Here is a 144,179-nt window from a genome sequence, read left to right on the forward strand (position 1 = left end):
GTTAAAAGGGAATACTACAAAGTGAACTACAATATTTCTAAAATTAAAAAAAATACAGAACTCAAATATACTAGTCTAATGAGATACAGTATTTTTGACTACATTGAAAGGTTATAGAATAGAATACCTCAGCTTTATATACACTATTTTTACATTTACAGGCATGAACAATATTATTTTTTGACACATTTATGTATTAGTGATTAAGCATTTGAAGTCACAATCTGTGAAATAAGTATAGCAACAGCATATACCTCACTCTAATGTTGACCTAAAAATAGAAGAGAAATGTTTGTTTTTTTCTCTTGTGAAGTTTTGTGGTTTTTTAGAATATTAGAAAAGAAAATGTATATAACAAGTAGAGGTCTAAGTTGTTTTAGTGGAAATTTAAGTTCAGAACAATTCTCGAAAAGGTAAGATGTGTTTATTCAATTCCTTATTTTATCTCTGTAATTTTCTCATCTAGTTTACAAAAAAACAAGTTTACTCAAAATACATCTCATTGTTCTAACAGCCATTCCCTTTTTTCTGTTTTATATTGTGCCCCTTCATTCTCTTTTGTTCCATCTTCTGTAAGGGAGCTCATTATCATGGTGATGGGGGACTAGTTTCAAAGGCAACATGAGTCACAAAAATATCAAGCCAGTGGTTTCCTTCAGGACATTCATATATTTCTTGTGTTAGAAAGAAAATCTTTCCTTGGGTGCAGTGATATCACTCCCAAGAAACCAATTACTTTCCAAAAAACTGCAATACTATTTTTGACATAACTAAGTCACGTAGGAAAGCATACTACAGCTATATGGTATATAATTTTACCTCTTATTATCTACAGTTTCTACACTGTAAACAGAGAAACTGATTTAAAATATTTGATTATCTAGTAATTAATCATTGGATGATTTGTGTCATTTTTATACATTGGCCATCCACGACTTGGCTTTTTTATTTTTGTGTAGCAATATTTATCCATAGTTCTCTCTGTTTACCTTAAACATCCAAAACAACAAGGGACATTTTTGAACAATCTATAATATTCTTCTTGGATCTGAAAAATAGAAAAAGAAAGGAAGAACTGTTAAACATAATTGCACCAAACACATCAAATTATTTCCAAATCATACTAAATTGTTATATTTGGTTTTCTAAATTATTATTGTTTTCTGATTATCTGTCAGAATATGCTCAGGTGAATATAAGCTATATTTATAGTCCTAAAAGCAACTTTTTACAAAGTATATTTCCCTATGAACAGCTAAGTGTTCTGATTATCTCGATACTAAAATGTACTACATTTAGGTAAAAAAGGCACAAGTCATAAATCTCTGAGAATAAGAATTTTTATCAATTTGGTAACTGATGCTACATGAATTATAGAGTTGACCAAAATAACAAAACACTTACCTTTCTAGATAAAACACACAGGAATAAGAAAATGAACATCCCCTGGAAGGCATTGCTGACGGTGAAGAGGTAAGCTGTCACCACTGATGCGTGGACAACGTGGAGAACCCCAAAGACCCAGGTGGTGCCAAGAAGGAACAGGAGAGCAAGGGCTCCTCTGGCACAAGACCTGGAACATATTTGAAAGGTGTCCGTTAAGAAAGCTACATATACTCAACACATCTCCAAATTCCTCAAATTATATGGGAGATGAGTTTTTGGTATAGCCAACAAATCTTCTGCAAAGACCAATAATGATTTTGAAACTGACAAATCATGCTACAGTTACATGGGACAGCCTTGAGGGTATGCTGCTGCACTGTGGCAGGGATGTGCTTCCAAAACCAAGGCAGCATTATTAAAATATGGTATTTTCAAGGAATTTTCTTGATCTAAAAATATTTTTATCTGGTGTACTGCAGTGTATGTATACACTTTGATTTCAAATTTAATGTTGCGGTAATTCCCGAAGGTAAGGCATATAACTATTAGGAAGTATTTTTCCTAAGAAACCTTGAAAAGTATGCCATATGAACTTGGGTCAGCACATGAGCATGACATCAAAGGAGGCTTCTGCTTTCTTTTCAGGTTTAGTAGAGAAGAAAGTGCAAGATATAAAATTAGATTTTTTTTTTTTTTGCTTTGCAATATAGTTACCTCAAAATAAAGTCATGTCAGAATACTGATTTCTTAAAAATTAAAAAAAATACACACATATACTCACTGTTACATATTTTCAACTTATTGCCTTGACTTTTGGTAAAACAACATTCGGTTCTGTTCACTGAGGACATTGCCTTGAAAATGAGGCAACTAATGCTTATTTTCTCATTCATACTTAGTCCAATCATTCTTTACTGCAGAAGATGTTTTAGCAATGTACGTCAGAAAATGAGTCATTTTCAACTTTATTAAAACCAGCACAGTACATGAAACTCTGAATGGTGAGGAGTAAAAGAAAGTAATCGATCAAACATTAGCTAAATCCGAACTATAAATCTTGCCAAGGTATTGAAACTACAGGAGTGTTCCCAAGCAAGACAAATGTTAGTTATTTCTAATGTTCCCTATAGAACATTCAGTTTTCCTGAACCAACCATTTTCGAGGTCTCAATAAATCAGTCTTAAAGAGAGGAGTTTGAAGGAAAAATCGTGGGAGCATGCAAACTAGAAATCACAGGAAAGAAACACAGTAACCTCTGAGAAACGTTTTGCAAAAGAAAATCACTAAGGCCTACTTTTGCCTTAAAACACAATTATCATCTTTTCTTTCAAAGGGGACTGTTTGAAAAGATTGCTTACTTCCTATTTAATCTGTGGTAATTATGGTCTTATCAAGTGCTATTTACCAATAAGTATTTTAAATATAGCAGAAGAAAATGTGAAAAAAATCATTTAAAAAATTGTCCTACCAAAACTTATTTGTACTTTAAGTTACTAAAGCTTTTCATTACCAAAGAAAGTAGGCTTAAAGAAACATTTACCTTATGTTCTCATAGCAACTAACTTCTGGTTTCAACCCTGCAGTGTGGCGAAAAACTTTGTATATAATAAATCCGAAAGCCAAGAGATTAACCTGAAAAAATAAACAAATTTCAAAGAAGAATAATTTTCATAGTCAATTGAGTATATACAAAGGAAATAAACCAAATAAAGATTTCAAATAAATAGAAACCAGAAAATCATGACATTTTTATGTATATTACAAAGTACAAACCCTCTGGGAGACTTAGGCAAACAAATCTGTGGTTGATCTTTACAATATCACTGAAAATTGTTACTACGTATGGTAGTAAGTACAATTTGCCAGATCGTATGGAGCAACCTGTTCAAGAAACTTCTTCAGATGTTACGATCACCTCTACAGATTGATGAGTATCATCTGCTGCCAATAATGTGATTAATGTACATATTAAGATAAGTTTTGAAAAACTTTAAGAACATTGAAAAATCAAATTTTTGTTCACGAAATCGTATGCTGTTTCTTTGAGAAGAAGTGTTAGTGATAATTCTGTTAATTCTTCAAAAATTTAAACTGGAAAAGAGAAATTGAAAAGAAATTAGAAAACTCAACAGAACACCCTCAATTTCTATTGCTAGAAAATGTCTGAATGTACTTTCTTTTGTATGGTTCATCTAGTTCTCTCTCCTAATATTTATGTCGAGATTTCCTTTCCCCAGATTTAATCTCAGAAACTTTAAAAATATTAACCAACAAAGTAAATGTTTGTTTGAAGGCATATACATTTTATTGATAAACATTTTTCATTCTATTATTTATATTTCCTAATATGGGCTAAACAGAATACACAGAATTTTCACCCCTTTAAAAGTGACTGTGTTATGAAAGTTTTCTCTTCTTTCCTTTTCCTATATTTCTGGAAACCTGTAAGTCATATTTGCAGTGTCAGAAGATTAATTAAGGGTCACATTTTAAATGTATATTTATTTTAATATGAGCATAGTAATAATTTAAAATATTAAATATTATATAAATAATCTGCAGATAATTCCTATATTGAACATATTTCATTAATGAAAACAGATTTTTCAAAAGTCTTTTTGTAATAACAATAGCAAACTGCAATATTTTAATTTTCAGCTAATTCTTATATTAGTATTTCAAAAGCTTATAGTTATTAAAAAATTCTATTTTTTCATATTATGGGTAGTTTTATACAGCTTTTCAAAATGAAATTTACTAATTACTATTATAAAAAGCAGTATAAAATAATGGGTCAGATAATATCGTGTTGTCACTTCTCCATGGAGAAGTCCTTGAGAGAAAATCTTAGAGGAATAAAGGTCTAGTTCCTTCTTCCTCCTTCCAAACGTCCATTACTTCTAATTATATGATTAACTAATTCTAATTACAGTAATGCTTCCATACAAAGAAAAGACTTCAGCAATTGCAGAGGGGAGATGAAGGGTATTTAAATTGGTTTAGGTGACAGTTTAACCCTATTGTATCATCACATAACAAACTGAAATGACACGTTGATAATATTTAATTTTATAAATAGTTTCTACTACTTCTGAAAGAGAGGTGCATAGTATTTTCTAGGTTTCCTATAGCTATAGCTTCTTTAAATAAATTTGGAAACAACAGTTCTATTAAATTTTATAAATATATGCATTTTTTAAATAATAAAAAGTATTAAAATTTGCTTAGTATAAATAATAGAGTACTCAAAACATTATTGGTTTGAAAAGCTTCCAAGAATTTTTATGAGGTCTTTATGTTGAACTGATCTCAACAAAGGAAAAGTTATAACATAAAGTAACTTTAAATGATAAAAAAATTGTTCTTGAATGCATAATTTTTCCATGTAAGGTATAATATTTATTGAATAAAGTTTTTTAAACTTTTTTTTTTTGCTTAAACAGATTTGAAAAACAGTTTCTCATACTGCTATGGTTTCTCAGATGTGTATATAGATTTTAAATGTGCTCTTCTACACCATATGCTAAAATAGTGAAGAGGGGAAATGAAACTTTCCCTACGGGGATCCAGTTCTGGAAAGCACATTTTTTCTGTACAAAAGGGAAAATGTTTCCATACTTATAAAAACCAAGTGCTGCTGAAAAAGCAGGAGACTCATTCTCATTCCACAAACTCATATTCTCCCAATTTTAAGAGAAAACAGATTAAAACGTTTTTATCAAAAGGTATTATGGTTTTCTGTAATGAAAACAATCACAAATACATTGATTGTATTAGCCACATTCATTGATAATAATACAAATATATGGAGCTCTTTATTTGCTTTTATTCTATACTCCTTTATAAAAGGTCTATTAACTGTCTGGGATAGTGGCGAGGGCTGGGAACATATTAATGAACAAAACAGGCATTCTCCTGTGTTCTCATAAACTTATTAAGAAAATAGATAGTAAGCAAATGATCTTACAAATACTTATAAATCTACAAACTGTCATAAATGCTATTAAGTCACAAAGTTAGAGTGTTAGGAGAGACAATATGGGGGTGGATTAGAATGAAGGTTTGGGAAGTACTTCTCTTAAGACTTAGCATTTAAACCAGGACCCAATGAATTATAACGCACTAGCAGATCCACAATGAGGGGAGAAAGGCATTCTATGAAGGAAAATGGCATAGAAGAAAGCCATGAGGCTGGAGGGAGTTGAGAATGTGGTGTGCCTTTAAGGAATTAACAAGGGGGGCTGTGATGTAGTAAGCAAAGGGAAGATAAGCATGAGGTGAGGTGGGTGAGGTAAACAGAGACGAACAGTACTTAGAATTTACATTAAATCCAAAGATTTTTTATTTATTCTTTCACTGGAAAATCACTTATGTACTATACACCTTTTCCTCAAGGAACTGACAGTCTAATGGAGGAGATGAGCAATCAACAGGCAAGTGCAACACTATTCAGTAAGTGCCATGAAATTGTTTGCAGAGTTGAGCAGAAGAACAGGTGATGGTACCCTAACATATGATTTCTAAGCCAATCTTGAGTGACCAATAGAGCCGAACGAGGGCAACCCAGAGAAAATAAGTGCCTACTAGGATCTCAGTCATTGGAGCTATCTATGTACACTCATTTCTCAGGTGATCAGACCCAATGGCTCAAAATACTCTCCTTAGGCTCTATCTGAAGTCTAATAGGCATCGTGAGTTAAAAATGTCAAAGACTGACCTGCTATTCTTCCTCCAAAGAATCTATTTTTGCTGCAATCTTCCCCACCTCAAAAAAAAGTTATCTCATCCTTTTAGCGGATCAGCCTCATTCATCAGCAAATCCCTCACCTCTGCCTTCAAAACATATTTGGAATACGACCACCACTTACCTTCTTTACAGTTCCTATCCTGGAAGAGGCAGCCATCACGCCCCTCCTTGGCTATTGCAAAAGCCTCCTAATTGGTGTCCCTGCTTCCATCGTTGCCCTCCTACAATCTACTCTCATGGCAGCAGTCAGATTGATCCCTTTAAAATGTAAGTCAGACCATTTCTCTATCAGATCCCTCTAGTGGCTTCCCATCTCACTCAGAGTTAAACTTGAAGATATCACAGCGGTCTCTAAGGTCTGAAATGATATACCTCTTCCCTCAAGTCCTATTTCTCTATCCTTTGGTCAATTCACTCCATGCACATTGGATTCTCCGTCCTTCTTCCAGCACACAAAGCATGGTTCAGGGCATTTGAGCTTGCTGGGCCCTCAGATGTCCCCACAGCTCGTTCTGTCACCACCTCTGTTTAAATGCTCCTTATCTACATACTGCCTCCCAGTGGACTTTTATGAAAAAATGAAACTCAAATGATAAAATCAGACCCAAGTTCAATTCTATGCTAATGTAGAGAAAGATGGTATTCTTTACTGTTATGGACAGTGCTATTTCTGGATGCCAAATGTTCTTCCCTTGCCTTAGTCACTAGAAAACTGACAAAGACTCTCCTTGACCAAACTGTAGTCAGGTTCCTCTGAACCCTCTTCTCATCTAGGCCTCAACATTGGGCTTCCAGTGTCCATCCTTGCAGTGTCCAGTTTTAATGAGAATCCTGCTAAGTCAGCTTAGAGAGGACTTTTCCACTCTTGATATCTGATCACTCTCAATATCTAATCAAATCCCTCATCCCCCGCCCTTGATATCTGATCACCTTGGCCTACCTTTCAGCAAGAATCCTGTTCAAGTAAGTTTAGCAAAAATTCTCCCTACGCTTGACGTCTCCTCTTAGTAATTTTCAATCCACCAACACCCCTTGCCCCTGCCCCCACACACAACCTGTTACTTGGCTATAAATTCCCAGTTGTCTTTGTTGGATTCAGAGTTGAGCTGAATCTCTCTCCCCAATTGCAACAGTCTTGACACATCACAACGGTCCTGAATAAAGTCTTCCTTACCATTTTAACAAGTGTCAGAATAATTTTTTTCTTTAACAAAACTCAGAGCCGAATCGAATGTCACATTATAATATTCAGCAAATTTGGGGTAACTGGGAAAACCTACATTTACTCCTTTTATACGGCTTGCATTCTCTCTTTATTCATAAATATATAAGCTACTTTAAATCTTTTTCCTAATAGAGTAAAAAACTGTAAATAAAGAATCAGTATCACCTACAGGCACATGACTTCATTTACTTAGAGGTGGAAAGTAAGTTGAAACTCTATGCATTTTACATGGTATGGAAAAGTATCTTTTGGGAGGAAATGTTTTATGAAATAAGTATGAACAGTCTGAGAGGAGATAAAAACCATAGCTCAAAACAAGATTATATAGAATTAAAAAGTATTTCTGATAATAAGAAATAGTTTGCAATTATTCCAGAAGCACTGACTTTGAGGATAGATAGAGAAATACGTGCATTTTAGGTTAAATAGTTGGAAAAATACCATGAACGCTGTGCTTACAGGCAATGGCTACATCAGTGATAACTGACCTTAATACTTGAGTAATTATTTGAAATATAAGAAAAATCATTAATATTAACCTTAATTAAGAAAATGATGCCTTTAAAATGATTCACACTTTTGCTCATTAGTGTTTACCTATATGCGGTGATTTTATCAGCTGTGGTTCCCTTATTATGTATCTCTAAATGTTAGGGTCACAAAAGCACGGGGGCTCATTAATGACTTGCAAATGAACAAAGTCATTCATTATCATCTTTGTCTCAATTTTTAAAAAACAGTTTTAGCTTGTCAATCAGGAGTCCATAATACTGTTCTGGAGTAAACAAGACAAGGACATTAGACATAAGAATTGTGAAATTCATTGCTGCACTTTAGAATACAGACGAGAATGAAAACAGCTGTGGAGAAAAAATCATTCAAAGTCATGAAAGCTTAGCTCTTGAGAGAAAGTAATATTTTAAATTTAAAATCATTCTCCTCGCTTCATCTTAAGGGATATTTATCTACACAGAGATCTGTTTCTTAACTCCACTGATAGACGCAGTTACTTCAAAGTTTGGCACACATGTTCTGATGTTTGACAGAGTGTGTTAAAAATTTTTAAGTGTCTTATTTTTTTAAACAAGAAATTTAAATAGATGAGCTGGTGAGAGAGTGGGAGCTAATTCTGAAAGATTTAGACCTACAGGTACATTCAACCCAAGGGCTTCAAGTGCAGACTTCAAAATGAAGCATCCCAATCAGTCATTTTTCCTTTCTTAGTCTATTTCTCAATAATTGATAAAGCCATCTACATGCTGATGTCAGATCACACCAAAAAGAATGAGAAAATTCCTCTTAGAGCACTTTTAGACCCATGCTTTAATTTATCGTATATATCAAATGGAATCTGGTTCATTTAAGAATGTGTCATGATCACAACTGCTATGTCCTTTCAAATAGTTTTATTACCTTTAAATTAACTGGCCTAGGGCAAACCTACTTCTGCTGTGAACAAAGGGGTAGGTTTCTACTGGCTTATGGAGAGGCCATAGGAAAAACAGCTACTCATTCTCAATCCCTAGACCACTGCAGAGATGGTTAAGTAGTTTTGAATTTAAGCTTTAAAATGAAAAGATATGGGGGCCGGCCCGGTGGCACAAGTGGTTAAGTGCGCGCACTCTGCTGTGGGGCCCGGGGTTCACCGGTTCGGATCCCGGGCGTGCACCGATGCACCGCTTGTTAAGCCATGCTCTGGCGGCATCCCATATAAAGTGGAGGAAGATGGGCACGGATGTTAGCCCAGGGCCAGTCTTCCTCAGCAACAAGAGGAGGATTGGCAGATGTTAGCACAGGGCTGATCTCCCTCACAAAAAAAAAAAAAAAAAAAAAGAAAAAGAAAAGATATGACCTATTAATTAAAAAAAATGATCTACTACCTAAATTGGAATCAAGCAGTTGGCATTTTGTCTTTTGTCTGATTTTCTTTTTTTATTATTTCTCAATTGGAGTCACCCCTTTAATGACCTTCTAATACTAAACACAAAGAATATTAGAAAAATTGGGGTATGTGGTAAGCAGAATAATGTCCCCTCTCCAGAAAAATGTCCACACCCTAAAGTCTAGAACATGTGAATATGGCAAAAGGGATTTCACAGATAGAATTAAGGTTATGGACTTTAAGATGAGAAAGTTGTCCAGGATTATCCTGTTGGGCCCAATGTAAACATGTGAGTCCTTAAAAATGAAAGAGGAGAGCAAAGAGATTCAACAGAGAGATGCATCAGAAGAGAAGGCAGGAGAGATGAGGCAGAAGTGGAGATCAGAGAGAATGGAAGACAAAAGGAACCATGAATCAGGAAATGTGGGACGCCTCTGCAAGCTGAGACTGACCTCGGTCCAACAGCTAGTGAGGAAATCAATTGCATAAAACTGAATTTGGCCAACAATCTGATTAAGTATGGAAACAAATTCTCCCCCAGAGCCTCCAGAATGGCTGATGCCCTGATTTTAGCACAGTGAGACTCTAAACAAAGGAACCAGCTGAGCCACTCTGCCCAGACTTCTGACCTACAGAACTGTGAGCTAATAAATTTGTGTTGTTTTAAGCCACTAAGTTTGGGGTAATTTTTTATGACAGCAATAGAAAATTAATACAGAAAACTAAATAATTAGTTTTCTATTGCTGATTATATATAGTCATGCATGGATTAATGACAGGGATACCTTCTGAGAAACGTGTTGTTAGGCAATTTCGTCATTGTGCGAACATCAAAGAGTGTACTTACACAAACCTAGATGGTATAGCCTACCACACACCTGGGCTATATGGTACCAATCTTATGGGACCACGTCGTATATGTGGTCCATCATTGACTGAAACGTCGTTATGTGGCGTATCACTGTATATCTGTACATATGAAATACCTTATAATTATAGCATTTCCTATTATTTAAATAAAAATTTAAAATCCAGTTTAAAATAAATACTAATTTATCAATAACTCACATTTATTATTGATGTTCTAGATATTTGGTGAATAGTCAATTATATAAAAGCGTCTTTATTATTTGTGGATTTTGCTTCTTATGTTCCTTGAAATAAAAAGATTAAGACTAATTATAACTAGTAAATGACTTCTTCTCCAGCAAGTCATAAATGCAGTTTATACTTTCAAGTATCTGTCACATTTTCTTCTCTATAATACTTACCTTTATAGGTCCTTCTCATAGGGTTGTCAGATTAGTAAACAAAAATACAGGATGCCAGTTAAATTTGAATTTCAGATATACAACAAATAATTTTTTAAGTATAAGTATATCCCATACAATACTTTGGAGATACCTATACTTAAAAAATAATTTGTTATTTATCTGAAATTCAAATCAACTGGGCATCCTGTGTTTTGTATGGCAACTATAACTTCATAGCTTTCAAATTATTTTCACATTTGATCCTTTTTATCAACTGAGGATACTGGCTTCTTAGAGTAACCCCAAAGACATCACCCTCTCCACACAGGCTGATCTATAACTGTTTGAAAAGAGATTGCAAAGGAAGAGGGGGTAAATTTTCAGATGCTGCAACTATTGTGGAACCTGACATGTGTATGTGTTGGAACTGATAAAATGTCCTAAAAGTATATAGTGAAGGAAGGCACATATAAAAGGTTCGAGCCCAGTAAAAAATATACCCAGGCTTGGCAAAAGCCCTCCGTGTTGGAAACCCCTTGGTGTGCATAGTGAAGCTGTGCCAGGAAGCAATGGATTCCTGTTGCTGGCACCTGTTAAAAACCTTTTTTTAATAAAATAGTGGTAAAAAAATAAAATTTCAAGCTTAGATGTGAAATCGCATTAGTATAAATTTAGTGAAAACTCAGACATTATAATGTCACAGTGTTCGTTGATCAATCATCAGAACCATGGAGTGGAATAATGTCTTTCCTCCCACATATATCTTCATGACATTGCTAGGAAGCATCTCTCCTAACACCATAAGCCTCAACTTGTTTAACATCCCCTAGGCTCTGGATTTAGCAGCCTTGGGAATATCTACAGAGCTAAGAGGTACTCCTCTGCTGAGGTTATCAACACCTGGGTCAGGTGGGAGTAGACCACAGAGAAATGGGAGTGCAGTCTACAATTATACGAAAAAAATTAAGAGTAATCTGAAACATATTGAAACATCCAAAAATAAATATATTTGAGTAGGTTATAAATATCATAAGACGAGGGTATCCTTAATAGGTCACTCTGAGATATTAACAGAATTCATGATACATCACTGATCTCTTGAGGTTTACACTTTAGAAGACAGCAATGCTCTCCCAACCATGCATTGAATGCTGGGGTATACAGCTGGATGAATAGTTGTTCTGGGATAAAATAACATTTTTCATTACTTCATAACTACTGTAACATCGAGACTCAAGTTAACGACAAAAAAATAATAATATTTGTTGAGTGTTTTCTATGTGACAGACACTTTATTTATTAATTCATTTTCTTTATTTATTAATTCATTTAACCCTCACGTCAAATTCATGGGGTAAGTATTCTTATTCTTCTTAATATTATCATTATCTTTATGTTTGTTTCACATTTATGGCAACAGAGGCACAGAGAGGTTGAATAACCTGCCCAAGGTGGCATAGTTAGGAAGTAGCAGAGAAAAGATTCATACCTACTAGACAGGTTCTAGAGTTTATGCTCCCAAGAACTTTACAGAACTACCAAAGCACAGATGAAGGACCGGTAAAGAGAAGTTAAATCAAAGTTAAAACTTCAGGAATTTAATTGTTTAGACATTTATTGATATTAACTGCTAACCGTTGCTTCATTTTAGAAATGGTTAAAAGTAGAAGAGTAAAACATTAATGAGCAGTGATGTGGTTAGCTATTTGGCATTAGTGTTCATTGCACTTAGTCAAGACACCAGTGCTGAAGGCCTTGTTAACGCTGAACAGGATTTAGTGTTCCACCAGTGATCCCCTAATGGAGACACCTGCCCTCACTGTTCTCTGTGGTCAAGGGATCTAGGAATGTGCTAGTTCTTCCTGTGCTGGTGAACAACAGAGCTTCCTGTCCTTTAGAATTTGAATATGATTACTGGGTTCATGGTAGTGGTCTCCAAAATGGAATGCCACAATAATCTACTGAGGCACAGACAGAACATATTAGAATTCACACTGACATTTTTTCAAGGAAAAATTGTTTACTACTTAAAATACTGATGACACTGGTGCCCTCACTTTTGCCATGTCATATAGAGCCACATGTCAGATACAAGCCAGTCAGAGGGATGAGTGATTGTTCCTAAATGCAGAGAGGTTCACCCCTTTTGCTATTTCAGCTACTGCAACATAGTGTATGTGTGCCTGTTAGGTGGATTTTCAGATCACATTATATAGTTTTAACAAACTAACTCTAATAAAATGAAAAAATAAGATCGAAGATGTCTCCAAAGTGCACTATTGGTTAAAATTAATACTGATAAAGAATATACAAATGAGAAAATGACAGAACTGACATTTTCCCTATTCCTAGAGTGAGTTATTTGCCAGCCAAGTTGCAAGTGCATGTAAGTCATCCAAGTTAAAATCCATGGAGATCTAATCAGATTTGATAAAATGTTATTTAAAAATTCAAAATTATTAAAAATTCAAATTATTAAGAGGACTGTTTGAAGTATGCATTTAGATCCACAATTTTCAATCATATTTGAAGTCATGCATACTCAAGTCAACACATAAATTCTCTCAAGTCAATAATACATGTTTAGAAGTCTCTTTTCATGTTTTCTACTTAATAGTGAGAATTTTAAAAAGTCATGTACTGGGGCTGGCCCTGTGGCATAGCACGCGCTCTGCTGCTCGTGGCCCGGGGTTCGGATCCTGGGCGCGCACTGAGGCACGGCTTGTCAAGCCATGCTGTGGTGGCGTCCCATATAAAGTGGAGGAAGATAGGCACAGACAGATGTTAGCTCAGGGCCAGTCTTCCTCAGCAAAAAGAGGAGGATTAGCCTGGATGTTAGCTCAGGCCTGATCTTCCTCACACACACACACACACACACACAAAAGTCATGTACCTTTGGAGAAATGCTCTGTTCTTCATGATGAAGTAAGTTAAGTGAAACAATGCGTGGAAAATACTACTGCACAAATTTAAATGCATGCATAAATGCATAAATTTAAGTGGTGTATCTGTGACACAGTCACACTAAGTACAGATTTAATGTATCTTTGTGAAGTTTCAGCCTGATAACCATTAAAACCAAGTATTAAAATAAACTGAACTTAGATCTACACCTTTGGATTGCTGAATTAAAAGTGTGATCAATATTTCATTTTTTTTTTTGAGGAAAATTGGCCCTGCACTAACATCTATTGCCAATCTTCCTCCCTTTTTCTTTTTTTCCTCCCCAAAGCCCCAGTACACAGTTGTGTATCGTAGTTGCAGAGTTGTAGCTCCTCTATATGGGACACCGCCTCCACATGACTTGATGAGCAGTGAGTAGGTCCATGCCCAGGATCCGAACCAGCGAACCCCGAACCGCTACACCACCAGGCAGGCCCCTCAATATTTCATTTTTTAAAAAAAATGCTAATAATATTTTAGTGAGGATCACATTGAACAAATTTAAATATTATTTCATCTTTAATCTTTTAAATTCATATTTTCAGTATGTTTTATAATGCACATTGCATTTATATTGTATAATGTAATGTACATAAAATATTAATAAACTAGTAAGTGTGTACAATTTTTCAAGATGTAGACATACATTTATTGAGGTATATCTTTTACTGATGGGCTCTTCAGTTAAAAAAGTTTGGAGACTAATGCCTTATATGATTTGACACTTTCAAAAAAGCAACAGATGCATCTTTAAAATAAATAGAATAAATAGACTCTAGAGCAACACTTCAAGGATTCAAATACCAGCTCTGACACTTACTAACTGAGCAATTTATTTAACTCTATATTTTGCTTTGCTTGTGGGTAAAATATGGATAATATTAGCACTTGTCTCATAGGGTTGTTGTGTGTCTTAAATTATATAATTAGGGTAAAGTACTTAGAATAGCGCTCAATATATAAGTTCTCAACAAACATCAATTATTATCACTAATGGTTATTACATTCATATGGAAATATATTTTTTCAAATTGTCTCAAATATTTGAAGGGCCCAAGGATAAATATATATTTATTTAATAATTGGATAAGCATTATTTTGTGATACAGTCTCATTGGACTTATAAATATCACCTTACAATACCAGAACTTATATCTGTCAGTCTTTATTTTGGGTAATATGTCCTCGATACAAAATAGAAGATCTTTTTCCACTTTCAGGACTTTCCTCTAAGCTAATGTCAGCAAAATAAATACTTAAATGGATATAATTCATCAATAAGTCAAGCACTTATTGTTCATATATAATTTCCCATTTTTGTTGAAACTCCTTTAGGGTAGAATTGAAATTTCTAGGTCAAAAATCTGGCTATCTTCAAGAAGTTTATAGAAAAGGAAGGCATACCTGTACTTCAAAGAGAAATTCATAGATAAAATTATCAGACACCTTAAATATAAGAAACATATTCTTCATGAATCCAATGTGATATTCTGTAATACTTTATGGGAGAGGATAATTATCTTTTCTTATATCACTCTAGTGAGGACAGGGGTCAGGAAACTTGTTCTGTAGAGGGTCAAATAGAAAATAGTTTAGGCTTTGAGGGCCATATGGTCTCTGTCACAATTACTCAACTCTGCCATACCGTTAAAGCTGCCTTAGACAATATGCAAATAAGTGTGACTGTATCCCAATAAAACTTTGTTCACAGAAACAGGCTGTGGTCATTGCTGACTCCTGGTCTATAATCCAAGATCCATAAGGGTAAGAACTTTTTTCTATTTTATTCACTGATGTATTCCCAAGGCCTAGAACAATGTCTGGCATATAAAAGATGCTCAATAAATGCTTTTTGAATGAATAAAAGGATGAAGGATGGTATACCCAAATCCAAGAGATCCTTAATGGCCTATGAAAGGAACATGCAGCCATTAAATTGATTAAATATTTTTAAAATTATGTTTTTTGTTTTGTCTCACAGTTTGAAGATTTTGACAAAACGATATTTCATTAGAAATCTATTATTTGTAGATAGATATACCAATGGAAACTGAGAGATATATTATAAATTATCAAAACATAATGACCTTCTAAGAATGAGTTTGAGTAAAGGAAAAGGATGAACTTATACCTCCTTTATTTTATGGATACCGTGGGATATATGCAATGTTTTGCATCTAAGAGAAACCACAGACCCATGGGTTTTATGATGTATATTCTTTAATCACACACTTGGGCACACAGGTAGGCCACAGCAGAAGTCTGAATCAACAAGTAGGCAGAATACTGCCTCATTAGGAAAATATCTTCCCTCATCCCCTGAGGTATTAGTTAAATAATTGCTCTATTTTATTATGGATAAAATCCCATCCCAATATATGATCATCTTAGGCATTAAAAAATATTCACGTCATATTTTTAACATGTTTCTCTTAGGAATATTTTAATAACTGAATATTTTTTCTGCGTTTGAAAGAATAATTTACTAGTCTCCAAAACAGAGGTAAAAGCTGGAGAGTACTAGAAATTTATAAACACGAAGGATAAAGTGACCTCCATGGGTGTAAGTGAATTTCATGGGCTTATTTTTATAGCTGGTTTTAACTGCAGATGGTTATAAGTGATAAAAAGATACTAGAAAAGGAACAAAGATGAAGGAGAAAAACTCTATGTGTAGAGTATTTACAACAATTGTTCGATTTAATGTGACAATGAAAACTGAGTGATGAAATCTCTTTTGTTAAGATATAAGCAAGGAAAAATGTTCCTTGTGTATACTCGCTGTATAAAATGAGGATAGAGTTTAGTAAGAATGAAAAAATTGTATACAAACTGACGTAAATCATCTGACAGTTACTTAGCATCTCAGATAGAACTTTCACATTTAAAATCAAAGATATATCTCAAGTATTGCCCATTTAAAAGGTAAAAATAGAACAGACATAAGATTGTCCCCCAAATTATTAAAATTTTCTTTTTTTAACTTTTAAAAGATTTCTTTTTTTTTGGTAGCTCTGTAATATAGAGTTGTCATCATTGGCATCATTATATTCATGTACATATAAGAAATCCAAGGCATAGAAAGAACCCATGGTGTGTACTTTTTACCAACCATATTGCTTTTGAAAACCTCTGACATTATTTGACCAGGACCTCATTTTATTCACTTAAATGTAAAAAATGTTAAAATTCCTAGTTAAAACATGCCTTAGATAGACAGTTTGATGTAGATAGATATAGCAATCATTCCTAAGGAGAAAGGAAATAAAGTGACAGTGATACGCTATGATGAATGCTTCATGTGTTATCTCTTCTGTGAAGTCTTCTCAAAACAATCCCATTTCCATGATGATGATTTCTTTCTTTAGATTTCCTTTAGAGAAAAGGAATTAACGTTTTTGACTAACTACTATGCTTGGTGCATCATTTATTTATTCATCCAATAGTATTACTTGAGTGATTACTACCTAGTAAACCTCAAGGATAATACCGTGAGAGGAAATCCATAGGTTTTATTCTCAAAAGATCTTACAGTCTTCTGGAGGAGACAGATATGAATCAGTTATCAATCAGTTACACTAACACATGTGTAGTTATAAATGGAGGAAAGTATCCAGAAAGAAAAAAAATGGGCTTCTATGAAGGCATATAACAAAAAGATATATTGTAGACCAGTGAATCAGAGAGAACTTTCCTCAGACAGTGTTGTTCGAATTGAAATTTGAAAGACAAACAGCAGTTAACTAGATGAAGGGATGGCCAGAAGGAAGCGATAGGAGGTGTTTTAGTGCAGAGGGACTGAGATGGGAAGGTACATAGGACCTCTCAGAAACTGTAAAGCAGCCAACAGGATCAAAACACAAAAACCCATGGGAGGGTCATGTGAGATGAGGCTGCGCCGGAGACAGGGGCAGGAACATGCAGTGCCTTCTAGGTCAAGGGTCCACTTTATCCCCATTTGTCGAGCCCAGTATTTTTCATGTCTGTTGCCCAGTGTTCAGGTCAGTTTAGCATTTATCTCAGTTTTTTATTTGTTTACATCTTATTAAGATAAGTTCAGGTAGGTTTGATAAGCTCCACTTCCAGCTTCTGCTGCGTCTCCTGGGTACTGCGTGAGAGTCACATGTGCAGTAACCATTCTGACTTTCTGTGTTTAAATATGGAAGATAACTGGCAATATCCCACCTCTCTTTCCAGACCCTATCCAGATGCGGTGTAAGCATCACCTTCTACTCACATACACTCAGGCACAAGTGGTAATGGACAGCTACCTCCTCCATGTATCGGGGTAGTGGAAGAAGGATTCAAAATCGCTATCATTGTCAGGCTCATGTTGCTCTATTCCAAATAATTGTTACTTTGTAGAAACAAAACCTCCTGAACATAGATGTTAGAATAGAGCTTTTATAGGTCCACCAAGATAATGAAACCAATTTGAAGTATTTTTATCACTCACTTTCACTCTCAAAAAGGTCCATTTTGATGATAAATAAACTAATATGGGCACCTTTATCATAGGTTTTGTTAAAAGTTTTAGACTTGACCCCAAGAGCAATGTGAGGCCAAGAAAGATTTAAATGCGAGGTGAAGAAATGTTCAGATTTGCTTTTCCAAAATCTTACCTCAAGCTTACTAATGTGTTGTCTTAGAGGTGTTTGTTTACATACGTCAACTTGATCTTCTTTTTGAGAGCAAGTTCTCTCCATTTATACCCCCTCAGTTCCTAGCACAGCCTTATTTGGGCTTTAATGCCTGATAAAGTTTTGACTTATTCTGAAATATTCAAAGTGTTGTACCTATTTTTTTCCCAGGTTTTCTCTTTTCACACTAACTAAACTTTTATTTTGATTTAATACTACCTATATTGATAAAGTAATATCAATTAAAGAAAATCATATGGATTTTTCAAAGAATCCAAAAGAACACATTTTTTTTCCTGAAGAAAATAATTTTGCTAATTAGAAGTAAGAAATTAAGGGCAATTAAAAATGGGTGAAGCACTAAATTCACTTTTCAGCTTTTTCTTGGTGAAAGAAAAGGAAAAAAGGATTCTGAGCAATTAGATGTCATATAGGATGTTGGAAATTACTTATTGATGAATATCAATCAAAAGAACAGTAAACATCCAGACTGTGTTCCATATATTGATCTATACACAGTCAAGATTTTAGATAGGATATTTTCGTTAATTGTTGGAGATTCTTGGCAAGTATTTAGATAAAGCAACACAAAATGGGGGAAGAAATAGTAAACAAAATTTCTCTCATTTTCAACAAGATGGAAAGTAATGTAGTTTGACATCTTTGCTAAGTAAAATAAAGCACTGAAAGTTTGTGAATGAGTTTTAGAGGGTCTGCAGTTGCTACGTCTCTCACCACTCACCCTGAAACCATTTGTGGAATCTAGGAGATAGGAACAAGTTTTTCATGGACCTAACAAAGATCTACTCCCTTCTGTCTCTTGTGCATGGAAAGATGAAAGGATGTGTGGTAGGGAAACAGCACAGAATGTGAGTTCAGAAAGCAAGAGCTTGGGGCCGGCCCAGCGGCGCAAGCGGTTAAGTGCGCGCGCTCCGCTGTGGCAGCCTGGGGTTCGCCAGTTTGGATCCCAGGCATGCACCGACGCACTGCTTGTCAAGCCATGCTGTGGCGGCGCCCCATATAAAGTGGAGGAAGATGGGCACGGATGTTAGCCCAGGGCCAGTCTTCCTCAGGAAAAAAAAGAGGAGGATTGGCAGATGTTAGCACAGGGCTGATCTTCCTCACAAAAAAAAAAAAAAAAAGAAAGCAAGAGCTTGCCTCTACCACTCAGCAGTGGGAGGATCCTGAGTAAACTGCTTAACCTCGCTAAGCCTTAGTCTCCACTTATTTAAAATACACAGAATGGTCGCTCTTACCCAAATAAGTGTGAATTAACTCCAATGACTAAAGGCAGTACCCTAATACTAAACAACTTGGGCTCTCTTTTTGAGCAGATACCATTAGGAGGCATGTTTTTTTTCATCAGAAGGAATTTTAAATGCTCCTTTGTTGAGAAGCCCTAGAATTAGACACAACATTTTCATATGAGGAACAGAAATCAAGACAGAGCCACATAGATAGTCCATTCTCCCAGAGTGAGTAATTCGTATTTTGCAGAGTATTGAAAGGGACAGGGGGATACTTATACTTATAGGGAAGATTAGATGTTTTCAGATGTGTGGAAGAAGAGAAGACTAATGCTAATAAAGACTGAGTCAGAGAAGAGCTCACTCTTGTTGTAGACCAGCTTGGGCTAGGACACTGTGTTACACTCGGAGGATGGTCAGAAGTGTAAGAATGATCAGAACAGGTCCTGTGCTCTTGGCCAAGTCTGAGAATTTTTATGAATTCTTAGTGAGTAGAAGCTTGAATGTTTTATCTGTTACCTACATAAGAATGTACATAATTCGCTTTAGTGTAACCAGTCGTTCTCAAGGAATTGATACACTTCTTTAAAAAGTTATTAATAACAGAACCCTCATAGGTATTTATAAATAGATAAGTCAAGATTACAGTTACTAGATCTAGTGAAAGTCTAGTGAAACATTATCTTTTACTAAATGCTATTAGTATTTTTTTTTGAGGTATTAACAAAGCCTTTGTGAGAATTAACTGAGATGTTAAAAGAGTTTTGGGAAGATGAAAAGATTATACAAATGTAAAGAGACAATAATTCTGATGACCGTCTTGCTCTACCAACATCCCTCGTGTTTCCCTTTCACCATATCATTATGTGACATCTCTCACTGTAAAGCTGCATTTATAAGAAAATACCAGCGATGAACTTCACCATGGACAGTTATTTCTAATTGGTCTTGAGAGACCCAAGGGATTTTTTTTTCAGTGTTTTTTTAGATATCTAATTTCTATGAAGTTGTTCAATTTTTATGAAATTTTCTAGAACAGGTCCCAAGGAGTTTATTTGTGAAGGTATTTCCAGTAAGACTATAACTCCTGTGTATAGGAATACATTGAAAACTACAAATGTATTATTTATGTTTAGTTTTTTTTTAACTCCACTTTTTCTTTTTTAAATTCCAGCTACCTACAGTTTCAAGAAGGTCAGAATAATATGAAAAAAGTAGCTAAATGTTACGGGCACTGAGTATTTATTAATACATCATATGGAGAAAAGGTTAGAAATATTAAAGTGCCTTGAACCACAGAGGTCAGTAAAAGATGCATCTAACAATTATGATGCCATTAAATTAAAACATGTAATTAAGATATTGATGCTGTTATTTACAATATTTAAAATTTACAATTGGGGGTATTTCTAATATAGCTTCAATGGGGTCATCTAAAGGACATTGCCAAAATCATGATTTTAATTATTTTTCTTACATTTATGCCATTTAAAGAAAGCTGCAAAATGCACTTCTATACAAGATACTTAATATCCAAGTCTAGACTAATGGTTCCCAATGAAGAGAATTGGGGATATCATTCCCCATGGGATGTCTGATTGTGTCTGGAGACATTTCTGGTTGTCATATCTAGGTGGTGGGGGTGCTACTGGCATCTGTTGAGTAGAAGCTGGAGATGCTGCTAAACTCCCTGCAATGCACAGGACGGGCCTGGCAAAAAAGATCAGGTCCAATGGGTCAATGGTGCCACTGCTGCAGAACCCTGGTCTACCATAATCCTTCCTTTTGATTTATATATTCCAACTTAGCTAGTTAGACACCACACTTGATAATAATATCTAGTTCTGGCAAAAATGTCAGAAAAAGAACATTCTCATATATTGTTGATAGAAGTATCAATTGAAGTAAATGTTTTGGAGGCAATTGGTACATTTAAAAATCTGCCTCTACTTGCATTTCTATTTCTAAGAGGCACTTCCTAACAATTTTATATAATAGATATATGTAACTATATTGGAGCAAGGATTCTCTGTGCAGTGTTATTGGTAATAAAGAAATATTAGAAACAAATTAAATGTTCATCAATAAGGAAGCAGTTAAATAAATTAGAGCATACTCACGCAATGATAAAAAATGGTAGAATTGTATATTTTAACATGGAAGGGTGAACATATTATATTGCAAGTTATAAATAATTCAAGTTATTTGAATTGGTAATCAAATTTTTTGCTTAAATTTATATATATGTATATGCATGTGTGTGTGTGTGTATGTATAGCAAAGGTCTGGAAAGGTATACAGCAAATATTAAGAAAGAGAGTAGTTAGTCATAGAGAATTTAAGTGTGGGATGAAATGTTCACTTTTTACTTTACATAATCTTGTAATATTTGTATTTCAAGCTTGGGCAATTGGTAAAATTAAAAAAAATAATATGAATACATCACATGATAAATATATATAGACGTGGTGCATCTTGTAAAGGTTATGTGAGGAATTCATTTTTGAGTAGGCTCTAATTGGTATTTCCTGGTGAAAGGGAATTAAGAGATCATCCACACAGAAAGAATAAGTAGAGGAGGCCACTACAAAAAACTGAGTGGAATTCTGGGCAAATCTAAGAAGTGGGAAAGAGTAGCAATGTAGAAACACTCAGTTATCAGAGCTGTGATTTAAATTCAAATGAAACTTTCATTTTTAAAGGAAAATGCCTTATTTGGACATAGCTTAATTGTTACTTGCCTCAATCAAGCCAATTCTAGTCTTCAAAACTGAATATGTTCATGGGAAACTTCAATTTCTACTTAAAAGTTAAATTATTTTCACAAACTCTTCTTTGTGTTTGTGTACTTGAATCTAATCACTTGCACAGTTTTAGTTGAAAGAATTCAGCATTAAAGATTAAAAATATTGAAGAAAGAAATAAATTATGGAAATTATCTTCAGTTTGCAGCTTGCTTTACAAAGATTTAGAAGCCCCTTTCTTGTACAGCTCAATCTTTCAAAAGCATGGCTAGGCCTTTTCATGTAGAGTTACAATCTTCACATTCTAAATGTAGTGATTTGTAGATAGAATCAGTGGGGTCACTGGTTCATACTTCAGAATTCTAAGAGATTCTTAATATTACTGAGTCAACACTTGAGGAAGTACTTTCATTTGATCAATGCAGAAAACATTGCTGTTCAAATACCTAAATAGTTAGCATTTATCAGAAGAGATTGAAAGCTTGAATATTTCTTTGAAACAACATACCTAGGGGTAGAAAAAGCCACCAGTGCTGAACTAATTCAGTTCTTACTCATTTATATATTGTTTTAAAGTCATTTTACATTATAATTCAAAACCAGACATGCCCCAGTGCTCCATTCATAAAAACAAGCAAATACCATTTACTGGACCTAGTCCTTACTCTACAGAAGAAATACAGGGATCCATGTAAAAATGAAAGCTACTGCCAGTTGTTCTATAGAAACATCTTCTCTGGGGTACAAGTCTTCCCAGATGTGTTCAGAGAAAGCTGTGAAAGTAATCTTATCCCTCATTTAAGGCCCGGCATAACAAAGTTGCCACTAATTCTTTAAATTTGAAGATTCACTAACATTTTGTCTTTATTCTGGAAAATAAATACTATTTATTCTATTAACTTTCTATTGCTTTTCTTTAAAATATTTCATAATTTATTTTATTTTAGTTATGTAACTACAAAACCAGGAACAGAATTTGCCACCTCAAAATATGCCTCTTTGGCATGAGGGGTATTTTGAGCTGGTGATTATTAAGAAAGAACAAACACAGGAAAAGCCCTGAAAACCTAGTTACTAGAAGTTACTAGTCACCTAGTTACCTAGAAGTTACTCTTTTGTAAGGGAAATTTACATTTATAAGAGAAATCTCCATTTGTAAGGGTGTCTCCCTCTCTGTGCCAGGAAGAGGAGGATGACTAAATTTATAGAAACTCTTAGCGATGGAGAAGGCAATGACTTAAATCTGTATAACAACTTTACTCTTGTTATTGTACTTTTCCTGGAAATATCCCATAACTGACCCCATCTTAACAACAGAATGTTAAAGCCATTTTTCAGGGGGCTATGAGCCAACGAGGGGCATGTACAGAAGAGAAAATTTTGACCTGCCAGTCGAAACTCATCCTGCCATCCCTTGCATACCAGTCGGCCATCCCTAATCCCTTAAACTGTATCCCACACCTTGGATGGGTAAGACAGATTTGAGAGCTTGGCCTCTCGTCTCCTTGCATGTCGAGCTTGCAATAAAGCCTTTCTTTTCTCAAAAGCCGGTGTGCCACGGTGTCAGCTTCTGTGAGCATCTGGTGGTGAGCCTTTGCTGGGTAACAGTTAAACTTTTTCCAGCAGGGTGTACTTTTAACAAATTCCATGAAGCAACATGCACACTTATTATAATCATATCTTGCTGTAATTAAACAGGCTGTCACATCTTCACCAATATTTACAAAATTAGAATCTATACTTAAATATAAATGTATATATGTATGTATATATACACACATACACATATTTACATAAACACAGATTATATTGGCCACACATACATTCCCTTGCATACAATTTTTTGCTGTGCAAATCACGGTTTTAAAATTAGTTTTTTAACTTAATTTTTAATACAAAAGGTAAAAATAAGAGAGTCATAGGATTGTCCTCCAATTATTGTGCATTTTTCTTTTTTAATTTTTAAAGCATGGATATTTCTTGTAAAAATTTTCTCTTGTTTTTACCATAGCCTTACTGTGTAGGGCTGGCATCATTATCTTCATTTTACACATTAGGAATCCAGGGCACAGAGTAGTCACATAGCTTTAGAAAGATCACATGGTGTATCTTCCTGTCTCATTTATGACTATGGAATTTATTAATGGATCAATTAAAATACACAAATAATTACTGAAGACTAACTAAGTACTTCTATGTCCTGGGGTGACCAGAAAGAGGGCCACATAGTTTTACAGTCTAGGGCTCATCATTAACAGAGAATGCGATGTGAATGTTGTCCATAGAGAATCACATTGCAGCGTAAGGAACTGTGGCCCTTAAGGTTGTGCAACACAGTAGCATTGATTATTGAGCAATATATGGTCAGTGAATAAAGAAACTGATAGATCTATGTCTGGGTGTTTGGATGTGGAGGATGAGTAGCATAACGCACACAGAAAATTATCATGTGCAACAAAACAAAGCATTAAAAGTACCACATAGGATTAGAATGGAGAGTCGATGGGAGCATATGGAAAAAGGGATTAGTTACAAACCTGGAAAGGTTTTCATGAGGTTGTGAATTAATTAATGATAAGATTTCAGGGAGCAGAACTTTGCACAAGGTGGCAGGATTATTGAACATAAAGGAAAAAGAAAACATCCAAGGGGCAGCAAGTATTCTATGGAGGATAAAGTTCTTGGAGGAGGTGTTTTGTGGAAATACACAGTGTGAAAAAGGCTGAAAATCGGCACGGTTTAGCTGGATTACTGAGGACATCACATACCAGTCTATGGCATTTGGACTATAGGCAAAGGGGACCTCGCACTGGAATTAAGAAGGCAGGCCATGGATTCAACTTCATGAATGTGAGTTTCAGCTCAAATACTTACCAGCTGTTCTGCAAGCTGTGTGATCACTCTATGTCTCAACTTCTCCAACTTCAAAATAAAGTAAATCTTACACACACAAAGCCATTTTTGAGTTGTGTTAAAAACAAGACAACAGGCCCAAAATGGAGTTGCTTGTGCTAAACCCCATGTCACCAAACTGAGACTTACAGTTTCAGCTCTCCCAGAAATAGAATCTTAAACCAGTCATTTAGGAATTGCCTGATCAGCACTAGTTGGCTAATCTGCCTGATAGACCCCTGCCCTCCCCTAAAGGAAAGCAACTGTGCAATAACCAACCTGCTTTTTTGTCTAGTATAACTGCCTTGTTCCTGCTCCATTCTGCCTGTAAAAGTCTTTTTAGTTTGTACAGCTCCTCAGAGCTCTTTTCTATCAGCTAGACTGGATGCTGCCCAATTCACGAATTGTTGAAGAAAGCCAATAAGATCTTTAAAATTTACTTGGTTGAATTTTATATTTTAACAATTGTTTGAAGGATTGCATTAAATGTGCTAATACATGGAGAATGTTGAGATTAGTGCTGAGAATTTACTAGGGCTTAACGTTAATGTTCTTATTTTTTTTACTAATAGTTTCCATTATCTGAACTGAGTTTGGGGCAGTTTATTATAGATAGATTTAAGTGAAATGGGAGAGAACGGCAGCAGAAAGATAGATTAGAAGGCAGTTGCAAAAGAGGCAAGGTAACATGAAAAGGTAGGCTTTAGATTAAGACAGAAATAGTTTCAAGTTCTAGCCTCAATATTTATTTGTAGAACTGGAGCTTTGGGCCAATCACTTAGTATTTTGAAACAGATTCTACTTTTTGTTAACTATAAAATGGGATAATCACAATGTGAATGATTTAAGGAGATTGATTATTAAAATATTAGCTGTGCATTTCAAAAGTAGTAGCTCAGCAAATTATAAATTTTTAAAAATTCTTATTACAAATATGCATCTCCTGTATAAGATCTGTGGTTAGCACCTTGAAGAGCATGATACAATACCAAATCTCCAAGGTTTTCCAGGACAATCCTGATTTCAAACATCCTGCCCTGTTCACCACAGGCAATTACTGAGTGGCTCCTATGTGCCATACAGAGCATAGCACTATTTGCCAAATTATGCATCCTAATTTTTCATATGGAAAATGTGGTCAAAATAGACTTTTACTTCCTTTACCAAAAAAAAAAGTTCCTATTATCGTTATTAATATTGTTTTATTATTATTAATACTAGAATCTCAGTAAGGGATAGCAATGGCCTGATTATACCAGTAGAGGAGAAGAAATGGATAAGTTTATGAAGGTAAAAATTTGATAAATAATTAATGACATCCAGACCAGGAAGTGATGAATCTATGAAAAGATGATTCTTGAATACTCTCAACAGACAGATGCTGATACTTTTGTTATTTTTGGTATTGTCTTGTTTACAATGGTGACTATTTCCCTGTGTCCTTTGTTTTCCCTCAAAGGGAATCTGGCAAGCTTACAGGGCTGCTTGGTAGACACTTCAGTTCACACTAAGAATCTGCTGCCTATTCCTTATCATGCAGAGCAGAATCTACTTCTTACCCCATCCACAAAACAAACTCTTCAATCTTGATGAAGACTTGTTGGATGATTATCATAGCCCATGTTGATCTCTCTCACATCTCATCAGTATCACATATTTAATTATACATTGTCCTTTGTCATTTGTTTGTCTTGCCTTCTCCTCATTGACACTATAGCCAGCAGGGACTAATTCTTGTATTTCCTTTGTACTCCCATCATGCCCAGACTACTCAGTTAATATGAGTGGTCTTACTACCAGAATATCCTCAAACATGGGATGATGATTTTTGATTTAGTAGGTCTGTTTAGATAAGTGTGGGAGCAGTATGGTTGGTTCTAGGATATTTCCCCTCCATTGACAAAGTTCATCTCCTCTGCTATTGGGGGCTAGAGGGGTCTGATCACCTTTTGGTGATGGAGGGAACTTCATGACATCCCTTGGGTTTAGTTTGGTTCCTATTACTGCTGGTAATCTTGGCTTATGTGATGGCTTCCACTTAGATGGTATATGTGATTTTCTTGGTGTTTATAGTATTTCATTTCAGTCTTGGCCCCTTCTATTCTTCAGAGAGGGACAGCCATATCACCATTCAACCTCACCTCTATTCAACCCATTCTCTTATTGTGTATAACTTCACTTGACCTGACAACCTTCTGGGCAGTCCCACAACTTCTCTCCACTTCTCTAACTTTTCTGTGTTTATAGGATAGCTTTGAGTCTTTGTGTGTTCCTCCATCATTTTATTCCTAGGCACACTATATAATAATCCTTTCCGTCCCTGCTGTCAAGGGATAGTCCAGTAAGCATGCAGTCTGCAGGAAACTCCAAACAAAAGCAGGTCTAGTCTCTATGTTGACATCCAAAGTCAAGGAACATATGTCAAGCTCTCACAAAAATTTGCTCATCATACTCTACTCTTCTTATACATCAAGGAGATGTGAAAATTCCACAGTCACACTAGCATTTAATCTGGGATCAGGATGATAATTTTCCTCTTACTATTTCTGATTCCATTCTCTACAAACCCTTTGGAGTACTCCTCCACAACTTGTCTTCAAGGAGATGGGGAAGCGTCTACCTTTTTTTCTCACTGGGAGGGAAAAGCTTTTCAAGAGAATGTTGACTCCCCCAAACACCAAGGACTCCTAACTCTGAGCCATTACTCCTTGGATCCCCTTCTCCAGTCCTCTTACTGGGCTACAGCTGGTCCTGATGTTTCTTTGCAAGACCCACGGGAAGCATCAGGCCCAAATTGTTGGTAGCTCTTTTTCAAATGTTTGGTGCTCAATATTTCTTTTACCGTATCTTTGAACTAGATACTATTCTGGAACAATAAGAAAAGTTTTACTTAACGTTGTGTCATATAGCTGTCTAATAATAATAATATACCAGTGTTAGCACAGAAAGCCAGGGATACCTAGAGTAAATGAATTCACTTCAATTTAGTAATTATTTAAGGAATTTCTGCTTTTTTAATGATGCTAAAAAAAGATAAACCATATGCAGTTTTAAAATAAAACTAAGGTACCTCATCCATTTCTTAAGTAGCCTGACCCTCTGGTTAAATGGAATGATTATCATACTGAAACTGTATAGAAGATAAATTGGTTCATTAATTCCAGACTAGGATGGTGTGACATGGTTCATTTAGCCTTCTAGGAAAGTTCGCAGGACTCATTTTTAGATAAGCCCATCTAAAGTCTGTGGACCTTACTATAAAGATAATCCAAAGTTATCTTTTCCCTTACAGAAGCAAAAGTAAAAAACTATTTCAGGGAACACTTTCCTTCTTTCTTTAGAGAAATATGCTCCTATTTTTCCTGTTTTCAGTATAATTTCTAGCCCACTACTTTTCATCTAAACTATAAGAATCACTGACGCACAGAACTTTCACTTATAGAAAACAATAGCTGAGATGGTCCACACTGCAGAGAGGGAATCAGTCAAATTAGAATACGTAGAAAGTGTCTTCACACAAAATACTCATATTGGGGCAACACATGAAAATATGTGAGTGGGACACCATTCAGTCTGTATTCTCCTGTGGGCTGAAAATTTTGGAATTATAATAAACTAACTCTGAAACTGTTTCAGCTGAAATCTAGCCAACAGTTTCTTTTTACATTACTAGATTCATTGTGAGAATTATAAGCAATTTTCTGCCATGATTAGGAAATATAGTCTCTGAATGCACTTTATTCTCCCACATCCTTAAAAAATAAACCTTGATAAAAATTCTCTGCTTTGCATTTTAAATCTTTCTCCATTTAGCAGCTTCCTCACAACCATAAAAATAAATGAGGAAAGAGGAAGAGAAAAAACAATTCATAAAAGATATCTAGCTTATGGTCAAAACATATGGGAAAAAGTTGTCCAAAATATTGTCACAACCCCTCCACTGACAACTCATTCCATTCTAGAGCCTTGTCAGACCTCCCAGATTCATTGACAGACTATTACATTTAGAATGGCTTTGAAAACTTACAGCACTTAGAAATGCTCTTGAGACGTATAAAAATGTCTTTATTTAGAATGGAACATATAACACCTGCCAAATTTGTAGGTTTGAAACCACTTCCAATAAGAATTAAAAGGCCCTCTTCCCAGCTGAAATAGGACTATCAGTATATGACTTGTCGGCTCAGGAGAAATAGTGGGTTCTTGTCTCTGACGTCGCAATTTAGTTTAAAATCACTTTCTTGATGACAGGGTACATAAGGACAATAAAACTATAAAGATGACAGTCTAATCTTCAAAGATCACTGATCATCGATAAAAGATTAAATAACATAAACATCTGAAATGCCAGATTATCACCTGGTTGGCACACTCTCCGTATTGAAGCATGCTGAGATACTACTGATAGGTGAACAATGCTTTTCCTGTACGTTATGCAGAAATATATCCTCCTCCAAGAGGGGCAAATGAATGGTAACAGCTTTGAATTTAAGATGTATATATTTTTTCTCAATAGTGATACACCATATGTAAAATGTTCATAAATGAGATACTGTAAAGTGCTCAAAATTTTTTTTCCCTCAGAGTAATGTCTAATTGCTGAGAATTTTAAGCACCCTCTAATCATCAATTTTTGAATTCTAACAATAATTTTAAATATACGTACAAGAATGATTAGACATGCTGGTCCTATAAAACTCCAGATAAAGTTGTTTTCTGTGCTAAGCCAACATCTGAAAGTAAATAATAGATAAAAATTTATAAATATGTTTGAATGGACTTCAACAGAGTAAAATGTTCAATAACATACAAAGTGTATTCAGAATTACATTTCAAATATTCACGGGATCATCTGAACTTACACTTTGGTGGTGCCATAATATCTATATCCTAATGATGCTGAAAATCCAACTACCACAGCTGGGCTGAGATAGCCAAAGATATAAAAATTCTTGTGCAAAAATCCCTTGTTGTAGATGACTCCTACAACAATGAGATAGAGGTGGATGCCCTCAATGCACATCCACGCAAAGGCAGCTAAGAAGAAGTAATGCAGCAGCCCAGCAATGATTGAACAGAAGAGCTGGAAATCAAAGAAAGAAACCATAAGCAATGTTTGCTTTAACATTATCATAACGCAAGATCTTGACTTTCTCCATAAATTATCCCACTTTCTAGAATGCTTGATCACATTAAAATATCCTTGTCAAGTGTCAGTTCGAGATGTACTATTTCCAGCTGATGTAAAAGAACCATGCTTCATCAACGTGAGACATTCACCCCTCCTGTGATAGAACTAAGTTACTGTTCTTGTCGAGAGATTTATACTTTTTATACATTTATGTTATGCGATAAATTGTGGATTAGTCACATGTAAACCATGATATCTTAGTGAATATGTTATGATTTAAGTTGATCTCTGTTTTGGAGATGCCTTTACTCTATTTTATTTATGCTCAAAGAATGAAAATTATTGCTAATACTATGCTAGATAAAACATAACAAATATCTCAATTGGGCAGCAAACATTGAATTTGAAAACAGATATATAATGATATATTTTATAAAAATATCCATTATAAAATCACTTTAAGTTACAAGATTTTCAGGTAAATTTGAGAAGTATTTCAGTTAAATATTATTTATTAGTATTTACTTCACACCTAGAACTGGAGTTAGGCTTATAAGGAATAACAGAACAAGTCCTTCTACACTTCTGTATTAATAGAACTAGCACAATCTATTATGGGACAGAGAACATAACACACACTTATTGCGCTTATTACAATAGAGTATAATTCAAGCATAATGAGATTGCATTATAAAATGTATTGGATAATACTATATAAAGTTGGGAACAGAGAGATCACCGGTGATTAAAATTTGGGAACCACTTTAGTGAGGAAGCGAGATTTGAAATATGGCTTGAAAATGGGAAGAATTTGATAGGTGAAATAGAATTGAAAATAAACACTATATAAGGAACAGTTTGGGGTGAGAGTGATGATAGGACAAGACTGAAGGAGGAAATAGGCATTGTAGGATAGTGGGAAGTATATAAAATTGAAAGGTGTTATGAATACCACTATAAAACCAAAAACAGGTACGGAGTCTACTGTCTAGAGCATGCTATTTAAAATAGATGCTTTGCGGCATCTGATTCAGAAGAAAACGATGATAACTAATGGTTAGATTTAGTACTCGAAAGACTTCTAATACGAATGGAAATATAGAAGAAATTTAATGTTATATGAGGATGCACTTGTCCAACCTCTAACTTCAGGGAGGGCGATGAGCTAGGGCTCCAGCCACTGCACGCGGAGAGCCATCGCTGTGTTCATGTTTCCCACAGGCCGCTGCTAGCCAGTGACTGAGCCCAGTAGGGTTACTAAGACGTTCCTGTTCTCGAGAGACAGAGGATTCCTCTGCCATGTGACTTTGGCTCACGGTCTTCTCAAAGGACTCCTGGACAACCATGCTGAACTTTCCTTAAGACCTGCATCCTGGTCTGATGGCTCTCCAAGTCTCTCTCTTCTCATTTTCTCTCACAACCATGGCATCTAATAAATTTATTGCATGTTTCATCCCATTTTAGCGTCTGCTTCTAGGAGGATGCAGACTAACACAATATGGAAACTATTTGGTAAAGCCCTAGATTAATAATGGAGGGAAATGGGTAGTTAGGAAAGTGCAGTTACTAGGTAGAGCCAATTTATCATATTTCAACCTATGAACCTTAGCACCTTTTCTGTTCAGTCCCTGTGTTAAGATAAACTTTATTTCCAATTCTCTCTCCTCACTCTTTGTTTAGTGTTCGTGTAAAAACAAAACAAAACAAAACAGCTTATTTCTTCAGTATCTTGCAAAGTTTTCATTTGTCCCCAAAGTTCATCATAATGAGGGACATTGTGATTAATGGAATTAATAAGCGGGTTGCTTAGATACGTTAGCATTATCAAACTTAAAAAAGACATAAAAAGAAAGTATATAGAATGTTTACCCCATTAAGCCCTTAATTATAATTCATGTTTCTATGACATATATATTCAGGAAAGTACAAATTTAGAAAATAAAAATAGAAAGTAAGGGAGATGTACATACCTTATTAGTATTTGTATTGATCCCAACAAGAAAAACAAGTTCAGCAAGGAATAAGTTACAGCAGAGATTTTTGTGAATTGTTGTCCTGGTGCTTTGAATTTCACTGAAGAACCAGAAGGTAAAAATGCATATGGCAAGGCAAATGAGTGAAATAATTATTCCTAGTTGAGTGATCCTTGTAAGAATATTGTAATCTTTAATACCCTAAGGGAAAATAATAATAAAGCTGTTACGCGAATAACTCAGTAACATGTTAAAGGAACTACAACATATAATGAACTTCATTTTTAAGTGAAACATTAATCAAAATGTTCATAAAAATGTAAAAATACAAATGTGCATTTAGATGAGAAAAATTTTATACTTTTGAAAATGCTCAATATTCAGAGAACTCTGATATAAATCACGTAGCGCTTTAAAAGTTCTATAATTAGTGATTTTTTTTCTAGGCATAGTATATATTAGTATATGGTTTAACAATGTTATCGTCATCAGTTTCATGATATTAGAAAGGCAATTCATTATCGTAATGTGAAAATGGTCAATTAAAACAGATTCATCAGTGGTAAGAACAAGTCTTATTTCCATGCAGTGATTTATCTAAAACAAATAAGCGTATCAGAAATGCTGAATATATATAATATCAAAATAGTATAGTTGAAAAACTTTGAAATGGGAAAGGCTGGTTTTATTCTAACCAGATGAATATTTATTTTTATATATTGATACAGGCTTCTTTGCTCACCTAATATTCAGAAAAAGAATCATCTTTATGACTGACATTATGGTTAAGCAGATTTATTTGGTCACTTTATATACTTTATGGCTTTTAAATATATGTGGAAATTAACCTGTAATCTAATGAAGATTATGATATAGAGATATAAAATAAGAAATTACCTAATGTAAAAGTAAGATATTACTGACGTAAAATGCATATTATGAAGTTATTCGTCTTAGAAAGATTTTTCATATTTAAAAATCTTGTAGGGGTCTACATTATTAAAACATGATATTAGTTATAAATGTACTAATACTTATTGACCAAATTATCAAATATTATCAAAGTATCAAATATTTTTAACTGATCATTGGTAAAAATAAACTTAAAATACAAAGGCAAAGCCTCTTCAAGTCCACGATACATTAAAATGTATACATGGTCCTTAAAAACAGCATTAAAAGCTAAGAGTTAACGGATAGATATTTAACACACAGTCTACTAGATTTTACGGACTAGACAAGTCCTAGACTAAAAACAGCCTAAAATCCAGACTAGAGGTGTCATAGAAGGCAAGTAGGAAAACAAATAATAAAAAAAGATAATGTTGGGGCTTTATCAATTAATGAAACATGCTATTTACACCCAAAGAAAACATATGAAAATTAATTATTCTCTTGAATGACACAAAAAAAGAAAAAGAACACAGGCAGATATGTAAAGATGAAGTGGAAGACTGACTTACAATGGAAGGACCAGAAGACATCAGAATTGCAAAATGTGTCAGGTGATTACAGCGGCAAGAGGTGTGGGTCTCATTAGAGTACATCAGCTCACAGCCCTCCGAGGACCAGCTGCCATTCATGGTGTCAGGAGAGTAGTTCCAAAATACACATTGACTCCTAGACTTATCTGTGATCTGAAAAAGAGACATTTTACTGATGGAAAAAAGAGAAAAAGTTACACATATGGTATTGCTTTTGTCATATTTAAAATATCATTTTGCATATCAATATAATTAAAATCATTCCTACAAAGTAAAGCATAAAGTCAATGCTAATACATGGATGCCACTGTTATGTGGGAGAATTGAAATTTATATTGCAATAATGCTATGTTTTATTAATCCTTTGTCACAAAGTTGTTGTGAGAATTATATGCTATCAAATGAGATCATGTATATGTCATTTAGAACAGTGCATGACATTAAATTATCATGTTATCTTCAGCAAATGTTTATTGAGTATACACTAGATATTAGTCATGGATCCAGGCGCTAAAAACGCAACACTGAACAAAACAGAAAAAGTGTTCCCCTTGTTGACCTTACATTCTAGTGAGGAGATGAGAAATTATTAAACAAGAAAAATAAACCAGGGAAAAGAGAAAACAAATAGTCTGAGGAGACCTTTCCCAGCAGATGACATTCAAGCAAATATTTCAGTGAAGTGAAACAGTGAGCCCTAAAGACTTGGGAACAGAGGGTTCCAGACAGCTGGAACGGAAAATGGAAAAGCTCTGAAGTGAGACTCAACAGGATCTTCCAGAAACCTCTAGAAGCCAGTATAGTTTGAGCACAGCAAATGAAATGAAGAGTAATGGTGACAAGATCAGAGATAGACAGGGATGGATCACGTAGACTACAGGATGGTTGTTCAATGAATAGTAGAGTTCTCTTTATCATATATTTATATTAACTAATCATAATATGATACGTAATGCACTGTCAATTTTAACTTTCACAGAATGTTGAACACCCTATACTTATATCTTGTAGAAATAAAAAAACTATTTACAATTATATAACAGTTTACAGTTAACTAGGTGCATTCTCACCTGCTTTGTTTAATTTGACCATCAAAAGAGCCCTGTGAGGTAGGTATTGTGTTAAGAGGCCAAGAAATGTGAAAAGATATATTCAAGACTAACTACTGATAAGTGGAGTGACAGAATCAAATCCAAATCTTCAGAAAGCTATTTATTAAAGAAAATATTAGTTGAGTATCAAATATGTGATAGGTACTGCGTGAGGAACCAGGGATTCTCAGTTAAAAAGATAAAGCATCTGCTCTGAAGGAGGCTAGAAACTCAGAAGATTTTTAATACAATAAGACAATTGCTTTAATGGGAAATGTAGTAACTCCAACACTTGGCTCAACAGTTGGAACACTGTCGAAGACAGACTGAATTTGATTGGGGTGAGTCTGGGAAGACAGTGATTGAGCTAAAATTGGAGAGATGACAAGTTTTTCACAGAGGTCAAGCTAGGTGAAGAAAATTGAAATTCTCTATCCAGTTCCCCCAAAACAGCCAGGAAAGTGCCCAATCCCACTCTTGTAGGAAACCATAAACCAGAGGATCCAGAGGGATTCGAACTGGGGAACCAGAGTCAGCTGAGTGTGAGTATCATTTAAAAAACAGGGAGTAATCTGAGAGTCTACTTACTGAGCCCCGACATCACCCACCTCATAATCTTCATTCTCCTAATCCTGGTAGCTGAGTTTCTGTCTTTAGGCAGGAGACCATAAGGTTTCCTTCTTTGAAACTGATAGGCCCAAGAGAAATTAGATAGTGACCTTCAGGATCTTCCAACGCAAAGCCTAGAAACCAGCCTGATGATCACTAGAGTGAAGCACACCACTGCCACAAGCCACTGGAGCGTGCAGTCATCTTTCAAATGCCTTGTTATTAGATATGAGTGGACAGTCATGAACCACCAGACATCTGAGGACAAGCTCTAACATGCAAGACAGAGAACGAAGGCAAACAAGCCAAACAAAGGCAATCAGAAGCAACGTGATAGGGGGAGCAGTTTTTTTACAAAATAGAAAGAATATCTCAGAGAGAGACATTGCACTCATTAAACAAAAGCAGGGTTACATAAAATAAGGTTTTCAGTCATAAGTATAAAGTGGAAATAAAAAAATATTACCAGAAAAAAAGAAATTAAAAATGGGAAATAAAATAGAATAAAAAACCACCTTAGAGGCTCAGCTGGGAAATCTAATACTCAAATAATAGGAGTAACAGAGAAGAGTACAGAGACGCTGGAGAGGAAGAAATTACCAAAGAAATAATATCAGAAGTTTCCCCAGAACTGAAGGCCATTCATTTTCATACTGAACAGACATCGTGCCTAGTACAATTAATAAAGACCCACACCACGGTTCATCTTAGACCAGAATTCTGAGAATAAAGATAAAGTCGCAAAAGTTTGAGAGAGAGAAAGAGACTGATCACATGCAAGGGATTGCAAATTTTACGTAAAATATTAATTGCATTCAACTTCCCCAGGTTAACTTTGAAAACTAGAAGACAATTGAGCAAGGTCTAGAAAATTCTGAAGAAAAAATTATTTACAATTTATACCTCTATACCATGGACTTTATCTAACAAGTATAAGGATAAGATATATATACATCACCTGATGATGAAAGGGCTCAAAAAATTGGCCTTCCATGCACCTTTTCTCAAGAAGCCACTAGAGAATATGCCACCAAAATACAGAAATAAACCGAGAAAGAGGAAACGTTGGCCCAAGAAAACACTGAATCTGATACAGGAGAGAGGTGAGGTGCACATCCAGGATGATGAGGAAAGCCATGTCCAGGCTGATAGCTGTGCAGCAGGCCACAGAGTAGACCATCTAGACAGATCAGGTTTACAGGGGTTTAGGAAGGCTGTCTTCAAGACAACTAACTGATAGATAATCTTATGTGTTTGAACGTTTTGCAAGGAGATTTATAATACTGTCAGAAAGTTTGGGGACAAATCAGCAATGGATAGATAGAAAACTAAGCAAGCTACATTAGAGGAATTTACTAACATCAGGAAAATGGTTCAGCCTCCTGATTCAGTTGTGAACAACACATACCAAATTATAGCAATATGCACATTAAAAACTGATTTGACCAAAAATTTGATGTAAGCATGGGAGGATGGATCATTGGGTGAGTGTGTGCATCATAGCAGAAGATGTGTGTAAGAAAACTAAATCCAAATTTTCCGCAGATGGAAGTCAATAGATGATACCTATTTTTTAGAAACTTAAAATGAGGAGGAGTTACTGAATTTGGGTAAAGGAAACACAGGGCCAATGAAGAATGTTTTACCCTGTATGGTAAGAAGTCAGAAACTTGAGCGTATTTACTAGGTAAGACACTGGCATCAATGTGGAGAGATGCAGGAAAGATGAGAATGAGGATGAAACATCATTTCCTGGTTGGTAGATGGGGGAGGGGTTCAGAGGACAGGATTGGACTGGAGAGTATCACAGCACCCGAAAGCATGGATTCTGGATGAAGACTTTGTGGGAATGAGACTTTGTTCTACCAGTCAGTTGCTGACTGATCATGGGCAATTTATTTAATCTCTCAGAGTCTCAATTTCCTCAGCTGTAAAATGGCGATAACAGTACATACCTCATAGGGCTCTTGAGAGGATTACATGAGTTTTTTAAAAGTAAATAACTTATAACACAGCCCAGTCCAACATAAGCATTATCTAAGTACTGGGTGCTATCATTATTATCAATATTATTATGATGACTACTGTTAATATTCTTCTGAGGTAATGGAGAATTAGATACTAACTGGTGAAGTTGTAAATAAATTGTTGGGGAATCAGAAAACGGAAGGTGTTACATATGAGATAGCTTCTCTTTTCTTAGAGGAAAATAAATAGATCCAGATTTTATTCTGAGAGAGAGGGGAACTAGGGATTAGGTAGGTGTGTTATCAGCACAATGTAGTGAAATTTGCTAGTGCTCGTCACTGTGAATGGGAAATAGATTTGAACAGAGAGGAAGATTACGGACAATCTAGTTTTGCCATTAATTATGGTGAAGAATTTTTGTTTAGATGTGTATTTTGTTTTGTTGCTATGTCAAATAGAGATTGGTTAAGTGGGTTGTCCTTGGCATTTCTTTAGCTGCCAAATATTCCACAAATAAAAACTGTAGAAAAACTGTCAGACTATGTAAAAGAACAATGTTTGGTTTCTAGTGTCAACAGGTCATTTGCATTCAGTATCTGAAAATATCCAAGTTTAGTTTTCATTCTTAAAACATTTCACACCTTCTTTTTCCCTCAACATAATATCTACCAATGTTTATGGTTGAGCCACTATTTTCTCTCACTTTCTATATATTTAGTTTCTCTCTATATTAGATGTCTTTCTTTACAGTGACACATTTGTATTGTGTGTAAGCATACATGATCTTTTAGTTCCTTCCCTCCCCAATACACATGCAAATACAATTGTCCAGCCTCAAGCTTTCTCCAAAGGGAGCATCAGAAGTAGTTTAATCACATACTAGGACTAAAATTATACTGAAAACCCAAGAAACCATCAACTGTAAAAAGGCAACAAACAATCTATGATTTTGAGTTTTCCCATTTTTAGGTACACAAAAGAAGCCTAAATACTTGGTTATTTCAAATCATGTTTTTTTTATTGTATAGTTTCAATTACATATGAGTTTGAAAAGAGATTTAGAATAACAATAAAGTAAAATGGTCTCAGCTAATTTATTTATGAAATATTGTAAATTTCTCTGTGATTTTATTTTAATCAGCACCCAAATCCCTGCAAAGATTATTTTAATGAAAATTATTAACCAAGCACTTCCCTCATTACACGAGTAACATTTATCTTTGGCTCTGATACTTTTTTATAACTCTTTCCTTGAAGGTATGGAGACTTCTAAAATGAACAAAGTACTTAAAAATAAAACTAGGGCCAGCCCAGTGGCTTAGTGGTTGAGATCGTGTGCTCCGCTTCGGTGGCTCGGGGTTTGCAAGTTCGGATCCCTGGCACAGACTGGCGCACCGCTTGTCAAGCCATGCTGTGTCAGCATTCCATATAAAATAGAGGAAGATGGGCATAGATGTTAGCCCAGGGCCAATCTTCCTCAGCAAAAAGAGGAGGATTTGCAATGGATGTTAGCTCAGGGCTAATCTTCCTCACAAAAAAATAAAAATTAAAACTAAAATATAGCTTAATTTCAGAGAATCTAATATGGGAAATTCTTTGGCATTTACTAGAAAGTTTAAAGAGCACTGAAAGTATAAAAATGTATCATAAAAATACTAGTTGAGGGGGCTGGCCTGGTGGCTTAGTGGTTAAGTTCACATGCTCCGCTTCAGCGGCCCAGGATTCACGGGTTCGGATCCTGGGTGTGGACATATGCACCGCTCATCAGGCCACGCTGTGGCGGGTGTTCCATATATAAAGTAGAGGAAGATGGGCATGGATGTTAGCCCAGGGCCAAGCTTCCTCAGCAAAAAGAGAAGGATTTGCAACAGACATTAGCTCAGGGCTAATCTTCCTCGCCAAAAAAAAAAAAAAAAGTTGAAACCACTTTATTATTTTAATTTTGAATCTATATTTTTAAATTCAAGAACTTACATGTAATTAAAGTGACACAATAAAAAATATCCACTTCTCTGAATGTTTCACAATCATAACCAATAATCACCAGAAAAACAACTTACCTTTATGTGACTTAATGTAAATGTTATTTTTTCGAGTTCATACAATGTGGGTGGGTTTGAGCTAATTGAGACTGAGATTACTGAAGAGATGACTCTTCCCTCCTCTTCAGAATTATCATGACTTTGAGGTTCCAATAAGAAGTTGTCAGACGATGAAAACAAGGGACCAATACTTTTATAATATAAAAATGCAACTGTAGCATTGCCTATCAATCAAATAAGTGTATTTAGTGAAATCTTATAAAATAAAAATATATTTAAGCTCTTAAAATAAACATGAAAATTGAACAGACAAAATTTTTACCCTAAGGGAGTCATACAAATATCCAGATACCGAAATGTGGGTCATAATAAGTCCATGCCTACATCATCAAACTATATTAAGACATATTCTCTGAACTCTACGACTCTGAAACTGATCACCGACTGTAGCATCCCCTTTGCACAAACTATATTTAGGAGAAAAACAGTTCCAGATAAATTTACATCCAAGTACTGATTAAGAACCAAGGTGTGAAGTGTATTCACTTGAAAGATAAAATTTGAGTTATTACTTCGCTGTGCAAATATATGAATTAGAAAGATATTGGGAGAAAAGTATCACAGACTTAACAGTATTAAGAAAGTTTAGAATTGAACGAGTTGTAAGATGCCACTGAGTTCAACGTCATGCTCCCTAAAATACTTCCTGTTTAATATTGATGACATAGTTATGCAGTCTCAGGTTAGGGAATTTATTGCCTTTTGAGGCAGCCATTTATCTGTGCCCCTCCCGCTCCCCAAATGCAGTACATCTGCACATAAGCCAAGACTAGAAATGTCACCTGATCAGTATAGACTATCATGTGACTCTTTTTCCCTTAGCCTGGACACTACACCTAGGTTAACGGATTTCAAATCGCCTTGGTTTTCATAGCAGCTTATTATCACCGATATTAAGTGCATGAACAACTCAACATCTAGATCTATTGTCTTTTAAAAATCTTGTTGCCATTTAGGTCATATTCCTCCTCTATTTGTTGTATGGAATTAAGGACACTAAGTTTAGGACTTTACATTCAGAATTTACCCTTGGAATCAGAAGCTCTGGTTTAAGTCATTGCTCCTACTTATGTGGCCATGAGCAAAGCAGGTAACAGCTTTGAACTTTAGCTTTCTCCCTTGTAAAATGATGATGGTAATACTCACCCTAGCTATTTACTAGTGGAGACCAAATGAAATAACACATGAGAGAGTCTTCTGTAAAATTTAAAATGCTATATTAACATGATTATTGTTTTACTTATTAATTAGAAACATTATATGTTTACTTTCGATATTTGGACAACTTAGGAAGAACTCTATCATATTCATTTGTTCCCTCAAGTCTGTGACACAAGCGAATAATCTGAAAAGCATAAAATAACCAAATCATAAATACAAATGTTGATAATATTATCAAAGACCAAGGACTATGATACAAAGCTGGAACCCTCCACATCACAATATCACACCAATAAATAATATTCTTTGGATGTGGTTATGGGAGCTGGAAGTTGCCAAAGTGTATCGCTATTTGTGTTTTCTATATTATTCTAAAAAGGCACCACGAGAGACACTGCTAAGAGCCTTGCTGAAGTTCAGATACATTACATAGAGTATTTTCCTGAACTGCCAGCTTAGAAAATTTATATCAAAGGAAGAAATAATGTCAGTATAGCATGGTAGGGCTAGTGAAATTATGATGACTCCAAGAGATGACAACTAGCCCAGCCTTTGGTACCAATAGACCAGTGCCTGAAGCAGGTCCTGGAAACCTTTTAGGTCAACCTGACCTCATCCAGCTGATGAACCAGTTCATGCAACAGTGACTTCTCAGAGGTTGTGGTAGGAGATGGTCCAAAATCAAAGGAAGCACCCAAAAGATAAGATGGATTTTAAAAATCTATTAATCACTCCTATCTTTTCTAAAGAAAAATATTTATTTAAAATCAATTTTTGACTTTGGGTAAAAGGAGATTCATGCCACATAGAATGCTCCAGAATCCCTTTTTAACCTCCTTTCTGAACATTGTTTCAGTGTTTGTCCATTCTCATCATTTTGTGTCTCTTTTAATTCCCATGATTTCTCACTAATTCTAGGCCTGATCTAGTTTTTATCTCTTATCAGATCTGTACCTTCTTTCAGTAAACTAGGAGTTCATTCTCTAATGATAGGGACTAAAATTCAGTCTATAAAAAAAGATTAAAAATCTACCTGTGCCTCTCTTATTACCTACCAATGACACTATGCAGCTTTTAACTAGTGCATATTTTTATTAATGGGTTTTGTCAATAAATGAATAATCACATGTAGACATCATTGAGTGAGTTTGATCAGCTTGTTAGACCTGCTTTTATTTTTAAGATCCAACCTTGAGGAAAACAAATTTCTCCCTCTGCTTTCTGGAGAGCTGATATTACTGTCTCTTTCAAATGTCAGAGTTTGCATGCATGATCATTAAATGTAACAAAACTACCATACACTCAGACAGGATCTCTTTGAGATATTTATTCCATGACAATTTCATCATCTGTCACTATGATAAGTATTTTCAATGTCTTTATTCTCAACCTCTAAACACTACTCAAATTGTCTTTGAAAATACAACAGTTTAACACATTCTTTGATTTGCTAAATATCATATGAGTACTTGAGTAATTAGAATATGATGTAACAGGGTAAGAGCCATGGGTTCAGTGGCAAAATGGCTTAGTTATTTTTGCTTTGTTTTATGGCCATCTGTTTCTTGCTTTTGAATAAAAAATGAAAAAGAATGGAGAAGATGATAGCAATGGATTAGAAAAAAATTCCACATGAGACCTATAAAAGTTTTTTTAAAAAGATATTCTTCCGAGAATGAATGTGCAACCTGTTTTTTAACAATAAAGACAATATATCCTTTTATGAAATGGTATTTTTAAAGGGAACATATGTGTGTTATTGTATGTATTTTTCATTTGTATTTATGAACCCCCACACATTCTTTGAGAAAATATTATAATTCATATTTTCCCAAAGTAATATATTTTGACCTATAAGGGAACAACAACAACAAATCTACTATCAGCAGAGAATCTTTTTCTAAGCCAGTGCACTAAGAGAGCAGATAAATGGTTAAATTTAAATAGCGGCTGTGGTTGCCTGTGGTTAGGCAAGGAAAAGGCTGGTCAGGTCAGGGCTGTTTCTTGCTAACTCCCTCCCTTCTAGTGCTGGTTCTGTCTATCTGTTGATGTGCGTGGAGACAAAGCTGTTAACTTCTTTGTGCCTTAGTTCCATTATCCATAAAATGAAGAAATTAGGCTAGATAATCATTGTTACCTGCTAGTACTAACATTCTCAGATTCTATTTCTTAATCCTGCCTTCAGTTTAGTTGGAGAGTTTAATATACAAGGACTCAGAAACGACAAGTGGAAGAGAGAAGTCCAAACCCACACAATAATTTTCAGTCTTTTTAACATTGTGTCTATTTGTCATCCTTACACAGTCACAAATTCAGTCTCATGATGAGGAATATGAAGGATTATTGAAGAAGAAATACTAAAAGAACTCTACGCAAATTATAGTATCTATTGACTGCTGCAAAATGAGTAGTAAAATCACAGTTCTTTCGTATATTTTCATTAGAATCTTAACAATATCAGACAGTTACAGAGGTTGGAGGTAAGACAAGAAGGATCTAGATATTGTCAGATCCTAAAATTCCCCGCAGGTATTTAGATCAGAATAAAAATCTCTAGTACAGGGGTCCGGCCGGTGGTGTAGCGGTTAAGTGCACGTGCTCTGCTGCGGTGGACGGGGGATCGGGTGTTTGGAACCCTGGGCGTGCACCTGTGCACCTCTTGTTGAGCGATGCTGTGGCGGCATCCCATATAAAAGTAGAGGAAGATGGGCATGGATGTTAGCCCAGGGCCAATCTTCCTTGGCAAAAAGAGGAAGATTGGCATCGGATGTTAGCTCAGGGCTGATCTTCCTCACCAAAAAAAAAAAAAAAAAAAACTTCTAGTACAAATATGGAAATTCTGTATTTAAACATAAAATATTTTTCTATAGGAAACCACAGGTTATATGTACATATGATACAACCAAATGCATAAGTATTTATTGCAAATCATTGACACATTGTATATAAGACTGTCAAACTCCTACCATCTGAATCATATGCAGCTTTTCTCTTTGGAAATATCTTTATATAATCTCCGTCCACATTCATATGGGGATGAATATGTTTCATGTGATATGAATCAAAAAAGAAAGTTCTGAGAGCTGAAACAAAACCATAAAAATAATAAATTCACTGAAATTAGTTTAATCAATGTATTTATTTAGTTAGAGTCAATTTCACCCATCATTATTGTATTTCAGCTTCTTATTTACGGCGGGTAGAATGAACATATTCTGAACATGTTTGGATTAGAATTTATATCTTAAAATCTGGTTAAAGTTTAATTTTTTGATTTGACTATGGCACTTATGGTTTAATTTTACCTTTATTGAATTAAAGACAAAATATGTATGAACACAAGGGAGCTATAAATCATAATTACTAAAGCAAAGACAAGCAGCTACAATGTCTTAGAGGATGGTATCTACAATATAATTTACTAAACAGGGAGTGATTGAATTAAATTCTTGAGTGATAATTTCCTTACCTGGTGTATTTTCAATTTTTTTTTCACACAGGGGCATCATAGAAATGTAGGCTCCTATATATTAGTCACAATGCTTGCTACCTTAATTTTGAGTAAGTAGTGAATCCTGATGAGATAATGATTTCTTTGTATCCACTACTGCATAGCAGGATGTCACCCAGAAAATATAATATAGATGTAAGCAAAGATTATTTCAGAAAATGTACCTTGTTTCCTCAGAACAACTTTACAGACATTCTCAATTTGATCCAAGATTCCTAAAGTTTTAAGTATGAGATTGCATGAAGCAGGAAACATTCTAATTTACTGTATTGATTGCTTCATATTATCAAAAGTCCAAGGATTCTTAAAGAGAAATTTAAGTATACCACATCCAGAAAATCTGCCTGTAACTATGATTGGTCAAGGTAACAAGTCATGAGATGACTAACTCAAAATGACAAGGGAGTAATGTATTCTGACCATTTAAATGGTAAACAGTTCAGGAATAGGAAAAGATGGAGACTGTAGGAAAGAGGCAGTGCTTATGTATTCATCTTTTTTATTCAGACTTCATTCATATCACTTTTGTAATATGCATCACCATTCATTCCTATATTGGTAAAACAACTGCCAGTTGAACAGTATTTTAAATACTTTCCTTCCCTTCTGAGAATGGCTTGTTTGGAAAACACTATTGCTTTGAAATTGACCTTGGCTTCTTACCTACATCACTTGAATTAGTATCAAATTGAGTGGTCTTTTGGAAGTTCTGAGATATCCTTAAGATAGCTTGTTTGGCAGCATGCATCAGTTTTGTAAGATGCGTTCTTCTATGATTCACAGGTAACTTGTCCCAAACTATAAACGTATCTTTTTGAACAAAATTATTCACAGTTTTTATAAACTCCTGTTGAAGAAAAAGTATGTCTTTTAAAAATGTTGGAATCTTACATTAATCACAGATGTAAGGAGAATTTTAAAGCTCAATTATATTAAGAGTCAAAGCTCAACATACTTACAGTAAGAGTTGAATTAGAAAGGGCATCCTTGGCTGAGTTAGTAGTATTCATGTAATCCAGTAATGGGGATGATTCAGCTAATACTTCTATATATGTAATTATATCCATTGGTGAAAGATCTTTCACAGAATTCCTATAGACTTCTTGTAGCAAAGCCACAGGTTCTTTTATGCGTCTAATCTGAACAAAAATGAGTCCAGAAAAAGGAAACCAATTTAGAGTACTATTGGATCTTTCCAAGAATAAAGTTGCATATTAAATTTATTCTGTTTGGTTTTCTTGTCTTATACATTAATAAGTTATCAGACTAAACCTAAACCATAACATGCAGCACTGAAACCTGAAATTATTTACCAAAGGTTAGCAAATAACTTAAAAAGAAGTTACTTGAGAAAAGAATAGCATGTTTGAATTGATGATTTTTTGTTAGCTTTTAAAAGTTATAACAATTTGAATTATATTTTAATCAACCAGAGAAAATTCTTTACAGTGTGATAAAATAGAAATTTGCTTTAGCTGATAGTTAATTAGTCATGTTGAGATTCACACTTTCAATCACATGACAGTAATTTTATGAATGTCCTACTTTATTTACTTATTGAAATATTTACTTTGAAGTACAAAATCTAGTTGCATTCAACTATGTCTCCTTAGAATGTGGGAATGGGTCTGGGGTTTTTACTAGTTTATTCAACAAATTTCTTTATACTTTGAGAAGAATTTTCCAGTATATCGAACAGTGAAAAAGTAACATAAATTAAACATGTCAAAGTCTTCTTCAATACATTGGGGATTTTCAAATTAATCCTATCTGCAACTCAAACAAAATACTTAGATCTCTATATGTAAGTAGTTTCAACTCTACTTGAAGATCAGTTGCTTGTTACTCTTTTTAACATGCGACATTGGAAGGAATTTACCTGAAATCAAAATGCCAAAATAAAATAAAATTTTAATTCAACTAGTCTACTTACTTTTCTTAAAGTTTTATCAATATTTGCAGCAATACAGGCATCATCTAAATGGCAGTCTGCATTCACTTCTGTAGAAAAAGAAACTAAATTATATAAAAGTTTTTAAAAACAGTTTTTCCTAAGATGATTACATTGCTTCCATTGATTTTGCTCACTTATTTGAACATTAAAAACACATTTTTATGAGTTTAATTTTTAATTTTATTCATTAAAATTAATTTATTTTTAATTTTTCATTATTGTTTTTAAATTTTATTCATAATAAAAACTCATTTATTTTTATTCATTAAAATAAACAATATTTTATGGAAAATGGAAGACTGTAGTTACTTTAAGAAATAGGGTATGTTAACTACATAAAACATGTAGTCTACATCTTCCATGAAATAAAACAATACCTCTTCTTTTCTTATTTCATTTTATAGATGATAAAGGAATGTTGGCACATTTCTTAGAAGGAGTAGCTCTTTGATACTTCACAACTGTGTAGTACATATTTTACATAGTTCTTTGATTATACATAAACTTTAATAATGTAATTTACCTTGGCAGTAAGTGCCATCATTAGGTGTGAACTGTGATTTTCCTGTGGATGTCTGATAACCTTCCTTGCAGGAGCAGTTATACCCGCCAACCACATTTTCACACACTGCGTGATCACCGCAGGCAACGGATTCGCTGCACTCATTTATATCTGGAAATATTTGAAAAATTAAATTTTCTATTTAGTGCTCATAGAATTGCTACCTTGTTGATCATTGTATTATGTACAGTTAGTGATTTCATATCAAATTTTACAAGAAAGCCAAGAAAATCCCATCATCTGGAAAACGACAGAGCAAACTTAGCTTCGTATATTTTTTTTAACTCTGATTTGGTTGATCCAATTTGACAGTGTATTAAAAATGTCATTCATAGACCAAACTCTTAAACTGTTTTCTGAATAGAAGGATTCATCAGCAAAGTCATTAATTTCCATCATTGACAATGTAACATATACTCCTAATTTAATAAAGACCCAATTTTTAAAGTACATTTAAAATTTTTTGTTTTCCAGCATTAAACTAAATTGATTGTAACAACTCAGTTTAGAGTACTCCGGAGGACAAAAAAAGAGTGGCCCATTTTCTTTCATTTTTGCATATAAGTTAACCTAAAAATTATGATGTAGCAGAATGTGTGATTCAATTCCCTTATAATTTTACCAGAACTCATTACTTTTGTTCAGGTTATATTTTACTATGATTCTCAATATACAGCCATCATAGATAAAGTAACAAATTGTACAGAATTAAGTCTTAGATTTTCAGTAGCCATATCTCAAAGCCACCATAAAAATGCTAGGTTATAAGCTCACATAATTTCTATTCTTAATTTAAAATTTTACTTACTACAATGAAACATGTCTTAAAGTTATAAATATAGTATAAATACTCTGCCAGCAGGCAGAGTTCCAACAGGGAATGATTCCAAGTAACTGAAGAGTCCAGATCATCACCTTAAGTTAATGCAAAGATTTTTGTGTTCCCCATCTAGCTCTGACATCTTAGAGCTACTCCAAGTGGCACAATGCTGTTTGCCATAAAAAAGGGGGGAGTAATCAAAGTCCAATCTAAAATGTCATCTAGCTAGTTATCTTAAATGTAGCTGATCCTAATTTCTCACTTTAAAGATGCCATAAAGACACAGAAAAACATTAAAACTCATACCATTAAGAACTGGAACCGACAATAAACCTCTAGCCAAATTCTTGAAGAAATTTCCATTAGCTAGAAAGGTGATGGCACTAGATTTAAGAAGACAATTAATAGTCCAGGCCTGAAAAAGGTAGAAAACCCCTAATTCTTCTGCCGAGTCTCTATATTCACCATCTGCGCTACCCAGAAACCCAAGTACACTACTGTTAAAGAAACAGGAACGCTTCTCTAGTACCCTCACCCTCTTCTTCTCATTTCTAAATATGTGTGTTCAGAAACCGCCACTCTATACACGTGCATGCACACACACACACAAAGGACTGAAAATACAGTAGGGGATGAGCAGCAGCAGGTCGACTTTGGCTATATGGAGAACCATTAGAGAAAGCATTCCAGGTTGGGGTGAAGAAAAGAATCCAGGTGGGAGTATAGACGAGGGTCGTTATTTTTCACGAAATCAACGAAGTGAAAAAAATATATAAGAAAGCAAAAGACTAGTGTTTCAGAGCAGTGCTGAAAAAGTAGCATGTGCTGTACCCAAACGAGGAAAACACCCCAATGAAGGTGTGAACAGACCCATGAAGTGTCATAAACAGAACAATTTATTTCATGGGTAAGAAAGCTACGTTTTTGAATACCCACATTTTATATTTTTAGATGTCTTCTACGGCTAACAGGAAATAAAGTGTTGATTTCTCTCAATTTCAAAATTTTAAAGGTGCAATTTTTCTAGGGAACTTCATCCCAAACCCAAAGTCTGAGCAACATATACATCTTGGCTCTACAGACTCAATTTCCATCCTCCCTCCTGCACTTTGGAGACAGGGATACACATCTTGGCGCTCATAGCTGAGTTCAGCTCTCCCCATGCAACCTCCACACCTTGTGGTGCTTATGTTGGGCTCTCTGCTCTAGTTCAAGCCTTCCCTCTACCACTCACTCGGCTGTTTGGTATCCACCATGTCAACCTTAGGTCAAGTAGAGTATTTTAGCTTCTGAATTCACCAAGTGACAAAATGTTAATCTGTAAGAATAATAAGGAAGTAGTATCCTGGGAGACTAGCATTCAAAAATAGGATTATGCAAATCTTTATATTTTGACTCTGAATGTTATAAAAGAATATGAATCATCTGAGCAAAGTAATGCTTTTCAAATCTTAAACATCCCATCAAAGTAATGTTTTCCAAATTGTTTATAATTTCCTTGTTTATACTTTTGTTTCCACAACTTTTTACTAAAATGTGGAAGTGAGGTTTGTTGAATTTGGTATCCCTCTCACTCTGGGCCTCTGCAGTAGAGTTTATTGTGCTTAACCTAGTTATGGAGTGTGTGACTACCACAACTGGCTGTGTGCCAGGGTAGTCAAAGAGCTTCCGCCATCCTCAGCCTATTACTTTACACCCCTTTGGTCCCTAGTAGTACCAAGAGAATCATAAAACATTGAAAGAGTATGCCATGCCCAAATGAGATAAAACTGGCTTAGCCAAAATGAACGTGACTGCCATTATCTTGGATCTAACAAATCCACCACATATCCTCCTTCCTACAGGTAAAGGCCCTGTAGAAGACCTTAATTCAAATTCTAACTCTAATACTCATTAGTTTTGTGACCTTGGGTAATACCATAAAAATATCTTTTAACTCAAAAGAGTTATTTTTCATAACAAATGACCAAACGTATGTGAAGGTGTTTGGAGTGGTACCTGAGACATAGTAGGTACCTGATATTGTAACTGAAGATCACATCCACTGTTCTATTTGTATTGTGTGTTTTCTTAATAGCAGGAGCCCTGTGAATATGTAGGTTTGGAGAAAACAGACTGATAATGAATGTCTCATTAGATTGCTATGTTTTGATATTCCCCAGAGCTGTAAAAGAGCAAAAGAACCCTCTCCACTATCTTAATGAAAGCTAAATTGCTACTATGTAATTATTTCAGTCAAGCTAGAATTGACAAACCATATTTAATAATTGATCCACTTTTTCCACTCCTAACCTAACACTCAGCTTAATACTAATAACTTGATTTCGCTAAATGTAAGCATACCGTAACAATCATTTGCTTGTTTTGCACTTCAAAAAATTCATTTGCTACTTTTTCATTAATAAGGTTATGCTTGTTTTTCATGACTACAATGAGCCAACCCAGCGGTATTTTATCACAATCATCTTTCAAAACATGATCACATGATTGTTTTGATTCTTATAATTTTCATCAATAACTGAATTTTCTAATGTTGTTTAACTCACAGACTGCAAAGAAAAGACGAAATGTTCAATTACTGGAAGTAATTTGCAAAGACAAAATTAAATGTTAATATTATTCAAAGCCGTGAAAAAATCTGAAGTTATCAGAGTACACAAGGCAATGGAACATAAAAAATTACAAGCAGTAAACACTGCTCTTAAGCACAAGGTAAATTCGAGTCTGGAACTAGGTCTCTTGGGAGCTGGGCATCTGAAGTTCTGGCTACTGTGATTTCAAGGGGAAGAAAAAGATGCATGCTGCTAAATCTCACTCAAAGCCTTCTGCAACAAAATCACCTTATCCGTGGAAAATAGTATTTGAATGTAGTCTAAAGGTAAAGAATTTTGCTTGTGTCATTTCTTGCCCTGAATTGGAGTTTTTCATTATTTATTTATAGAGGTGCTTAATGACTATAATTCCCAGACCTGTTGAATTTAATGATCAACTAAACGTTCAGATCAGAAGCAATACACTACAAGGTGATAGAGTAATGTAAAAAGGGGTAGAATTATGGTTCTCTGCTCAAATTCCCTGAGGATTCTCATAATGCACAACGAAAATTACTGCAGCACTGGAAAAAAAAAAAAAAGAAATAGCTGCTCTGCTTCTCAAAAAGGCCTAACCCTTGAGGACAACAAACTTGGTGAGAAATAACAATTTTTCACAGAATGAGTTTTTCCACTGGACAATCCATCAAACAAAACAGGTAGAAACTGAAAGACTCTATATTGGGTATTGGATCTTAATATAGTTACTGTGTTTACTGATTATTTAAAATAGGTAAAAAGGGAATTAGCAAAAACTTAGGGCCATTCCACAGTATCTCAATAATAGATGAGTATTGGGAGAAAGAGTCTTAAATTACGAATGTATTATACTCCCACAAAATGTTGGCATTCAATCATCTTTGTGTGTGTGTGTTTCCTTTGTGTCTGTGTTTTAGTTTTTTCTAATATAGGAATTTTCTACTTGGAAGAAACAGAAACAGACAGAAAAATAGAGCCCTTTGTGAACTGAGGTGTGTTAAAAGTAAACATGATCAGATGAAAAGACAGATGTCTTCTAGAGACAAGAGGAAATGGAGAACAGAGCTAAAATTGTATTAAATTCCAGTGATTAAGATGTCACAAGTTAGATTTTTTTCACTAACTGGAACATTTTTAGTAAAGCTTACAGAACGACATAATTAGAACTTAACTACTAAAGGTAACAGACACACATTGTACAACATTCTAAGACTAGCAACGAGAGTACAGGCTTCAGAAGAACAAGTAGCCAGGTACTGTCAGTTTTCTGGGCAGGACTTCATGGATTCCCATTTCCTGAATATATTATAATGCTATACTCCAACAAAAATATTTGCCACAAACACTAAAGATAAAATTATCATTCAACAGAAATAGAATTATTTTCTCATATTCTAAATCTTCCATGCTCTTGCAAAGCTTGATCTACTGCATTCACACTATTCAAAGCAATGTGTGAGATTTAAAGGCATGGTCCCCCACACTTTAGTCTCCTGTGGAAATAACAATGGCTTTGTAGATACAAGACTGTGATTCTAATCCTCCCTTTATCCTAAATGTAGCCTGGATCTGGAGTAGCCTTGCACTTCCCTAGGCTACAAAATGAGGAGAATAAAATCTTCCCTGTTTACACAGCAGAGTAGATGTTATGAACCATAGGTACACGATACAGGATAATTTCTTTGAGACTGACATGTCACTGATCAATTTTCTTTGAGCATTATCTCCTAAATTATCATGTGTTAATAATAACATTGTCAGACCTCTCCTTAGCTTACTGATGAGAAGCTCACTTGGGAACTAATTGAAGGCTTTAATGTGATCTAGATTAACTTGGATCTCTCTCCTTTACCCACTCAAAGTAGAAGCAGCACTTTACTCCTGTCCATGTTGCATAGAGAATCCTAAGTTCTAGTCCTGTATCTACCCTTGGCTCTGTGATTTAACTCTCAGGGCCTCAGTTCATCTATTAGTTTTGTAGATTATTGTCAATTGTAATTAATTATACTAGTTGGTAAATTGGACATTGTCTAGAAACCATGATTAAGATGATTTATAATTTATTTTCAAAGTCTTTGGCTCCAGAGAATTTGCCTCTAAAAATTGTTCATCTTTTGAAGTTTCTAAACAATTTTTTTTTCTCAGACCGTAATCCAAATTACATAGAATCTAATAAATCAAATGTATGACCAAATTACAATAGAAAGACACTTAAAAACATCTTCTAGATACTCTCTTCAGATTCAGAATAATATTTCACCTGGAGATTGAACAGAAATTATTATCCTTCTCAAAGGCCATTTTGGTGAAACTGAAATGATTTTCTAAATAGAACTCTAAATGCAGATTTGAAGTGTGAGTAACTTTCAGCAGACAATAGTAAAAGCACTAAGACAATTCCTTCATAAGTACTGCCTTTCTGAAAATGTAAAGCCCATCTCAGAGTGCATATTTATAAAAGCACCAATATCTTGTCATGCAAATGATATTTTCTTGAGTTAATATATTATTTTAAAGTGTAAATATTTATTCTATTGTTTGCTACCGTGGTATATCTCACAGTTTCTTGAAAATTTTTTTGTAAACTGCTTGATTTTTTTCCCCTCAAATCTCTTTTTCTTATATCTTTGGATCAATATTCCATAGTAACTGATTATACAACCTTGGAGAACTAAAGGAATTAATGAAGTTTCTGAAAGTATTAACAACTAGGGTACAATCAAGGACTGGCAGAATTTGGTTCGAATATTATTGAATCTCTGGAGGTAACACGCAGTAAGAGATAGGTACAAATTTGAAGTAAGATAGTTGAACTTACCTATGCAGATGGTTCCATCATTAGTGATAAACTTGTCTTGGTTACTGCTGGATCTAAAACCAGGTACACACATACAGTAGTAACTTCCCTCTGTGTTGGTGCAGTTAGCATTTTCACCACAGGACTGTGTTAAATTTGCACACTCGTTGTCATCTGTGGACGGAGCAATTTCAAACATTATTATTATATAATTGAGATGAATTCCTAATATTTTCCATTGGTATTTGGGAATTTTGACTGTTAACTAGTTTAAGGTAATGCAATGTTTATTTCTAAGAGAAGTTCATACTGAAGAATCCACATTCCACACTTGTTTTATTCTTGTTTACAATGTGAAACCTTCTCTGCAATTGCAAAGCAAAATAGAATCTCTTACTTCAAAAACACTGAATATAGCTATTCAATCTATCTTGGAATGTTTTCAAATTTTATATGTTATTTAATTATAATAATGTCAATAAATATATATTCATTTGTGAATTTATAATACTCTTTACAATCAGTCAAAAGCATACCATGAGTTAAAAATGAAAAATCAGAGATTTAAAATTGATGTGCTCTAATCATGTATCATTTATTTTTATCACTTATTCCCGAGAAGACTTTTGCATTACTAGGTCTGCATCTCTTCATTTCTTCATTAATGCATTTATTCCTTACAGTATGCATTATATTGTCCTATAGAAAAATACACAAATACGAAAACAAAAAAAGAATTATATCATGGTCCATGGTCCTAACCGTTATACTAATTATACAATTTATTAGAAAAGATATAGATTCATAAACACTTTATAAAAATCAGAAAGCAGATTTATATTATGTGTCCAATAAATGAAATAGAAATGATCATGATGGGCTAGAGGAGAAAGACAATATTTTCAGGTGACATTAAATCCTGTCGCGGGTTGAATTGTGTTTCCCAAAAAGATATGTTCAAGTCTTAATCCCATGTGTGTGAATGGGACTTTATTTGGAAATAGGATCTTTGCAGACATAATCAAGTGAAGATGAGGTCATGCTGGATCAGGTGGGCCCTATTCCAATGACTAGTGTCCTTATAATATGTGGGAAGTTTGGACATGGAGACACAGAGGAGGAGGCTGTGTGAAGACAGGGGCAGAGACTGAAGTGATGCAGATGCAAGCTAAGGAATGCCAAGGATAGCTGGCAACCACCAGAAGCTAGAGAGAGACAAGCTAGAAGAAGACAAGGGTCTTCTTCCCTAGAGCCTTCAAGGGGAGCATATCATAACACCTTGATATCAGACTTTAGCCTCCAGAAGTGTGAGAGGATAAATCTCTGTTGTTTTGAGCCACCAAGTTTGTGCTAGTTTGTTAGGGCAGCCAGCCGCAGGAAACTAATAAACGCAAACTGGCCAATCTAGGATAGCTGAGTATAGGTTAAGACAAAGAGAAGGAAAGTCACTGTAAAGAATACAAAATATTCGGCAAAGATGAAAGTGAAGGGTAGGTGAGACATTTCTGAGGGTAGAGGGAAGCCTAATTGGGGAGCACAGAGAGAAATCATAGGGAAATACTTGTAAAAACAAATCAAGTTTGAAAAATGTCTTGAATTTTGATTCTCCATGTTAATCAAACCACATTTAATTTCTTTTTAAAGGATGAATTGTATAGCATTTAATTCATACATAGGCTATTGCACACATATAGTGATAACTAACAGTTGGAGATTTTTTCAAATGCCTTATAAATATTAATTAACTTAATCCTTACATAAACTATGTGGTACCATTGTTATCCTCTCTAACTGATGAGGAAAATAAGGCATAGAGAGGAAAAGTGACTTGCTAACATCACACAGTCTTTTAGTTGCAGAGCCAGGTAGTTTGCTTCCAAAGACTGTTTTCTTAATTGCTGCATCCTGCTGCCTCTGTGAGAATCATTTTAAAAAAGCCAAAATATAGGATAAGAACGTAGCTAATGAATTATGAGTCTCCCAAATTATTGTGGGAGAAGGAGATATTGAGGTAGTGGTTTCAGAAGGAAAATAGAAACTTTATTTGTATTCTATCTTTAACTTAAATTTTATTTCCACTTATCCATTTTCAAACACTACAGATATAAGTACAGAAGTTAACATATGACAGACAACTTGAGGTGAATTCCTCTCTTTTTTCAAACACGATTACTATGGACAGGTCTGGTAAGATTTGCAAATCCTATCCTTTTATGATATTCAACCTATATAGTCCTATCCCATAATTTTATTTCACTATTTATATGTTATCACTTTGACTTATTATATTAATTATAATAGGCCAACTGCTACAAATATTTCCAAACATGTAATAGCTCAGCACAATGAAAGATTTGTTGCTGCTCTGGTCAAAGACTAGGATTTATGTTCAGGTTGATGGTGTGTCTTCTTCCACAATGGTTCAGGGACCCAGGCGTGTTTAATCTAATGGCTGCATCACCCCACAGGGCCTCCAAGTTCTCTGTATTCATCCAGGTGGGGAGTTGGAGTCGAATAGAGTGTAAGAGAGTTATGAGCCATGTCTATAAATGTGGCTATAAACCCATCACTTTGGTCCACATTCTATTCACTAGAACTCATTCAAATGGCCACACCTAACTACAAGAGAGGCTGGGGACTGCGGGCCAGCTGTGTGCCCAGGAAGAAGAAAGAAGAGATTGTAAACAGCCAGAGTGCTCTGCCATACTTATTCTTTCACAGGTATAATGACACTTACATAATGAAACCAGATGCCCATACATATATCTACAAACATCAAAAAAATTACCAAATATAAGAAAATCACTTTGATTAATACCAAACCTACATAAATTAATTGGCTGGAACACAAAAGGGAAGATAACATTATATTTTTGAAGTTGTTCTAATTTCCTTAATCAATAAGTATCATTTGAATTAGGCACATCCATTGCATTAATAGCTTTTACTCTTCCCTTGGCCAATCATCTATTTTATATATGTTTTTAATTTGTTTTGATATTTTGGTTTTGCATCTCTGATGGGGGATGGAAGAAGAACCACGGCACTGCCTCTAACTTCCAGGACCTGAGCATCTTGATGGGAGAATGGAGATGTAAGCAAAAAGGAAGAGTGAAGTGTGAGTGTGGTGAAGGAAGACTGCAGGGGTGGATACTGGACTCATTCATTTTACTCGAGTGGGGAGAGAGGTCAGAAAAGATTTCATGGAGTCTTGAAAGATGAGGTTTTCCTGCACTACATTTTTATATAATTCTCTTTGGATATAATTTGACATATTATGGAACAGTTAAAAGATATTGTGAACAGAGAAGAAAATAATTTAATTGATGTCTTTTCACCTTCTACGTGACTTTAAGTTAGTTTCCTGCCTTGTAGCTTCCAGGGGAACCTCCTTTAAGACATGATAGACATGGCTGTTTGATTGACATGATTACTACCATTCATTGAAGGCCCCCAATGAACCAGGCACTAAGCACTTCATCTACATGATCTGACTTGCATTTTTAATTCTTATATTAACCCTATGAGGCAGACATTATTTCTAGTTTACAAACAAGAAAACTGAAATATAAAAAGTTAGATTGCCTTAAGGCACACAGCTAATAAGTGGCAAAGTTTGATTCAAGTCTAGGGTATTCTGAATGTTAAAGTGATGTCATTTTTCTTAAATACTACATTATAAAAAGGGTTTGTAGTAGTAATAGCTATCATTTATGGAGTGTTTAGTATGTGCTAGTCACTGGGATAGGAAGATTATTGTAAAATGGAAACTACATTGTGACTACCTAAGAAGATTGTTAAGAGGATTAGAGTTGATGTGCAGACAATGCTTGGACTGGTACCTAGTATGTAGTAAGGACTATACAGGCATGCTAATCTTATTACTTTAAAAATATTATTACTACTATTTAAGTTACTAGAAATCTGATACTGTTACACCCTGCTTAAAATTCTTAACGGCTACCTGGCCTTAAACATATAATATAAGGTCCTTCATCAGTGAATGAGACTTATCCCTTCTCTATGTAGAAGTGAGCTCCCAAAATCTGGGAAACAGTTTAAATCACTCATTCTCATGCTTATATAATAATAAAGATGTTTATAAAGAATCTATGATGTACGATCTCAAAACGTCCAGCGATTGCATCAGTATGACTAGGATATATTCATACTAAATACAAAAAAGATCAAAACTAGTTTCTCCATAATTCAGTTTTTAAAATTCCAATGATTTAATACTGCTCAGTATAATTTTTAAAAGGAATGCTAGAAAAAAAGAAAATAAAAATCATTTGTAATACTATTATACAAAGACAACCACTCATCCTTGGAGGCACTTCCATTTTAAAGATAATTCAGATGATGCAGAATATCCACTTTTGTATATGGCTGTATACAGTACCATTATATTAACATTTTTCCCAAGAATCATTCCATGTTACTAAAAGTTATCCAAAACATCAATAAAATGGTGTTATTTCATTTTATGAAGTACAAAAAATACAATTTACTTTAGAATAGCTCTCTGGAAACAGACTTTCAAACATTTGAGACCTGGCCTTGACTGTGAACCATGAGGTCCAAAGCTCAACAAATGTAAGATCTTCATTACTGTGAGGCTGCCCTTCAATTCAGATCTACCTCATGGTGAGCCTGGCAGGACAGCGGTCAGGCTCCTTTCCTAGGCCTGAGGCAGGTCTGCCCCTAAAACAGGAAGCAAGCAGCACCTAGAGTGCCTTCTGCTCTAAGCACCCACCCAAATCTCGACTTCGCGCCCACTACCATTTCCATTGCTCGGAAAAACCAGACCAAGAGAAAAACCAGTCAGCCCGTGAGAAGCAAGATCATTTTCTCCATTGTCTAAAGCAAAGCTGGGCCAGTCTTCGCACCTAAGATTTTTTCGTGTTATGGCATCAGGCCTCTTTTTTACTTTACCATAGGCACCTCTCTAACATTTTGAGTTCTAATCCCTTGTCCTCTTGAAAGTTCTAATCCCCAGTTTGTGACCTGATTTATTCTTGGGTAAATAGAAGGGCAGGGCAGCAAGAGGAGACTTTTGAGCGCCCCCTAGAGGCCAGCACCTTGGAGACAGGTAAGAGCAAAGGTTGAGCTCTCAAAAGCTCGCACAGGCCAGGCAGGTAACAAAGTTGGACTCCACCAGGGGCCAGACGATAGAAGGTGGTGTGCCCTATGGTACTGAGAAGTGCACACCTCACCTAAGGATTTAAAATTTAAAAAGTATATTTAAAACACTTTTTTCAGATTTAGCATTTGGCCAGGCATTTTTCTCCTCTAAACTAAAGCATACGGAGGTTGGAAGAGTTGAGGAAAATTGCTGAAAATATGATAATAAAGTAAAATAATTTGTGAATGGCCTTATACAAAATGGTGAAGAGTTAATACTTTATTAGCATGTGTGTATTTAATTATTAATTTATCTATTCTGTATACAGAGACATGAGACTCTACAGGACTATATGCACTTATATGCTCAGAAAGCAAACATATATGTCTATGTATATCTACACGTTCAAAAAAATTAGATTAGTTTATTAATATTACCTGAGAGTAGCTCACAAATTGAACACAGCATCTAATCAAGTTAAAGAAAAATGTTTCACACACATTGGGTTTGATTCAATCACTCAGTTACTCAAATATTTATGGAGTTTTCCAGTTCCCCAATGCAAATATGTGTATACTGGGAAATAAGTAAAAATTAATCAAAAAGTCAAGATCTGTGCCCTGCTGTCAGAGTTCACATGCTAAAGGAAGTTAACACAGGAGAGTATAATTGAGTTCTTATTAAAATAAAAGTTTCAATTTTTATCTCAAAATTTGTCTCCCTTCACAGCATACTGGGAGAAGTTTATATTAACTTTAAAAGTGACTGTGCTCTCCCATCAGTTATTGGTAATATAGAGAATGATGAAGATTGTATCCCTTGTGGTCTACAGCTGCAAAAATGATATGCAAAAATATAGAGAAAAAAGACTCACTAGGTCTGAGGTATTGGTCAGAGTTCAAGAAAATGAACCACTTTATATCACCTGTGTGTCTAAAAATAAATTAACATACCAATATATTATTTGACTCCAACATGTTTTTAAAAGTCTTGGGTAATGTATTAATAGGCAGAAAAACCAAAGATTGACACTGGTTTTTGTGTCTCTCCCTACTGTGTGGTTTTGAGCCCTTGACCTCTTAGCTTCCTTATCAAGAATTTGGAAATAAAAATATTTCCTTATCTATCTTCCAATCTTCTGGACCGCATATACAATATGGACTAATTCCCTAATGGTCTGACTCAAATCTTGTTCCATAAAATACCACTTATCTGAAAGTAACCTCATCTCTTCCCCCAAGATAGTGGAGACAGGCAAAAAATTATCTTTGTGAAGTAATATATAAATTTGAATTATTTAAATAGCCTTAAAGTTTCCAGTGTCCAGCTTTATAATAATTAATTTTCAAGGAGAAAGTTTCTTTGGATGGGTATGATATAGGAAAATAGAAGCCTGCTTCTTTTGTGCTCTTATTTCCATTGTTCAAATCAATTTACCAATTATGTTATCCACTCTCTATACCTCGATGTTTAATCCTTCTTGTAAGATTATAAAATAAATATTTAGATTAGGATGTCGCTTAAAAAATTCATTGTAATACAATTAAATTGGAGATAAATTTTTAAAATTTATTAAAAAATTGTTAATAAGGCAAAATATTTGGCATTCTTTGAGAAAAAATTCTTACTGGCTCATGTCTGACACACTGAGTTGAGCATCGCAAGAACAAAGGCATGCACACAGCCTGTTACATAACAGGATCCATGGCTACTGGAGAAGATGGAGGAAGACACAAATTATTAAAATGTAGTGTGTGTAACAAAAAAAAGAGATATCTAGCAGTACGATGGTAACTCGGAGAAGAGAACAGTTTTCTCAGCAAGTTTTCAGGATAAAAGTGTGAAGGCTATTTGCAGTGAAGGTTTAGAAGAGCAGGAGATGCTTGAGCCAGGTATTGACGTATAAGAAGAATTTAGACAAACAGAAGGGGTCCCCATAATCCATTCAGACAAAGGAAAAAGCTTACCTAAATTCCTGGAAGCCCTCAGGAGCAGTATAATTTAGAGGAGAATTATATTGTGGAACGCTGAGCATGAGGGTAGAGGCTGTAGGGCAAGAATCTACACAGGCAGAAAAACACTTGCTAAGAATCTGGGACTATGTTCAGTGGGTAAAGGATGGCCACCATCAGATTTTCTGTAGTGGAGAAATCTGATTGGATTTGAATTTCAAAACAGTTTTTGAAATATAAGGAAAATTAGCTAGGATCTGGGTAGACCTGCTAAAACACTACAAGAAATGAAGAACCAGACAAAGCAGAGTCAAGGAGAAAGAGGCGTGGGCTATATTTTAGAAATATTTAGGCATTAAAAGTCAGTGATCTGGGGAGAGAGAGGAAAGTGGGTAGGATTAAACTAGATTAGGCGTGAATTGACAGTTGTATCATCTGGATAATGGCCACATGCGGATCTTTATATTATTATTTTTACTTTTGTGTGTTTGAAATTTTTCATAGTAAAATAATTTAAAAAGTATTAGTGAGACTTGGAGACTAATTGGATGTGAGTTAGTTGGAGAGAGGGTGGGAGCAAGAATGACTCCCAGGTTCTGACTTGGAGGAATTTGGTGGATAAATTGATCCATTTGTCACAACAGCCAGAAGCAGAAGAGGAGCTTTCTTCGGGGCTAAGAGAGTGAGTTTACTTTTGGACATGGCAAGATTGAGGTGCCTTTAGGACATTCAGATATGAGTATCAACAGTTGGAGAGTCAACGGTATGGCCATAAATTGTTCAATCATAAGGCAGAGTTCAAGACTCCCTTCCTCTCTTCCAGAGGATGCCTCAGAATCAAGAGCCTGGGATTTGCTAGGTCGAGTGCAGAGAGCAAGCCTGCTGTCTTCCTTTGCACTTTTCTCTGGATGGACCCTCTTTCCTGACTCTACCTGCTTTGATCTCAGTAGTTTAGATGAACTTTGCTGTGGGCATTGTTGCACTCTTGCTTTTCCTTTTTTGTCCTTTTGTTTTTTGTATGCTTTTACTTGGGTTTGCCTCTTCCTACCACCTGAGCGATAAAATCCAGAGCTTTGGATGTAACAGTAGAGAAAAAGGACAAAGGAAACCCTTTAAGCTATTTTTATTCTCATTGTTGACCAGAAAAATCCTTGGGGTTCCACATGGTTCAGTCTAGCTCACCAGAAAAAGGCACAGGGGCTTAAAATAATAAACACGTGCATATGCCAGAATATCCTCTTTCAATATATTTTTGGGCAGCTTGTTCCTGTGGTTAGTGGTTAGTTACTCATTTAGTTATCATGGGCTTATATTAAAACTAGACCAGTATGATTTATACCTAATAATCTGAAAGAAGAGAGGAAACATTTTTCAGGCATTCCGCTAGCTGGTTCATTTTATTTTATTTAATCATTACAATAACACGATTGATATTGTTTCCATTTTACTTATGAGGAAACTAAAGCTCAGATGGATTAAATCATGCAAGTTTAGAAAGACAATCTGTTATCTGTTGGACAAGGTTTTTATGCTTAAGATCGCCTGGCTTTAAAGACCAAGTTATATCTTGGCATTGCAGAGCAAAGTGTACCTTCTCATAAAGCGTGCTTCTAAACAAGGCACAAAGTGGTGGGCATCTAATTCTCCAAATTCAAGAGTGATATTGAGTAGCCTAGTAATGACATATTTTTGCCAACAAACCATATAAGTATATTACTTTTTATATAATAAAGTAGAACTTACTGGTTTTACAAGACACTGGCATCCCAGAATCTGAACAAAATTTTAGTTTGTATTCCATTTTTCAATCTATTGACCACAGATGGGGAAAAATAATTAAAAAAGAGAAAATATTCCCCTCTCTTTTCCTAGCACTCGAGATATCATTAGTGGGGCTCAAATTGATTGTAACAACTGGAAAGCCATGGAACTTTAACAGCAGCATCAGTCTTACACACATTTTCCCTCTGGACATGATTGCCAGTATTGCTCTGTAAATTTGAACACTAAAATGACTATAACCATTATGTGATTCCTTGTGAAACAGGCCCTCTATGTCAAAGGTGGAGCAACGTGAAAGCTTTTTTTCTATTTCTCCCCAAGGCAGCCTGCTGGGTTCATTTGTTTTCAGTAGCCCTGGCAATTCTCTTCTCATATCCAGGACTCCAATGAACTTAGAAAAATCATCATTATTAGCCTCCTCAATTATGGACTTTCTATGGTTTGTATTTTTCTTGGGAATATCAAGATAAATACATAGGTAAGGAGGTAAGGGGGAAGGAAAGGTCAGCAGAAGGAAAAGAAATAAAAGAGAACTGCAATGAAACTAGAATGAATTCAGTCAGTCAACAGATGTAATGCAGTTACTGTTTCCATGCTGGACCTGTCATTACCATCCTCTATATAAGACAGGGAAAGGGACCAAAGGAAAGACACAGAATTACACCTTTCTTCCCCTCTGGGAATTTCTTCTGCACTGAATCTTTAAATACAGGCTAGAATATGAGTACAATATACACGTAACCCACCGCTCCATATACACATACTCACATATGCAGAATTATTGATTAAGATGGATTAAAAAATAAACCCAATCCTAAAGATATACTTCCCACTTTTCCATTGTTGATTATAAAACACCTAGTTTAAACTCACGTTTCCCATGACTGTGGATTTAATAAGTCCCATTCAGTACAGGAAAAGTCAGATACATCAAACGTAAAATGTTAGAATTATCATGGTAAAGAAAGTGGAATTATACAAGAATAAAGTATTTATGCTGAGTATTTATTATTTTTTAAAACTTCTTTAGTGGAAATGTTTTTTTAAAACTGTTTGAAGCAACAAGTATCATTTCAAGGTTTTTTGAAAGGAAAAGTGTGCCTTTGACTATAGATCAGATTTTGCAAAGGATATATAAGCCAGAAAAAAACAAAACATATGGAATAGTCTCTGTTGCTGTTCTTGCGTTTACTTATTTTCTGAGGGAAATGTAGCACTTAAGAAAATGTTCCCATTTTATACTACTGTCATTTTTTGGTCCTCTCTTTGTCAGAACAATTAAAGCACAGATTTCAGAGCAAACAAGCAATACTGAGTATGACTAGCCACATAGAAGGAAAAGAAACCATCTTATTTCTCTAGACACTGGAAACCACTTCTCTTGCTCATCAGATGCAAAAGGTAGGATAAAAATTCTTATACGTTTATTTCAAATTATGAATCAACAATTCTGAAATCTTTTCATTCCATTGTATCTATCAACTGTATTAGTAAAGATGAATAATACTCTTATAATCTTTCTGATACTTAAGTGATGGTTATGAAGTTGTTCTTGAGAAACTAGTTTTATTGATTTTTGTCTCTAATCATTAAAGCAATGTACATTCAAGGGGAAAATCAAATCAACGACAGAAAGAAAAATCTTACGGGTTCTCAGTTGCAAAAAGAGTTGACAGTTTACAAAGGAAAAATGATCAGAATAGTATCAGATTCTCACTAACATAACTGAGAGACAGTGGGGTAGCATGTGTAAGTCATTGAGAGAAAATGACCGTGACCCTATAATTCTCCAACCATCTAGAGAAACCTTGCATTCATCAGGGTGGAACACGTTTGTAGAAATGCATGGATTCAGAGAGTACATCCCCCAGGCACTCTGTGTGAAGGAAACACTCAAGATAGTGTTCTAACCAAATAATAACGAATTTAGAAGACAGACCTCAACACAGGGGAAAATGAGATGGAGATGTAACAGTGGTGGACAATCAACCCTGCAATACGTAAGTTCAAATGGATGATGACTGTATGATTACGAATGTGTAATATAAGAGAGAATTAGAATTCTTAGAAAATAGTTACTGAAAGGAAAAGCTAATAAGTAGTCTGGACACAGCAGGGTCCTAGGGCTCCTGTGACTTCAGTCAGGGCGAGTATAGAGCGCAGCAGGTAAGCAAAGCACACTGCAGAGACCACGTGTTGTCCCCTAGTGTTAGTGAAGTCCAAAAACATGGATTTGATTATGAGTATCAGGAATGGGAAATGGACGAAAAATTCTCAATTGAATTTTCAAAAAAAAAGGAAAACTGATGAAAAGTATACTGACAAAGTTAAAATTAAGAGAAAAAATGAAACTATAACTAAGTAAAAGTAAAGTAGCTAACATGAAATAATTTTGGTGGAATAAAAATATCAAATATATCAACTGTTACACTAAATAGAAAAGACCCATGTTTCCCCATTATAAGACACAGCTTGTTAGACTAGATTACAGATTAAATCCAGCTATATTTGTTAATAATAAACCTACTTAAAGTTTAAATTAAAGCAATCTTCATAATAAATCAATGGACAAATAGTGATGGCACATTTAATATCAAAGTATATACCTACACCACTGCCAGCCTCACTTAATTATTAATGAGACCTTATTTCCTTGATTTTAAGATGTGATACATTTTATGACACTTCATCAATGTAATAAAAATATTTTGGAGAAAAAAGAAACTATATCCAATCTATACTTGCTAAAAGTTTAAACATTTATCCATACAACTACATGGTACTTTCTTTCCTGTATCAGAAAATCAACTTTAATCCTTTTTCACATTATATTCTAAAATTATTTGGAACTACCTTTGGCATCCAAGTGTACACAGTATCATGATGATACGCTGCCTACCATAACTTGTGATCATAACCTTGGTCTCCATATTTTCTACATATCTGTGTGACAGATGTTACTGAAACGCAAAGACTATCCGAGTTTTGTCTGCATTTTCTTTTTAGCTAAACTGGGATTTTGCTTCTTACCCTCTTGTTGCATTGTAAAGTGCCAAAAACTTACAGAACTTTCCCAGCACTCAGTTTTAAGCTCTGACAGATAGATGTCCCATGCCTGACAGATATTCCTTCCTGGTGTCTACGTTGGTGATACCAACTTCACCTAGCCTTGCACATTTTATTATCCTTTCCTAGAGACATGACTGTGTTAATGTCTGAGCAAGAAATGGCCATGAACTTACAACTTATTTCTCTGTCAGCCAACAAGATCATCTTAATATCAGGCTGATTAATATAGAAAAATAGTATTTGTGTAATGTTCAAGTCTATGTTACTTTTTTATTTTTGGCAAGGCAAGAACCTAACATTCATTTTTCAAATCCCTCAGTCTAATTTAGTTTCCCCTTATTTTTCAATTCTTTCATGCTAAATGAGGTTACCATACTATTTTTTTTGTGTGTGTGAGGAGGACTAGCCCTGAGCTAACATCCAATGCCAATCCTCCTCTTTTTTGCTGAGGAAGATTGGCCCTGGGCTAACATCTGTGCCCATCTTCCTCTACTTTATATGGGACGCCGTCACAGCATGGCTTGACAAGCAGTGCGTCGGTGCACACCCGGGATCCGAACCTGTGAACCCCGGGCCGCCGAAGCGGAGTGTGCACACTTAACTGCTTGCACCACAAGACTGGCCCCACCACACTATTGTTTTTCATAACGTACAATATAGAATAGTATTGCTGACAACAGCGAATTAACTTAGGTATCAATTATCATAAAAAGTTAACAAAAATTTTTAATTAAAATTATCCAATGATTTAGAAAACAACAACAAAAAAACAAAAACTTCTAAATAATGCATAAGACAGAATAAATCAGAAATCATAATGGAAATTTTATAGCCTTCAGACACTAGAAATGAGTATTTCACAAAAGAAAATAGAAACATATAATTGCCCTGTAAATAAATATTTATTCTTAATCAGTAAACAAGGAAACTCAAATTAAAATAGCAAATGCAAGGTCAGTTATCATCTGTAAAATTGGCAAGGTATATTTAAAATTTACCATCACTTTTTTTAAAGCTAGAGATTTGTTGTTATTTTGTAATTAATAAATAGTCAAATTTGTTATGACACTATCCCACGCCATATTCCACTATTTGACAGTACAAAAATTTCTAAACCAGGCTGAGGCATATGGCAGAAAGCAAAGACACATGAATGTCTTCCTTAACATCTTACTCCAGTCCCATCCCCACTCTGACCTTCGGATAAGTTTTTCTCCGAAGAAAAGTGTCAGAACAGTGTATGGACTTGTGGACAACCTAGTATCACAGCTTTTTTTAAAAAAAATAGCTGTGCAGAAGTTTTTAGTTTGATATAGTCCCATTTGTTTATTTTTTCTATTGTTTCTCTTGCCCAGTCAGACATGGTGCTTGAAAATATGGTGCTAAGACTGATGTTGAAGAGCGTACTGCCTATGTTTTCTTCTAGAAGTTTCAGAGTTTCAGGTCTTACATTCAAGTCTTTAATCCATTTTGAGTTAATTTTTGTGTATGGTCTAAGGTAATGGTCTACTTTCATTTTTTTGCATGTGGCTATCCAGTTTTCCCAACACCATTTGTTGAAGAGACTTTCCTTTCTCCATTGTATGCTCTTGGCTCCTTTGTCGAAGATTAGCTGTCCATAGATGTGTGGGTTTATTTTGGGCTTTCGATTCTATTCCATTGATCTGTGTGTCTGTTTTTGTGCCAGTACCATGCTGTTTTGGTTACTACAGCTTTGTAGCATATTTTGAAATCAGAGAGTGTGATACCTCCAGCTTTGTTCTTTTTTCTCAGGATTCCTTTGGCTATTCGGGGGTTTTTCTTGTTCCATATAAATTTTAGGATTCTTTTTTCTATTTATATGAAAAATGTTGTTGGAACTCTGATAGGGATTGCATTGAATCTATAGATTGCTTTAGGAAGTATAGACATCTTAACTATGTTAATTCTTCCAATCCAAGAGCACGGAATATCTTTCTGTTTCTTTGTATCTTCTTCAATTTCTTTCAGCAATGTTTTATAGTTTTCAGTGTACAGATCTTTCACCTCTTTGGTTAAGTTTATTCTTAGGTATTTTATTCTTTTAGTTGCAATTGTAAATGGGATTGTATTCTTAATTTCTCTTTCTGCTACTTTGTTGTTAGTGTATAGAAATGCAACTGATTTTTGTATGTTGATTTTGTTTCCTGCAATTTTACCTGTTCGTTTATTACTTCTAAAAGTTTTTTGGTGGATTCTTTAGGGTTTTCTATATATAAAATCATGTCATCTGTAAATAGTGACAGTTTCACTTCCTCCTTTCCAATTTGGATCCCTTTTATTTCTTTTTCTTGCCTGATTGCTCTGGCTAGGACTTCCATCAACAAAACGAAAAGATAACCTAACAACTGGGAGAAGACATTTGCAAACCATACATCTGATAAGGGGTTAATCTCCAAAATATATAAAGAACTCATGCATCTCAACAACAAAAAAACCAACAACCCAATTAAAAAATAGGCAAAAGACCTGAACAGACATTTCTCCTAAGAAGATATACAGATGGCCAACAGGCACATGAAAAGATGTTCAACATAATTAACTATCAGGGAAATGCAAATCAAAACTACAGTGAGGTATCACTTCATGCCCATTAGAATGGCTATAATTAACAAGACAGAAAACAACTGTTGGAGAGGATGTGGAGAGAAGGGAACTCTCTTACACTGCTGGTGGGAGTGCAAACTGATGCAGCCACTGGGGAAAACAGTATGGAGATTCCTCAAAAAATTAAGGATACAACTACCATACCATCCAGTTATTCCACTGCTGGGTGTCTATCCAAAGAACATGAAAATACCAATGCGTAAAGATACATGCACCCCAGTGTTCATTGCAGCATTATTCACAATAGCCAAGACTTGGAATCAACCTAAGTACCCACCAAAGGATGAATGGATAAAGAAGATGTGGTATATATACACAATGGAATACTACTCAGCCATAAGAAATGATGACATCCAGCCATTTGTGACAACATGGATGAACATTGAGGGTATTATGCTAAGTGAAATAAGTCAGAGGGAAAAGGTCAAGTACCATAGGATCTCACTCATTAAGTAGTAGATAATAACAACAACAAACAAACACATAGAGACAGAGATTGGATTCGTGGTTACCAGAGGGGAAGAGGGGAGGGAGGAGGGCAAAAGGGATGATTAGGCATATGTGTGTGGCGATGGATTGTAATTAGTATTTGGGTGGTGAACATGAGAACATGATGTAATCCATGCAGAAATAGAAGAATAATAATGTACACCTGAAATTTATACGTTATAAACCAATGTTACTGCAATAAACAAACAAAAAATAAATAAAATGAAGCAAACAACAAGAAATATGAGAGATACTAAATAAATAAACAAATAATTAAATCTTCTACTGATAGTCAAAAGAAAAAAAATAGCAATTTACAGAAGTAATGAAATTCAACTTGCATTTCCTTTGATTTTATTGGCCTGAACTCACTTTACATTACTTTAACATTTTCATTTCCGGTAACTATAAACACAGGAGAAAATATAATAACAAGAGAATACCGAACCAGAGACGATATAACAGAGCACTCACATATCCTGCTAACAGAAGTAGATACACTGTTATATCAAGAGCCCTAAAAATGGCCATATCCTTTTTCCCAGGATTTTCCCTTCTAGGTAATAATTCTAAGGTTCAGAGATCCAGCAAAAGTTATATACCAGAATATTCACTGAAGTAATATAACGGTAAGAATAAGTAAGAGCGTAAATACCCAATTAAAATATTTTAATTATCTGATAATATACAGCCACTCAAAATAACATTTTGAAGAATATTGGCTAACTTTAGATAATATCCATAGTTTGATAAATGACACATCCTGAAAAACACAAAGAGGAATCCCACCTGCCATTGCTTACTAATTAGTTGAAATATCTCTGGCATCTTTCAAGAACGATGCTTACTTGGAGGCATATCCTCATACGAACTATTTCGCTGAAATAAAGATGTGGCTTTTTTTTAAAGCATCTGCTTGCAGCATGATTTTTCTAAAACTATTAAATTTTTCAAAAGCTATTCAGATGTTTTTTGAACTGTATCCATATCCATGGCAGTTTATGATTTTACATATTGCATGTTGTAGATAATATCTAGAGTTTAAAATTATCACACAAATACCATAATAAATATTTAAATCAGGTTTCTGGTAACCATAGGCCTTTGGAATACACCATAAACATGACAATGATTCCTTGCTCTTGAAACCATAATTACAGCCCTGACACCCTAATTGAGTGATCGAACATAATTATCCTCTATCCCAGACTATGTAGATCGCAGAGCCAACTGTGATGAAGATGAGGACTTGGAAAAATTTGAGATATTGTCATGACTCTTTCACTTTGCTGTGTATTTCATAGAGTAAGGTTTTGCAAAGTTTTTTTGCTTTTTTAACAATCACCTATAGTAAAAAGAGCATTTTACACACACACATATGAATGTATTTATAAATAAATTGAAAGGACTTTTTCATAAAAAATACTTATCCTTTTGCCATGCATTGTGCTCTGGTATTTTTGATTTTATATTATTTCAGTATGTTTTAAAATGCGGGTCATGATCCACTACATTGACTATGTGGCCTCCTAATGCGTCAGGTACTACGGTTTCCACAAGCATAGGTGGCTCAAATCACTCGATTCCAGTTAAGGTAAGTTCCACACTCTAAGACACGATTTGTTGATGACCTACTGTATACCAGAGGCCAACAATGTTTTTCACTGGCAGTTACAACAACTCTGAAGTACGGATATCAGGGCCGCGTGTAGAGCTCTGATGTCCTTGATATGGCACCATCACAGGTATTAGAAAAATATGCCCTCTCTGTGTGGACATGGCTTTGCAGACACATGAGTAGGTGAGCATGTGGAGCCTTTGCACCAATTTGAAAAAAGCATCCCTTCCTCAGTGCAAAAGCAGTCCTGCATCATGGCCCAGGGCCTGGAGGGCAGAGCATGGGCAAGATTTTACGCTATATTGCAAACAACATTAATACATCGCTAATATGCCTCAGTCAGCAGCCCTTTCTTCTTTTCCTTACAGAACACATTCACTCTCTGCATTCCACTATTACCCCTGGGGACACTCCTACATTTTTTTCCCCACTTTTGATCTTTCACTCTGTTTTAATTCAATAGCTACTAGGTATTCCCACTTAACTCTCCCAACATTTCCCTACATTAAATATGGAAAGTCTTAATATATTACCTTCCTCTTCAATGATGACAGCCATTTTGCCTCCCTCAAGTTCCATTTATTCACACCATCATTTCATGAGTCCTCCTGCAGACCCCTGTTGAAGACATCTTTGATTCCTTTCTCTCCCCTGTCTTCTCCATCCAAGTATAAACTTTACCTTGACAATGTTAAGATGACATCTTTTGCTTTAGATATTTTCCCCAAATCATATCAAACATTCTTCAAAAATTACAATGAAGTGTTGTTTATGTATTTTATTACACGTGGTTTTTATTTGTTTAAAGAAAAGAATGCAAAAATTTAATTTCAATGATTTTTCCATCTTTCTGGTAACATATCCTTTCAAATTTGACATATCTCATTATGTACAAAATAAAGTGCAGTAATGGTGAGGACATATTTAAAATCTATGGCTGCATAAAATTAATCAAATAACAAATTTGGATTGATATAAAATGATACAAATAACACAAAATGATACACAAAATGGTGTTGAACTAATTGAGAAAAATGGCCATGGAAGCTTACCTTTTCTTAAAAAAACTTGATACGCAAAAATATAGTATGTACAAAAGCTTGTTTTCATATTTTATTATTATTAGTTTCCATACTTTTATAAATTGATGAACTCTCTACAAATATGTCCTCTGTTTTAAGCTGTGAGATTCTCAAGGAAAAAGACCATAAATTATTGATATTTGTATTTTCAGACATGTGCACGTCTCTGCTACACAGGAGATGCACAATAAATACTTGTTCAATGAGAAGACCACAATATTGAGTCTTCTTGCTTACCCCTGATCTGAGTAGGTCATATACCTTTTATTGACAAACTGTTTAAACATGGTATGGGATGTGTAAGAGGTATAAATCATACTAGAGTTCCAACTGCAACACAGAGGCTGTGCCGCTCAGTAGGCAATGCACATAGTTCACATTTCCTGTGTCCCAACCCCGCTTTGCTACTCTGTGAACCTGTTTGCTTCCCTACCTGATCCCAAACTCCCAGAAAGGAGCTAAGGAGGCTCTGTCTAGTTAGGAGTAGTCTCACTCCAGAGGTGCTGCCAAGATTATCTTTCCCTGCCTTTGAAGTCTCTTTAGCGAGACGGAAACCTCTAATTGGATTTGGATATTTGAGGTCTACTTTGGGACAGTGGAAAATGAATCTTGTATTCCTAGGTTTCATACTAGCAAGATTAAACATGACATTTGTTTATATTTTAAGACAAATCTGCCTTTATCGTAAAGCATGCCACAAAATTACTCTTTTATCATTTATGTCTGGCTGGTCTTAAATCATCAGTCACTTGACTGCTTTACATGATTTCTTAGAAAAAGGCTAAAAATAAATTTACACATAATAAAATCAAGGCCCCAAGAAATAATTAAAGCATGTAAAGAAACACCATTTTATGGGGCATATAATAAACAAAGGGACATTTCTTCGATTCTTGGAAGAGTTCATTGAGTTAGAAATTGTTGCTATTCAAAAGAAGGTGTGAGTAATTTATAGCTATTTAAATTGAAAGTGATATGAGGTGTAATCAAATATCACACTTCTGGCCCTAGAATCATTGCCCTAAGGGTCTGTTAGAAATTGCTTTCCTCCATCAGTTTTGCAGCCGTATACCACCAGTTAGGTACACTGAGCTGTGTGAAGATGATTTAGCTAATAGTACAGAGCCTGGGAAAAGACATGATGCCTTATTTTCTGGACCAGTGATCTGACCCAATATGGGATGGTAAAACTGATGATATAACTGGAGATACGAATACTTAAGAGCAAAGGAGACTGATTCAAAAACTTTGTCCAACTTGAAAATGAGTGTTCAAGATCAGAGTCATACTGATATTACTGTATAATGTACATTTCTTTATCCCTCTAGTGCTTTTCTAGCTCAGAGTATGCAGTTACTGCATTTTTTTCTGTTTAATAACGTCCTTTTATGACAAGCCGCTGAAGTCTTAGAGGTGTCTCATTTTTATTTCAGACACTATTTCTGATGAAAGTACAAAGCAGAAAAGGCTGCAACAATAACCTTAGAATTAAGTTGTTTACATCCGCATATAGGATGCAAAAGTAAGAGCGAACAGCAAGGACATTCCAGGCAGTCTGGATGAGGCTGCCTTCCTACTATCTACTTAACATGTTTCATGTTTATATTCCCCCTCACACTATTGTTAGCAATGTCATTTCAACACCCAATAAAATTCTTCCATTTAATTCCTTTTTTTCTAAAATGTTTCATCAATCATAGTAAAACTGTGCTCTGTCATGGAGTAATTGCCAATCGGCATGCCAAAAAAGGGCATCTACACGTCCCCATCCCCTTATCTCCACACTGGGTAAAGATGACAGCCAATTTATTAGTTGAGATCTTGTTAAAAGCATCAAATAAAATACCGTTTTCTGCTTCTGTGATGTTTTCTATCACAGTCTCAAAGTTGTTTCTTTTGAAGCCCATTTAAAGATGGCTGTGATAGCAGTTAGTTATGCCTAATGACTTTGTTGTGCAGACTTAGGAAAATGGGAACTTCTTGGTTCTGGCTAAATGACTCATATTAGATATTTTGGAAGAGGAATGATGTGTAATCAGAATACAATTCTGCTCATTAGTGTGTTAAAAAGTACGAAGACTTTAAATAGGGAAGATATACCCCAGGCCTGGATTTATTTCCAACCAGTTGTTTTACTTCAGGCAGGTCACTTAGTCCTATTTTTGTCTCTGTTTTCTCACCTACAAAGTGGTGAAATTAATACGGCACCTTTCTAAATTTCTGTAGAATTTTTTTCAGCAATAAATGAGATAGTGACTGTAAATGGACTTGAATAAGTAAACCTGTGAAGCTATTTTATTCCTAGTATTTTAATCTTTAAAAATAGGTATTCATCTAACTCATAATATAGAAATCTAATTGATGTTTATGATTATTTAGTCCACAGTTCTGATAAAATGCAAGTATATATTTTGGGAGATTCCTTTTTAAATGTAAAAGCTAAAATAGTTTTTTGTGAGTGTTTTTGCTGAGGGAGATTGGCCCTGAGCTAACATCCATGCCCATCTTCCTTTATTTTGTATATGGGATGCCACCACAGCATGGCTTGATGAGCGGCACATAAGTCCATGCCCGGGATCTGAACCTGTGAACCCCAGGCCGCCGAAGCAGAGCACACAAACTTAACCACTACACCACCAGGTCAGCCCACTAAAATTGTTTTAATTTTTTTTAATTTTAAATAATCACACTTAAAATAACAAAAAAACTATGATCTGTATAATACTTTGTTATAAGAATAAAATTTAAGTAAAAAATTAACTAATGATTCAATTTTAACTCTGCTAGAAAAGGAGATATTTAGAGCACTAACTCCTTATAGTTGCTTGTTTACAACAGGCAAACCTTGCAGGCTAACATAAAAAATAAATAATATAAAACAATATGCTAACATTTCAGTTTTTATAGTATTCCTGGAGATACCCAAACAATAAGGCGTTAATTTAAGAAAAAAATGGAGCATTTCCTGATCTCACAACCTAACAATTTTGTAGCAAACAATAAAATGCTCTACAAAGAACAAACATAGCTAGAATTCTCTTGTACATAACCTACTCCAAAGACCAGTAGCTGGAAAGAACAAGAGATTGTAAGTATTCAACTACTGTATCCATTTCCACCTATCTGTTATAATAAGGAAGTAATCACTGACATTAATTGAGTGCTTATTATATGCCAGACAGTTGCTACATTAACTATGCTATTTAAATATTAAAACAAACCTTAGAAATGACATTGCCCCCATTTTAAAGGTGAAAATACTGAAAGCACAGAGATGTTAAGCAGCACACTGAGGGACATAGCATAGAGTGTCAGAGCCAGGTTTTCTTTTCTTTTCTTTTTGTGAGGAAGATAAGCCCTGAGCTAACATTTGCCAATCCTCCTCTTTTCGCTGAGGAAGACTAGCCCTGGGCTAACATCTGTGCCCATCTTCCTCCACTTTATATGGGACGCTGCCACAGCATAGCTTGCCAGGCAGTCTGTCGGTGCGCGCCCGGGATCCGAACAAGCGAACCCCAGGCAGCCACAGCGGAGCGCACGCACTTCACCGCTTGCGCCACCGGGCCGGCCCCAAAGCCAGGTTTTAAATCTGACAGCTCAGCTAACATTAACAATAAGCAAGATTTATATTATCTCCAATGAAAATGGTGCCAAAAGAACTATTCTTCAACGAGAAAGTCAAGTTTATTTTAGTTTAATAGTTATGATAGCACAGAATCAAAACAAATGAAGCTGTTATTTGGAATCCTGGTTGAAAAGAGCCATCACTGGGGTGGAGAAAAAAAGCAGATTGAAGAGTCATACAGAACAGTTTGAATCTTATGTGACTCATCCAAATTTTAATTTCCCTTTCAGCAAAATGGAATTAATGATGTCCACTGTAGGATTTTTGTAAAGATTAAAAAACTACTGAAGAGGGGAGGGAGGCATAGATAGGCAGAGCACAGAGGATTTTTAGGGCAGTGAAAATGGTCTGTATGATACTGTGATGGTAGATATATTTTATTACACATTCTTCCAAACCCGTGGAATGTACAACAACAAGAGCGAACATTATGTAAACTACGGACTTTGGGTGATAATGATGTGTCCATGTAGGTTCATCAATTGTAATGTTTGTACCACTCTGGTGGGGATATTGATAATGGAGGAGGCCGTGAAGGTGTGGGGTTAGAGGATGTACGGGCCATCTCTGTACCTTCCTCTCAATTTGCTATGAACCTAAAACTGCTCTAAAATATAAACTAAAAAATAAAAAGATTAAATATCTTCAATACTTCGTACACTATAGGTGCTGTGCAAATATTACGGATAATAAAGCATGCTAACTGTTCAATAAATATGTAGGAAAGTCAGTAATTATTTTTAACCCACTGCTTAGGTCATGGAATCCTACCTCTGTTCACGTAAAGCATGTATTTATCACCATGCCATATGATCATGATGAAAAAGTCTGACTGGATTTTTTATCAGTATGAATCTTTAGTCTAATGTTTATGGTCAAATCTTCATAAAGACAGTAAATAGAAGCTTACACATTACTGTGTAATTTCAAGATTAGAATTAATATATCTCATTGTAAGTCTTATTGACTCATAATTTTCTAGTGTAGCATATTTAGAGCAAACAGAAACTACAAATATCTTAAAAAGAATAAAATCCAAACACGAGAAATTTACATGAAAAATAGTTTCATTCCTACAGCAAACCTTTGTGATTTGAGGACTGTATGCCTTCACCAGTGGTACATTGATATGAGTTTGTTGAATTAGATACAGAACATGTTGTGAAATAAAATTTATTATTTGAAAGATGAGGAGGACAGTATTGGCTATTTGGTTTCACAAATATAATCTGCTTATTGCCAAAACTTTCTCAAATTCTAGGCAGCAGTTCTGTTTTCTGAATAATTTCTCAAATTGTAAGATCTTTAACATAGTTTCACAGCCAATGTACATCTGCACATTTCCCCCGACTGTTTTTTGTACCACAGAGCTACTCCATCTGTTGCCACCACCTCGCCCTTTCTGTACCAAAATGTGGGAAGTCTGGGTGAGGAGTAAGATTGCCATTGGACCCTGCTCCCACCAGGTCCTCAGCTACAAACATCAGACTGAATTCAGTCGCAAAGCACATACTTCTGTGGTTTTAAAGGAAGCCAGACAGGTGGTACCCTTAGGTTGTTGACATTTGCATTTTCTCGCAAATACCCAGCTTTCTCTACTTTACTTCTTTATCTTCCTTCCAGATTTAGTCTTCTTTTCTTTCGCTATGAGCTAGTTTCAAAGCATTTTTTAAAAACTTTCTTAATTTTAGTTCAGAGTGTAAACAAAGAACTCCTTACCAACTAATTTACCTCTCTTTAAAACGAGTTTATTTTTGCTCCATGTAATAGGGCAAATATCTAGTAACTCCCTTCACATATGTATAGGCATTATATATAAGCTATATATAGAGAGAGACACTGTCTTCAGTTTTAAAGAAATGAAGGATTCTGAGTGACTGTTCTGCTTATAATTAAAAATATTATTTTGCAAACTTTCACATAAATATATATGGTTTTAAAAGATATGATTATACTTGGAGTTTCAAATAAGGGATATTTTATAAGCAAGTTCAATATATTGAAAATACAATTTGAATAAAATGTAACATATCATTTCCCCTAAGTGTTAGGAGATTTATCATATACGAAAATACATGGCAACAGAAATAAGTAAAAAAGGAAGGCTATTTATATAATGTTAGCTTGAACACATAAAATACATTTTCCAACAATTTTTGCCATCTAAAAGCTTTATGATAAATTGACCTGCTTGTTATCCTTCTCCACTTGTAAAATGTGCTAAAATATCCATTAGTGCTAACGGGTTTCTGTTTTATGTTGTCTTTCTCATATATATTCATCCATATTCCATAATTTCTCTTTTCAACAACTCCAAGAAGACTTTTGACTAGTTTAATAAGCCAATTAAATTTAGGGCAACCGACAAAATCTTTGGGTAGTTATTCATGAGATTTAACTTGGATTTCATTATTTAATTATCGAGAGTATATTGATAACAATCTTTAGAGAAAATTATACTGTCTTTTCTTCGCTTGATCAGTATATCAAACACACACCCCCCCACACACACATATACACACACACACTTCTTTCCCGCACCCACTAGCATGCCCAGCCATGGCTATCTTCCTCATGTGGTCCTACCTGCCCTATTGTTCCCTCAAATATACACACAAACACAAATATTTTTATTTTTTTCCAATTCATCTTTACTGCAAAATCTTCTACTTAATTTCTATTCTTGGGGTAATTTCTCTGATTATAAACTATTATTTAATAATTGCCTACAAAATTAGAGAAAAAAGTCACCCCCCTCTGTATATGTCTGCCTGTGGATTCAGGTGAATTTTAGGACATGAAATTGAGGAGATGCCTGTGTCCACAGGTATATTTTAGTACTATAATCTACATTTTTATACTTTTCCAAGTACTTAATGGTGACCCAATCATGCCGTTTGGCTTTAAATATTTTTTATAGTGTCTCTTTTAAAGCTATGACTCCAAAATCCAAAGAAGTAAAAAAAAGAAAGAAAATACATCCAGTGATGCTTTTTACATTTATACAATATTATACCCAAGGAAACATACTAAGTTACTGTATTAATTTCCTATTGGTGCTATAAACAACACAAATCTATTACTTTATAGGTTTATAGGTTGGAGTCTGAAATGAGTCTCACTGGGCTAAAATGCGTCAGCAGGATTGAGTTCCCTTCAGGAAGCTCTAGGGGAGAATCCATATTCTTGCCTTTTCTGGCTTCTGGAGGCCACCAGCAATCCTTGGTTCATGGCTCCCTTCCATCATCAAAGCCAGAAATGGCGAGTTAAGTCTTTCTCACATCCCTTCTGCCTCCCTCTTCCACATTTTAGGACATTTGTAAAATTACATTGGGTCCACCCAGGTAATCTAGGATAATCATACTACTTGAAGGTCACATGATTAGCAACCTTAATTCCTTTCACCATGTACCATAACATATTTACAGGTTCTGAGGACTAGGGTATGGATGTCTTTGGGGGCCATTATTCTGCCTACCCCAGTTACCTATTTAATATGCTGAAGAAATGCTAATAAAACCAGCAAAATGACTGCAGTGGACAGGTGAAAACCTTTGTCTTTCAGATCCTATTGCAATCTTAGAAAAAAATGAATAAGTTAACGTTTCTTTCTAGAACAAAATTAAGGTTGGGAGTTTCTTTCTGTGATTATCAAGCAAGCTTCCCTCTTGACCATCATTTGTTTCAGCATATAACTCTAGTAGAACCAAAATGGTTTCTGAGTTGTAACTCTGACGGAGGAAACATTAATTATTGCTTAGAATAAATATCTCATGAAAAATTAATGATGTGAAATTATAGCATAGAAACAACGATGGTGAAAATCTTTAGTTAAAATAAGAAAACAATGAGCAAATAAAGTTGTCACACTTCAGAGTAGAAAGAAAATAAGCCTACACTAATATCACATTCTCGTTTTACAAATGAGAAATCTGATATGCCTTATGTCAATTAAATGGGTAGTGAGAGAAGCCTAAGTGTTAAGACTTCTTTGCCACTTATAAAATTATCTATCCTTCTCAACTCTCCATCATCCTTATAAGCCCTCTTAAATGGTCTTATACGAACTCTTCATTTGGCCATTTACAATTACACAGACCCACGTCGACCTCTGACTTTGCCACTGCGGCAACTTCTTAGGCTCTCAAATGGAGATAAAAATCTAACTCAAGATTGTCTTGCTATTTAAATGAACCATGACGTATAAAATTCTTAAGCCAATCTCTGAACAGTATGTACTTGTGAAAAATATTCCGGCAGCTAACCTCTATGGGTCATTATTTTGTGCCAGGCAGTGTACTAGTAATTATTATGCACATTTTGTGGATAATGAGTCAGAGCAACCTGAGGTTTGACTATGAAAGGAATATGTTTATAGAAACATAAAGTTTTGAAACACTTTGTTTTGGTACAAAAAAACTTTTACTTTACATACATATTTAAAGGTCAACAAATTAAAGATGTATAGGTCAGCAGGTTTGCATAAAGGAAATATTTATGTAGCAAACACTCAGGTCGAGAAATAGAACATTACCTGCATTCAGTAACACCCCCTGCACTTCCTCCCAATCACTATCCCAGTTCTCTCTTAGAGGTAACAACTCTCCTGACTTTTATGGAATCACACTGTTGCTTGTCTTTATAATTTTATTGCAGAAGCATGGTTACCTAAACACTATACAAATTTGCCAGGTCCTGAAGTTTATAATGCAATATGTATTCTGTTAGGTCTGTTTTCTGTTTTTTTAACTCAAAATTATATTTGTGAGATTCACTCACGTGGCTGTACACATAGCTTTGCCCTATTTATTTTTATCATTTTATTTAATAATTATTCCATTATATAAATATACCTCCATCGATTTGTATATTCTGATGATGGTCAATTGGATTGTCTGCAGTTTTAAATGTTAGAAATATTATTGCTATGAATATTTTTATGTCTTTTGGGCATAAGTAGTAGAATGGCTGGGTTATAGGGTACACTTATCTTCAATTATACTAAATAATGCCAAACTGTTTTCCAAGGTGGTTATATCAATTTATATTTATACTAGCAGTGATGAGAGTTCCCACTGTCCCAAAATTTGACTCACATTTGATCTTGATGATCTTTTAAAATTTTACTCATCCTGGTAGGTAAGTAGTATTGACTCATTGTTGTTTACTTTTAATCTCTCTGATTATTAGTAAATGTGTGCACCTTTTCTTATGTGTACAGGGCATTTGGATATCTACTTTCATGGACTTTCTACTCAAGTCTGTTGCCCATTTTCTATTGGATTCTTTGCCTTATTATTATTTTGCAGAAATTCTTTACATGTCCTAAAAAGTCATTGACAGATTACACATTGCATGTATTTTCTCCCACTGCATGGCTTACCTTTCCATTAATGATATCATTTGAAGAAAAAATATATTTAATTTTAATCTAGTTCCATTTATATTTATCTTTGTGGTTACTGATATTTTGTCTTGTTTAAGAAATCATTTCCTAACCTCTTCTCAATCTTCTACAAGCTGTTCTGATTTTCATTTCATAGAAAGATTTACAATTCAACTGGAATGAACTGTTATATATGATGTAAATAGAGGTCATGCTTTTCATTTTTCCACATGAGTATATAATTGTTTCATTACCATTTACTGAAAAGACTATTCTTTCTCCAGTGTCTGTAGTATTTCTTTTATTGTAAATCAAAATAAGCATGGAAAAGAAATATAAAATTAATTATTAAAGAAAGTGAATCTGTAATTAAAAATTTCCACGTAAAAAAAACACCAGGCCTGTATGGTGTACCATCTGGATGATACAATGAAATAACGCAATTTCAAAAATTCTTTCAGGGCCGGCCCCATGGCGTAGCGGTTAAGTACATGCACTCCACTGCTGGCGGCCCGGGGATCCCGGGCCTGCACTGATGCACCGCTTGTCAGGCCATGCTGTGGCAGCGTCCCACATAAAGTGGAGGAAGATGGGCATGGATATTAGCTCAGAGCTGGTCTTCCTCAGCAAAAAGAGGAGGATTGGCGTGGATGTTAGCTCAGGGCTGATCTTCCTCACAAAAAAAAATTCTTTCAGAGAACAGAAAAGATGCAATACTACTTGACTAATTCTAAGAAACCAGCGAAACCTAAAAATCTAAAAGCCTGACAAGGACATTATGAGAAAGAAAAATTACAGATCAATCTCATTCATAAACAATGATGCAAAAATGCTAAACAAAATAGCAGCAAAAATAATCTAGTAAACACAAAAGTGGATAATACGTGACTGCTAATGATTTATTCCAAGAACACAAAGATGGTTTAACATTTGAAAATCAATGCAATTTACCACACTAGTAGTATAAAGAAAAAATTTGCATGATTATCTTAATAGATAAAGAGCAAGAACTTTATCAAATCCCATGTCTATCCTTGACATTGTTATAAGCTAGAAATATAATGAAAATTATTGCAAACTAACAATAAAAGGGATAATACAACAAAGGCAATATTTAATGGTGCAAAGAAAGTTTTCCCTTTGAGATAAGAAAGGAGATAAGGATGCCTGACTTTACCACATCTATTCATCATTGTACTGGAAATCCAGTGAGGCAATAAAAAGAAATAAAAGAGATATAATTATTAAAAGGAAAAAATAAAATAGTAGATGATTCGATAAATTATCAGAAATATAAATAAATGTAGCAAGCTCATTAGATACAAAGTCAAGATAAAAAAGTCAATTGAATTCCTTTTTTTCATTAATAAGCAATGAAATTAAAATATTATTGAAAATACAAAAAATTAACAGATATCCAGATATAAATCTAAAAAAATTGAGCGAGCTCCCTACAAAGATGACTAACCACTATTAAAAAATGTTGAATTATTGTAAAGCAGGCATATACCATGTTCATGGATTGATTACCTCAATATTATAAAGATATCCATTTCAAACTGATATATAGACTTACTGCATTTTGAAACAAAATCCCAACCCAAAAAATCAAGCTTTTGAGGAGATAATCATGCTGGTTTTTTCAACTGACATAAAAATACAAAGGGCTGGAAATGAATAACAGAGATCATATTTACTCTCCTGCCAGAAATAACCAAGATTAACAACAACAGCAACAAAACAGGAAAAATATATGAAACAGTGGTTTTCAAGACACTGGACAACAGATATTAAAAGACGATAATTCCTATGAGATAAGTAAAAAGAAAAAAAATGAGGTAAGCTTACTGCCTTGAGACAGTTTCTTGGCCATGACCCAGATGCAGCCTGATGAATTCCCTGAGTGGAGCAGGTGGAGCTAATAGTCCCAGAAGACCAAGGTGGTTAGAGTTTGCAGGACAGAGGGAACAAAAAGCCGCACAGATTAAAGATGCCTAGAGAACTGCAAAGTTTCCCCTTGAGGATTTAGCAAAATACTGAATAATGCTGTGTATGAAGAAAGAACTATCTGAAAAAAATAAGAGAACAGTACCCCTTGCTCACACAGCAACAGTTTTGTTCCCACAAGCCAGATGGAAAACAGGACATTGGGTAGAATGTTTAACAGTGTTGGGTTTCAGCAGTTTCTCCCATATGTTCAAAAATTACATACAGATATGGAATATTAGAAAAAAATTCTAGACATAAAATCTTCAATGTCAGAGGTGAAATATACCCTGCATATCTATTTTCATTTTAATCTAGTTTAGTTTTATTTTTATGGTCCATGAGCTAAAGATGGTCTTTATAATCGAAAGTTATTACATGGTAAATGATTATATAAGTTACATACATAAAAGCCTTCATTTTGTCATGCATAGCTTAAAATGTTTACTTTCTCGATCTTTACGGAAAAGTTTGCCAACCCTTGACTTAGATGAAATGGAAAATTTCTTAAAAAACACAAACTATCCAAGCTCACTAAGGGAGAAATAGATAATCTGAATAGCCCTATATCTATTGAAGAAATCAAATTTGTAATCAAAATCCTTCCCAGAAAAAGAACTCCAGGACCAAATGATTCCAATGGTAAATTCTTCCTAACATTTAAGAAATAAATACCAATTCTACACAAACTCTTCCAGAAAATCCAAGAGAAGGAATCCTTTCTAATTCATTCTATGAGGCCACCATTACCCTGACACCAAAATCAAACAAAGGCATCACAAGAAAACTATATACCAATATCCCTCATGAACACAGATATAAAAATTCTAAATACAATTGCAGCAAATTTAATCCAACAATACATACAAAGCATAATACATCATGATCAGGTGGATTTATCCCAAGAATGTAAGCATGGTTTAACTTATGAAAATCAATCAATATAACTCACTATATTAATCAACTGAAAAAGAAAAAAAGTCTAATTATCTCTATCAATGCAGATAAAGCATTTGACAAAATTCAAAATCTATTTCTGGGGGCTGGCCCAGTGGCATAGTGGTTAAGTTCACACACATTGCTTTGGCGGCCTGGGGGTTCGCGGGTTTGGATCCCAGGTACGGACCTATCACTGCTCATCAGGCCATGATGTGGAGGCATGTATGTCCCACATACAAAGTAGAGGAAGATTGACACAGATGTTAGCTCAGGGACAATCTTCCTCAAGCAGAAAGAGGAAGATGGGCAATAGATGTTAGCTCAAGGCCAATCTTCCTCACTGGAAAAAGAAAAATCCATTTCTGATAAACCAACTTTCAGCAAACTGGAAATAGAAGGAAACTTCCTCAACCTCATAAAAGACATCTACAAAAAAATTTAAAATCATATTTAATAGTGAAAGATTGAATGTTTTTCTGTAAGACAAATGACAAAATGAGAATGTCTGCTCTCATTACTTCTATTCAACACTGTACTGGAGGTATTAGCGGGTGCGATATGGCAGGACAAAAGAATAAAAGGCATATAGGTTGGAAAGTAAGAGGTAACAGGAAGCAAAGTAAAAGAAAGAAGTAAAACTCTCTTTATTTGCAGGTGATATAATCATCTATTTGGAAAAAAATAGTCTTTTTAGCAAAAGGTGATGAAATAGTTGGATATTCATATGTAAAAATATAGAACTTTAATCCAGACTTCACATCATATATTAAAAATTAACTCAAAATAGAGCATAAACTACAATGTAAAACCAAACATGGTATGAATCTTTGTGACTTGGATTATAAAAATATCTTTTAGGCACAGCACAAAAAGCACAATCCATAAAAGATCAAATTGATAAACTAGAATTCACCAAAAATTTAAATTTCTGCTCTTTGAAAGACACTGTTAAGATAATCTAAAATCACAGACTGAAAGAAAATATTCACAAAGTATATATCAAATAAAAGACTTGTCTTCATAATATATTAAAAGAAACCTCTCAAAATTCAATAATAAGAAAACAACCCAATAATTTTGGGCAAAAGATTTGAACAGACACTTCACCAAAGATAGGGATTGCAAAGAAGCATGTGAAAAGATGCTCAACATCTTAGTAACTTGAGAAATGCAAATTAACACCACAATGAGCTACCATTACACATCTAACGGAAAAGCTAAAATTGAAATGATGGACCATACCAAATGCTGATGAGAGTGTGGAACAACTGGATCTCTCGCACATTATCTATGGGAAAGTAAAACAGTTCAACCATTTTGCAAAACACTTTGTCAGTTTCTTATAAACATACACCTATGAAACGAACCAGCAATTCTATTTCTAGGCGTTTACTCAAGAGAAATGTAAATACATGTCTACACTAAGACTTGTATATGAATTTTCATAGCAGTTTTATTCATAATAATCCCAAACTATGAACAACCCAAATGTCCATCAACAATGAATGATTAATAAATTGTGAATATTACTCAGAAAGAAAAAGGAATAAATTACCAATGTATCCCACAACATGGATGATTCTCAAAATCATTAAAAAAAGAAGCCATATTCAAAAAAGTACATAGTTTATGATTGCACGCATTTGAGACAGATTCAGTCTATGGTGACAGAAAGTCAGTCTAGTTGTCTCAGGTCTGGTTTGGGAGTGGGGACAAGACTGACTATGATGGGCAGTTTTGGGAGTGATGGAAATGTTCTATATATTGATTGTGGTATTGGTTACACAGCTTTATAAATTTATCAACCTTATCAACTGTAAATTTAAAATGGGTGAATACTGTTGCATGTAAATTACACCTCAATAAAGTCGACTTTAAAAAATGCAAAAGCCTAAATAGTTCTAAGATACTCTTCATAAGAAGAAGATAAAGTGAGATGACTTTACCAGTAGACACTTAATATAAAGTTAGAGTAATTAAGACCTTGGAGTGCTATTGCAAGGATAGACTAAGACACCAGTGAAATTATTAGAATAGAGAACCCAAAAACAGATCCCTGTGCAAATATGTGTGTGTGTGTGTAGTAGCAGTGATAGTAATAGTAGTAATGTGTGTGTGTTTTGGTGAATAGTTTGGAGAATAAGTGCTATTTTTCGTCTGTCACTACCAGAACTTAACTATACACTATTCAGGCTAGTGAATACATTTTACAACATAGGTATAACCTTCACCTGTAATTAATTAGCAAAGACTAACACAATCAAAATAGTAGACAGTCACCCCCATCATGTATTTGTGGTAGAAAATACTAGCAACAAAATATAAGCTACCAGACCAGAAAATAAATTCATTAAATAAATAAGAAATTAACAAATAATTAAAATTTCTAAATTAGTATCCAAATTAATAGTATTCTCCCCACCACATTTTGCAACCACATAAATTCCCATAACCATTCCCCACTCCACTCGCTCTCCTCATTTACCTTGACCGTGTGGAAAAGGTTAGCGAATCAGCTTCTTTGGCATCCAAAATCATAGGACCTCCACTGGCTTTTGGACTTTAAATCATGTATCAAATCGTCAGCATTCTGGTTCTCTTCCAGTTTACAAGTAGCCATTGTGATCTACATTCCCAACTCCAAACCCTGTGCCTATTGTCAGGATTTCTGGAGCTTGGGGTACTCTTGGATTTTCCTGCCCCCTACAAGGATCACTGTAGACCATCTATGGGCACAACCGATCCTTTTATCCACACAACTGTTTTTGTATTAAAAATGTGTTGCCCACCCTACAGCTAACACTGTAAAAGTGAAAGGCACTATCTTTGCCCAAAAGGACATGGAAAATGAAAAGCTACAATTTCCAAGTCGAAAATTGCCTACAACAATCAATTCCTCTTCCAGGTAATCCTCCGGCCATTGTCACCAGTTATTTCTGTTTTTATTATCATCTTTTTCTCATAACTTTACTCTTCGACAGATGTGATATACACTTCCCTTTGAGAGGGATTTCCTAAGAAACTTGAGTGTATTTTACAAATATGCACAAGAGCAGACTAACATTTATCGAGTACTTTCCAGGTGCTGAAATCTGTAAAGTGCTTTACACGCGTTGCTTCAATGGATCCTCACAAAAATTCCTGCGGGTTAGATTTTATAAGTTCTATTTCACCAGATAGAAAATTAGAATCAAAGAGGTTGACTTTTCAAAGTTTACAAAGCTGGAAAGCCCAGAGTCAGGACTAAAACACAAGTTAATCTAATGCTAAAGATCTTATTCTTTTTTTCTTCTCTATCCTAACATATTATATTATATTATATTATATTATATTATATCATATCATACATTATATATATTAGACTGGTAATCTAATGTCGATATTCTACATTTTAATATTTTTGGACTATTAATACTTATCATTTACCACTAGCAGCGGCAATTTTTAGAATCAGGATGTCTTTGTTTCCTTCCAGTGCTTAATAATTTTTTAACTAAGAATACACACTTAATATTTAGTTTAAAAAAACATTGCTTCTTACAATATAACATTGTCTCCAATAGAGACTTATAAATCAAGTCCTTTTGAGTGTTTCACTGAAAAACAGTGCTGACTTCTATAATTAAGAGTTTCACTTAATGTTCTTAAAACAAAATTTTACAGCCACTGAGGAGTTAAAGTTTTATTTATATAGTAAAGTCAGAAAATTTAGAAGAAATCTTGAGTAACTGGTTTGCCATTAAGAGTAGTAACTGCAGTCTAATGGAATTTATGAGCAGTTCTGAAGAAATATTTTACTTCTTCACAGAATTACAGGGCTGGAAATGAACCAGAAAGGTTGCTTAGTTTATCTCTCATGTTTAAATCATCCCAGAGAGATGAGAAGCTATACTATTTGTAAAAACCTCCGGGAAAGTAGATATGACAACTTCTCTTTGTAACTAATTCCAGCGCTTAACACCTTTCACCCTAAAATTCTTTCCCTAAACGTAACCTAAATTTCTGTTGCTAGAGTTTAAACCTTTTTCTCTCGCACCATCACTTTAAGTTTAAGCCTGAAAATTGCAAGTTAATCTTCTCTGTGTGAGTACCTTGTACAGTGAAGCCTATTACTGGAGCCCTGAGTACTTCTTTTTTTTGTCTCAGATTGGACAGCCATTTTCCAAAAGTGTGTTAATCTTTGTGCCACCTCTTGGAATTCTTGCCAAAGGCATCAGTCTCTCTCTATGATAGCCTTCTCATTTCTACTCCTGCCCCTCAACAGGCCTTCTCCCAAAAGCAGTCACATTATCATGCAAATTTCAAAGAGGAAAATATAAAAAAGATTTATCGAAAGTAAAATAAATTAATTAATATGGAGTGTTTTACACAGGCCGAGGAGGAGGCTAATATAGACAAAGATCGGTTGTTACAAAGCCATGACTTTATCATGCCCATTCCCGTCCTGAGGTTTCAAGATATTTTCTATCAATTTACTCCACCACTGATTCAGGTATAAAAATTAAATTGTAACCGTTTTTTGACCCATAACACCAAAACAATAAGAACACCTACTTCACAGGATTAATAAGGTTACTATGAGTGAATTAAAAGCATTCTTGCACTGAGTAGGGGCGCAGTAAATGTTAGTTATTATTAGTAGTGTTTGCGGTAGTATTAATGATCTTTTACTCTCTTTAAACATATGAACCATATTATATAATTTTAATTCTCAAAAAAGCTCTGAAATGACTAGGAATATGGTTTTACAGAAATAAATATAAATCTATTTGATATCCTGGTTTTCCTCAGTTTTATAAAAGTGGTTGCTAAGAATCATTAAAATATCTCTTTAATGTGTTATGAATTAAGCTTAAATAACAATTAATATAAAACAAAAATACCAATTGAATTATTTAAATTATTAAATAAACATTCTGTTGTGTCCCTTAATGTCCTTAATATAATTACAGAACATTTTACTATTTTCACTTCATGTTCCATATATATTAGAATTCATATTCAACTTGCACTTTTAAACTCTGTTTTCAGACTTTGCAACCTGCCTCATCTGTCAATTTCACTTCCCCTTGAGTTCAGTCTTTAGGATCTCTCAGAAATACGATGGTATAATTTTCTTTTTTGAGCTTTACATAATTTTTGTGTTTATATATTTTAATTGAATATTATTTTTTGAATTTTTTTCTGATTTGTTGTGCAATCCTAAATTTAAGCTTAAGAGAGCTTTTTAACTTGAAAATCTCACTTATATTTCCCACGTTTGCAAGCACCATTCCAATATATGTGTGCCATTTTTGTCAGAGCCAGACAACCCCTTACTTTCATGTCCTCCCATGAAATATGTGCCCACAGCTCAAGCCATTATGGCTTTCCAATCAAGGCACAAGTGGGGACAGTTGAGAAATCAAAGCAAACAGATTATAGGTCCTGTAAGGTACTTTTGACTATAAGAAACAGAAAACCAATTTCAAAGTGACTTAAAGCATAAGACAATTGATTATCTCACAAAAGAAAAAGTGTGGCAGTAGAGAGACTAGAGGGTTGATTAATTTAGTAGCACAACCATGTCATCAAGGTTATTTCCTCTTTCTACTCTGTCATCCACAGTATTGATGCTTTTTCCCTTGCACTAGCTTTCTTCATGGTCATAAAGACGGCTTACATTGAGTTTTAAATTTCTCTTCCAACTATATAAAGATTAGATAATCTTAATGTCTTTCTACAAAAAGATATCTAGAAATACTAGAGAAAATATATCAAATGAAACAAATGTACTCTTAAAGGTAAAATTGAGCAGACTAAAAAGTAAGAGAACTCCTCAGGGACAAAAATAAAGAGGAAAATAAAAACGAGGGTGTAAAACTAAGACTCAAAGGATTTTTTGAGGGGTCCATGATTTTTAATGGCTTCTCTAGGAGAGGAGACCATCTGTGTAAGATGGAGCTGGGATTAAAACAATGGTTTTAGTTAGGACCACCTAGAGCTACATACTCAGTGATAGGATGGACTTTAAAAAAGATCTCATCAGGGTCCAGCCCTGTGGCATAGTGATTAAGTTTGGCACGCTCCGCTTCAGCGACCTGGGTGCACAGGTTTGGATCCTGGGTGCAGACCTACACCACCGGTCAGCCATGCTGTGGTAGTGACCCACATACAAAATAGAGGAAGATTGGCACAGATGTTAGCTCAGGGCTAATCTTCCTCAGCAGAAAAAGAAAAAAAAGATCTTCACCAGGAAAAACAGATAACACAAAAAATTATATGTCTTGGCTTAGGCAATGTGTGGGGGAAGACAGATCATTTCAGAATTCATAACTACATGCCTGTGGCTATAGAAACCCTAAGCTGACAAGTAGAAAGTAACTGAGGTGGTAGTGATGAAGGTATGGTAGCTGGGAGAAACAAATGAATATTCTTCCTGTATCGGAAGATCCTTGACACAGGGATCACAGGCTTCCCACACACAAAGACTGGCTAAAAGAAATTCTACATATAAAACTAAACACACATACCTACACTCACACACATGCAAATACAAAACCCCACCATTAGTGAGGGTCGGCAGAAAAAATAAGTAGCAAATTTAGGATCTTTTACAAATGAAATTATTGAATACGGTATATAAAATATCTATGTTTAAAACATTAAAGAGATAAACGATGGAATTTAAAATATGTGAAAGCAATAAACAGAGTTCTATTAAGAAGGACTCAAGAGAGTTTAAAAGAACCAAGTAGAAGTTCTAGAATAAAAAAAAAATAGTTGGAGTCAATAGTTTAGTAAACTAGTTATACAGTAGATTAGATACAGCTGTAAAAAAATTGATGTATAAGCTAGATCTGAAGAAATTACTTAACATGTAGCATATACAAACAAAGAGATGGGAAATGAAAAAAAGTTTAAGAGACACGAAGGCTAAAAAGAGAACATTCAACTGGAATTCCAATGAGATTAAATGAAGGAGAGGCATTGTCTTAAGAGCTAATTGAAGACAAAAATGTTTAAATACAGGAAATACAATTCCAAGCAAGATAAATGAAAAGAAATCTAAGTCTGTACACATCACTGTGAAACTACAGAGATGATCTTATAAACACTTGATCTTATCAATAGTCTTATGGACTGAATGTGTCCCCCAAAATTCATATGTTGAAGCCCCAACCCCTAATGTGATGATATTTGGTGATGGGGCTCTTGGGAGGTAATTGGGGTTAAATGACGTCATGAGGGTGGGACCCTAGTCTGATAAGATTAGTGCCCTATGAGAAGCAACATCATCTGGGGCTGGCCCGGAGACACAGTGGTTAAGTTCAGTACACTCTACTTCGGCAGCATGGGGTTCGAAGGTTCGGATCCCGGATGTGGACCTATGCACAGCTCATCATGCCATGCTCTGGTGGCATCCCACATACAAAATAGAGGAAGATGGGCACAGATGTTAGCTCAGGTCCAATTTTCCTCAGCGAAAAAAAAAAAGAAAGAAAGAAAGAACAAAAAGAAGCAACATCAGAGAGCTTGCTCTTTCTCTCTTTCCGCCATGTGAAGACAAAGCTAGAAAGTGACCATCTGCAAGCCAGGAAGAGAGCCCTCATCCGAACCCGACCAAGCTGGCACCCTGATCTCAGACTTCCAGCCTCCAAAACTGTGAGAAAATAAATTTCTGTCATTCAAGCCACCCAATCCATGCTGTTTTGCTCCGGCAGCCTAAGCTGATTAACACACACAGCTATAGATAAAAGACAGATGAACTACAAAGGCAGATAATTGCAAACTTTTTAAACAGTACAACTAAAGAATAACATACCATAAACCTTCAAGGTTCTCAGGAAAAATTATGTTAACTCAGAATGTTACATTAAATTAAAGAACGAGAAAAAAATACAGACATCTTCAGATAAAAAACCACTGTAAAATTTACCACCAGTGGTGAACCTGAGGGCAAAGAATATTGAACACAGAAGGAAGGAATGGTAAACATGAAGGAATGATGAGAAAGAAATGGATACACAAAAAAGTAAATCTAAAACAATATTGTTATATAAACAGTACACGTGAAGAGACCACAGAGTAGCAGATCAGACCAGGTTTTCTGGAGCTGGCCTGCCTGTGTTTTAAGTCCCATCCACTCACTAGTTATCTGGGTGATCATTGGCGATATATCAGTTTCCACATCTGAAAAGTAGCTATTATGAGGACTATATGAGTTAACACAAGCACAGATCCTAGAACAGGTCCTGGCACAAATTAAGCACTTTATAGCTCTTATTGTTGCTATTTTCATTATTACTATTATTTTAAAATAATGTTGACTAATTTGAGGGAAAAAAATACCATACTAAAATACTGGATTATAATGACAATTAAGACAAGACGTTAAGTGACTAGTTTTGAAATATTTAAGTTCTTGCATTTTGAGTGTTATTAGAGATACTGGTTATCTTTGGCTTGTTTAGTTAATTATGCAAGCTAAAAATTAAGAATACTACTAAAGGAAAAGAAATAAAAGGAAAATGTCTGCCAGGACATAGTCTGGATAAATTTTGAATGTAGCCATCTAGGCAGAAAAGGCATGTGATCTATGAGAGATAAAAGTTACGCTGGCCTCAATCTTTGGTATGACAGTCGTCACTCCCAGAAGACACAAAATGTGATATACAAAGTTCTAATGAAAAGACACTTCGACTTAAAAACAGGATGCCCAGACAGATTTTCAAGTATAAAAGGAGCAGCAGACATTTTCAAATACAGAGGAACACAGAGAATAGAGAGGCCAGAAACCCTTCTTGAAAAAAACACGTTCAATGATGAAATTCAGCTAATTAAGAGAAGACTTTTCTTTAAATCCCCAGAAATGGAGAATCTATAGTGACAATTACTCAGGGGAAGTACTAAAACCTTTAAACATAAAATCAAGACTAAACTTCTATGGGAATTACGGTAGAACAGAATATCAACGTTCTAAGCCTTGACAAAGGAAAAATAGTATAAGCAAAAAAAAAAAAACCAGGTAAAAAGGAAGAGGGGAGAAGGAAGTGTTACTATAAAAATCCATTCATCTTTTGCAGCAATGGGCAAATGAGTACTGTCTGAAATTAAAACGAATGGTTAGAAAAATTATCTCAGCACTCTGATTTTATTTATATATTTTTTCTTACAGTTACACTGTTCTTTTAAAATTTATTTCACTTGTGGTTAAAAATAGAAAGCTGCAATCAGCAATTCTTTCAGTTTCAGTTCAGTTTCTTTGTCTTCTGCTAACTTCTAGTAAAATGAGTGGGCGCTTTCAGTAAATATAAGCCAACTGTTATTCTAACAGTAATAAACTATTCTAGTTTATCTGTCATCTATGCATCTCTCGCTCTCTCTCTCTATCATTTATCAATCATTTACCTTATCTATAATATCCTCTTATAGGTATCCATAGAAAGAGTCCCCAGAATACTGTTCATTAAATACACAAAAGCTGGCTTGGGGGGTGGAGATTTGAATGATGTTTTGTTTTCTCTTGTGTACTTTTTAAATGGCTTGAAATTTCTATGAGTATATATCACTTTTATAAAAACGAAATGCTATTCTAAAATAGTACTATTAAACAAAAGAATAAAGTTTATTCCTTATTTGATATATTTAACAACAGTATCTTAATTTTGACTTTTTAGTTGTTTTGCATAACTAACAAAATATGCTTCCTCCAATGGTAATTTCAGATGGGTTTGATAGCTATTCCACAATCTCTCATTTCTCATCTAAATGAAAACAAAAGACAAAAATTACATATAGAACATCCAAAAATTACGTATAAGAACATTAAATGGTGGAAGATATGAGTGGGAAGGCTTAAGCAATATATGAAAAATATGATTCCTACTTAAGTTTTCATATAGCAGAACTACTACTAATTGACTTTGTCTTTTTGGCAATGAAATCTGCAATAAAGTTGTCAATTTTTTAAAAAGCAGTATGCATTATTTTTTCTTCTCTTATTCAAACTTTCAAAAGATGGGATATGGAATAATATTTTGTAACTAATAAAATGAAATTAAATCCAAATGCAAACTGTGTTTCTACTCAAATTCAAATATTTTCCAAGTTGTTGACTCATCATAACTAAAAGCAGCTGGTGTCCTAGTCTAAATGACTATAAACAATCTAAGTTAAAGCCTCAAAAGCTTATCAAAAATAGAAAAAAATGTATCTTGGAAAAGAGATTGAATAAAGAGTCTAAAAATGAATTTGACCATAAGGGAGGTGTTCTGTAGCAATAAGATGCGTTGAAGGCACTTTCCTCTCAATTCATGTGCCATGGAACAAAAATAGAGAAATCATGGCACGATGGTATCATTTAAAAAGGATATTTTGGAAGGAGCTGTCAGTACTATTTTTAATAGTAAATTTTCAATCTCAGATGAATTTTTTTTTCACCACCAAGAATATAAGTTAAAAGTAGCTGCAAATCTCAATATCTAAACCAATATTTAACAGAAAGCAAATAATTATAATTTCCATGCATGATTTAAGACAGCAACACAATATATATCTAACAGGCTACCATGGTGTACTTGTCAAAGAGGACCGCATCAGTACCAATTGTTTCCAGATTACAGTGGGGGAAATGCACCCCAAAATGTAGGCAAAACCATCCGTTGATATACAGGAAAAAATGTTAACATTTCTTCATTTATTTATACTTTTTACATTTCTGTTTTAGGGCGTTTCATAATGTAAAGTGGTATAAATATAATTAATAAATAAAGGTACACATATTCGATGTGCAGTCTGAAAAAATTCTACTTTATAACATAAATGCAGACTCTAAAAGAAATGCTTCATCATCAATTAGAATGGGATTGATTCACATGCCAATTCTCATTATTTGGCAGTTATTGCTGAGTACACTGTTGCGAGAAAAATTATAAGAATGTTCAGTCAATTTTGGTAAAGGATACTGCTATGGATTGAAGGTTTGTGTCCCCCCAAAATTCACATTGAAATCCAAATGTCATGGTATTTGGAGTTAGGGCCTTTGAGAGGTAATTAGATTATGAAGGCAGAGGCCTTATGAATGGGCTGAAGGGACTAGAGGGGTCCCTATCTGCTGAATGAGGATAGAGGGAGAAGATGGCCATCTGTAAACTAGGAAGAGTGTTCTCACCAGACACCTAGTCTGCCGGCACCTTGATCTTGAACTTCCCAGCCTCCAGAACTGTGAGACATAAATGTTGTTTAAGCCACCCAGTCTATGGTATTTGTTATGGCATCCTGAACTAAGACTGAAATCATGATGGTTATCTATGGCAGAAGATAGGAAGCGTGGCATCATGGGAACCATTACACGGCATCCTGCTCTAGGCGCTGGCAAACACTGCTTGGTTATTTTATGCACAATTTCTTTGCTGCTATCTTTTCCTTTTCAATATTGCAAGACTCCTGTCATTATCCTAGACAGGCCACATTGATTCCCTCTTTTGTGCCCCACCACTCAAGGATTAGAAATAGCACGTGAGGATGCTTTAGATGCCAAACCTGTGCCTGTGTCCACAGGTAAGCCAGAATCTTCTCCTTCTCTAAACCCTTACTTGACCTGGGATCCCTCTCCCATGCTGAAGATCCATCTATTTTTGTCTTCACTGACTCTTTCTTCTAGCCCTTTTCTCTCATCTTCTCCTCTTTCTCTAAGACTCAACTCTTTCCAGCAGACTTGACATTTGGTTAATTTCCATATTGGCTTTTCTGTTTACCTTCATAGCCGAACTACTTAAAAGAATTTCTTTACTTCTCAAGCACGGTTCAGCCCAAACTGGATTGGATTCAGTCATCAAAATTTCACCAAAGCAGTTCTTGCTAATGTTATCATTGATCCCTATACTAAAGGGTTATTGGGTGTTTTCAATTTTCACTGGGCCTCTCAGCAGTGTTTGAAACTGTGAACTATGATCTCTCTTTATGTGGTCTCTATAGGTAATTGTATTTGCTTTCATGGCTTCCATTAACATCAACATTCTGCTAATGACTCCAAAAATTTTCTGTTTATTCAAGACTTTTCTAAATTTCAGACCAATATGTACTATTGTCTTGTCTCCACTTAGATGTATGAACAGCTTGTCAGTCATACCATATACAAAACAGAGCTAATCATTTTTCTCCATACACATTTCCTCTTCTCATCGAATGCATCAACATTCACTCAACTGTTCATACAACAAACTCAGGAGATATCCTTCACATCTCCCTCTCTCTCATTTGGATACCAATTCATCATCAAGACCTATAGATCCCTACATTTTATATATCACTTCTACCTGTCTTCTTCCATCTTTTTGGTCACTAATCTTGAATAAGCCAATATTCTCTCTCCCCAACCAATGCAACCACCTCAAGCTGATGAGCTTGCATCACACTTTGCTGGCCTCCAATTCATCTCCCTTGTAGAAGATAATGTGATCTTCAAAAATGCAAATGTATGAAAATAGAGCCCAATTTTTCTATGGATAACATAGGGCCTACATAATATGGCCACTGACAAACTTTTTAGATACACCTTCTACAATTATAGCACTTCATTCACTATACTTCAGCAACTTATTTTTGTTCTTGGAATTTGCACTTTATCATTCATTAGAGCCTTCGTAAGTGCATATAATGATCATTCGTACCTCCCATTCATATCCCAAAGCACATGCTTCATCAAGCTAATTCCCAGTTCAACTCTCAGTTTAAACACCGCCTCCTTATGAAGCTTCCATGACCACTCAGACCACTCAAATGATTAAGTAACAATTTGTGTCATTTGTGTTTTTAATGTTTCTCTATCCTTGTAGAATTCTTGAGGGTCACATATACTTTTTCATTGCTTTATATTTAGCTCTACAAAGTGCCTAATATATTGAAGGTGCTCAGCAAGTATTTCTTGAGTGAGTGAATGCATGAATTAATGAATGGTAACTTACACAAAAGAGCTTCCAATTTGATTCAACCTTATTGCTCTATTGTTAAAAAAAGTTATCTACATTAATTATAGATTTTTAGATTTATGAAAAGGTATTATTTATCATATTATTTCAAATATTTTTTTAAATGGCAACGGCAATTTTTGTGTCTGCAATTTAGGAATCTCGACAAATAAGAATGAAAGTTGCAAAATATATTAGAATTAAAAATAAAACATTTAAAAGTGAAGAAATTTAAGTCATAACCTAGTACTTTCTTGTAAATTAGAAAATTAAAGTAATGAAAAACAAATGAGATTATATCAAGGGTTTAAACACTTTATTTAAGGACATTTTGAAAAAGTTAATTTGATCATCAGCTCATTGAAAATAATTTTGAAATGACAGGTTGAAAAATTAGAGAGGAGTAAACTTAGACTTTGGAGAACCTGACGTGAATTTCTATCACCGGCCCAGTGTAAGAAGTCTGTTTTAACTTTTAAAAAATATTATGTTGTGGGGCCGGCCCGGTGGCGCAAGCGGTTAAGTGCGCGCGCTCCGCTGCGGCGGCCCGGGGTTCGCTGGTTCGGATCCCGGGCGCGCACCGACGCACTGCTTGGTAAGCCATGCTGTGGCGGCGTCCCATATAAAGTGGAGGAAGATGGGTACGGATGTTAGCCCAGGGCCGTCTTCCTCAGCAAAAAAAGAGGAGGATTGGCGGATGTTAGCTCAGGGCTGATCTCCTCACAAAAAAAAAAAAAAAAAAAAAAAAAAAAAAAAAAAAAAAATTATGTTGAGATTTAGTTTCAAAAGGATGCCTTTTCATTCTTAATCAATTGAATTTGTATTTAGTTCCCTGCTTTTCATTTTTTGGGAAGGTTTCCAAGAAATTACAAAGGGTTCAAATGCAATGAGTAAATATTTGATCATCTTGGGTTGACATAAGTTAAACTCAGAAATGTTGCTGAACTGAATAAAGGTGTCTTGACATATTTCCATTGAAATCTATCCTTATTCAGGATGAGATATTCCACTGATGAATGGCTGAACAGTCACAGGAAAGTAGAAACATAATAGCGTAATTTCAATCATTCTTCTCAACCAGTTTCTGTCAATGAACACACGGTCACATCTCCCAGGCTCTGAAAATCTTGATAAGTGCTGTCTCGTGTGGTTATTCTACGGATCCGTGATTTCTCTCAGAGTTTAAGAATCTACCTGGAGATTATATAAATCACTTGAGAAGTAAGACACCAAATTACTGTCTTTGAAACAAAGTTGTGCCAAATATTCAATCCTTCCACTCTACAAAATTATTTTCCCTTACATTTCTCTCAGAATGATCTGATTCAAAGAAAAGTGAATCTTATTTTATAATATACAAAAAATGATTCTATTTTATATATACATACAAACATATATATACACATATGCTTCTCTATTCTAATAAGCTTTATGCCAAAGTATCCTGCAAATCTTTTAAAAAATTGCATAATAATTAACGGAAACTTCATACAGAGAAATATCTATTGTCTATGCATTTTTCTGTGTCTACATGTATTTTTAAATAGCTAATTTCAGTGGGAAATTTGTTAAGCCAAAACAAAAATAATTAGAATTTCATAATACAAAGTTTTGTTTAAGTTTTAAAGTAAACCTTACTGTTTTCAAGCAACAAAAACTGCGATAGATATTAATATATTTGTTAATCAATTAAGATAAATATTCCAGTAAATAAAATAAACTGTTTTCTGAGAATTTACACTTTTTTAATCTGTTTCTTCCTGTACTTTATATCCTCCATTAGGTACTATGTCTTCAATACTAAGCATTTTTTATATAATTTTGTTTATTGGTGTATATATATATAAAATATATGTGTGTGTGTATATATATATATAAAGTTTGAGAGAAGTAATTCCAAGATATTCTTTTTAAACAAGTTTCTACTTTAAATTCAGTCTTTCACCATGGTGACTAGGTGATTAGTACAAAGGAATTTAATGAAACTCACTTTTTAAAGAAAGCTTACAAATAAGTAAACGAGTTTTTAAAAATTTTTTTCAATTCGGACACAGCAAACCTAAAATGTAAGCTAAGGATTAATAAACTGTTAACAAGTAGGGAGCAATACGCCCTTTTCCAGGTATATTCTGAAGTCCACATATGTAATGCTCTTCATGGAGTTTGGAAAAGCAGAAGAGCTTCTTGTTATTTTATGTGTAACATTAGCCACAGAACCTAGCAGCCTAGATGATCTTAATCTAGTTTCCCAGATGATTTGGGAAAGGAGAAAGAGAATGGACCTACCAAAAACAATTTGGCAGAAAGTGACTGACAGATTTACATTAATAACGGTTATCACTTATTGAGGCCTTTTTGTATGGCCAGTATCATAACTAAGTGTTGTGTTTGTATTATCTTCTTTAATCCTCAAAAATATTTTCATGTTGACTGTAAAACTATTTATATTCCGAAGATGTAGAAACTAGTCCAAATCTGATAGCTAGTAAATGACAGACACAGGATTTGATTTCACAGATGGCTTCCTCAGAGGTTCTGCTTCTTCTGTAGGCCTCCTTCCCACAATAAGCTGTTTTCACTTTTGATCAGTCTTGGTTGAACTCATCAGTAGTGGCTGAATCTAGGAAGCTGAGGCCCCGGTTTTCATAGTGGGTTTCCATCATAATGTTTCACCTTGTGAAATCTACTTTGAAATAAACAATAGCCATTTTTATTCTCTCCTATGTTTATTATCCTATTGTTGAATACTTATCATACATCAAAATTTTATTTTGAATTCTACTCTTTAAGTGTATCATATCTACTTTAAATATTGTTATAATGACAATTTCTTTTCCATTAATAAAGGAATGATCTGCAAATATTAAGGTATTAGTAATAGTAATTCCTTGGATCACAAAAATGAATCACTGGAATTTTTCATTAAAACTCTATCACCAATAATTGATAAGACTTAGCTTTTCTCTTCTCAACATTATAATGAAATTGTACCATGGGTTATACCTAAAACCTTGCTTAAATTCAGATTAACTGTATACATATTTATTCTTAAAGCATGGTTTTTTTTCAAAGGGTAAGTATAAAGAGATTATTGACTATAAAACAATAATTAATGCCTCTACTGAAAGTTTTCTGACATATTTGTCAACTAATAAACTGAAATTCAAAGTCCAAAACACATTTAAAAACTATTCTTCTCCACATGGTACTCCATTAGGAAACTGCTGCATGAACACAATACTAGTTGAATACACAAACATAACCCTATAATCAAGCATCTGTTTCCCTCCTGTACTGCACATACAACAGAGATTTGTTGTACTTTATTTTAGTATTCTCTTTAGGTTTCCATGTTTATAAAGGTCCAGAAATTATCTTCAGAACTTATCCTCCATATGGCGCCAGGAAACCTGGCATAAGAATCCTTCGGATACAGAGGATATACAACTCTCTTATTTCAAAATATTAAAAATTTACCACAAATGCAAAGCTATCAGGGAAGTGTTAGCACCACCTACACTCTGTTCAATCTCCAAATCGAAATTGATTTAGTTGTCTGTACTTGTCAACTTTAATTATCAAAAATGCACAGAAAACAGCACATTCCTTCCTAATTTGAGTTCTAAATGTTAAATACAACTTCAATTATATTTTTAATAAATTTTTAAGACTCAGGTCTTGTCCTTGCTCAGCAGAGGGCAAGAAAATGAAGTCACTGAATAAACAGGACGCACATTTAGGTTCTGATGTTATATCCACAAAAGAGAAATAAAGTGGAGATGTCCACTTGGCTGGATAATTATTGTATAGATAACTGATCTGCTTAGTCACTCCCAAAGAATCTCACAGAAGGTATATATTTCGGCGTTCTTTGGGAATATTTTACAAATTTCACGATTTGTTTTAACTCTCCTCTGCAATCCACTTTTTTCCCACGTAAACACAACCTGAGTCAAGATCTGTTAAACAAGCTAACATTTAAGACGTGCGGAGAACACTGACAACCTACTATCTTCATTCTATTGCAATTTCTTAAAAACTACATTCTAACATTTATTGAATAATTTAAATAACAAATAACCTTTATTTATGTCTAAATGGGCTCGCTTGCACACACTTTCTTGTTTTTGAGTTTATAAATATAACCTTTAAAATATTAGAAAATATAAAGTACTATATTAAATCTGTAAGTAATATCACTCAAATAAATTAAAGAGCTCCACCTTCAATATAGTGAAGCAACTAAATGTAAATTCCATAAAACCTGCTTGTTATGCAAGAGAAGGAGATTATTCAGAGCCCACAATAGCAAAAAGTAGTTTTCTTTCCTTTAGGTAACAAAGTGATTAACTTTCGAGTTCAACGTGAAGGAATAATTTGGTTCCAAGAATGCATGGTTCCTTAAACCTAGTCAAGACACATTGCCAGATATTTCAATTAAGGTGTAGCAAGGTCACAAAATCAATTTCTTATCAGCCCAAAACACTCATACAGTAAATTTTATTTTCAAACCATAATCTCTAAATTAAATCTGTGTACCTAAAAAATACAGTACGGAAGCTTAGTCACTGGGTTTTCTCCCTGATAGCATTTTCACAAATGGCAGAAGGCTTTGTATGCTATATATAGCCTACAATGTTTGGTTAGATTCTAATCTTCCTAGAGAATGTCATTATCTCTTTCCATGGCAAATAATGGACCAAAGTGTTAATTTCCTCCTTAAAATAAGTACAAGGTTTGAATAGTTCTGACATTCTATCTTCTAGCAATTTGTTTTGGGAACTTTTAAACAATTATAAAGAGAATCTAGGATGCTGTATACTAATCCAGATTTCTTGGTAATATAAATTAAGCATCTGAACATAAAACTGTGGGAAAAATCATGATATGGAAAATAGCAGTACTTTGCAAAAAATGCCATGTAAAGGAACTTTGCAGGAATTGAGCTTGTCTGACCAATGACACTCAAGACAATCACATTTTTAATGAAAACTCTTTGACTTGAATATCAAAGACCATCATCTATTACATTCAGTTGTTTGGAGTCCTTTCTCTATATTCCAATTTTTTTAAACAGAATTTTTTTTCTCCTAATATCCTCATTCTCACCCTACTCACAACTACACATGAGACTACAGTAATTTAAGCATTGGTACTTTTCATCTATACTCAATGGCAATGGACCAAAATAGTTAAAGGAGCTGAAATATTTCAATAATCTTGCCTTAATGTTTTAATATTCAGAAAATTACATTTCATGCTAGACAAATATGCTTTGTTTTATGTATGTTTTTTAACATTTCAAATGTTTGAGACTTTTATAAATAGTGTATAACATACACTACATAGTGAGTGGTGTTCTCTCATATAGCTGACCAACAAATTATACAAATCTATGTAAATCAGATAAAGTCAGGTAAATTCTTATCCTTGGGACTAATGTGCTGTTTCATGGTTGGTAAAATACAGCACATAAAATCATATCTCAGGCAGACAGGAAGTAGAAAATTATCTGAGATAATACATTTAGAGTTTTTCAAATCATTTTTCCCACATCTTCCTAAACGTGTAATCTTTTAGTTGATTTCAGCACTGCTAAATGGAATCAAAAGAATCTTTCCTAGAGCAAGGAAGTGAATAATTCTTTGGAAGAGTGAAAATATATTATTTTTTAATTAAACAAAAATTTTTTGTGGATGGAGACAATATTTTATTCATAATCCTTACATAATGGAAGTACCAAAATTCTAATGAAATGATTCAAAGTTATAGAGAGTAAGAATATTTTATTTCTTCCCAATTCATTCATGAGATCATTTATTCTATTTTAATCAAATTTACAGCTTGATAAAAAACAAAATAAAATTTATTTTAATAAAAGTCCTTAACTTTGTACATATTAATGCAAAAAAAGACAAAACTTCATCTTAAATAGTTAAATAAGAATAAATACAGATTCATGTAAAGTATTTAAAAAGGTCAGTTCATTGGAAGGGGTGATAAATTTGAGACAGGTATTTTTAACAACACCGACCAAAATTCTTTTTTGCCACTAAAGAAAGAACTGTCAAAGTACTAACATGATTGGAAGTAAAAATATCATTTTTCTAAGTGCCAATGATTTAACAGTTCCTAGGATTTTTGTGAAAAAGGCATATTTGATACATAAGACCCAGAGGGAAATACCATAGCCAACATGACTCCTGGGACTGAAGATTACTGCCAGGGTGCTTCAAAACTAGAAGACCATCACAAGAGATTAGCACCAATATTGCCACTAACCCTGCCTTAGGGCATTGTTTTCTAATTCATGAAAATGTTCAAAAGAGCAATAAATAAACTAGTGAAAATTCAGTCTTGTATAGTTGATCACTCAAAATGAAGTAGGAAAATAAAGATAGCATGGAGAAAAGTTTATGATTATTCATGCAAATTTTCTATTTGGCTATAATGAATACTCTTTATTTACAGCAAAATATTCGGGATGGGATCATGCCTAAGGTCATCTTGCCATATTGGCCTTCACAATGTATAAAATTCAACCCAATCTGAGTGCTAATTCACACAAGCAGGAATATGATCCCCATGTCTTAAATTCAGCATAGACAACGAACAAAGAATGGGTCACCAAACAATCAGAATAGTCACTCAAAAACAATCCATAGGATTTTACAGATTGGTAAAAGAAACTACCAAAGAGTTTTGGTAGTTTCCAAGGATACAATCAAGAACAAGAAAGAACTAGTTACTGTCCTCAAAAAGCAGTCATTGCTGGGATTTCCAAAATCTCACCAAATAGAGGCAGACTCCATCAAAACTTACTCCAATATTATGTTTTAACCTAAAGATAAAAAGGAATGAGGAGAATGTGAAAAAGCAAGCAATTATTTTTAACAGATAGAAACAAGGAGGGTCTTGCAAAGAAAATGAAGTGTATTGGGTCTTAGACAACGAGTCTCAGTTTATAATATCTCTAACATTGAAAGTGCCCAATTTCTCCTCTGAGCACGCACATAATTGATTATCCTGTCCCATTCATTGAGCCTGACACAAAGGTATTTTGCAGCTTGTAAATATGCGTAGTCCTCAGGATGGAGAAATGTCGCCACACGTTTCCAGCTGAGAGGACTGCCCCTCTGATCAATTCCACTCTCACCATCCCTGGCTCATCACACACTCATAAACACACAATCATCAAAGTTCTTTTGGAATTGCAACACAAGGACAAGGTCCACTTCGTAGCATTTTGTTCCAGATATCAGTTAAATGGTGGTTACAAAATTACATGAATCACAGCCTTCCTCCCCTCAAAATGGATATGCACACCATCGTATTCAGAGGGTTATTCTCAATCACATATAACAGTAACTAAACCTCTCCGATAGGGGAGCAAACACAAAAATCAAGGTTTTATAGCCTTCTTGTTTGTTTTTAATGATTCAAGTGACTCCGATATTGTACTTCTCTTGCTGATCATATTATATTGAATACTTTACTTTTCAGCACTGTAATACAGAAGGGCTCACTGAAGATTGGTCCAGAAATTGCTTCCAAGGGTGGAAGCCACCAGAGAAAATATGGAAAATAAATTTCATTTATATGCCAACCTCTACTGATTTGCAGCATCTGCCTGGAGAAGAACTTTGAGGTCATATCGTGGCTCAGCAGGAAATAAAATCATGATGTATCATGGCCATGAGTGGGGAAGAGCAGAGCACAGGAGTAGAAGAAAGCATTGCCTGCATCGGTCATGCCAGCTCCAGACATCACAGTTAAAAATACAGGATAGTAGAGTGGAAAGTGCCCTGAGTTTAGAGGCAAGAGACCAAAATCCATATCTGTTTCATTTTCATGTTTTCAATTAAGCCCCAAATTTAGGCCATTTACCCCAAAAGAGGTCAAACTGGAAATTGACTACAGGTCAAATAAATGTCTCACAATAATAGAATCAAAGAATTTTAAAGCTGGGAGAGACATTAATAACGATCCTAGTGAAATCTGCTCATTTTACAGAGAAACTGAGGCTTGGATGCTCTTTGTGACTTACTGTGAGAATCCCAGTTGAACAGGGCTAGAATATATATAATAAGTTTAAGACCTTGGCATAGTGATGTCAGAATTTATTACCACAAAATCTAGTTACTAGGGCACGGCATACTGGGAAGGTTCCAAGTTACAGGACTGGATCTTAGTTACTGGGTTATAGGAGGAGAAGAGAGGGATCCAATAATGGGAACCTGAAGGATAAGACTTTGATCTAGAAACTACTTTGAGATGATGAGATAATATCATAGGATTTCTAAAATATGCCCCCACCCCTTAGTTAGGCTAGAATTCATCTCAGGAAAGTAATTAAATGAAGTAGAGATTAAATGAAAGTAGATGAATATAATTTGAAATGGAGGCTCAAAGTATTGATACAAACTTTTCTTGTAGTGGTCATCTACATTTTTTGGCTGCTTGGCATCTATTCACTCTCCTGATGGTAAGTCACCCAAATATCCTTTTGAAAACCACTTTCTCTCACTCCGTCCCTATGATTTGAATAGATTTCCACTCTAGGTTCCAGGAATGGAGCAGCCTGATATTAAGTCAGCTAGTATATTCCATTATTATTTAAGGACATAAAGGAAATAAACAACTTGAATGTATAAATAAAAGTGCCAGATTATGAAGTAAACCACATTCCTCTTTTATAGCAGGATATCCATCAGTAGGTATTCCTTAAACATAAGCTGAGAAGTGAAGGCACAAACATACTCTGTAGAAGATAGGTGGGCACTAGAGCGCTCTTTCAGTTGAAGATTCATGTCTTTCTTCAAGCTCTGGGAACTTGTCGTATTTTTTATTTTTTCCTCTGCTTAATCTTGTCGGATCCCTTCTTCGGTAAGACTTCTATTAGATGGATATTAGATTCCCCATTCTGGTCCTCTGTTTCTCAGTTTTGTTCTCACATTTTTCATCTTAGTTTTTTAGTTTTGCAATTCTTTGGGTATTATTTTTCAGCCCTTCTATTGTATATTATTGCCTCAATTTGGGAATAATATTAATCAGAAGATACACATTTTATTAGAGGAGAAAAATATGTTAGATTTGTTTGGCAGAAACAATCAAAAGTATTAGCCAGAGAATTCAGGAATTCTCTTGGGAAAACAGTCAACATAGGAAGACTGCAGATAATTACAATACTATAACCACAAAAGTTATAAGTGAGTCAAAAACAAAGTTGGAGTTCAGGTTCTTCAACAATACACTATTCCTGGTTACCACATGTGGGCTCCATCCCCATATTAATGACACTATAAAGTGAAAAACCACAGGCAAATCATTCAATTAGGGTCAGAAAACACACTGGCTACCTTGTCTCACCTTTGAGATAAAGCAGGAAGGGGAGGAATTTGGGAGAGGTCTGGGTACAGGTAAAGGAAAAGATCACAAGGGGGTGAAATTAAATTACAATAAAAAGGGGGCTAAATCCCATTGATGAGCTCAAGAACAGCTTGACTAATGCAGCCCTGGTGTATCTTCCACTGATGTGTAAAAAAAATTCTGATTTGTGGCTTCCCTGTTCTATGTGTGATCATCTGTGTAGGAGATGAAACCAAGGAATGGAGACTTTAGCCTCAATATTCTGGTGGTTTTTAAGCAGTGGTTTGCATTACTGACAATTTATGAGCTAATTGTCTTGATGCCTCTTGCTACAAAAGGAGAGCAACAAGAGAAAGGAGGTATCAGGAACTGAGCGACACAAAGGCTTTAGGATATATCGAAGAAGAAAGGATTTTTGTGGTGTGATAGCTCTTTTGTACATAGCAGCCTCTTATACTTTTCTGTTGTTGTTTATTTGGGTACAAAATTTTCCAGAATTTCTTTGAATGTATAAATTGGACTTTTTCCCTTAACCTATTTTTTCTTCCTAAAAGTATCATTTTCCAGGCAATTGTTCTATTTATTTTTCTTTGTGTTTGTATTATTGGCCTTTCTCCAATGACTAGTTATCCTTAAATGACCCTCATGTTTATAATTAAATAACAATGTTGATTACTACAGGTAGCTTGGCCCAGGTTTTGCCTGCCAGCCATTACAACCTCTTTAGTGCAAGAGAGTTCAGAGTTCCCTGTATACGTGGGCGGGGCTCAGCACTTATCAGACAGTATTTTAGGTAGCATAGGTGTGGAGTAGACAGAAAGGTGGCATCAATTTTCACTCTCAAGAGTTCCTTCCAGGCAGATGACAAAGTTTCCTTTGAGAATATTTTCTTGGCTTTACCTGGGAGCAAACACCAGTGGGGAAAAGGGAGCCCAGTCTGTGCAGCCTTTGGGAAACAATGCCTCAACCGATTACCTTGATGTCCACTCTCTTTCTGGGAAAAGGATAGGAAATCACCACCACCAGGAAAAGCCACCATCTTGGCTGCAGCTTTCTCTGTGGACACTGAACCGCCCCCTTTTGTAGCACTGGATTCTGCTTTGGGAAGTTCACTCTTAATGAGTAAACTTCTCATGGCCCCATTCTGATTTCAGTGATTTTATTGTGAGTACACTGGGCTTGAAGGCTGTGGACAAACAGGAGTCAAACAATTGTACCTGATCTGTGAATTTCATCAAGATATTGAAACTTGTCAATAGTTTTAACTTCCATGCACTTATTCCTAACGTATCTTAAATATACACACCACGAAATTTTTTCTTTTTAATCAATTGTTTTGATAATGTAGTGGGAAAAAAGCAGATTCAAGGTGGGGAAAGTACAACCAAAATAATTCATTTTTGTCTCAATGAGAATCAATCCTGACCTGTAGACTTACCTCCTAGAATAGTTTGAGGATCATATGAGGCAATTGTTTGAAAGTACTGTCACTGAGAAAATTATTTAATTTATAAATTGAGGATAATACTAGCTTTTAGAGAGTTGTTGTGAGAATTAAATTCATAAATTCATGTAAAGTGATTAGAATAGTGTCTAGCTCACAGAAAGCACTAAAGTTAACAACATTATTAGTCTATTTTGTGAAGAAGATGTAAATCCGAAAGTTACTTATTTAAGCATTAAAGAAACTAAATAAGGAAGAAAAGAAATAATGGGAAAATGGACAATCAGAAGACTGGTTAATTTGCTTCTGAAAAACCAGGAGTTAGCTATAAAGTACGCTGACGCCCTACAAAACTGGGATTATAAATGACTGACATTCCCAGAATAAAAAGGAATCACCAATTTTGCAAAATAAAGTTGGCAATCTTAAAATATTGCCAAAAGAGTAGAGCTATAATAAACAAAGCAGAAAAATTGACTCATGTGTTACTGTGTGGTATTGAAGCTGTTATTGCCATTATCCCTTTCTCTTCTTTCTACCAGTATTTTTCTTGAAAAGCAACAGAGGATTAAAATGTAGGCAAATTCCACATTTAGAGCACAATTTTCATTTAATTTTAATTTCCTATCAGCTCCTAAAGATATAGCTGAAGAGAAAATATAATATGGTACAGCTGCCATGTTTATTTTGCATGCAGAATGAAAGCTAATTCTGGAAAAATGATATCCAACTTTTATTGTTATTGATGCCTTATCATCATCTGCACATATTTTACGGCATATATATTATGAATTAATGTTGTAGCCTGAAGTAAAAACAAAAAATGGTAATCTTCCCTTGGAAAAAAATAAGCACTCTAATAATGCGAAATCAGATGGTAAGTCTTATTTAGAATTGATTTGCCACAGAATTTTGAATAAATCTTTTTGATTGTTGAAATTAGAACTCAGAGGCTGTGTGCTGATTTTTACTATTTCGATTTAATTCTCTGTGCCATTAGTTATCTGTATTACTTTTCTGATTCTAAGTATGAAATGAATCCATCTAGATAAAGACTGATTAAAAAGTGATTAAAAATAAATGAGACCTACATGAAGAAAAATTTTCATGATGTTTCACTATAGATTACTCATGAGAATCTAAAATCATATGTTCATATTAAACCTTTCAAGAACTCAAGATATTTCTTAGTTTGTATCTCATTAATTCTCATAATTGTCCTGTGAGATAAACATGAAACAAGATAACTTAGAAAAATGATTCCTGAATCTCAGACTGCAAAAATGGCATTGTCAAATCAGAACAGAGAAGTTTTTTTTTTTTTTTATGTGAGGACGATTAGCCTTGAGCTAACATCCGTTGCCAATCCTCCTCTTTTTGCTGAGGAAGATTGTCCCCTGGCTAACATCCCTGCCCATCTTCCTCTACTTTACATGGGATGCCGCCACAGCATGGCTTGACAAGCCGCAACTGGGATCAGAACCTGTGAAGCTAAAGCAGAACACGTGAACTTAACCGCTATGCCATCGGACAGGCCCGTGAACAAAGAAATTTTTAAGTTTAAAACTGTGGACCTGATCAGCAAAACTCAAATGACACAAGTCCTTTTTTTCTTCTTTAAAAAATAACATATTAACTTAAAGGAAGTTTTTATAACGCTTTATTGTTTTATTTTTCTCTTTCTACCTGATGAAGGAATCTGTAATCTTATGGAGTGAATATTTTTGAGGAAGTTCCACCTAATTATTATGGTAGATTTTGTTCTCTCTATTGTGTAACTCTTCTTGTCAACAGTCGAAAGAGGTCGTATTTCTAGTACAAGGAAAAGGATTTCTGAAATTGGCAAAGGTATTTTATTTGTTTGGATGAAGTTCACAGAAATCATGCATCCTGGTATGTAAGCCTTGGGTTAATTTAGACTATCGTTTCTTAAATAGGTTACATTTTCCATGCAGTACAAGAAATTCCAAGGAAATAGACACCTCACTTTAAATGAATCTGACACACGAATACCTAGAAGCACATCAGAGTTCACACTTCTTTAAGTTGGTATTAGTATTCATTTACCTAAGAAGTTCCTCTGGAGTGTGTAAAAAACACATTTGTCTTACAAAAAACATTTACCTCCTCAATAACTTTTAGTAACATATTATATGTGAAGGAAAATGTATAGGTAATGTTATTGCGATCTATATTTCCAATTCTTCAAATATTTTTTAAATATTACTTAAAAATCAGGAACCACTTCTGTCTGAGGATTGAAAAAAGAAAGAAAGAATGGAAAGGAAAACAAAGAGAAGATGGGGAGCAGGGAAGGAGGGAGAAAGAAAAGAAAATGCTGACCTCGACTGTTACTCAACTCTCTACTCCTAAGTTCCAATACTACAAAAATGTAACAAACATAAAAGGATAAGAAAAGCTGCAGATGACCTACCAGAAGAGCTGACAGTGCCTCATGAGAAATGAGGACAAATATTCAAAAGATACCCATTCGCAGCCTTAAGGCAAAAAAGACAAGATTTAGAAGTTGCTGTGAAATATAGCTTCTCTAGAGGAATTTAATCCAGGCAGTTTTGATCCATTCTACATTCTGGGTATGTAACTTCACAGAAATTAATATGGACACAATTTAAAGATAATTTGTGAACCTTATCTTTCCTCATTTTTGTTCCAAACTGTCTCACTTAATAAATAGACTAACTTTGGCAACCAGACCATTTAATTTGCCAGGACATGGCAAAACTAAGCTGATGGACCATCTTTTTTGGTAACAGAAATATACTGTAGTTATGCTAAGTAATTAGGGGTACCATTTTCTAAATTTTCAAAACTATAATAGATTTCAAGTATGAAATGAACAGAATAAATATTCCAATCATTAAAATAAGTAAATGATTTTGCCTCTTTCTCAGTCATTTTCTAAAGGTAGTTACGATGTTTTCTCATATAAGAAAACGTTTCATGAAAACGTTCATTCAACGTTTCATTCATATCAAAATGCACTGATATGTTTTTATGGCTTTTTTTCCTGCATTGTAATGGTTTTTTATAAAATATTTGCATTAATAACTGCATAATGAATATGTCTCTTAAGCTGGTATACACTTAGAATCTAGTTCAACAATGTATTAGGTTTATCTTTGTTACTCTTAGAGCTAGAGATATTAATAATGTCCTTTGAAAGTGTATTCATGAAGGACAGATAATGTTTATGAGATGAATGCATGAAAATAATGCACCCATCTGTAAACAAATAACAGATCATATGCATCCAAATGAGAAGCAATGACTCGAAAGCCAGTACATTTACTCCAGGGATATTGTTTTTAAAAGCAAGGTATTATAAGCAATATCAAAACATTTCAAAACTTTTAAAATTGTCTTTATTCCATGCTACTCTTGCAAAACATTTCACCTCATATTTATAGTCACACATCATTTTCTTAAAACCATTTTGGTAATTAATCATCCACTTTACCCGTTGGATTTGGCGAAAAGTTCCTATTATACATAAATATATATAAATAAAATAAATTATATAAATACACTTTTATAATATATATAATAAAAAATATTTTTATGTATATATTATAAAGTAAGAGCTCTAATAAAATTTGGAATATTGGCAGCATCATTGTAGTAATTGAACAACCTTACAATGACACTTACTTGAGTGAGAAATGGGAGATACCAATTAGTGCATGTGATTTTGACATGTTTGTTTTTAAAAATCATTCACATACATGTGGTGACCACACTTCATAAAAGTCAAAAGGTATATATATATATATATATATCATTATATCTCAAATATAAGTGTGACTATATATTTCATATTTAAATGTGAAATATCATGGAGACACGAGGCAAAGAAGAGTTAGTGTTATTTTTCTATTGTCCTTTCTATTATGGAAACTATCTAATTATCACTTCATTAAAAATTTAAAACTGTATTTATTATTCATAAGACGTAGTTTAGATAGTGTATGTAATTGTGTCAACTGATGTGTATATACACGACATACACACACATTTGGTATGCTTTGCATCTCTTCTGATGACGGTTGATTTTGATGAGCATCCTCTTTATTACTAAAGAACAAACTGCTACAGAAACAATCACGTGTCCTCAGCACTTCTTTTTTAGCCCTGGCAGAATCATGCTAGTGGATTCTTTTAGCTAATATTTCTCCCACATTCTGAACCCGTAGGCTATTTCTTCTTCTTGACTCTTCGATAGCTCTTGTGACATTGTTCTCTCTACCTTTACTAGAGTCATACTGCTGTCTAGTTTATTATAACATTCTTCCAGTGGAATTTTACAAGCGTATATATGGTCATTAGATAATAATGAAAAACTGCTTTTTCAACAAAGAATATGTCTCCCTGAGTGCCAGCATCAAGACTTCATTATTTTCTGTCAAGTGTTGTGATGTTGTTCATAATAGGCATGTCCCAACCTATGGAAAGATTTCTATACTTGTGCACAAGCTGTCAATTACATCCTTCCTGACCCTTCCTATCCTCACCCGGGGCAAATGTTTTTCTTCTACTCATTCTGATTCCATGAACCTTCCAAGAATACAGCTCCACTTAGTGAGTTTATGTGAGAGCAGGGAGACTATCTCTTCCACCTGCCCTCACACCCAAACATGCACCGCACTGCATCCTTCCCCTTGTCCCTGCTTCTCACTTCTCACAGCTCAGTTTATTCCAATGCAAGCAATATCGTATTTTAGATATAAGCAAAGATTCTTTCAGCCCTTCCAACCTTCCCTCCCATTTTTAACATTTTCCTAATTACCTGGGGGAAGAGGGATTTCTCACTCAATATATTTATGATAATTGTGCACCAGAGGGTAACCAAAACTGTGCTAAGAAGCATAAGGCATAGCAATAGTAATATACGTTTAAAAAACTAAAATGAACTAAATTTTAGGGTTAAATATCATCGACAACTTCAAAAGCTTTTAAATATACCCCGAAATTTTTACACAAACTTCTCCCTCTCCTGTCTTAAAACACCCTCACGTATCAGCATCAAGATAAGTGTGTAGATAAATTCCTGGAACTATCTCAATCAAGTTGTTAAAAATAAATAATCTTCTATTAAAATGATACTGTTCTACCAATTTGGTTTAAAAACCTGTACTACACCAATTATGCCAGATGACTAGTAATATGCCAACATTTTTGGTAATCTAGAGAAGACTGAGAACCCAGAGTTTGAGTCCTAGCTTTATCACTCTAGCCTTGGGACACTGGGAAACTCAAGCTTTCAGAGTCCTGCTTCTCTCATATGCAAAAGGCTGTAGCACGGAGCTCAAGAGAACTAGTTACGACCAGTCATAGTGGTGTTGGTAAATAAAAGACAGCAACTGTACTTTTGATTTCAAAAGCTTGCTTTGAAAATTAAAGGTATATTAGGTAGAAGTGACATAAACTATAATGAACTATACAAATATAAAGTATTATTGCTTTTATAGGGTGTGGGTTGACCCTTGCTAATCCATTCGTACTCTACCCAGCAGGGTCGTCTTTCTAATACACACAATTTATCGTGTAACTCAGCTACTGAATACTTGCCAACAGCTCTTTGTTAATAGAATAAAGTCCATACCCTTGACATCTTGACTTAATTCCCACTGACCCTTCAACTAATATACCCTGGGATACATATCCAGCATGAAATACTTGGAGCTCCTTAAAACACGCCACACATGTTCAACTTCTAGGTCTTTGTTAGGGCTGATTCATTTTGCCTGACTTCCCTGCCACTTTGTCAGTCTTCATAAATACCATTTCTTCAATCCTCAGCTTAAATGTCTCCACCACTTGGAAAGCTGTCCTGCAGTTGGTTACACATCTCAAATTTACCTCCATTTATTCCTTTTATAACTTTTTAATATGGTTCTCTAACGATCTCTAAATATACTGGAAATCAAGGCCAATTTATCATTCATTGTTCCAATGCGAGGGCATAGCAGTACCTGCTAAGCAGAGGCCTTATGGTCAATCATAAAGAGTAAGAATACAGGTGCTGAAATTAGACAGACTTTGGCTCAGATCTTGGCCCCACCACTTATCTGTTGTATCAACTGAGATGTTCACGTAACCTTTCTAAGACTCTACTTCCTTACAGATAAAATGGGAATAATAATAGAGGAAGGTATTTTGTTAATGAATATCTTGGACTCACTACACAGTAGGTTTAGCTATCCTGATGATGATGGTGATAATGATAATGGGGATGGTGAAAGTGCTCAATATTCATTCAATAAAAAATGATCAAATGAAATAAAGTCACTACAATTGAAACTTGTTTCTATTTGACCATGTAATCCAAATTCTACATAACTTGTTCAAAACTAGCTCTTGGAACAGAGTACCTTTAGTGAGGTTGAGTTATTACCATAACTTTTATTTGGCAGGTCTCCAAGGCAGCCAAATTTTATGAAGATGATAGTAACGAGCCAAAAAGAAAAAAAAAAAAACCCTTTATTCCTCCCAAAGTAGGCATCCCCTGTAACAAAACTCCTGTTCAGTCATTTCTTATTAACCTAACACCAATCTTAGGGAAAGACAGAAAGAGTGGAGAATCTTTTTAGAGATGAAAAAGGCCAATAAGAGTTTTCAAACCCAAAATATAACCTGGTCTATTCAGCAGTTGAGAATACAATGCCTTAAGTTTAATTCTAAGACATATCAAATACATTTACCAAAAAAAATGTCAAAAATCTATCAGTGAATTAATGAAAGGTGAAACTGAACAGTTTTAGGAGGACATCATAAACCTTTGGGTAGTTTTAAGAGGATATCATCAAAACAGTAAATTTTAAAACAAGTAAACATATAACACTCTTTAAATAAGAAGGGGATTTAAGTTAAAAATGAACTTGAGAAGAAAAAAATTCCCATTACAAATTGTGTTCTTTGTGAAAAGAAATTGCAGGCCAAAAGGTCTTGAAGTATTTTTTTCAACGGAAAATATTTTCTGCCCTTCAGCTGGCTATTGGCTTAGGCAGCGGGGTAAAAACAACTACACTGGATAATGGCAAATATATTTTTAAAAGAAATCATTAGAAACACGATTATAAACTGGTTGGCTGCTGAAGGTCCAAATTGTGAAAAGTTATTGATGTTAATGATGGTAATGATGACAGTTGAAAAGTATCTGAATAACAGAAAGACAACACTGCTTATGAAGGACTACGGCACAATTTGTAATGATTGGTGGAAAGCACACTAATATGTTTGCAGCAATATTTTGAAGGTCACTCAACTAGCAAGTTGCCATAATGCCATTCAATTAAATACACAATAAAAATCTAAGATTATTTATGGAAAGAATTTTGTAGTGCTTGTAAAACAGTATATTACAAACCCTGGCTGTATGTACAAGCAGAAATCCCTGATCTAATGCACCATAAAAAAGCCCCAGCTTTCCTCTACGTTTTTAAAACATTACACTAATTATGATGAGGTTTGGTCTTACTATATACTGCATATTTAATCTTTTTTAAGAGCCTATCAAATTGAATCACGAGATACAACTTGTTTACGCTATAAGCAAACACATGCAATATTAACAATGTACAATATCCTGGCTTAATTAGAAAAAGTCCGTGTTATTTTAAATACATTTAGGAGTATAATACCACACAGTTCTAATTTGAATTTGCCATTTAATTATATTTTAAAACTAATTCATATGACTTGGAACTTTTTTTCTCTCTCCTACCCAGGATGTTGTTCTATTGACTCAGTTAAAACTAGATTCTACTAAAACTGAAAGAGAATAAAGAAAGATTGAGAGATGCTTGAGGAAACAGGAGTGGAGGTGGTGGTGGAGAACACAGACAAGAAATCATATAAATTTGATTATCGGATGGTGTTCTGTTTATGAAGTCAATGGGCTAAATTGCACCCTTGAAGGACCCTTTCTGGCATTCTTGCTTTGGGCTCTAGCCTAAAGTCTTATAAATAGGATTCACTTTTCCAGAAAAGAATGTATTTTCAAAAGTCTCTACCCCTCCCCTTTCTCTCTTCATTTCCTACACCCGGGGTATGCAGGAGAAAACCTCAAATCTCTTAACATTATCCTCAAATTTAGGTAGTCAAGTACTAAAGAAGGTATCTGAGTGCCACGCATACCAGTATAACCTGGGCTTCATGAACTCTCCGCTCTTTGGTTCACCAAAGTACTGACTCTACTCTCTGCAACTTAGTTTTCCAGCTTAAGTTCAAGGGTAATTTTTAATATTCATACCAAAAATAAGATATACATGGAGTCATCAAAAATTAATAACTGAGTGTAAATTTTGACATGGGAAGTTCAAACTTACTGTTTTGTTAAACATTTTTATAATAGCATGAAATCAAACAGTACAATGTGAAACAATTTCTGGACAAGGGATAAGCAATCATATCAGAATTTAATCTTACCAATAAAATCCAAAAGAAGTCATAAAGATTGTTTACCTTCACAAATTGTGACACCATTTCCTGAAAATCCCATGTTGCAATAACAGGCTTCAACTCCATTCCGTATTTCACATTTTGCGTTTGGGAGACAGGGCTTCTTGGTGCAATTTTGAGGGAAGGCACAATTCAGCAAAGTGGAAAAACCCACTGACGAAAATAGAGAAACACACTTTTTCAAAAAGAAAAAGAAAAATCTCTCCCCATTGTTGAGAGAGACTGCAATAAACACAAATATACTTCTTTCTTTCCATTTAGGTAAATGGATTATAAGAATTTCCCAAGGGAGCATTTAGCTAAATAACAGCACAAGAGCAAGTAAGTAAAAAGATTAATGCTTTTCTTCAATCTCGATGTTTATGAAGTAAGTCTCTACAAAGCTAAAATGTAGTAAACAACCCAGCTTCATAAAGAAAACAGCATTCCTAGATCATGGGACCCTTTGCTGGAGGTGAGATAATTTTAAAGGTAATTGCATGATTGTAAAGCAATTTCCCTCCTCTGGGAATGATTTTGTGCAGAGATCAAGGTAAAGTGAGTATTTGAGTCTTTTCAAATTCAAATCTGTTATTTTAAGATGAGAGCAACATGTCATAACATCTAGGAGGACAAATGCAATGATTGTTTTTTCTGTGTTTTAATGTTCTTTTTAAATTCTGCCTTTTCCATAATAAAATTTCTTTTACATTTTCCCCTGTTAGGGGAAATTAAGACAAAACTCAACATACTGGTCAAAGATTGATCTCCTGGAAATGGAACACCACACAAACACGACCAACAGAATGAAGCATACGGGAGAATAAGACTTTATTTCAGAGCTTTTGAAAACAAAGTTGGAAATGGTATTTTGTGGGCTGTTAGGAAAAGATAAGGAAAAGCATAGGATGTTCATTTTTTAATGGTTGTCCCAGGCTTTCTCAAGACAAGTCTACTTGGGGATGAACAGTTATGAATCATGCAAGTTATTGTTCTGAAAACAGTCATCTGAGATAAATTGTCCTTATCTGGTAAAAAGAGATTCTTGAACATTCAATTCTAAATCCCAGCCTCACATAGGGCTGTACACACTGTCTACACCAGAATTAATTTGCCTTCAAATATGTGATTTATTATCTTTCTGCAGGCATCAGCAAAATGGTATTTTAAATGAACCCAAAGTCTCTGCTGGCAGTCCCCTTAAAATGCCAGGAAACCTCCCACAAGTGTTAATGGTTTGGATTTCCCAAATTTCTTGAGGGGAGATCAGAAGAAAGGTCAAAGTCAGAGACTTTGGGGACTTTGTTAGCAGGAATAAAAAGGTGACTTAGTCCCTGGGCCCTAAATATCGAACTCCAGAGTTGAAAGGCCAAGGAGAAAAACACGCTAAGAAGTAAGTAATGCGTCAATTCTCCTTGGAGACTTGGCCTAATCCACTGGGCACGTGAGTTGCCCCTTGCGAACCCCACTCCCTGGGAGCGATCGGCGCCTCAGGCGAGCTCGGGGGCAGGGGCGCGGGGCACTCACCGAGGAGCGGGAGGAGTTGCATTGGCGGCCGCGGTGGTGGCGGTGGCGGGACGCGGCGGGGTGCGCGGGCCTCTACCCGGGACGCGGCTGGGCGGGCGCGGCGGGGTCCCGGCTCCGTCCCCAGTGACGCGCGGGCTTCCTGCGGACACTTTCCGGCCTCTTTTGTGTGAGTGTGTGTGTCAAGCCCTGAGTCTGCTGGCCACGTCCGGCCCCGGCCCCTTCCCCCACGCCACCTGACTTCACTCCCTGCCTTGACTACCAGCCCGAGCACTCCTGCAGACCCTCTGCGGGGTCATTTTGCCCCCCGGTGCAGCGACCGGAGTGCCACCCTCAAAGCCTGTGCTCCATAGCCAAAGCGCTCCAGAGACCCAGGGAGCGTCCTTCCCCAGAGAGCATCCAGAACCGCGGAGGGCTCGGGGTCCTTCCTGTAGCCTCAATTCCAGGACGCTGTGGTCTTCTGTTCACTCCTCAACTCCCGGAGAGAAGCATGGGCCAAGGAGCAGGCAGGAGCCCTGATTCTGAACAACGGGGCACTCACTGCCAGGATTGGGTCCTCACCTTGTTGGGATCAAGGGTACAGGGTGTTAAATAAGGATATACCTATCTTGCCTACAGGGTAGAACTGTGCCTAAAATGACGGATTCAAAAACAAAAAAGCCAAGTTTCAAGAATTAAATGGTTATGGAAGTACAAATGCTGTTTTCCGTTTTCAACTCACATTTACCCCTACCCTCACCCCCAACCCCAGCACAACTGGTGCATCATACACACTTTTCCTTTTGCATGTTACTGCGTATGAGTTGATTATATAGACATAGATCATTCAGGTTGAAACATAGAAACAATTCTAGAAACAATTCTAATTTAAAAATTAAAAATAAATGTCAGGCAAGGCTAAGCTATGATGACAGAAAGTTGTTGCCTGAGGTTGGGGTGGGAAGTGGGGATTGACTGCTGAGGCGCAAAGGAAAATTTGGGGATAATGAGAATATTCTATGTCTTGATGGGGATGGTGATTACACGAATGTCTGCATTTGTCAGAATTCGTAAAATTTTACTCTTAAAATTCGTACATTTTATCTTATGTAAGTTATACCTCAATAAAGATGATTTAAAGAAATGGCTGATGTCTGTGCCATCAACACAACTCATTTTACCTTTAAACAGTTGGACACACCTCTGTCACATTTCGTTTGCATTCTGTTTAATTTAACAAACATCTACTGAGAATCTGCTTTGTATAGAGAGTATCCTCACAAAGATGAATAAGCCATGGCCCTCGGACTCCAAAAAGATTATAAGCTAGTGGGGCAACAACTAAAACTAGTCACAATGACACAAGTCACAATGACATAAATGCTCATGTATAGACATATTTCCCTGGCTCTCCACTGCATTTTTCTAGACCCTTTCTAGTTTGATTTAATTTAACTTAATTAATTTAATTCCTGAGAGTGGTACCACAATAGATGAGAGAAATAAGGAACAGAGGTGTTGTGTAACTTGCCCAGAGTCACACAGCTAGTCTGAGTGACTGGTTTGTTTCAAACCCAGGCTTTTTCGTTCCTGAGTCAGTGCTCCCAGTCACCTTGCTATATTCCTTCTGTAGTGGGACCACCCTCAGAAGGGTGAGGCAAAAGTGAGGAGTCACCAGTTATTGCTATTCAGAGAGTTTGAAAAGGTGATTTAAATGCCCTAAATGCCAGGAAAAAATAAGTTTTGAACTTTATTCTGTTGTTAATTGGTTTTCTTTTAAAGATTTCTTTCCTTTTTTTTTTTTTAAAGAAAACTAGACAGTGATTCAGTGAAAAAACTCTGGCAGCCGTCTCAATGAGGGATGTTAGGGAGACATCAAAGGCAGGGAAGCCAGAAGAGTCCAGAAAATAGACTACAAATGCCTGAACAAAGGTAGAAGTGTTTGGATGGGGAGACAGGGACAGACTCCAGAAAGGATTAGATACAGACAAATTGATGTCTGGTTGACTTGCTAAGGTTGAGGGATATGATGGAGACAAAAAGAGTGTAAAGGTTTTCTGGTTGTGTGAGCAGAAGTTTGGAGCCATTCACAAAAGATAGGAAAGACAGGATGAGGAGTGGCTTTGAAGGGAAAAAAGTAACAAGCCCAGTTTTATAATATAAAAGTCGGGGTGTTCCAATGACCTGACTTCATTCAGCTAGTTTTTCCCAAGTCATTGCAAACACTCATCATATGAAGTCATTGAAGTCAAAAGACGTATATTTAGAAATATATTATTTTCTGAGACAAGTTACAAACTGAAACACAGTACCTGTTTTTAAAATCATTACTCTAAAATAGATTACTCCACGTATCAGCCACACATACTTACTCTTTATTTTTATCCTAAAGAAAATAGAAAGCAGTCAATTTTTAAAATATATTATTTTTTTCTATACATTGCTTAAAAATGAACAAAAGTGAGTTAAAATTCAATTAAAAAATATTTTCAACTTTCCTTTTGTATGTATGTTCTTTTAAAAAATAAAAGTTTATTCATATATTTTTATCAGGAAAATACAGGAGAGCACAAGAGTGAGCATGAAGTGTTTAACGATGCTTATCGTTTTAAGATTGTTCTTTGTAAAAATCAAAATTACTTAAAAATTTATTACTTGAAGGAGTCTGTTTTCTTAGATATAAGATAATAACTGTATAATTTTGGATCCATTGTCTTTACATTAGTCAAAAGGAACCATTTACAGTTTTCAATTCAAACAAATATTTTAATTGTGAGAGAAAAGCATATTTTAAAGAAGTACTCTTAAAAGAATATAGAACTTTAGCCTTTCACCAATGATCTTCACTTGGGTACCATTGAGACATGTCTAACTTTTGAAGATATAACATTCTCTTAGAGCTTGATTTTGGCCTAAGTATAACACATGGAAGTTAAATCATTTTAAGCTACCTCCCCCACTGTGGTTTTAATGCACTAGTATGAACACTCATCCTGCAACATGAGATCTTATCAAATCCATGATTAGTTCTATCCTGGGTCTGTCTATAATGTGCCAAATTAAACAGGATTTCCTTGAAAGGTTCTTGGTCAGTTTGAAGTCTGCTACGGAAAGTACATACCCACTGGGAAGACCTGGGTTTACCTCTAGCTTTTGTCTTGAATAGATTCTTTAACCTCTTTGGGGACCAGCTCACCCATTGTAACATGGAAATAACAATGACTGCCTTTTGCTAGATCACTGTGGGTTGCTAAGGTTATTAATATATAGGTCAGAACTATTGAGCATTCCATACCTTTAATGTTCAACACATCTAAATATAGGAAATTAGCGCACAATTGAAATGAAGACGTCCTCCAAAGGTGTATTTATGGTGTCCAAAGAAACTGGCACAAGGAACACATGGTGCTTCTGGACCCCCACATGAGGCCTCTGTGAGCGCATCTAATTCCTTACCCAAGTGTTAGTAATGTGATTGGATTCCCAGCATTTGGCCAGCTCTGTGACTCTACCTCTAAATATTGTCGTTACTCACACATCATTTGACTTTTCTCAACTTATGGAAACTTTGTCACCAATTTATTAATTTAGGTAGCTCCTCATTTCTTCAGATTATCTCTATTCCCACAGTACCCTCAATAGGATTACGATTTAGGAGATAGATGTTTCCACCAGCGGTCTGTTTTAGTCAAACCCAGCATTAGCAATGTACACGGGCAAAAGGGCTGTAAAAACATAAAAAAGGAAAGGTAAACATGCAAAGTTGAGAAGAGTAATCTGATGGCAACATACTCAATGTTGAAACCAAGAAAAGCTTTACCAAAGTGGGACATCAGCCCCCCAATGTAAGGGAACTGCAGCTCCACAAGGTGGACTTGTCTGTTAAATGGTTCTTAACCTTGTCTCTTAGAACTTGAAGGTGAAAACATAGTTTTTTTCCTCCATGACACCTCACACAGTGCCTCGAGGATGATAGGTATGTAATAAAAAATGGGCTGATTGAAGGAATGAATAAATCAATAATTATCTAGAATCTAGTGTGAAGTAAAATTTATCAAAAATGGAAATTTTATTTTTGGAGATTAGCTGGAAATTATTTGTCTAAGAGATCTTTTAAGTGTTTAGATATATTTCATGTTATTGGGATATAACAAATCTCAATATTTTGTGCTTAAATTTAAAGAAAAAGCAGGAAAACCCTTACTTATTTGTAGAGCAAGTCATAGTTCCCAACAGTAAGGGACTATGTTTTTTATCTACCGTTAAATTTATGATCTTAAATAGTCAGTAAAGAGATGCGACAATTTTCAAACCTAACAATCTGGAAGTTTGTGTTTCTCTAATCTATACTGAGTTTTTTTTTAATGTCTGTCAACATTTTGTATCACATATAAATGATAATGTTTTGATGCATATTTCCACTTAGGCATTTATAAAGCTTCATACTCTAATTATAAAACTCAAGTTAATATTTAAAAGGACATTTTAAAAATTGAGTTTCCAAAACTATGAACAGGAGCACTTGATTGGCTTTTATGCTACTAATTTTTTTAGTGGAAGAGGGTGCAAAAAGCATCTGGTAATTTTGAATGTTGGCTGGAAGGGAGGGGATCTGAGTTCCTTCCCAGCGTGGTCATTCAATTGTTTTGTGACCTTCAGAAAATTCACTAAATCTTTCCTTTATTCTGTTTAACATTCGCAAATGTGCCTGTTTTCTATGACGTTTTTCTCTCCTATGGTTCCTGTTCATAAAGATTTATAAATTAGCACCCACACTTAGGAGCTGATATTGTTATTTTTAATTTAAAAAAAAGCATGTGCATTGTGCTAATTATTTGCATTATAACTGACTTCTAAATTACTTTATTAACGTATTTTCCTTTGTTTGGACCTTTTCCACGTTACAAAAATATTACACTGACGTCATTTTTTAAAAGGGCAGTGCTTCTAAAATAGAAAACATGCTAAAATCTCCTTCTATTTAATATTTACACTTTTTAGCTCTGCTTTTAACGTGTTGTAGCATTGATTTATTCATAGTTGATTGCTCTTCTTCATTGAGTTGTCCAAAATGATACCCTGAGAGGTTACAGAATCCATCAGGATGTACAAGTAATTTAGATTATTTCTTCAGGAGTGTAATGCATTGTACTTTACATTGCATTTCATCTACCTTTGTATTCTTCAATTGCTAGTTTATTATATCTTCTTACAATTCCTCACAATTGCTTATTTTTTTAGGGAAATTAAATATTGTAATTATGTACAGTCAGCGTATTTCAACTTGCTTATTATTCACTATCATCCATTATTATTAACATGCATACTGAAGATACAAGTGTCTGGTTCAAATCTCCAGGGAACGTTGCTATTAACTTCCTACTACTTTGAGAATTATCTTTTTATTCTTACTCTTTACTTTCTACTTTGTCACATGTCTTTAGTTTCCAACAAGATTTAATTTTCCTATTGTGATCTGTTTTATTAATAGCCTTCTTTGAGAAGGACTGGCTTAAAAAATAGAAAGCTATTTGGAAGTCTAAATAAAATACATTAGCTTATAATCATCTGTAATTTATTTCATTTTTAAAAATTTTCTATTAAAAGCAGGCATCAGGCCATGAGTTTTCCCCATATCTCCATCTATAACTATAAATTAATATAAATAGTGTTGTCTCCAACCAATTGCTAATATGATTTTGCCTACACAGAGATAGTTAGACAGCTTTAAAGGTAGCCATTTACTCTTCTAGAAGTCATGATGACATAAAGGCATCATAGACATACAACTTGTAAATCAACGTTTTAAAACAAGGGCTAAGCTATAGAGTTTACTTCTCATATGTGTCTTAAAAATTATTCACAAACCAGTTGTACTGGTTTCTCTTCCAAAATTCTTAGTTGCTGTTGATTTTGCCAATTTTAAATATACCAAATACTACTAGTTTTTCTTGTAACATAATGTATTGTCATTTTTTAAATCAACGAATAAAAATGTTTCTTTGTTATATGAAATTATATAAACACATTTGTTTTATTCTAATGACTTATATGAAAGTAGTGGAAATCTAGAATGATGATCAGTTTTTGTGATAGTTCCAGGAACATTTCCTTCTATGAATGGATTTCTAGAGAGGGAAAAAAGTATTTTAAATGCTGTTTTTTGAAACTGAATTTTGTTTGTGAAATGTAAACAAAATTATTTAAGGTGCAAGAATAAAGATATGGAAAAAATTCTCACATTATTTTATTTTTGTGACAAATGTGATTGCTGAGCTCAGAACATTGGAAGAATGAAGAGGTTTTTTTCACTGGTAGATATTCAGATATTTATAAGTTACTTTCCTAAGAATTGTAAACTACAACTGTCATGACATGGTTTAGATGTGAAATTGTTTAGCTATGAAAAATAGAAGTTACAGTTAAATTATTATCAACATAATTGACCCTTTAATCCTGAGGTTGAGATTCTATTTTAAAGTGTTTTCTCATTTTGTCTAATTAAATTAGAAGATAAAAATAAGATTCTATTGTAAGCAGTTAGCATTTTCATTAATCTAGGCACTTCTACTCCTTAAAAGAAATTGAGCTACATATTAAACACTTTCTTAAGTAGTTTTTATTTGATTTCTATTATATTATTTTATGCTGTTGGTCAGATTATTTTTATGATTATTCTTCACTTTATTTTTAATAATTTCAGTATTCTACCATTAGCAATTTATCTTCTAAATATGTCCCTCATTGTCCTCATATTTTTGAGAATTAAAAGTTTTATATATACTTGTAAGAAAGTACTTTTGAAAACTTTGTAATAATGCATACCACTTTAAAACCGTGAATCCTCTGTTGACTTCTTGTTTTTGAAGGGTGAAATTAATATTATGTATTGTTTATATTTTCAGTGCTAAGAGTGTTAAGGTTGATGTGCACAATTTTTAAGTGATATGTCTTGTTTCCAGCATCCTGTGGTCCATTACCACAGCATTTGAGAGGAACCGTATGATTATGGTCTTGGAGGTTGTCCCGTAAATATACTAATTTTGTTCCATTTTCCTACAATTGTTGTCATAGAATAGCTAAATCTCATCTTTTTCTTTTTCTTTTTTTCTAAAGGACTTATAAGGCTGTCAACAATATGGACTAATTTTGTACCTTTGTCATCATAAAATGTTCAATCCTAACAAAGGGTTATCCTTGAATTTAAAGTAGATCTCATACTCTTACTGTACAAAAAATTTACTGAGAGGTAACGTGCCAAAAGAATTAATTGATTCTTATCAGAATCTTTAAATGGTAACTTCCTGGTTCATGCCGAGTGCTGCATATCACTGAAGAAGTACATACAGGCATGCTCAGAGGTGTTCAAATTCAGTTCCAGAGCATCACAACAAAGTGAATATTGCAATAAAGCGAGTCACAAGAATTATTTTGTTTCCCAGTGTGTATAAAAGTTATGTTTACACTATACTGTAGTCTATTAATTGCGCAGTAGCATTATGTCAAAAAAAACAATGTACATACCTTCATTAAAAAATACTTTATTGCTAAAAAATGCTAACCATCATCTGAGTCTTCAGCGAGTTGTAATCTTCTTGCTGGTGGAGGGTCTTGCCTCAATGTTGATGGCAGCTGACTGATCAGGGTGGTAATTGCTGAAGGCTGGGATGGCTGTGGCAATTTCTTAAAATAAGACAATAATGAAGTTTGCTGCATCGATTGACTCTTCTTTTCATGAACTATTTCTCTGTAGCATGCGATGCTGTTTGATAGCATTTTACCCACAGTAGAGCTTCTTTCAAAGGTGGAGTCAGTCCTCTCGAACTCTGCCACAGCTTCATCAACTAAGTTTATGTAATATTCTAGATCCTTTGTTGTTATTTCAACAATCTTCACAGCATCTTCACCAAGAGTAGATTTCATCCTAAGAAACCACTTTCTTTGCTCATCCATAAGAAGCAACCCCTCACCCGTTAAAGTTTTATTTTGAGATTGCAGCAATTCAGTCACATCTTCAGAACCTACTTCTAATTCTAGTTCTCTTGCTATTTCCACCACATCTGCTGTTGTTACTTCCTCCACTGAAGTCTTAAAACCCTCCAAGTCATCCATGAAGGTTGGAATCAACATCTTCCAAACTCCTGTTAAAATTGATATTTTGACCTCTTTCCATGAATCACAGATGTTTTTAATGGCATTTAGAATGGTGAATTCTTTCCAGAAGGTTTTTAATTTGTCCAGATCCATCAGAAGAATCACTGTCTATGGCAGCTATAGCCTTATGAAATATATTTCTTAAATAATAGGACTTGAAAGTCCAAATTGCTCCTTGATCCATGGGCTGAGAACAGATGATATGTTAGCAGGCATGAAAACAACATTAATCTCATTGTATAGCTCCATCAGAGTTCTTGAGGGACCAGATGCATTGTCAATGAGCAGTAATATTTTGAAGGGAATCTTTTTTCTGAGCAGTAGGTCTCAACAATGGGCTTAAAATATTCAGTAAACTGTGTTGTAAACAGATGTGCTGTCATCCAGGCTTTGTTGTTCCGCTTATAGAGCACAGGGAGAGTAGATTTAGCATAATTATTAAAGGGGCCCTAGGATTTTCAGAATGATAAATGAGCACTGGCTTCAACTTAAAAACACCAACTGCATTAGCCCCTAACAAGAGAGTCAGCCTGTCCTTTGAAATTGAAGCCAGGCATTGACTTCTCCTCTCCAGCTATGAAAGTCCTAGATGGCATTTTCTTTCAGTAGAAGGCTGTTTCATCTACATTGAAAATTTCTTGTTGAGAGTAGCCATCTTCATTAATTATCTTAGCTAGATCTTCTGGATAACTTGCTGCAGCTTCTACATCAGCACTTGCTGCTTTACCTTCCACTTTCATGTTATGGAGATGGCTTCTTTCCTTAAACCTCAGGAACCAACTTGTGTTAGCTTCAAACTTTTCTTCTGCAGCTTCTTCACCTCTCTCAGCCTTCATAGAATTGAAGAGAGTTAGGGCCTTACTCTGGATCAGGCTTTGGCTTAAGGGAAAGTTGTGGTTGATTTGATCTTCTATCCAGACCAGTAAAACTTTTTTCATATCAGCAATAAAGCTGTTTAGCTTTCTTATGATTTATGTGTTCACTGGAATGTATTTTGATTTTCTAGAACTTTCAGTTCTTAATTTTCAAGAACTTTTCCTTTGCGCTCGCAACTTGACTAACTGTTTGGCACAAGAGGCCTAGCTTTTGGCCTATCTCAGCTTTTACATACCTTCCTCACTAAGCTTAATTATTTCTAACTTTTGATTTAAAGTGTGAGATGTGCAACTCTTCCTTTCACTTGAACACTTAGAAGCCATGGTAGGGTTATTAATTGCCCTAGTTTAATATTGTTGTATCTCAAAGAATAGGGAAGTCTGAGGAGAGAGAGAGAGATGGGGAACGCCAGTTGGTGAAACAGTCAGAACATATACAATATTTATCGATTAAGTTCGCCATCCTATATGGACTCTATTCGTGGTGACCAAAACAATTATAATAGTAACATCAAAGATCACTGATCACAGATCACCATAACAAATGTAATAATAATGAAAAAGTTTGAAATATCGTGAAAATTACCAAAATGTGGCACAGAGATATGAAGTGAGCAAATGCTGTTGGAAAAATGGCGCAAATAGACTTTCTATACACAGGGTTGCCAGAAACCTTCAATTTGTAAAAACTGCAATATCTGGATGCACAATAAAGTGAAGAGCAATAAAACGAGGTACACTTGTGTATATTATCTAACTCTCAACCAGATGATCTGTTATTAGAGCGTCAAATCACTCCAGCACTGAATCATCTCCAAATATTATCACTCAACGAAAGCAATAGTCTGCACAACATGTCTAATATTTAACTAAGACGCTAGGAACATTGGAATATAAAATATTTTTGAAGTGCCTGCTTTATCTGGAGAACTGTGCTCTGGTTCACGTTTATCACTGCTGTGGTAACATCCTCATTGGTTTCCACTGACTTCATATAAGTCCAGGGATGTCAAACTTTATTTTCTGAAGCCCAAGGCATTGCTTCATCTACCTGGCCTGATATCTATATCAGAACAGGAAACTCAGCAATGTCTATGCCTGGCCTTCCTGTTCTTCCCTGTGCCTTCAAACCAGTTGCAATGGCCTATTTATCCCTTTAATCTTCAGTGAGAAGTTGTTTTATAATGAATATTTTGTCTTTACGACTAAGGGAAACTATTCTAATTAGGTAATTGGAATCAGATTGAAAGAAATATAGTAAGTTAAAAAGAACAGCATAGAAGAAGTTTCCATTCTGATGAGCAATTCCTAAGACAAAGGCTCTTGGTATTACTTCAGTAGAGCTCACTCTGTATTTCCTTTGGTAGCATCATAGAAAGGTTTGATCTTTCATGACAAAATATGCACTGATAGGTTAGCAAATCTCCATAAAGGTGACCTTTTCTTTCATTTAAAGAAGGGAGCAAATAATTCAAGTATTAATGTACTTCTCAATATTGTTTTCCAATGTAACATTAGATATTCTCTATTCATTTATTAATTCTGCAGTCAACATTACTGAGTGCCTACTATATGTCATATTCTGTGTGACAACTCTGGAGATTCAAAATTATAGCATGACAAGCAGAAACATCCCAAAATGATCCTAGTGGCTGACTCTGGGTTTCCTAGACAATGAGCTAGCTGAGACTTGGAAATGCCCCTCTGCTTTTTTCATTAGGGGTGGCCATACCAAACCTGACTTCCATGGGGCCCCAAGGTAGCCAGGTACTTTCCCAGACAACTTTGTCAACAGCTGATATCAAAATTCAGACTTCCTGGCAACCAAATTAACTGATAATTCCTTCTTCTACAACTGACAAGATTGAGCCCCTGCTCACCCCTCCAAAAGGGAAAGCGGGGCCTCTCCACTAGAAGGCACATCTGTACTTCACGAGCAGCAGGGAGGCCTGGACCAGCAGCCCTCTCCTGGGGATGATGCGAAGACTGGAACGCCTGTGACTTCTCTTCTATTGCTGACCTTTGGCAGGTAAATTTACCTGGGTAGGTGCTTTTCAGGACACACTGTGTGGCTTTGGATTTTAGTGAAGGAGACTTCGTTCTCTGTTCTCCCTTCTTACAGGGCAGGCCTAAGAAAATGGCTTTTACAGAGGGTAACAGACTCTTGGGAGCCAAGACATCTGGCTTTAGTTGGTAGCTGACTAAACAGGCTTTAGGACTATAGGGCCCTTGGGAAGTTGTAACTCCTCCTATGGGTGGTTGCGGCGGAAGAGAAAAGTTCATCCTGGTGGAGAGGAAGAATCTCTAATCCAAGCTGTCCTGCTGGGCACCCCAGAATGAATCTTCAGGGGAACTTTCAGGCAGTCCACTCCTCACACTATAAAGTTGACATGACATGTTCCTGACTTCAGTAATGCCAGAGGGGAACAAGGATAAACCACGAGTTTCAATACAAAGAAATAATTGTCAATAATGGTACACAGAACGTAGTCTGTCATGGGGGTATGGCAGGGATTGCTGGTTGCTTCCCTGACAAATATTTTTTCCATCCTTCCTAATAATGGTACCCTGTACTTGAAGCTGTGATCTTGGCCTACTAAAATAAAAATTGCATTTTCTCATCTGCCTTGCAGCTGGGAGTGCTGAGACGAAGCTCTGGTCATTGAGGTGTAAGCGCAAGCTTTGGATTTCACTCTTAGAAACCTCCTTAAAACAGACTAAGTGTTTCTCCCTGCTCCTTCCAGCCTACTGCTTATGACACAGTGGTCAAAATCGGAGCTCTCGCAGTTATCCTGGGCTGGGAGAAATTGTCGCAGCCTCATGATGGAGTGATCAACTAGAACTGTCCCTGAGTACTGTAGAGCCAGGGAAGCTTCCCAGAACTGGCAGAACCGGCTATCCCCAGTCTTCTTTAATATGAGAAAAATAAGCTCCTATCTTGTTTGAGCCATTGTTATTTCAGTATTTACTCTTAAGCATAAATAAACCTAATTCCAACTGACAGTGTTTTCAGAACTATCAATGATTTGAATTTAAGAGGGTTAAAGATGGGGACAGAGACGGGGACAAAGGCATGGCTACCTTGGCAGTGCAAAGGTGTACTCTTTACACCAACATAACACCAGGCCTCGACCTAATTTGTTCTTGACTCTCAGTAGGTAATGATCAGAGACTGTCAGCAAAGGAAGACAGAGGCTCCAGCAGTAAGGAAGAACATTAGGATAAGACATGGCTACTACATGGCTGTGAAGTATGGTTTAGGGAATTAAATACACATATGCGCACACACACACACACACACGTAAATGTATACATATGTGTATATGTATATATATGTTTACACGTATGTGTGTATGTATATATTTCTAGATAGACACAAGTAAAGTAAATTTTTGAAACTATAACTTCTTTTCATACATAAGTACAACAAAAATATCCAAAATCAGAATCTTTATTTTAATATGATTTTACTTACTTATTGAGTCCAGAGATTAAAACAAAATAAGGGCAAATAACTGTTTTCTCAGTGTTTGTTATGAGATGATAGGTTTAATGTTAGATCTCTCTTTATCCAAATTCTTTAAGCATATTGAGCTTATTATAACAGATCCTCAAGGTGTAAATTAAAGAGATCGTCTCCAATTGAAATATAAGTGCTGAACAAAAGTACCTCAGTGTGGCAAGCCCAAATCTAAGTGATTTAACTGCTCATGACTCCATCGTCGAGTGCTTTGCTTAGTCTATTAAAAATAACGACAAACCTTCAAGATTTCAAAGAAACCCATAAGGATTTTGTTCAATCAAAGGGTTACTGAAACATTTCTAGAGAGTCGATATGGTGGCTTTTATAGATTATGAAGACGGTCATTAAAAAATAAGATAGTATTTATCAGGGTAACAGGAAAAAAGCATCCCAGCATACTGCAAGTAATAATGGGAATTTTTATTAATTTATAACTATCACATGGTGTTTTTGTGACACAATCCTGGGCTTTGAGTGAAGCAAATGTGGCTTATTGATAAAGTCTTTTGGTTTCAAAGTAATTGACATCTTAAGTAAAAGAACTAATAGCTTTATTTGTCCAATTGTCAGTTCTGTTTCTTCTCTCAAATGCAATTATTAGATAATGCTGGCTTACAGATGTTGGTGGATTTTCATACAAGGTATAAAAAGATAACATTTTGATCTTTACAAGTCATTTTGTAGCTTTTATCAAGCACATTAAGTCTTTTACTATATATCGAAATTTATTTTGCATTATCATAAATAAATTGTTTCTTTACAATTCATATTATCTTAGATATGTGTTGATATTGATAAGAGAAAAATAAGTTTTGGGGGAAAACATAAAGAATAATTTGAAGTATGTTTTTCATTTATAAATAAAATAAAGATTCAATATAATGATCAATTAAAGAACAGAATAAGAATCGTCTAAAAGTCTTCTCACATTATGAGCACACACTAGTAAGGAGGGACACCATTTGCTCTGTGATTGATGGATTGTTTATGGAATTTAATTTCTGCACTTTCCATGTTTCCTTGACTCTATTTCTCTATATTGACTCTTACCATGGTGTGTCTCAGTGCTTCTAATTATGTAGAATGCCCAACATTAGACAGGGACAAACCCCGAGGGAGAAACCCCGTTTTGTGCAGCTATACATATGTAATTTTGAGTCGTATCCTATGCTTACTCATTGCTGCCCACTATGAAAATCTATCATGTGGATATTGTCACAGCAACAATGCCTAAGAATGCCTTGACACATGTGGCCTAGTACTGCAAATTCTTGGCACTTCTTAGTTAATTAATTAGTTAAAGAAACAAACAAAACAAAAACAACCATCTAAACTGATTGAGAGAGCAATTTACATTGTTTATCAACAGCCTTAAAACTTTTCACCTTTTGACTAAAAATTCTGAAAAAAACAAAACAAACACCCCTAGATTTTGACAAATTTTATGCACCAGGGTATTTACAGCTGCTTTAACTATAGCATTCAAATATTGGAAACAATTTAAAAACTCAACAAAAAGGAAATAATTAAGGAAACAATGCCAGACTAATGTTATAGTATATGGTCACATAAAATTAGTTATAGTAATAGTAGGGCAAAATTGATTTTTTGGTATATTTTTGGCTAATTTCAAAATGCTGACATCAGTGCTATTCTTTTATTTTTTAAATAAATAGTTCTGAATTTATAAAATAAAATGAGAGTAAATACATGATACATTTCAAATGCTGTAAATTATATATATGTAATAAGTCATGGAGTAGAATTGTCAATTTATATTTTTCATTCAAATAGAAATTGCCATAAAGTATTTTCAGTGAAGCAAAAATAATATAAAGAGAAAAAATGGATTTAATTATGAAATATTTAAAGGAAAACTATATTTGATCTTTTTTTGAAAAGCACTATCAAAAAAAGTGTAAATACCATCAATGTTAACTCATAAGTGTATTTATGTGTAGATTATTCCCTGCTGCTGAAGAAGCTCTTTCTGACTCTACACTAGTCCAGAGAATGATGCAGAGACATGCTATAAAGTAACTCCAAATACTTTATTCTAAATCTTTCATCTTCAACTAATACATCCCTTAGTTGATAACTTTGAGGGGATCATTTAAAATAAGATTTTAGGTTTTTTTGTTTTTCTTTTCCCTAACTCTACAAACTTTTTACTGATGGCAAGCTATGTATTTTGTTTTTATTACAAAGAACAGTTTCCTGGTTTGTCCTTTTCTTTAATTTTATCACAGATAAATGGATGTTTCAACGCAGACTTACCTATGTAACAGCTTCAGTATCGTAAAGTTCATATTCCATTTATTTGGAATGTCTTTGAAGTAGAATAAGAATTGTTCTCGAAAAAGAAAACTTGCAATATCACAATACATTTGCCTATTTAGACTCACTGGCACAGAACTGGCTAGGCTTATAGATTACTCATCTGTCTTTTCACATTAATTGTGTAATAGTGTCAGAGATCTTTATCTGGATAAAATAATGATACAGATTTCAGATTTTTAAAATGTCAGCATGATGACGTAATGCTAATAAAACTGACCAATGTATTAATTCTTAAAAATAACCTCCAATACTGGAATAACTGAACACAGTGAGTATTGTAAACACTATTTTAAACGTTACTTATAAAGACTATTCAGTGACATGGAAGATTAGTATGGTATAATTCTAAGTAAAGAACAGAAAGATACAAAATTGCATACACAATAGTATTACCAGTAATAACCACCATGCAGTAAATATTTGTTATGCATCAAGTACTTTAAAGCATTTGGTGGATATAAATTCATGTACGTTTTGAGATAACTCCATGAGCTAAATGTGCATTACTATATTAGAAGTGACGATCTGGGGCTTAGCAAGAACAAAGTGTTCAATGTCATCTAACAGTGAGTGGCAGTGTCTGGATCCCGTCTCACAGCCCATGGTTTCACACGTCACATCAGCATTTTAAAATGGGTTTCCTGCAACCCATAATAAGAGATTTGTTTAGCATTCCAAACTCAGTACGTGGACACACACATAAGCACACAAGTAACTATATATTTAGATATATGACTCTAGAGAGCACCATATACTAACTTACTCATCCTTTTTAGCTTGTGTCCTAACATGCAATTTGCTACTGCATTTGGATGAAGTAGATTCACCTCTTCCTGTCAGAGCAACAGGAAAACAAACTTCCTCTTTCCAGGAGTGGTCTCAAGAAGTAGCCAAATGTCTTAGCCAATTATTGTCAGAAAAACAGCTGACTACCAATTACGGAAAAATCAGTCACTGTTTTACACCAGATGACCTGGTATTCTAACAGATAAAACTAAACTGTGTTTAACTTAACTCCTTTAGTTATGTGGAGGTCTATTTTCTAACTAACATTCTAGCCTACTCACATGGATATCACTGTTCAAAATCAAACATGTTACATGGTGGATAGGAGTTAGAAACGAATAGATCTGGAGTTGCATTCTGAGGAAATTCCTGGCCCTATTCTCTAGTACTCCTACTGCACAGCCTCCGTAGAGGCAACATCACCGCAGGATTTTAGATGTTCCTAATAAAACATTTGTTCCTTCATGTATTGAATATTTATTGAGCACCTAAGAACAATGCACTATGCAAGATAATGGGGATGTAACCGTGAACAAGAAGAAGCCTGACGAAGCTTCTGTCTTTGTTGTTTATCCTTGTCATGTTTAAACTATAACCCTAGCACCAAGAACTTCTTACTTGGATATGCCACTTGAATATCTAAAACATTTTCCAAAATTAAACTTCCCCTCTTTTCCTTTATCTCCCCAAACTAAAAATCTAAACCTGTGTCCAATTCCATATTTAAGTTAAGGACAATTCCATCCTGTTACTTGAGTGAGACACAAGTCTTGGAATCACCCTTGACTCCTCTCTCTCACACCTAACATGCAACACATTAGCAAGTTCTGTGAACTCTACCTTCAGAATCTATTTAGAATCACTTTACTTTCCACCTTGACCCTGGTCCAAGCCACCACCATCTCTCCTGGATTCCTCCATGAGTCTCTTAACTGGACTTTCTAGTCTCACTTTTGGCCCTCATATAATCTGTTCTCAATGTAGCAGTCAGAGTGATCTTTTTAAAATGTAACTTGTATCATGACACTCCTCTGCTCAAAATTATCTAATGACAATCTGTGTTCATTGAGAATCGAAGCCAAAGTTCTTCCTCTGACCCACAGGGCCTTATATAATCCCTCTCCCCCACTCAACTCCATTATTACTGGCCTAGTTGGGGAATTTATTCTTATATAACATTTTCTTCCCCGTTTTCACATGGCTTTGTCTATCTCAGTCACATGCTCAGAGTTGACACATTGCTTTTGCACTTCAGGTATTTTCTGAAACTTTACCTTATAAATGAGACCCCTTCTGACTACTCTAAAATCACAGCCCTAAATTTATCACTCATTTCTCCCCCTCCTCTTCTTTACCACTGTTTACCACCACCTGAGAAACTGTATTTGTTGTTATGTGCTGTCAAGGCAGCTCTGACTCCTGGCAACCCTACGAATGAGTGATGTCCTCAGTGTCCTGTACTCAACAGCCCTACTCAGTTCCAGTAGACTCATGCCTATGGCTTCCTTTATGGAATCAATCCATCCCATATTTGGTCTTCCTCTTCTCCTGCTGCCTTCTACTTTTCCCAGCATTATTGTCTTTTCCAAAGAATCCTGCCTTCTCATGATGTGCCCAAAGTAGGACAGCCTCACTTTTATCCTTTTTGCCTCCAGTGATAGTGAGGGCTTAATTTGCTCTAGGACCCGCTTGTTCATCTTTCTGGGAGTCCAGGGTATCCATAGAACTCTCCTCCAACATAGTATTTCAAATGAATCAATTTATTCCATCAGCTTTCTTCATTGTCTAGCTTTCGCACTTGCACACCGTAATTGGAAATAGAGGGTGTGGATAATCTTGGCCTTGGTCTCTAATGACACTTCTTTACACTTGATGATCTTTCCTAATTTTTTCATTGCTGCCCTTCCAAGTTTCAGTCTTCTCCTGATTTCTTGGCTGCAGTTTCCATTTAAATTGATGACTGAACCAAGATACACAAAATCTTCAACAATTTCAATGTCTTCATTGTCTGCATCAAAGTTGTGTAGTTCTTCAGTAGCCACGATTTTTGAGATCTTGATGTTCAAATGATGATCTTGATCTTCAGCACTTTCTTCTTTCACTTTCGTCAGAAGACGTTTCAAGTCTTTGCTGCTTTCTGCCAGAAAGGTGGTGTCATCTACATATCTTAGATTGTTGATATTTCTTTCACCAAATTTCACTCCCCTTTCATCTGAGTCTAGCCCAGTTTTTCATATGATGTTTTCTGCATACAGATTAAATGGACAGGGAGAGAAAATGCCCCCTTGTCTGACACCTTCGCCTGTAGGAAACCATTCTGTCTCTCCATATTCTGTTCTGACAGTGGCTTCTTGTCCACAATACAGGTTACACAGTAAGACAATCAAGCACTGAGGCATGCCCATTTCTTTCAGAGCAACCCAGAGGTTTTCATGATCCACGCAAAGGCTTTACTGTAGTCTACAAAACAGACTAACCTTCTTCTGAAATTCTTTGGAGCACTCCAGTAGCCAATTAATAACCACAGTTAGATCTTGTATGCCTCTCCCTTTTTGAAATCCAGTGTGGATATCAGGTATTTTTTGCTCCATGTAAGGTAGAAGCCTTTGTCACAGCACTTGGAGCATCACTTCACTTGCGTGGGAAATTAGGGTAATAACGGTCCTATAGTTACTGCACTCCTTAGCATCTCCTTTCTTGGGGATTGGGATGTATATTGAGTGTTTCCAGTCTGTAGGCCATTGTTTAGATTTCCATAATTTGGCATATTCTTGTTAGGATTTTGACAGATTCAGTTTCTGTGGCTTGAAATAATTGATATCCCATCTACCAGTGGTAACTTATTTCTTAAGGGCAGATTTCACTTCACTTTCTAAAATTATGGGTTCTTCCTCATAGGAATCTTCCCCAAAGGCATCCGTCATCCTTTTGTCTCTTCTGTATAGATCTTCAGTGTACTGTTTCTACCCTCCTTTTATTGTCTCCTGGTCAGATAGTCTGCTTTCCTGTTGCTCATTCAACATTCCTAATTCCTAGGTTTACATTTCCGTTTGATTTCTTGAATCTTCTAGAAGAGACCTCTTGATCTTCCTTTTTCGATGTTTTCTTCTGTCTCTTTGCCTTGGCCATTAGAGTAGTTCTCTTTATCTCTACATGACAGTCACTGAAAAACTGCATTCAGGATTCTAACCCTGCTTTTATCACCTTTTACTTTTGCTTCTTCCTTGTCCTTAACAACTTTTAGTGTTTCTTCTGTCATCCATCTCGATTTTTCTTTTGTTTTTACTTCAGGCAGTGCCTGTTTGCATTCCTGGTTAGCAAGGTTCTAGTTTCAGTCCACAGTTCTTCTGGTTCTCAGTCAAGTGAGTTTAAAGATGCAAATCTGTTGTTTATGTGGACTTTAAATTCATCAGGAATGTGATTTACATTATATTGTGGCACTAGGATTCTTTTAGTGCTCTCCCTCAGTTTTACTCTGATATTTGATATTAACAGTTCGTGGTCAGGACAAAAAGCTACTCCCGGTCTTGTTTTGGCAGAGAGAATACGGCTTCTCCATCTCCTACTTCCAATTACATAGTCTATTTGATTTCTATATTGGCCAACCAGTGATGTCCCTCTATACAGTTGTCTGTTCAATTGCTTGAAGCATGTATTTGTGAAGGACAGATTATTGGCTTCGCAGAAATCCACGAGCCTGTTTCCTGCTTTGTTTCTGACCCCTATTCCAAATTTTCCAATGATGTTTGATTCTTACTTTTACTATAAATTTTAATTATATATTCTATAGAAATACATTTTAATTATTAACTTAATTAATAATTTAACTAATAGTTTAATTTGATTACTATACATTTTAATTGTTAACTCTGTTTATATATTTTTTCCTGATTGTAAGGTCCATGAGGGTAGAGACTTTGGTCTAATTTAAACTCTTTACTATTTGACCCACAGTATGTAGGACAGTACCTGAAATATAACAAATAATAAAAATTCATCAAATGATTAAATAAAATAACCAATCAATAAATCCATCAAATTTTAATGGTGAATGAATAAAGACCCTGTGAATAAGTGAGATAGACAAGATCATTGCTTTCTGGAGTTCACAGTTCTTAAGAAGAGAACATTAAACAAGCAATTATGTGTCTGTAGATATACTATGTATACAGATATACAGATAAAGAAGCACACATTGGATCCACTGTAGAAAATTGAGCATGTTACTTGCCTTAACAGGGTTGCCTGCCACGAATTTCTTTGTATTAAGGAGCAAGGCACCTTCTGAAAGAGCATTTATCCTAAGAGAATAGCACATCACGCAGACAAATTTGTGCCATTATCAAAGTTATGGGAAAGTCCACAAGACCACTCTCATTTCTGATATCAGCTGCGGATTTCAAGGGTTGCCTAGATTACCCTTAGATCTGATAATTCACTAAAAGATCTCACCCAAAGCTGTTAAACTCATGTTTATAGTTAATACAGTGAAATGATACAGATTAAAATCAACCAAGGGAAGAGAGACGTGAGGCTGAGCCTAGGTGAATTCCCAAAGTGGACCTTCTAGTTGTCTGCTCCCAGGGAAGTCACTGAAGTGTTAACTCCCCCTAGCAATGGTATTAAAAGGCCCACAGAGTATTAGCAAACAGGGAAGTTCACACCAGCCTTAGTGTCCAGAGGTTTTATTGGTGTTTGATCATATAGTGATGATTGGTAGCCTATGTGGCTGAATTTTCTCTCCGTTCCCTCTGATGGTCAAGCTGATACTGCATAACCCAAAGTCCCCACCATAAATCACATCGTTAGCATAGACTTCTTGATGTGGCCCAACACCTCCACTTAAACACACTTTTATCAGGCAAGACATTCCACGAGCTTCGGGATTACCTCCTCCTTGGAACCAAGGGCAAATGCCAGATCTCTCTTTGGGCAAGGTAAAATTCTTTATTGCACACAGAGCTCCATTTGTAAAATGTAAAGATTTCTTCTGAGTGTAGCATGGTTTCTGTTATTCAGATATTTTTCCTGGTCTAATGCCTCTGTCAGCCCAGAACTTTGACCATATTCTAGAAATAAAGTGCTCTTTATTTTGAGAACTTCTTTTAATTCCACTCCTATCAGATGGTAAGAGTGGGAGCAGCCATGTTTCTACAGACTCTGACATCTTCACCATAGTTGAGTGGAAGATAACACAATCCAATTGAAGACCTTTCTCAAAATTGTTTAAATTGGAAAAAGAAAGATGGAAACTTTCTAATGCAAGGCAAAAGACAAAACACAGAACTTCTAGTGGACAGACTGTTCTAGTGGACACAGTCTCTGGAGCATAACTGGCTAGATATGACTTATGACTAATGAGCTGAGCAATCTTTTCTGTTCCTCAGTTTCTTCATCTTTAAAATGGGATAATGATAATATATTGCCTAAGATTATGACAAGGATTATATGAGTTATATGCAGGGCATTTAGAACTTTCAGTAAGTACTTTGGCTTACCTTTTGTTATTGTTGCCAAGAAAGGTAGTTTTTCAGTAGAAGAAAGTAAAGAGTATTATAAATCATTTTATTCCAATTAATTTGTAATATTTGCCCAAACAGTTATATTTCAAGGCAAAAACAGTTTTTCTTGACTGACTAACGAAATATAAAGTTAGGATAGTCCGATAGCAATTTTTGTAGTATTTAAAAGTCTTCTCACAGAGAATATATCAAATCCAGATAATTTTACAGATGAGTTTTATCAAATTTTCAATCAATCCCATAGCAACATTTAGAAAATAGAGAATAAAGAGGAAGCCTAGTCTACAAGGACTGTATAACATTGAAATGAAAACTAAGCAAGGATAGTACCAAAAAAATAGTAATAGTCAAATACATGGATGTATAAGAAAAGGCCAGTTTGGGTTTAGCCCAAGAATGAAACTTTAAAAAATTTTTAAGTGATTTTACCACGTTAACTGGCTAGAGGAGAAAAAAAATAATAAAATGGGCTCAATAGCTAAAGAAAAGAATCATTTGATTAAACTCAATGCTCATTCTTGATTTTTTAAAAAAATGTACAATAGAATAAAATATGTTTAGATTATAGCAAATATCATTCTTCTTTTGTTTTTTTGAGGCAGAGTAGCCCTGAGCTAACATCTGATGCCAATCCTCCTCTTTTTTTTTGCTGAGAAAGATTGGCCCTGTGCTAGCATCTGTGCCCATCTTTCTCTACTTTGTATGGGACGCCGCCACAGCACGGCCTGGTAGGTGATGTGCACGTCCGCGCCCAGGATCCGAACCTGCGAACCCCGGGCTGCTGAAGGGGAGCACACGAACTTAACTGCTACGTCACTGGGCCAGCCCACAAATATTCTTAATGGGAAACATTAAGTTTCTTTAAATTCAGGAAAAAAGACAAAAATGACTTATTTTTACTTCTTTGAAACATCGCACTGAGAGCCAGGCCAATAGAGTTTAGGTGTTAGGATTGAATGTATTAGGATTGAAAAGAATAAATAAAGTTGCTATCATACACATATTATCTTACAATATACGCACTATTAGAAATAATAAGAAAGATTGACAAAGTGGCTAGATACAGGATCAATATATAAAAATCAATTGCATTTTGCTCCAATTCAAAAATACCACTTATACTATCAACAAAAAACCCAGGGTACCTTAGAATATATAATATAATTTGTAAAACCTATATGGAGAATATTATGAAATTTTAATAGTAGTCTTTCTAGAAAATTTAAATAAATTGAGAGATATAAGCATATGATTTCTTTAGAAAAATGATCTATAGATTCAATTAAATTGGAAACAAAATCTCAATAGAGTTTTAAAAAACCAACAATAATGTTGTTCCAATGTTATTGGGACAAGTACAGGGTTGGCAACAAGCAAGAAGCCTGACAGTATCAAGAGTTGGTGTGGATGTAGATCAAGTGAAATTTTATATTTTAGTGTATCCACTTAGGAAAAGGAATTAACACCTACCCCCTTAACAATTCTATTTCTAGATACATAATCTGAGAAACTTTTGCACATAAGCCCTTGGAGAGACATACAAAATGTTCATAGCAGCTCAGTTTGTATACCAAAAACGAGCAAAAACAAAAATACTAGAAACAACATACCTGATTATAGGAAATAAAATTGATAAATAAACTGAAGTATATTCACATAATGAAATATTTTTCAGTAAGGAAAATAAATGAAGCAAAAAATGAAACAAATGGATAAGTCTTAGAAACGTCATAAGGAGAGAAAACAACAAGTCACTGAAGATGACATAAAGCATGATGCCATTTTTATAAATCTCAAAAACAAATGAACTAACTTATTGTTCAGGAACGGATACATGTGTGCTAAAACCATAAGAAACAAGGGAATTATACTAAAAAAACTCAGGATAGTGTTTACTTCTGGGTGAGAGATAAAAATAAGAGATACAGGAGGAATAGACAAGGTATATGGTGGTATATAGTTTATTTTTATGCTTTATAGCTTGTATATAATTGTATATGGTTTTTCATCTATATCAAATATTTCATAATAAAAATAATGAATAAAATATAAACAAAAGAATGAAGCTGTGAGTGAATCAAGCCTGCTGCAAATGAAAGAGGGTCTATATTCCAGAACATTAAATTCATATCATGTAACTTACTTTTCCTATGCTGTTGACCCATGATGTTCTCCATCTCTTCTAAGCTCTTAAAGCATTCATCATTGCCGCATCTACTCAGCAGGCAGCCAGTAAATATTAAATGATGGTGACTACGACATTTAAGCTTATGTTAGGTTCTGTTGTGTTCTTTAGGCTGATGTTACTTGGATAATTTGTTTTCTCAGTTAACCTTCCTAGTGAGGTTGAATCGCAATGAGCCACACTATTTTTCAGTTTGTGTCAATTCAAGTTCCATGATTAATTACACATAAAAAAGAACTTGCTTTCAGTTCAATAAATTTTATACCTGACCTTTTTATTAGAGTCTATATATTCTTTAAGTTAAGCAACTTTAAACTAGGAATTACAATGTACTTTATGAATATTAACTCATTGATTCCCCTGAAACTTCAAGAGAGGTTATTATTACTATCCTGCCATAACTTTAAAAATATTCATTTTTCTAAATGTGTGTAATTGGAAATTAGTGATCAGTTGTTATGGGAGTGTTTTAGGGTATTCTTTAACTAAATTATTAATCCTTGCTAATACTTTGTACTCAGTCAGTTAAAAAGCAGTGTTAACATTTCTTGACAAGGAAATTTGATATGGTGGTATGGTAAGAAAATTCAGAAACACCATTCCAGATTACCTCAACACTAAAAAATAAAACACTGAAATAATTATCTCTAGAGCAAAGTGGTGTTGTATCCCCTGGCTAATTACTGACCTGTTCCTTCCTAAGAGCAGTACATCCACCCCTAGTGGTTAAAAGCACAGGCTTTGTGTTAGAAAGCCTGGGTTTCAATCTTGCTTTTGCTGCTTACAAGTTCTGTGATCTTGGACAACTGAGTTTTATTGGGGAGTATAAAGATCAGCCTCAAAGTTTTATATCAACCTCATAGTTTTGCTATGAGCATTAAATGAGATAATATATATCAAGCGCGATTCCGGCATGTAGTAATTTTCAATAATGGCAGCAATTTGCAGTCATTATTTCATAATAGACCTGAAAATACTATTGTGGGATACTTCCAGCTAGCCCCCTGTTGACCACAGATTTGATTAATAATGAAATAGAAAAGCAATTTTAGATAAAAAAATTTGTCCTTCTGGAATGAAACAGAATTTAGCTCAAAGATGGTATTTAGGACCAGAGCTACACAAAATTATGAAGTAGGCAAATTTGGTCTCTATTCTAACTTCACTTTCAGCCTTGCCATTGCACCCTTGACTAGGTCCCCTACTTCCAGCCCTCTCCCAAATATCAGCACCCTTCTCTAAGTCTAATCCTGAAACTGAATTAGCTTTGAACTGTGTTCAGTTTAATGGTCCTTCTTCAATTTCTCTTTCTTATTTCATCTTAGAATGGTAACAAAATGGTGGCAGCTCTTAGCATCCCATCTTCTCACAGTAACATGCAACAGCTGAAAGAGGAAATGTCTATCTTGGTGTATCCATTTTTGGTGAACTGAGAGCCTGGGCTGTGTCTTTCTCATTTCTGCATCCCAGAGCCTAGCACAGGGGGTTCCTCATGTCTAATGAAGTGAGGGAAAGACTGAGGCATTGAATGCTTCCGCCTGACAAGAGCATGTTTCCATTCTGGAATTTTGTCATTTATCAGAATTTATTGTACATATTTATCGCTAGAGCTCTTCTTGCACACATATGGCCTTACCATAACTCTTCCTGAATGTCCACAGCTATTAATAAAAATAATGACATGAAACAAATAGAATTAGTAAAAAATTCTCTGCCATTTAAGTATTTGAATTTTGAATTTAAACTTTTATTTATTTCTAAAATGTTTGAACAGAAACAATGGAAACTTTAACTAGTGACTTGAGCAGTGGAAAGAATCAGCCAACTGATCCCTAAAAATATAGGTGTGCAAATGTAGGGTAAAAAATGCAAGCAATTACTCACCAAATCAGGGTTAAATTTCCTTCCTTCCTAACTTTTACCTGAAGTATTTTGATAACTGTGTATTTTTTCATTTCTTCATCTTTTAAGCGATGCAGTTTAATTTCAAAATATTAAAATCAGTAGTGAAAATGCTTACCAGTTTTGCAGTTAAAATTTCAAATTTGCTAACTTCCTTTGCATTATATACTGCGATTCAAATGTTTCCTCTTAAATCACTATCTAGTTCATGATAAATTGCTGTGATAAAAGTGCTTCATCTGGTGGGAAGAAGCGAATATTCATTTTGCTAATGTACCTCACATTTGTCATTTTCACTCCCAAAATACTCTGTCGCAGTACAGAATATAAACCTTACAAAACAGGTCTATGAAGAATGTTTTCATTTTAAGAGTCACTATCTATGATGTAATTTGGAATACTGGGATGATTAGATCAGTCTTTTATTTTCTTTTCTACCACCACTAAAGAATAAGCATGCTAACTATAGAAATGTCAACTTTCATATTCCCTGATAAAATGAGCACGATTTCCAGGATTTATTCTAAACTCAGATTGCGAGGGTGGAGACTGATTTTTATGTGCCCATTCATACACAGTTAAGGAATTCTTTGTGGTTGATAAGCACTACCTATTTTCTACTGACTTAGGAAAAGTGCATTTGCAGTAGAAAAAAATTGTCAGAGGAAATTTGGGTGGTACCCTGTTAATTCAATTAATTTAAGACTGGGAGTTATCTATAAAGGAAGGCAGTAGTGATCAACTTTTGAAAAAGGAATCTACAGTACCTAGCATGGTGCTCATAAATCATATGCATTCAAATATATTTTTAATAAGTGAATGTTGAACAATGGATGGCATAAAATAAGTTTTTTCCCAAAAGAAAACTTTACACATCATATTAAAAAAAATTGACAGGGAAATTCAAAAGAGAATATCTCTGTTAATAAAATATATTCTCTTTTATTCTTTCTTTCTATCAAATGATGCAGCCAAAGAAAAAAGATGGAAAAAAGATGTCGTGTGAGTATAGAAACAGGAGTCCAGTAATTCATCCTAAATATTTTCAGTAAGGTGCGCATTTAGAGTACTTAATCCAGGAAATATGTAAATAAGTCAAGATGGAAGCATTTTAAAGTTTATTTCAAGTTGACTATGATTAAAGAAATGGAAATATACATGTAAGGATATTTTTGCTTTTGGCATCCCACTGAGAAATTCCTGTTTAGGCACGATTCTACCTAGTGAGAAGTTGGATTGTTTGATGAGCCATCTTCACGAGGTCCATAATAATAACTCAGATGTATGTATATAACCTGGCATGTATATATAAATAATTTTTGTAGTATATAGACTGCCGGTTTTGAAAGTGGGATGTTGAAACTTGTACTATGAGTCATTTTAGGAGGCAAAAACAGTAACTATCTAATCAAATCTGACAAAAATTTAGCCAAAAACAAAAAATTCAAGAACTGCTTTTGAAACAAGATTTTATATAATATACTATTATTAATTATGAATCACAACCAAGAATATAGATAATAATACTCTGAAGTCATATAAATAAGGAAGCAGTAAAACATTATTCATTGCATTTTTGTTTCGTTTTTTAAAATCTACTTTTGTACATGTTTACATACATTTAAGAGATTAATCTTGTATGGTATTATACATAAGTATTCATACATTGGGGGAAACTAAAAAATATAATGGATATGTGAGTCTAATGATAGAATTTTGGAGGCAACTGATGGACTATGGAGGTTCGATGGAGCTTCAGAATCTGGGAGGGGTTTGTGAAGAGATATCAGGAAGCCTCCAAACTTCCTGAAATTATATGCAGTCTAAGTGCATGCGCTGGCCTGGATGTTTCTAAAGAAAGCCTACAGACCTGTCATGACATTATCATGGAAAACTGTGACTCATTTTCACTTAAAAACAACCACATGTTATCACTCCCTTATGGATTCAGACTGAAAAATATTTAAACATATTGGAAACAAATATGTGGTATGTGTTAAGTTGTTTGAATAAATTTTTAATAAATTGGATTTATTGCAAAATAAATAAGACTTCATAGAATGATACAGGTTGCAAGAACATATAATTATGTCAACTGACTGAAATGCATCAAATAACAGGTGTGATAACTGATAGCTAAAATAATATTTAATAGAAATTCATATGGTTGAATTTCATTTTTTTGCCATTTAGTCATCAAAAATACGTGATAGACAGTGTAAAATGAAAACAGATGAAATGAATTTCCACATGGGTTCTGCCAAGTTTCATCTTCTTGGTGAGTTCTTAGGAAGTCCAGAATCCATTCTCGTGAGTGTGACTGGAATCTGCAGAATCTGTGAATTGCTTCTTCATTCGGCCATCTGACAAAGTGCTCAGTGTAATGGAATACGAGGCAGTGGAAGGCAAATTTGTTTATTAGGGCATCAGGATTATTTTCCTTCCTCACTTCTCCCCTTACCACCCCTTCCCTGCCACTTCCCTCTGCCTTCCCTGTTTCCTTCAAGTTCTCCCTCCCTCCCTTCTTTCAGTTCACTTCATAATTGAAAAAGTTACAATGCTCTCCAAAGCTATTATTATGATATGTTATTTTTCATAAATTTTATAAAAAGTAGATATTAAAATGCAGTAGATATGTTCATTACGTTCCGAGTTAAAAGACAATTTCAGTTTACTAAAATAAGGACTCGAGTCCATCCAGGAATAAGTTTTCAAGTTGCACTAGAAAATTTAAATTTTAGCGAATCAAAAATAGTCTCTTCTCAGTCTATATGCTAATAAACTTTTTGCAGTTATAT

General features: G+C 34.9%; 1 protein-coding gene across 1 annotated transcript; it reads right to left on the bottom strand.

The window, feature by feature from the left end:
• Positions 1-985: 985 nt before the first annotated feature.
• Positions 986-116,140, bottom strand: ADGRL4 (adhesion G protein-coupled receptor L4). The gene is made up of 15 exons (XM_058537091.1): positions 116,119-116,140; positions 114,616-114,765; positions 52,715-52,867; positions 45,924-45,991; positions 44,950-45,129; positions 44,654-44,837; positions 43,446-43,562; positions 39,277-39,482; positions 33,528-33,701; positions 32,062-32,265; positions 29,823-30,043; positions 29,627-29,693; positions 2,928-3,019; positions 1,405-1,573; positions 986-1,048 (listed from the first exon to the last, which is right to left on the bottom strand). The coding sequence occupies exons 1-15, from the start codon at positions 116,138-116,140 to the stop codon at positions 986-988; spliced, it is 2,070 nt and encodes a 689-aa protein (XP_058393074.1).
• Positions 116,141-144,179: the final 28,039 nt, after the last annotated feature.

The sequence above is a fragment of the Diceros bicornis genome, chromosome 4 (genome assembly GCF_020826845.1).
Source record: "Diceros bicornis minor isolate mBicDic1 chromosome 4, mDicBic1.mat.cur, whole genome shotgun sequence".
In the NCBI taxonomy this organism is placed as follows: Eukaryota; Metazoa; Chordata; class Mammalia; order Perissodactyla; family Rhinocerotidae; genus Diceros; species Diceros bicornis.

Excerpts from the sequence above, each read along its gene's own strand:
- ADGRL4 (XM_058537091.1), bottom strand. The coding sequence starts at position 116,140 with ATGCAACTCCTCCCGCTCCTCG. Across the intron at positions 3,020-29,626 it reads CAGCATGTCTAATCATTCTT|GTTAATCTCTTGGCTTTCGG; the intron begins GTACGTATATTT and ends TTATTTTTTCAG. Across the intron at positions 1,049-1,404 it reads TGTGTGTTTTATCTAGAAAG|ATCCAAGAAGAATATTATAG; the intron begins GTAAGTGTTTTG and ends TCTATTTTTCAG.